The sequence below is a fragment of the Callionymus lyra genome, chromosome 19, assembly GCF_982586985.1.
Source record: "Callionymus lyra chromosome 19, fCalLyr1.hap1.1, whole genome shotgun sequence".
Lineage (NCBI taxonomy): Eukaryota > Metazoa > Chordata > Actinopteri > Syngnathiformes > Callionymidae > Callionymus > Callionymus lyra.
The window spans coordinates 14519117-14654780 of record NC_141836.1 but is presented as its reverse complement, the minus strand read 5'-3'; the positions used below and the strand labels follow the sequence as shown (position 1 = coordinate 14654780).

Here is a 135664-nt window from a genome sequence, read left to right as displayed (position 1 = left end):
TCTCTAATCTCAGAGATAATAACTTCATCCTCCCGCATTAGTCGCCTCCTGAGGATCCTTTTCTTCCTCCTTGATGATTATTCTCACAAGTCTCTCACCCCTGCAGCAGGATTGATGCTCCTGCAACACCCGCCCCGTCCCCAACGTCAAGTCCATCGACTCCTGACAAACAGGCCCATCACCAGCAGCACTCTGGATGTCGCCATGACGACCAGGGCTGACACCAGGTCAGAGTTCACTTGGTCAAAGTGCTGCTGTCAGCACTCGGGAGACCTTGGTGAGCTCATGTCTTTAGTGGACGCGTCGTCACAAACGTCCGTCAAGGGACACGTTTGTCTTCATGGAATATTCCTGTGAGAAGAACCTCAAGCAAACCTCAACATCGTTAAGATGTGTCTAGTTTATGGAGATTCTTTGTATGAAGGGTTGACAGGTTCAGAATGAGAAACTCTTATTGCCACAACACAGGATTTTTTGTGGTGGCATTTAATGAATAAAATAATGAAATTATACAAATTAATTTAAAAGATATTAATAAAAATAAAAGTACAATAAATTAAAAAATAATAATAATAATTTACATAAACATGACATATCAATAATTAATTTAAAAAAAGAGTAAAAATACATTCAATTTAATTACATAATATTCATGATCCAGACATCAGACAACAAAAACTAGTTCAAAACACAACCACCATAAAGTGTTACTAAAAATGCACAATATTTATTTAATTACTTACCCTAAACAAACACATTTCCAAAGAGTCCTTTTGGATAGAAACCTCGCCAAAATAACAACATATGGGAACATATGGTGTAAAAATACATTTTAATACATGTTAAAGTGAGATTGTGTATTTGAAATTAATATTTTAAAATACACTTTAAACACTGGCAATAAAAAAAGGCAAAAACCTTAAAGTAAAAAAATTATTATTATGAAAGTGAAAGGTAATAATGAATTAAATATCAATTATTATGAAGTATCTGTTTATTCATTAAGATTCCTAAAGAGATGAGGCATCATTTATCGACTGAAAACTGATGTGTAAAATCTAAAAATAAGATCATAATAATAACAATACTATAAGAAAAACTGTGTTAGAATTAATTGTATCTCTTGCCTTTTTTAACTTGGATTAAAATGAGCTTCTTACTTATCTTACTACATATTTACCCTTTAAGAGCAAAACAAATATGCATTTATATTAATTTTTATTTTGTTTTGTTTATTTATAATAATAGTTTGATACTGACCCTATGTGGGTAAAATAAATTCAGACTAAACATTTTAGTTTCAACATTTATAAAAATGTATATTCAGGTAAAAAACAAGGCGTTTCCGTTGATGTTAGGAAATTGCCCTGCAGACCACGAGGTAATATTTGCCGGCTTACACATGCATACAAATGTTTGCAGTCAAGCACGCGACAGGTCAGTGAACCGCAGGTTAGTCTGACTCTTTTTAGAGAAGGTCAATATTTGACAGTTTCTATTTATGATGCAGGATGCTGCGAGGGATCATGTCATCCATTGATTTCTCGTCGTCTTTTCGTCACGTGTCGGACACACGCCTCACGTTCAGTGGACGCCGGCTTCACTCGTTCCTTCCTGCGTCGCCGTCTATCTTGACCTCAGTCCCTCAGCTTTAGATAATAATGGAAGCGGTGGTGCGTGATTTGAGCGGCCTATATACTTCCTTCTGCATCAAACCTCAGGCTAAACACACACACACACGCAGACACACACGCACACAGATGCTCACAAAGCAGAGCAGCCACTTTACGTGTTTGACCTTTGGCAGCATGAGGCGACAAATAAAGTGTCATGACAAAATATTAGGCGTCAGAGCGGAAATACAGTGACGTCTTGTCAAAGGTCTCGTCTGGGGGCAATCGAAGCAACAGCTAGTGTCATAAAATGTTGATATTGGAGCAAATAAGTTAAAAAATACTGCTTGTTGTGATGAATAAAACTCATTTGGGTTCTGAGCTGGATGATTTTTGGTCATCTGGTCTGGGGTTAAAAGGTCGACGGACGGATCCTCACAGGTCAAGCGAAAGACATTGGGTTGTTTTGTTGTTGCTGGTCTTTACAACAACAACAACAACAAAAAAAGGTGTTGCCTTACTGTGCAGTTTGCAAACACAATCCTTGCATGTCAGCGTGTTTTTAGCATCTCTTGACCCGACCCTCCCCTACCTGACCTACAATCATCCCTGACCACACCAGACCAGCAGAGAAACTTCCACCGGGAAAACAACTTCCAAATCAAACGACTAGAAACGCCATTGTCCGGCAACACACAAAAGAAAAAGTCTGATGGACCAACAACACACTTTTGTTGCCGGCGTGACAAACAAGAGTAGATGTTTGGTGAGATTTTTTTTTTTTTTTTTTAAATCTGTACGATGTGAAAACCATGGTGGCTACCGTTCAATTAGAACAATCCTCGGTTGCACCGCGACTGTGAGCAGCTGTCGAGTCAAACACTACTGTGAACCTGCTTGTTAACTTTAATGAAGACTCTTCAATGTCACCAAAACCCCAATTCATCAGCTGCTCTTCCACACACTCTTATATCTCTCTTCCTTCATGTACCAGATAAACATTGTTTCTTCTAAATAATCTTTCGGAAGAACTTTGCGGACGTCACTCCGTGGCCTTTTCTCCCACACAGCTGTGATGGGTAACCGTGGAAACAGCCAGACGAGCAGATAGATGACACACACGGCTCCTCTCAGGGCTGATCTGTTGATAGATATATATATACATAATAGATGTCTGCGGCTCGTGCGGTGGCTCAAACTTGGCGGCAGCTCTCAGGTGTTTTTTGAAGAGGCACGACTTACAAAAACAAAATCACGGCAGGGAGTTTTTTCACACCCTGGTTTGCTGCTTTTAAGCAACAATAGTTGTCGGATTGATTCCAGCAGAGACATGAGATTTTACATTTTAAAAGCTAATGTTACTGCATTTGTCCAAATTTACTCCTGGAGTGATACGACGCATTCCTCAGTCAGAGGTGATTCCATTATATTTATTATATTTCAGTGATATTTAAATACAATTTGTAGTATCTAATATTCTTTTATTTTAAGATATATGTTTTCTAAATGTTGTTATGTTAAAGTTATATTCTTTTTTTTCTACTAATAACTCTGTTGCAACTTTATTTAACTGTAAATTGTATAAAGAAACAAAAGAATCAATACCTTTTTTTTTACTACGAGATTAAAGTCTTATAAAATGCTTTCATTACAAGATTAAAGTCATACAAATTACTTTATTACGAGAATCTCGTAGTACAAAAAAAGTATTTTCCTACGACTTAATTCTCGTAGTAGAATATATCTTAAAATCAAAAATCTTTTTTTTAACTTATAAAGCATTTTGTATGAATTTAATGTTGTAATAAAATCATTTTATACGACTCGAATCTCGTAGTGAAAAATTTTAGTCGTAGGAAAATAGTTTAATTTACTACGTATATTTTTAATTTTAAAAACTATTTTGTACGACTTCAATCTCGTAATAAAAGTACTTAAACCTCGAAAAAGCCCTAATACTCGCACTTTTAGCGATTTTTTTAAAACACTTTTTACCCAATATTACATTAATTAATGAAATCAATTCCCAAATTGATTCAGCTAAGATTAAAATATTAAATTTTTCGTTCGCTAAAATAAACATGTTGTGGACCTAAAGCGAGAGTAGAGCCCTCTAGTGGCTGGAGCTTGAACTGCTACATGAGTCAAGGCGAAACCTCTTGTTGATGTCAAGAAGTAGGTCACTGGTTGGCAAATTAAAGGAAGTAACACAGTTTGTGTTCAAAAAAACAGGTGACTGTGACAGTCAAACGACAATGGCATAAACAACAATGATATTTATTTCAACATGTGCAGTTCTATATGTAGAAATGTAAAAGCATCAAAAAGAGAGTTTGGCAAACATATATCAGCACCACGTTTGATCACTTTGTCCTTCAGTTTCCAAGCATCAGTAGATGAAAACCTGCCTCGAGTTTTCACTGAGTCTCGCTGCAGAGCAGTGAAGAAACAGCCCGGTGGATGTTAACCTCTCGTCGTCTGGAAGCAGCAGCAGAGATAAAATGAATGAAGAAAAACTATTTTAAGAGGCTTTATTTTTTTGTAGCTCACCTCTGCTATAATAAAGCATTGCAGTGCCAAGAAGAAAACTGAAGCAGCTCAGGAAGAACAGTGGACCTGCGGAGGAGGAGAACATGAAGGAGCCCGCCTTCATAATGTCATTTACACAGATGACCCTACGACCTTTGACCTACTGGACTGGCCCAGTGGAATGCGGGTCTGCTTCTGTAGTAGCACACGTGAGCCAGACTGACCCACAAAACCAGAGCCGTGGATGTAATAGGTTGATAATAGATGAGTGAAGGAGGGGGCGGTGGGGGTTCAACTAGTGTGCGCCAAAGAGGTCGATAATACAGTTTGACTTGTGGCAAGTTAGCTTTTTTTTTGTTTTGGCTGCTCTTATGCGTCAGGATCCAAAGGAGAAAAATAGCTGGTGAGTCACCGCTTCAAAAGAAACCGTGATGAGGATCAGAGGAGCGTGACGGAGGTTGATGAATACAATTAAATACCAATTGAAGTTGAATAAAAGACAATAAAATCCAATCAACGCATTCTGTGAAAAAAGAACACGACGTCCTCGATGACGCCGACGAGTCGTGATGAATGTTTGATGCGAGGATTAGAAGCTGCTCGACTGAATAAGAGTTCATTTATTCATCCTACACGTCAACTCTCTTCCTCATAGTCACGTCTCAGAACAGTCAAAGTGCAGGTGAGTCGGTTAAAGTCAAATATATTTTTTAATAAGGTTGACTTCAGTATAAATCTGAATTTTCTTTATTTATTGATGCATTATTTGTTTTTATTATTATGTTCTTCTATTAGATAGTTGTCTTCCCCAGACCTCTACTAATTTAGTATCCAATGAATAGGTTGAAAAACAATATGCAAGAGAAATGACAAATAAACATGGTTATGCTTATGTTTATTATTCCCTCTGTTTAGAATTAAAACATAAAACTAATCATTAATACTGTCTGAGCACTATTAGGTGCGTTAAGAAAAACAAAAAACTATTTAAATACTTAATCTGAAATGTAAGTTTAAGTCATAACAAATACATTGAAACATGTGTAGTTGTTTAAACAAGTTGTTTTTTTTATGTCTTGACTAAAATCCTAAAATCAGAAGCTTGACACAAAATGTATAGTAAATTAGATTAAGTGTAATCTACGAAAATAAATGTGTGCCATCATACTTCATTTTAACACTACATTTTCAGAGCATCAAAATCTGACTTTGAATTTGAAAAAAATGTTCTGTTTTTGCAGTACATTTTTTTCAATGCATGAAATATTTCTGCGTAAAATTGAATATTAAAAAGAAATGAATGCAAAAAATAATTCAATGTAAACAAGTTTTATTTAAAAAAAAAAAAAGTAAAAAGTCAATGCTTAAAAAATGAATTCTAAAAGATGTGATCTGTTGATTCCCCGGGTCACCTTGACCCTGAGACAACACAAGGGTTAAGAGTTTTATTTAAAAAAAAAAAAACTCTCTGCTTGAATAATACAGTTTATAATGGACCTCTTGGGCCACATGAAATCTGCTCAAGGGCCACAAATAATACCTGGGCCTGACCCTGGTCCAGAAAGAACCTCGAGAGGTCAGAGTAGAACAAAGTCATTTTTTTTCCAACAGCTAACAATTTTATTTTGTGTTTATTATTGTATTAAGTTTAAATAAAGCTTTTTTTTTTACGTGTTTTTGTTAAAAAAAAAGTGTGTAACTTTTGTGAAAATGTCTTGCCCCTCAAAATGAATGGAGCAAATATCTACATCATATTTAGAGGAAAATTACTTTTTTCATCATATTTATTTAAAGGGTTTATAAATATGTTTATTTTACGTTGATATTTCTTTCTTTACTTTTCTAACTTGCTTTATTTTTTCTTAAGTGTTTCCATCATATTTTAATTCTTCCCTTTTCTAATTTTGATTGACGGCTCATCACAACAGTTTATTATATATATTAAAGACATATAGACACATATATATTTAATAGATGTCTGCGTCTCAACCCTGCTCTCAGTATTAACTGAATAAAAGGCTTGTTGTGCAGTTTGCTGTTGCAATGGTGCCCCCTGCTGGTCAGAGTCCAGACTCACCTCTGCTCGGCTCCTGGTCTGGCTCCTCGTCACTGCAGGATGTTGGCTCTAAACTCTCTACAATCGACACAAACTTTAAACTTTAAATTAAACAGAGTCAACTTTAAAAAGTCCACTCGCCTCTCAGCGCGAGCCTGGACGGAAGCCCACAGTAGATGTTCTCGGCGTGGATGTGGAGTCCTCTGTAGAACTCGTGACACGCGTCTTCTCCTCTCCACTGCAGGTGAGCCAACATCTCCACCAGTCTGACCTTTGCGGGCACAGCCAGGCTCCGGAACTGCAGGACAGGCTTCAGTTATTATTATGACTCGGGTTGACCCCCTGGTGACGTCACACGCTGACCCTGCCAGCCTCGGTGTCGCTGAGGACCTGCGGGTGGATCCTGTTGAGCTGCAGGACCAGGGTCTCCAGCAGCTCCTGGTCCATCCTCGTGTGCGCGCACAGGAAGGTGAGGTCCACGCGCATCTGCTGCTGGTAACTGTGGACATCTAAGAAGATCATCTCCTTCACACACCTGGACCACAAACACACACTTTATGTCTTCTGCTCTCCAGACGACTCGATAAGCCGGACTTGGCTTCACTTTTGCACCTGAAAATAAAAGACTAAGAGGTTTAATGCACCTGACACAGGTGAGTACAGATCCACTGCTGCGGGTTTAAGTGGATTATGACAGCAGAGACACTTACGATCAGTCGTGAAACCCGTGGAATTACGATCATTTTATTTTTAAATGAACCTTTAATTGAACTCATTCTATAAATAATATTTTTTTTAACAGATTATTTTTCTGGGGAAACTTTCAATGATGTAAACTCTTGTCTACTATAATTAATATAAATATATATATATATTTAAATTGATTTAACCATGATTTTACTGAGAATGTAAACAGACGTAATGTAATAAGATTTAAATCAATAAAATATCAACAAGTAAAAGAGAAAAAAGTTGGATAATATAATATATATTGTATATATTTTAAATGTGTGTATGGTTCCGTTTTAATCTTTCATTATTATTATTATTATTATTTGTTTCTTTTATTTTGTCTTTTAAACACAATTCACGTTGTACACATTCTTATATCACTTATTTTGATGTATATGTTTTATGAAAAAATGTAAAAAATAAAGAAGATTATGTATATTTTTCCATTTATCTTAAGAATCCATTATATTAAAAAAATGTTTCTAAATAACAATTCAATCCAAAATGAACCAATTTTATTATTGGAAATATCATAAAAATACATGTATAATATTTGTAAATTACATTTTTACAGGTAGAAAAAATGTTTTTAAAAAACAAACATATAACTGTATATGTATAATACATTAATATAGGTATTATAAAAGCAATAGTAAAAATATTACTAAACGTTTCTGAACATTTCTTAAAATTAATTAAATATTTCAACAGCTTCTTAAGCGCTATTTAAATACAAATTACCTACTTATATATTAAGTGTTTAGCTAATTAAATATATTATAGAATATAAGGTGCAAATAATCCAATGTTTGTGTTCATGAAGAACCGATCCTTCCCTTGCCACCTATAATTCCTCCCAAAAAACATGCAGGCAGCTTACGTGTCCATACGTCTTACCCTTGATTGACAGACCTGCCATGCTTCCACTGGACCAGAGCTTCCCGTATCTTCCTCTCAGGTGGACGAGTGGTTGTAGTCGGAGCAGACACTCTACCAGTTTGGATCTCGTGACCTCTGAGTTACCCGAGGATTAGTGACCGACTGGTACTGCCATGGCTGCGGGGAAAACCCGAGTGACTGTTTGTTCCCTCACCCTGGAGGAGGAATCCTTTTATTGACCTCGGTTTAATGCACACACACTCATTGAAATACAATCACAGTACAGCTTGAGAGTCTGGATCAGGTCCTGAAGTCCAATGACATTTGCTTACATTACACCACAGACAGTCAGTTTAGAAAATAAGTCAGAAGCTCAATAAAAAAAGAGTTCATGAGTTCATTGGCTGCTCGCTGTGCCACTGTGTCCCAGTGATAATCCAACATGTCTCCGGGAATCTCCATGAAGGGCAATCCTCCAGCAGTCTGAGCCCAGAGCAGTCACACCAGCTCTGACACTGGCAATGACTGCAGTGTACCGGCAGAGGGCGGTGTGGCCTCACTGTCGACCCGAGCTGCTCTCAGTCTTTATTGGCCGAGGTTCAGTTTCTGCGACAAGTTCTCCTCAAACTGATATAACCCGGATGGAGAATTCTTTTTCTCTTATAATGGACCTGTGGCTGGCTTCTGGGCCGCGGCTCGGACCGTTCTGCAGCACGGCACCACGAGAGGCTGCTGCAGACGTGTGGTTGGTCCAGGTTGGTCGGTAGAGGGACGGAGGAGGTCTGGGGTGAGAGGTCAGTGCAGTGGAGGGTTGAGGTAGCAGTGGATCAACATGCTCCAGACCAGGGAGAGAACTCACAGGTGAAGACTCACACCTGTGAAGACGGACATTCAATGAACACACTGTGTGTGGACGACAACTAAAACACCCTGCTTATTAACGCTGTATATTTATAATAGATGTGTAATAGATGTATAATACACGAATAATACATGTGTAATAAATGTTTAATACTTGTATTACACTTGCACTTGTGTAAAATTAATAATGCAGAGGATATATATGTATTAAACATTTGTAGTCTATTTAAAATATTTGTGTAGTATATTTAAAATACTTGTGTTAAATATGTATAATTTACAAGTAGCGTATGTATAATAAAAGGGGAGTTTATTTATAATACATGTGTAATATATGTATAATGATTGTGTAGTATATTTGAAATACATTTCTACTATATTTGTTATACATGTGTAGTATTTTTAATAATACTTTTGTACTATATGTATAATACATGTGTAGTAAATGCATACTACTTGTGCAGTAAATGTATGAGACATGTGTGATATATGTATAATACATGTGTATATGTAATATATCCATGACATGTATAGAATTTATATATAGGTATTACATGTGTAAAATGATATACAATATATGCGTAATATATATATGATTTTACCGTAATACATCTATAATGCATGTGTAATAAACATTTAAAACATGTGTAATATATGTACGAGAAATGTGTAATAATATGTGTAATGTCGATATAATCAACATGTTTTAGATCTGTAATACAGGTGTGATATATTTATAATAAATGCATAATAAATCTATACATGTGATTCATATCTGTATTATCTACTAATTTTAATATATGCAACACTTGTAGTGTATAATACATAATAGAAACACATACATAATAAATGTACATGCAACATAATACTGTATATGTAACATTTGTACATTTATATGTAATATATGTATAATACACAAATTATATACATATGATACATAATAATAATAATACATTTTATTTATAGTCGTCTTTCTCTGCACTCCAGGACAGCGTACATAAAATTAAAACAGCCAAGCATAAAAAGAGAATTAAAACATAATTTAAACACAGTTTTCAGGCGCACTAAACAGATTTCAATACATCTACAGTATATTCATAAAATGTGTAATATATGTTTAATACATGTGTAATATATGCATGTGAAAACGCAATTCAGCGTCCAACTACAAGGTGTGAAAGCATTTAATTTAATCAAACTTGGCCTTATATATGAATATATATGATATAAACATCAACCTCTCAAACTTATTTAAACTTTATTTCCTAAATGGAGTAAAACCTGTGTATTATAACACGTGTCACAATAAAAATACTTGTGTCTGAAGTGGGTACAAACAATTTTAACACACCTGTAATTTGGCACGTCGTCACAGAAGACAGGATTGTGTGCGTCCCACAGCGAAAGCCTTTGCTCTTGACTATTGTTGTTGTTGTTGTTCCTGCTCTTGTGTCCTCGGCGAGGCCTCCTGACGTCCTCCTGGTGCGACGGCGGCGGCTCCTCCCACTGCCACAGGTCCAACTCTCTGCGAGAAGAAGAAGAAGATAGACGACATCAGAAGAGCTCGCCCCGACGACGGCTTCCACGCCTTCTCCTACTGACTCCTGCTTCCCGTCGCTCTCCTTGAGGCAGTCCAGCAGGCAGCAGGTGATGAACGCCAGCGACATGAAGACGATGATCCCCACGCTCACGATGGACGCCAGCACGGCCACGCGGAAACCGAAGTCGCTGATCAAAGCTGCAGAAGGGATCATGGTCAAAAAAATACTTTAAATAAACACGTAGATCTTTGGTACTCACGTTTACAGTACGGCGCTCCGAACCACTTGGTGGCGTTGCTGCTCAGGATGCACTTGAGCTCGGTTCCCATCAGCTTGTGCATGGCCGGGCACTGCAGGGAGATGACCGTGCCCACGTTGGTCCCGTTGCCCTGGACGATCCTCTGGGTGCCCAGGGCCGGGAGGGGAACCGGGGAGCACTGGTTTTCCGAGCGACCTGGAGAGAGGAAGACGGTTGCGTTACGGTTGTCGGAGGCCATGTTGAACAAGTCATCATCGGTGAAGCACAGAGCATTAGATGAGAGCTGGGTGAGGTGGGGGGTGGATATTTGTGTTAGTCCAGAGTCTGCTGGGATACATTCGCAGCGTAAGAGGATCACTTCATCGTGACACAATCTGTCGGAGGCTGGAAATAAATAGCGACATCAATTTCGGTGTTTTCCAGCGACGGCAGGAAGTCGATCGGTTCATTGATAACCAAATGAGTCAATAAATTTGTCAGAAATTCTGTTAAACCAATAATTTATCAAACGTTTCATTCATTCATTCTCTATTCCTTCATGAGGGTCGTGGATATCTGGAGTGTATCCCAACTTCTTTGGGTGGGAGGCGGGGGAAACCCTGAAAAGGACGGCAGTCCATCGCAGGGCACACAAAGACGAACAACCACTCACACACACACCAACAATTTCCCTCAACTTCCCCATCGACCTCTGAATGTTCTTGAACTATGGGAGGAAACCGGAGTCCCCGGAGTAACAGAAGTGTAAACTTTTTAATTCGGGATGTATAACAATCGACATCATGTTCCGTGTAATATTCAAAATTCAACGAATTTTACCATTCATTTAATTAATAAAAGATAAAATTCGTCAACTAAATATGACGTCATTGCTTCCTTTTTATTTCTTGTACTTTATAAAATTTTAAAAATATATAACATAATTATATAAAAAATGAAACGTAGTTGTTATTTGAATCCATGTCGAAATTATTTACAAATGAAAAATATAAATGAATTAAACGAAATAATAAAAAAAAAAAAAGTAGGTTCTTTGATAAAACTTTAACCCATAAATTATATTTAATGATAATAAAAACACTCACCCGCATTACTGCGCTCCCAGCTGGTGTTCAGGATCAAGTCCCCTCTGGACACATCTGCCACAGAAGCTGTAGCCGCGGACATGGTGCAGGAACACGGACGCAAGTGCGTGGAAAAGCCCGGGGCGCCCGGTTCACGGAAGCACTTCCGTCTCCCTCCACTGGGGGAGCCTGCTGGTTGCCCTGGTGATTGAACCCCGCCGTCCTCCCGCTGTGGGGTCTCACATCCACGCAGTCCACGCTCCGTGTCTTCACTGTCCCGTCCACTTGTCTGCCTGGGTTTTTTTTTAAGCACGCGCTCGCTCCCGGCGTGCACGCGGTTGTAGAGCATTTTGGGACTTTGTGATTGGCGGAAACTTTTATGACGTAATAATAATAATAAAAAAACGTTATTATTTTTTTTAATTATTTATTATTATTTGAGTAAAATGTAGTTATAATTGGACTGTTTTAACATGACTTATTAAACTTAAATTGTAATTATTATTTTAATTAAGCTACCTGACATTGCGTCACTTCCTTCAGTTTGTTTCTAAATATTAGTGTTTTATCTTTTAAAATGTGAACTTTAATGCGATGTTTCTGGGTTTATTGCGTGCTATGGAGTCCCCTGGCTCACCTGTCTGTCTCTGTATGCGAGTGTTTCTTTGTGCCGTGTCTTCACATTAAAATGGTTGTTTTTTTCCCCCAATATTTTTATTTTAATTCAGGACACGCTCAGGTCTGGTCCGGCTGCGAGTGATAAGTGTCTCTCCACGGAGCAGAAGTTTCACCTGAGCAAACAGCCGCTTCACAGTCCTGAATCCATCAGCGTCTCTGCTTATTAAAAGTGCTCTTGGCTTGGCCTTGGAAGAGTCATCAAAATGTTTATTTTATTCTTTATATTCATGCGTTTCTCTTGTGTCCTTTATATGGAAACAGACGAGAAGTTTTTGAGCTGTACAGCAATTGAGTTACACATATTTTCCAAACTAGTTTTCTCTCATCAACTGTCAATCTATCTATTTATCATTATTATGGACCAACAATCCTTCATTTCATCATTTAGGAAATACTGTAATGAATAGTGAGCATCATACGAAGTGACATCACTTACAAGAACTGTAACTGTCGACTTTCGACAGATACTGTTGCATCGAAGTCCGTATACCACATCCTGTGTAATGTGCGGAAATGTGTCGAGCACATGAATGTAGCAGTTGAATGGGTTTCAGACGATTTGCATGTTTCAAAAGGAGAAGGAAATACAAAAATTAAAACCACAGAAAGTCACATATATAGACGGTCTCCTCTTCGCAACATTTCTAAGATGTGTATCCATCATTATATATATATATATTGTATTCCAAATCAACTTTTTTGTAATCTCTCAGTTAAATTAACTTTAAGAGTTTTTCCAAATCTAAAGTTCAGATTGATTTCTTTCTCAGGCAAACTCTTATGGTTAATGGTACAACACATTTACGAGCTTCCATTTCCCAAATTGTGTTTTAACGTCGCTGCTAATAAATAAAGGTTCTCAAGGTCCAGTGGTAAAATGAAAAAGAAGACGGAGAGGCGAACGCGATGGACGAGGACACTTTGAGGAATGAGTCCGACTCGCATGTTGTGGTCTTATTCTGATGAAGAGGCGGTTGCCGTGGCAACCGTTAATGTGCTCTGGTCCGGGAGGTATTTATTCTGGATGTTCATGAGCAATCCAATAAAGACCACCAGCCAGCCAAGGATAATAATAATTCCTCATGCTGTGCATTAGTGGAGATGCGGCGGGCGGCGGTATCGTCCGTCCTGCGGTTGACATCAAGATAAACAATGGGGCCCGGATAAGAGATATCAGACGACTTTTGCAGAACTGCTGCTTACAGGAATGAAGCTGCTCGGACGTGGACGCAGCTGCTTCTCTGGAGGAGGAAGTGAAAGTGGTTCAGGATGGAAACAAGAATGCAAAATATTATCTCATTGTTTTCATAGTTTCGTCTGTTTAAGTCAAAATGAACTTCTCAAGAGATTATTTTCTTGTTAATCCTGCCACAAGATGAGTCTTGACTCTTAACGTGAGCACCAAGAAACTGTATCAACCACTTCCTGTGCGAACAGAAGCGTTACAGAGCAGCGTTTCCTTATCGGAACAAATTAAGACTTAATTGTAACTTAAAACAAGGAATATTTCTTCAATATTTGAAGATTCAGCTGTGTTTGGAGTAACCACATGAATATATTGAACCCATAGTTATCACTAACATTTGAAATGCTAAGTACATATCAAATATATATTGATGGGGGTCAATAATATTGGCAAATAAAATAAAATCACAATATGGGTGTGAGGGAGCTGCTTGGAGGTGGTCTGTGCCCCTTTTTATTGATTTAATTAAGTTTGAATGGCAAAAATGATTTGATTTAGTGTCCACGTTCTTCAATGATTTCTATAATGAAACATTTAATTCATGTCTTATAACTATACTTTTCCCCCTCCTTCATATATCTGGGCCGTGTACCCCTAAAATCATCTTTAGCTTCAGAGGTGTATTGTTCAAATTCAACTTCTCTTTCTCACTAATCTGCGTTGTAATGCGCAATCTTCCTGTTTATTTTGTGATAATGCGATTCACAGAACCATTTGTATATTAATATTTCTCAGACCCAAACTACAGATGAAATTGTTATTGAGGTCAGCAGGAATTTGTGAAACCCCTTACAAAAGAAGGGGGGTGGAGTGTTCAGAGATTTGGAAATTGAAAATACAAATGTTTTTTACAGCCACACACACATATACACACACACACACACACACACAGAGACAGCTGGTAAGCGGCTTACGCTTCAGCGGCGTATGACAGATTTCCCATTATAACCATTCAGCTCAGCTGCAGTGGAAGAGCTACAGAACCATCACGTAATCTAGATCCAAACTGTGAACCAGAACAAATAACTCCCTTCTGAAATCCCCCTGTGGCCCTTTCCTACAAATGATCACTCTCCAGCTGCAACAAATGCAAATAATCATTCACAATCATCAATTATTTTGAACAAATCAATCAGCATTCTAGTTCAATACCCTTTAAAAGGAAACAATAACAGCTTTTATTACTACTTCTTGTCTATTTCACAGGAAAACCTTAAGTAGCCACAACCTCGACATTTAGCATGAGCTTCCAAAACTAGCCAAGAAAGTGACAATGATGTCTTAACTTCAGCACAAAATCATCCATTAATGTCATGGTAAAATGGTAATTGAGTCTTACTTATGTAGCACCCAATGCGTTTTACACTAAGTTACACATTCACCCATTCACATACACAATCATGGGACTGATGGGAGTAGGCCGCGACGCAGCACACCAGCTAAACAATCAGGAGCAACCAGGGTAAAGTGTCTTGCTCAGGGACACAACGCCCCAATCTCATCCGCATTTGGGATTGAACCCACAACCTCTCAGGCCACTCTACCGTTTCAGCTATGACGCCCCAGTCCACCTGTTTTTGTACCAGCCCACTTCATTTGGCTCTGTCCCCTTAAGGCCGAAAATGGAAGAAGGGTGTCCCTCCTTTTGTCAGCAGACCGACTAGTTGTAAGTGCGCTTTCTTGTCTTTCTGCCTGTTTTTGACAACTAGGTCTAAGTGGAATTCTTCTGCAACCATTCTCCGTGAGTGAACTGCTGCACTGGGATATTTGTGTGTCATCTTCTCACTGTCTGTCTCTTTACTTTAGGGTCTCAAAAGGCTTACAGGACGATGTGGTTTTCGATGTAGTAGCACTGAGTAGATTGCACCAGGAGCCAACCCTGTCTCAGAGCCGGAGACACATGTGTGCGAGTCTGAAGTTCAGTTGTTTAAACACGAGTTGGCATCGCATCGGCATTGCACTTATTCTTAGAACCTTGGTTATATAGGTAACCCAGAGTTTTCTACATGATACAGAAAGATACATTTATTATATTTTATTTAGTTTTTGCAGTTTTTTAAAGCATGTCTTGCCTCGTTTTAATGTGATTCCTCAACAGTTTTTGCCATTTAACCCAATTATTATGTCATTTAAATTGTGGGTCTTCAGTTTGGCCACATGACCCTAATGTGTTATTTTGATACACATTTCCTCTTCTGCTTCAACTTTAGAGTAAACTCTGACTTTATAACGTGTCTTTAGATTTTCACACATCGAATAAGAAGAACATTTCCTGGCCAGCGGGATGTGAATCCTAGTTTACTAGAGGACACGGTGAAGGCTTTATCTCCTCGTCTCACCCGACTGGACCGTGCGACTGTGACAGAAGGGAGCGGTCAGCAGTTTGCTCTCTATCTCTTGCAGCACAGCTCCGCAGAGACCCTCGGACCTCCAATCCATCATCCTGACTCCCGGTGTTGAGTCGCTGAGGAATGTTTCACACATCCCTCCATCATCCAATGATCTGCTCTTCCAACGCTAACGGTGTAGAAGTGAAGCTTTGTGGGCAGATTTCCAGTCCAGATGCTTCGGAGATTGAAAAAAAAAAAAGCTCTTCTCTGAGCGTCGGTGGATGTTTGTTGACCCCGGAGTTAAGCCGAGAGTTCATCACGGAGGAGATATTGATAACACGAGCGGGTCAAACTGAGAAAAGACGGGGGAAAAAAGTCTTACTTGTTGGACGTTGTGGTGCTGAAAGGACCACGAGTTTATTGATGATATGCTTTCACCGCCTTTCACTGTTCACAACAATACTGCTCACAAGACCAGAGAGTCTGAAGGGGGGGGGGGTATAGAAAAGCTCAGAATATAAATATGGTGAGTTAACATGCATTTTTTGCTACTTCAAAGGCTGGTGCTTGTAGGAGTTGAGGGCAAAGGTCAAGGCAGATCATACAGTACTTTGTTTCACAGGAGAGAAGCTGAGAAATATATGAGAAAACACATAGAAAGCGGAGGAAGATATCACGGGTAAAGAAGAGGTGATCGTAGATATAGTGGGAGGTGGCCAGCCACAAGTCAACACATCTGTGTCTCTTTAAGTTAAAATGTACTTTTTTTTTTGTTACTTCGACTTAATTGTAGTTTACAAACTGTACACGGGTCGTCCGACGGGGTCCCGAGAAGAGACCACAGAACGATTGCCCCAGGCTTTTACACACACACACACACACACACACGCACACACACACAATACTTAACACACTCACTCAAACACGCAGACAACAAGTTAATGCTTCACAACATCATGTACAAGGATCTTAAAAAAAAAGAAGATATTTTACAAGGAAATCAATGGTTCTCAGTGGTTTTTCTAAGGGGAACACTGAGAGGAATAAAATAACCCCACAAGGTGGCGCTGTCCTTCATTTGTTTTCCATATGACACAAAGCGAGGAGAAGCTGGTGGCGGATGGAGTGACGTTGGAAGGGAACATGGTAAAAAAAAAAAGAAAGAAAAAGTGCCAAGGTCAAAGTCAATTCAAGTAACGTGTGCTCTGTACACAGGGTGGGCGATTTAGAGGGGCAACAAAAAAGAGGGTGGTGGGTGGGGTTGGGGGTCCAGCACTACTGGCTCTTCCTGTGCTCAGTGAGGTTGGGAGGGTCCGCGGGGGTTTCTGCTCGAGCAGCTTTGGAGAGAGAGTCCAGCCACTTGGCCTGAAGGTCGGCGTCCTGGGCACTTAGAAGCAACGTCTGCTGGGGGTGACTGAGCCGGAGGGCGTGTCTGACCTCCGACTTCTCGCCCGACGGAGGCACCGCGCTGACTTCGAACCCGGGTAGAGGCACCGCCCGGGCACCCTTCAGCTCCTGAAAACAGAATGGGATAATATTGGTGCAAACTGTTGCAGTGCATTATGAGATTCAAGGGAGTGTCAGTAGTTTTAGCAGCGGAGATTAGCTGCTGCTCCTAGTAGGCTAATGCTAATGCGTGGGCCTTAAATTCACACAAAAATGCTGTTTTTTGTCACAGATAAAGATTCATATTTGAGAACCAAGGAGAGACATTGTTTTCTCAAAGTTAATCCCATAATAGAGGAGCAGAGGCGAAGAGTACAGTATGTTAGTATGTTTTTCAATCACGTTCAGAAGCTAAGGGTGCTGGTTGTCGTTTGTTTATTGAAAAAAAAGTGTTGTTTTTGAAAACAGTGGGAGTAAATGTGGCATTAGAAAGTGAAGAAAACACTCTTTCGCTTTCCCTCCATCAACAGAGAGCGGCTCCAGTTAATCCTAATCTTTAGAATAGCAGCTTTCTGCAGCGGGATGTTCCCCAGCAGCTCAGACTCGTCACGACGACTCCTGGAGAGCTCGCTCAACACTCTCTGAATCTTTTGAGGAAAAATCTCTTTTAATACACACACACACTCTCGTGAGGATGTTTGAGATTAGAAACGATATTCTGGATGTTTCTGTGCTCTCGCACTGGGGCGGCAAACATGATGTAAGATGAGTTAAATCCTCACGGACTGATCGGATCGACTGGACTTACACACGGACACGTGAAAACGCAATTGACTGGCAGCTTGAACGTGACAATATGATTGGTTCACGTGGCAGCGTACAAACTTGACTGTAGAAGAATTGAGATGAGCTCTTACCTGTCCACTGTTCTGCAGGTACAACACCAGCGGCTCCGCCCTGGTTACAGCCGCCCACACCTTCGTCCAGCTCTTCCCTTTCTCCTGAACTTGCAGGTGACCAGAGAGCAGGCAGTTCTCTCCACATAAAGATGTTTGTCGCTGGAGATCAACGAGTGAAACCACACAATTAATAACCCTTACTTTGTGTGTTAACATTTTCTAAACATGTGTATGATTGGATGTCGAGATACTTTAATACTATAGAAATAGATCAGTCCCAGTATTGAATGGTCGAAAATAATCATTTAAATTGTTTACAATGTTATATTTTTATTTAGCAGTAAATAATTCTTTTGAATGATCAAATTTAATATTTTTTAAAGTAAAGTTGGATTTTTTTTTATAGAATAATTTAATTAATAATTCAAATATTAAAAGTTAGATTTTATTTTATTGAAATGTATTACAATATGTAATAATTTAATGCCCTACATTTTTAAATTACTTTTAATAAAAAATGTTATTTAAATAACAATAAAATATTTATATCAGCAAAATCCTGCGCAGGGAGTGTAAAGAAGAAAGAAAAAAAGAAGAAAAGTGTATTTTTGTCAAAAGTATACGTTGACAGCTACAGATTCAGCGTTAAAATGCATCCTGGATAACAAAACCTGTCTACAGCACCTCCAAGCGGCCATTGTTGGGTATCGCGATTTTTTCCCATTATTTCAATAAAAAGCAAATAAATGATAATTAATGACAAATAAAGATGAAATATGGGTTAAGAACTCGGTGACCCCTACTGAACACACCTATGATCGGTGTGTCGAGTCAGCGTGAGCCTGCAAATCCATAAATAAAATCGTATTATCATATTAGAGCAGGATTAGCCGCTGAAGCTAGCGATGCTGTAGACACACTCAATTATCTCCGATATAAATAGGCTGAGATTAGAACATACTAATGTCATGACCTTTTGGACTCGATAGTCTACAATATTCTGTACATATTTTGCTTCAAGTAAATCTAACAAAGTTAGATTTAAGTTCACTTTTTAATCATAAAAGGCCAGTCCAAAGTCCAGACCAAGGGCCATTCACAGCCAAAAATAAAGTGTCATCAAATACATTGTGTTGTGTTAATGAAAAGTACGTAAATCTACACTCTAGTCTACACAGAGTTGCATATAATGTTTGTTTTAACTCAAGAAGCCACATTATTTAACAGGGACTGAATTATACCTGAAATAATATTAAATATTAAATAAAAAACACTGTTATTAAACCAAGATAAAGTTGTAATTTATTTAATTAAAAAATATAGAATACATTAGTTTTAGAGCTGTACACTGATGTCATAAGGGCCACATAAACCCAGTTAAAGGTCCGCATGTGGCCCCTGGGCAGCACTTTAACTGGGTCTTGTGAAGCTAGTGGAGATGGTTGAATATCTTTTTCATCTGTTTTACAATGTCGTCTGTTACCTCCAGTGCAGCTTTCTTCCTCTGCTCGCCTCCACTGAGACTCTCCAGACTGAGACTTGCTTCAAAACACTCTGGACACACACGACTCGTCTTGTTATCGAGCGTCTTTGAGCATTTAGCGCAGATGGCCTGCAGGGGGACGGAAAAAAAAAACACATTTCAACTTGGCTGGAAACTAATTTGCCCGTCGCCCAAAAACCCATCCTCAGAACTCACCGCTCCACAGGACTTGCAGTGGTGTTTACGTTTGGTGAAATTGAAGCTCTCGTTGCAGCCTTTACACGTCTGCTTCTCCTTATCCTTTTTCCTGGAACTTTTCTGTTGATGGAAAAAGACTTTGAGCCTTTAAGAACTTTTTTTTAATAATCTGTGTTTAACCAACGTTTCTACAAACCAACAGAGGATGAAAATTATATATAACAACAACAAGTTTCACTTTAATAATTAAAATAAAGTACCCTTTCATGGAGTCGTTCACCATCGGAGTCCATAGACGTGTTCGACCAGAACCCCTAAAAGTAAAACCAAAAGACGCTTTAATGACTTGTAGTGACATAACGCCACCACTGGGTGTCAGTGTCAGCCAACTAATTCGTTGCCGTCTCTGACAGTTGGACGAATTCCAGCCACGACAGACCCAAAGTGGGTCAAAGAAAACCCAGAAGAGTTCGATGTAAACTTTGACTCCGCACCCCCTATTAGGTCGCGACAGAGACCCAGACGTGTCAGAGACGTCTTTACATTTCGTTCCAAACATGGAGACAAAAAAAGGCGTCGCAGCTTCCTGTGAGTGAGCTGATGATTCAACCGGTTAATGAGAGGACTAACTGAATCTTGGACGACTCACCGGTGACTCGGGCGGATGGTCATCCTCCCGGGAGAAGGAGCTGTTGAAGGCTTTATTGAAGGTCTCGCTGTTCTGCTTGTGTCGCTCGATTGTGGACAAGATGACCTGAATTTAGGAAGAAAAAAAGGTGTCAAAACCCTTTTGTCCTGATTTATAACTTTAATTTGGCTAAAAAAAGACACTTGCCTGAATCCAGTCTTCCTTCTCCTCTGCTGTCCTGTGAACATAAAATATCTATTCAGTTGACGGTTCTTTGCATCACCACAAGTAACCTTCCCCACCACAGACTTAACAACATGGTCGCTCACCTCCAGGCTGCTCTGGAATAAAGCTATTTTGGGAACTAGTCAGACTCCGGCTCCAGAGACACCACAATAGATTGAAGGTGAAATGTCTCTAGACGGAGCATGTCTGATGTCATCAATATTTCAGGCTTTTATGCTCAGAGGATGATGAAAAATGATGAAAATATCATAGCACTTGCATTTTATGTTGTGTATTTACTAATTATTTTATTTTTGCAACGCCTGTTCAGTTGTTCCTTGAGACATTTTTTTTATCTTTCGAATATATTAAAACAGACATAGAGAAAGTATATAAAATATATTTTTAATTAATCAAATTACGTCACATTTTGAATCAGTTTTAAAAATGTTGTTTTTTGCTAATTAACACCATATATAATTTCTATAGTCCCCACTATTGACTTTATATTAGATATTTATGAATTATTATACAACTTATTATTAGTATTTCTGAAATAGTTTGTTGATTTATTTTAAGATATAAACAAACCACATAATTGTCTTTATTTTAAATGTGTTTAAATGAAATCACTCTGCTATAAAGACAATTATGGATCTTTTCCTACGTTTTATTTATTTTATATTGACTTTAACAATACACTTTCTGTTAGGTTTGGTTGATTTCTTTTTTTTACCTCACGTCTAGCATTTTTTAAATTTGAATTAAAATAGTTTATTTAGAAGAGGACAGTGCAATTTCATAAAAAACATGATTACACATGGTTAAAAAAAAGCCAGGATTAGCCAAAAGGCCAGTTTACATCTGTAATCCCCTGGGCTTGATGTAAAAATGCAATTAAATTACATTTTAAAAACACAATAAACATACAATTTAATACAAAATCCATATGCAAACACTTCCTATATATTTTTCATTGTTAAAGTGATACAAAATGTAAACCTTAGTTTGTATAAAGTAAGTTTAAAAGTGGGAGCTTTAAATTCAAAAGTTAAAAGTGTGTATTCACCAAGAGTTCCAGGAGTTTTTTTCATGACCGGCAAACTTAACTAAAGTCAAAATTCTCAACAATGAATCCTAAGAATTATATGCTTTTGGTTCATAGTAAAAAAAACAGTGCCTTTTTGAAAAAAAAGGACAGCAAAAGGGAAATAAAAAAAGAATAATAAAACAATGTTTGCTCCTTTGATGATTGGCCCACTGTAGTAAATAGTCTTTTTTACTTTTCGTTCTATATTAACCTTATTGTCTACCCCCCTCATCAACACTAAGTCTGGTTCTGGTCGAGGTTTCTGCCTTCTATAAGGAAGTTTTCTCTCGCCACTGCCACCTTGTAATTCACTCAGTTGAGTTGCTGGGATCTGTTTTTTTTCCTCCAATACTGTTTTAGTTAAACTGTAAAGTGTCTTGACATATCTTTGTTATGATAAGATACTTTAAATAACATTTAATTGAACAAAAGGTCATATTTTGCTCTTAAAGCGGCGAATCCTTCACAGTATTCTCTACCTGGCCTGCAGTTCCAGTGATCTCTGCTTTCCTATGATGGCGAATGTATGCGGAAGATTCTGCTTCACGTTCGGCTGCACCTGAAGTCACATGAAACAACAAGTTAGATTTTCTCCCTCCATTAGAGACGTGAGACAATGGATCAGAACCTCCATGCCCGCGATGTCGATCCTCTCCCTGACGCTGAACTTCTGACCCATGAGCCTCAGTTTAGGCACGCAGTACAGCACCATGTTGTTGAACTGAAGCAGACAAACATGGATTAAACTCATGTCGTGTTTGTCAATTGTTGTCGTTCCTCACCAGGTAGAGGTAACGGTCTTGTGCGGTGCCATTTTTGGCCGACATCTTCTTGATGTGGCCCTCCTTGATGAGCTCGTTGGCCGGGTTCACGATGTCCTCCTCCCCCCCGAGCCGCTCGTACACCTCCAGCAGCTTGTGCATCTTCTCCTGGAGGACGGGAGGTTAAAGTGATTTGATTATGACTCAGCAGAGACTTTCATTCAGACATTTTCCAGAGAGGCAGACAGAGAGAGAGCATCGTATTTCCTTTATTGACTCCTCGGCTGAAATTGCATTCAGGGATTTGAGCTCGGCATCAGCGAGACACAGGAAGGAGGACGAGCGGTGCGGCGGCGCGGTGAAACCTGAGGCAGGAAGCGGCAACATCCTGCCCCGTGCTCGGTTCTCAGACACACTTTTAAGACAAAGAAGAGAAACTTTGACGAACCATTTTCTTGATGGCGGCGTTGGAGTGATTGGCTGCCGTTGAGATCAACTCTAGAGCCTCTGAAATGGACAAAAACATCCCAGATCAACACATGCTTAGGAAATCAAGGTCAGCTCCAGATGTGAAGTCAGTCACAAACACAAGAAAAATGAACTGAATGTTTAATTAAAGGGATATTTCTAGAGAGAAGGGGTCAAGGGGCAGCCTGGGGTCAACATACAGCCCAGTTAATTGCATTTATGCTCCACTGATGTAGAAATGATTTATTTGACCTAAAAACAAATTTCACAAGTAGTTCTAATTTTCACAAAGTTCTTTGTTTGGATTATTTGTTGCTCTTTTTTCTTCATGTATTTTTGATTGACATAATAAAGCTTTTTATATCATACTAGCTAAAGTGCACGTCATTTTTTAGGTATTAAAAATAGATTTTTTAATAAACATATAACCAAGAAAAATACAGTACATCAAAATCAGTTCTTTATAGATTTTGTCATCCCTTGCACTTTGTTCTTTTTATTGCCCTTATTATTAAACACAACATAGGATTTTTTGAGTATAAAATACACAAAAAAGAATCAATAGAATATAGATTGTATTATTTTCATGACATATATTGTGGTTATTTAATAAAATAAACATTAAGAACTAAGAAGTAAATAATGAAATTACAGAGCTTTATCTATTATTTATTATTTATCTATTTATTTTGATGGATCTACTGACTCCTTTAAGAAACATCTTAAGACGTTTTTATTTGTTCAGGCTTTTCCTTTATTTTCTGGAACTCCTGTTGTGTTATCAGTTTTATCTTGATCTTTAAAGTATATACTTTATTGAGTATTGTTTTGATTGTTTAAGCGCTTTGTGACCCTGGTCTGGAAAAGCGCTATATAAATAAAAATGAGTTACTTAATTACTTATCTCAGTACAAAAAAAAAGATCCTTTGATAAAGACTCACTCTCTGCGTCTTTCCGGTCGAGTGCATCTTCAGGAAGCTTCCTCAGATAATCCCTGAGCAGCAGCTCGTAGCGAGGAATCCTCTGAACCGGCTCCAGCATGTGATGCTGCAGCGTCAGGTTCCCGCAGACGTCCTGCTTCTGTACGTTCTGGACCACACTCTTGAACTGAGACGACCTCTGCGTCCACGTGTTGACCAGATCCATGGCCCGGTCGAAGTTCTTCACGTACTCCCCGTACATCTTCATGAACGGCGCCAGTTTCTGGAGGATGTCTCCGATCCGAGGGTTGGAGTTCCTGCAGCGAAGAAGACGAGACGGAATTAAACATTTTAGAGCCGGCGTGGGATTTATTGTTGTTATTAAATGTAATCAAATGATATAATATCATGGTTATTACCAGTAATTACATGTTATTACAGCATGAGTATCATAGACGATTGATTAGTAATCTTTCTGATTGGCCCTTTTCAGGTAGGTAGTTTTTTACTTCCAGTAATACCACATATTCATACACAGCAAGTAAAAAAACACTCATATTAGTGGCCAGCAAGAGCTTTGAAGTTTAACTCAATATTGACTTAAAAATAGCTTAGATGTCGACATCATTTCCTAAAAAATAAATTGTGTCTTGCGCAAAGTACATTTCTGTATTTATTTTTAGAGGGTAAATTACCCTATAAATAATAAAAACACACTGACACACATTCTGTTCAAACTTGTTTTAACTCTTTGTATTTATATAAAATATTTGGCCAAGGACTTGGACTGAGTTTAAAAATGGTTGTCCCTTGAATGATGGAGTTTGACCTTCAGCGCCCTCTGCTCACCATTCTCCTGTAATTCGAGTCTTGAGCTCAGGAAGAAGAAACTTGTCGTGGAAGCAGTAGATGGAGGAAATGTTGGAGAAGATCCCTGTGATGACGTCCTGAGGGATTCCAGCTTCAGTGAGCTTAGTGCAAAATACCTGTGAACCCAAATATGTATCAATATCCAAATGAAAATAAAATAAATCAATAAATATATACATGTATATACACAGGAGAAAAACCTGAAAAATATTTATATAAAAATATTCTCTGTATAAAACATTTCATTAATTTGAGGTTATTTTTAAAAAGAATATCTTCACATTATTTAAAACAGTGGTGAGAATTAAAATGTTTTTAGAGCCAACATTGACTATTTAAAAAAAGCCACCAAGACAATAAAAGAAGGGAAAAAACGATTGATTTTGTAAGTGCAGACTTAAATACAGTATATATAAATATATGTTTATAAAACAGATAAAAATGGTTTAAGTTATTATCTTACTCTATATTATTGTAATACGTCCAGTTTAATTTAATTGTAATCATAAAAGAAAAAATATAAACTTGACAATAATAATAATGATAATAAAAATATGATAACTAGAAGTCTTTTTTTTAATTAACTTAATTTATTTTCTGAAACAAGAAGTGAGTTCCGTGAGACAAAATAACTAGTTTGCTGTCAGAAACTTTTCATCTAATCGGTAAAGGGCCACATAGGGGCCCCTGGGCTGCAGTGTTTGCATAAAATCAACAGGTAAGACTAAATATTGTCTATTTAAAAATATTGTTTCTGCTTCTGTACACAACATATAAGTGCAAAGGGCAGACTTCTGCCAAGCAGCTCTTATACACACGTATAGTTTTTACCCAATACAATTGCACTTTGTTAATTTATCAATATAATTTAATGCTTTTTTTTTTTAGTTTAAGAGCTCAAAAGGGCAGCAGATGGCAGTAGCGTTCTGGAACTCACTAGCACAACACACATCACGCTTAGAACCACAAACTAGTTTCTTTAAATAAGCAATGTTTTCCAAAAATGTAATTGTAATTCTCATTGTAAGTTATTTGCTCGCAAACAACACAGAAAAATACCTCCTTAGCCGAGGGAATAAATAAACCTAGTGTATATAAAAATGGATGTCATTTCAAACCCTTTTAGTTCGCAGGGAAGACAGCAGAAGAGCAGAGTTTCAATGGAAACAATGTCAAAGTGTGGTGTGACAACAACAGGAAGTTGATGGTGAGTTCGTCGCTATGAAAACTATTGTTTGGTTGCCACATATTCATGTGTTAAAACAGACACAGCGACGCAGGAAAGAACATTACTTCACCTTCATATAATTACCACAAATATTTGATTTTTAAGACGTAAAAAAATGTATGCGATAGCTTTAGCTACGAACGAATGGGAATCCTTTAGTCACAACTAGCACAATAACTTGGGATTTGTGGTTTGAAAAAAAGGTATAAAGAATTATTCATCAAAAATCTTGACGATGTTCCAGGGAACTACGTTGATGTGGATGACATAGAAGCCTACGAAGCACGTGCACGGACACCCACTCATGTTTACTGCTCTGAGTAATCCAGTCCACAGAGGGCACTTTGTTCTTGTAGATCATAGTGGACCGTTAATCCAGCCATGATCACAATCTCCTAAAACCTCCTCAGGATTTTCATTTTTGGATGGGAAGGACCGCAGACGTCATCGGGTTCACTGACCTGGTCGAGGAGGTCGAGGCGTCGGACGTAGGCTTCCTCGGTGTGGAGAAGTTCTTTGGCGATGTTCAGGAGTTTCTGAGTCTCCGAGCACTGACATGAAGAAAGGAACGAATAAACATGTGACTGTTAATCACACTGAATATAAACATGGATTTTACAACCTTATAGTGTGATAAGAAATAACATCATCAAACAATGAACAAAAAAAAAACATGAAAAAACATCATCAAACAAATCACTGTCAAACAACCTCTACCTTTTCTTCGTCAGTATTATTAATAATAATAATAATAATAGATTTTTAGTAGAGACATTCTTAGCAGCACCAGTTACAGATAAACACCTATGAAAATAACAAAATTCCAAAATACTATGTTGTAAAAACTTCTGGAAATACGCAAAAAAACACAACAATAAGATATAACAATATGTAACAGTAAGATATGCAAAATAAACTATTGATAACAATTAAAATAAAATCTAAACTATACAGACCTTTATATAATAAACAGAATATACAGAAAAAAAGATATTAAAACCAGTTATTAACAAAAAATAAAACAAGTGTATTGCTTCTACCTTTCCGGTAACACTTTAGAATGGGCGACACATATTAATAAATAATTAGCTACTTATTAACTGTGTATTCACAGCAAATTTACCATGTATGAACCATCATGAAGTACTAACTCACACCTAGTTCATGGTGACTATATTCTTCACTTAATATCATGATATTAGGGGGTTCACACTGAACTACACCTTCATTAACTGTTGATTATTAACAGGAAATAAATGATGACAACTAGCTTTTCTATATTCATCCCTTATTAGGTGCAGGGAACATGAAAGAAATAATTAATTATATATAATACTGTCTATTTTAAACTATAACTATATAAATTATAAGCAAATGATTGCTTCCTAATTACTCAAAAACTCAAAAGTATTTGTAATTGCATTTATTTTCCTGTTTCAAAGTGGCAGCATATTTATAATTCATTCACGAGTATTGAATAATAAGAATGTCATTAATATTTCTATATTTGTTATTCTTTTTTCCATTGAAGGAGACAGTATCGTTTAAGTGAATTTACTTCTGTTATGGTACCCAATAAGGGGGTCAACATAGAAAAGCTAGTTGTCATCAAAGTCTATCTGTAATAACATTTTTATTTCCTGTTAATAACCAGTGATTAAGTTGACATGTAGAGCTGCAGCTCAGGCCGACACATCTCAGACAAGAGACTGCTCTATTTTTAGTCTGTTGTTGGCACACACACTCACACACGCAATCGTCCAGGAAATCAAGCGTGAAGACCTCGTCTCTCTTCATAAACACAAAGTTAAACTTCCTTTTTTTTTTTTAATCGCACGTACAAGAAGCAGTGGAGTTGTCAGTCCAAAGCAACTCTTCACCGGCTTCAAAACACTATCTCTGTGCGACTCACATCCCAGAACGAACCCTCATCCTCCAAGACAAGGCTGCCATCACACAGCTATCAACCTGTCAGCTGGAGTGACACACACACACACACACACACACACACACACACACACACACACACACACACACACACACACACACACACACACACACACACACACACACACACACACACACACACACACACACACACACACACACACACACACACACACACACACACACGCACGCACGCACACACACGCACACGCACACGCACACACGCACACGCACACGCACACGCACACGCACACACACACGCACAAGGACGAGCGACACAGGCGGACGTCAAAACAGCCTTCCTCCGCACAGCTGCTGCCACCAGGAAGAGAAGGAGTGACGAAAACTTTCACCCCAAAAAATGGGTGTGTGAAGTCAGCTGAGACTAGATAGTTGTGTCCGTGATATTCAACTCTGAACATTTCTAAATATGCCCCTCACTTCAGTGCTATGATACATTTTTATTGTCAAATTGTCATCAGTTTATTTGTTTATTGAAGTTATAAAAGCTCACCCTGTTGCAAGCATTTGTGGACGGATATAAGACAAATGTAAAATGTCTGTTGTATTGATTGTTGAAGTCATAAAGGAGTTTTATTTTGACATCTGTCGAACGCTAGCCCCTTCCTGTTCAATTCAATTCAATGTTATTTAAAGTGCCTTATTATAACAAAGTTTTGGATAAGGAAAAACAGATCCCAGCAACACGTCAAGACGAGTCTTTTTTCATCACACAGAAGACAGGCTTACAAATATGCTTCAACTCGTCCATTAAATATAAATGAAAACTGTCATTTTCTACTCACCCTCATGTCGACTAAGGGTTGGGATTATTTGCCGAGTAATCTGTTCCTTTTTAGAGTTACAGACAGAAATGTTTGTTCATTTTAATGTAGCGACTGGAGCTCAGTTGTCGTCTTCTTTATCTTCGTCCAAAAAGACAAACTTAAAAATATCCAAATACCTCCATAATGTTTACCGTGACGTTCGTCTTGTATTGAAGCCTCGACATAAGAAATAGTTTCGAAAAAACTTGAATATGTATATATTTTAAGTTTGTTTGTAGCGGAAGTTATTAGTCTTTTTGGTGAAGATGAAGCTAGGCTAGCATCTAGCCTAGAAGATAGCCTAGCAGCGCCTGCTAAAAGCAAGCTGCTAAATTGCTATGTCGAGGCTTCAATACAAGATGGACTTTACAGACGAGCAGTATGGAGGTATTTGGATGTTTTTAAGTATCTTTTTGGACGAATATGAAGACGAGCTCCAGTCGCTACATTAAAATAAACATACATTTTTGTCTATAACTTTAAAAAGGAACCGATTACTCCCAACACTGTGTTTATGAATGACAGGTACATGTGACCGAAAATAAAAATCTGCTGACAGGTCATGTTTAAACGGCAGGTGCACTCTGTTATTGCCGAGTCTAGATAAGCGTCGGCTGGAAAAAAAGGTGGTTTGTCTTCTTTGTAACCACAACAATGACTTCTTATTTCAGTACGTGGTTGAAAAGGTCTAGATAACGGTCAGTGGGAGACAAAGGAGAAGCGTCTCTGACAAGTCATTACATTCTCTAGTAACAGGTTTTTCTTTTTAAATGCATGTTTGACAATCCCTCGTCTGAGATGATGAAAGAGGTGAGACGGTCATGTCTGAGATGATGACTCACCTTGTTTGCCTCGGAGAGAGGATCAGGTAAAAAGACGGGCGTGTCCGTCAGGGAGTTGATCTCCCCGCCGCTGCCCTCGTCCAGGTCGCTGTCCTCGTCCTGCGTCGAGTCCCGTTTGTTGCTCAGAGTGACGCAGCAGGACACGCTCTCCGTCTCCGTCACGCTGTCGTAGTGGTCCTCCTCGTCGATGGCGTCCTCGTTGGGGAACGCCTCCCCGTCGGCGGTGCAGGACGGGCTGTCGATGCCGCTGTCCCGGTTCGGGATCTTGATCTGCTCGGAGGAGTCCGGGTTGTCCAGGAGCTCGGTGGACGATCCGTCCTCCCGCTCCACGTCGTCGAGGCAGCTGTGCGAGATGTCCACGTCCATGCAGTCGTCCGTGACGTCCTCGGCGCCGTCCAGGTGCACCGAGGACAGGCAGGACAGTTCGGACACATTGTCGGACACCTCGGGGTTCCCGAGCGAGAGTTTGTCCACGGTATTGGATTCCGAGGAGACTTTAGAAGAGCTGTCCAGACCACAGGAGGAGGTCATGTCCGAGGCAGTGTCCATTTTAAGACAAAGGTGCAGCTGGGACCGGGGCAGAACCCCCAAAATAGGCACCCTACAAAAAAGAGGCAAGATATTTACTTACAAATAAAAATCATCGTCGTTTACTGTTCATTACAAAATACAAAAAAACTATAAAATCATGTTCAAAATATAAGATAAAATGCTATTAAACTTGATTAATTCATCATTAAAAAAGAAAAATGAAGGTCTTTCAAATAACTAAACACGTGACTTAATTGCAATACTTTGGTTCAATTTTGAAATGACATTTGAATCGAAAAAGGCAGGATGAAAATACTTAAATTAATTAATTAAAATAATATAATGTAACATCATATTTAAAAAGAAATACAGTCAAACTAGTAAAAAAAAAGAGGTGCTTAAATAAAGAACTTAAAGAGATATTTAGAATTTCTCTGTCTTACAATATTGATGCCAAATCTTTCTCTTGCACTTTTACAATGGAAAACTTTGCAAACTTTTATTTTCCAAAATAAAAGTGATATTTTAAAATTGTCAACAAAGAGATGCCACTTTTCATGATAATGGATTTTGTCTGCGTTCTGTTCTGTCCATTTACAACCAAAATTAACCTTCCTTCTGGCTCAGCTCAATATTGGCACAATTAAAAAAAAAGAAGCTTTTGACTAAATACATTTTCCTTTGCGTGACAACATGATCAGACACTAACTCACGGCTCCGGGGAAACTGAGCGTCTGCTCTTGCATAAACTGACCTTTAATGCAGGAAACTGCTCTACTGTGCAAGGAGCAGGAAACTCAATTGTCAAATGAACCTAATTCTACCAATAGAATCATTTCAAAGCCTTAAAAATAACGACACATTGATGGAAAAAGCATAGATTCAAAGTCACTCTCACCTGGAGTTCTCAAACTTCTCGATCAGCAGACCCACTTTCTGAGCTTCCCTCTGCGATAGGGGTCCGGGACTCGGGGGCGCGACGGTGGGCTTCGGTTTAGGCGGAGGCGGGGGTGCCGGCAGAGGCCTCGACGGTGCCGGCGGGATCCGTTTGGGCTTCTTGTCCTGCCCGAGAGCCAGCAGGTGCGCCGGTTTAGGGGGCACTGGCGTCGCAGAACACAGAGGGAGAGATGAAGGTGAGAAACCCGAACGAGAGAATCTCCATGGTTAAGTCCAGCCGGTCAAAATGAAGTGTAATCCTCCGAGAAAATACAGAAGTGCAGCCGGGGTAAGAGATGGAAATAGTGACAGCGGTTCGGAGCTGCGCCGCCCGAATGTCAGCGATCTGCCAACTTCCTCATTCGAGAACAGGATGCAGATATCAGCAGACATGCAGCCAACAAAACACCAATAAATTGATTTATTACGCGTTTGTATGAGGAGAGTTGTCGTGGTGCAATGTGCAGACACATGGCAGGTTTCACCGCTTTCTGTCACTCGTGTCTTACTTATGGAGAGCAAACCAGGATTTAACGGATCAACTCTGCGTGAAAGTATGAGAAGATGCAGAAGTTTACAGTATCAACAGTAGCATGTTAGCGTCACAGGGTCGGCAAACAGTTGTATCAATGAGTCATTATGTGATAATTATACCATAATTGTTCTGAAATACCATCAGGATCCATCATTTGATTGAAGATTTGCAATCAGAGATATTTCAACTACATGGATAGTTAACATTATAGTGTTGTATTAACCAGACGGTTGTGCAAATGATTGTACAACAGTTTGAAGTAGTTGTCCTTGTTGTAACTTGTGTGATTGTGCAAATACTAGTAATAGTTTACCCAGAATTCAATTGGCACTCACCCCCATGTTGACTAAGGGTTGGGATTATTTTCAGGGTAATCTGTTCTTGTCTTCATCCTCGTTCAAAAAGACAAAATTTAAATCATCCAAATACTTCCATACTGCTCGTCTGTCCTCTTGTACTGAAGCCTTGATATGTGGTAAAACCAATTAAAGTATATATTTGGAAATTACTTACATTTTCTGTACAAACAAGCTTAAAATATAGACTTAAGATTGAAGCTTCAATGCAAGATGGACGTTACAGACGAGCAGTATGGAGGTATTTGATTGTTTTTAAGTTTGTCTTTTTTGGACGAAGATGAAGACAACTGAGCTCAAGTCGCTAAATTAAAATGAAAAAATGTTTGTCTATATGTCTTAAATGGAGCAGATCCCAACCCTTAGTCGACATGAGGGCGAGTAGAAAATGTATTTCCCTATAAAGCCCCTATGCATACGATTTTAAACATTCTTTCTGGCTCCCCCTAGTGACAGACATAAGCGTTGTGCTGTTTACTCTTTCTTTAGTGTATTTATTTAAGAGCTAGACTTTGATGACGTACATTTTAAAAAGATGGTGCTTTGGAGATTTGTGAGTTATATCATTGTTTTGCTTATTATTTTCCTTTTTTTTTTATTCTTAAACATCTATTATAAGATATTTTAAACTAAATAGTAAACCCCAACAACAGTGTTTATGTTAAAAATATTTATTTATTACTGTATGTTTTGTGTCGCTTGAGTTTCAACATTCCTTCAACAAACTCCACTTAATCCTCTTCTTGCCACGACAACAATCCCCAAGTTGTTCACATTTAGTATTCATAAAATGCCTCGACACAACACGCCACGCAGCAGCTGGCCTTCTTTAAACCGGCAGCTTCAGCCGAGTCGACCCACTGAGCCGCATGAGTGACAGAGCGAGGCCGGCGAGCCGACGTGAACCGCTTTAAGAAAACAAAACCGTCGAGTCGAGGACCCGCAACCTTTTTTTTTTTTTTTTTTACCTTGAGGTTTCTGTGAAGTTGGCGGTCTGGGTGAGGTGGACGGCTGGGGCCGGGGTTTGAGAGCGGGCTTTTCCTGACATGGTCGCGGGGGGGTCTGGCCGGCTTTTTCCACCAGCCGCGGAGAACATGGGTAGTCCACCGATCCGCACTGGTACTGCAGGGAGGCGGGGGGGAGGTCTGCGGAGAGGAAACCAAAATCTTCGGTTATTTTGACCGTTGCAATAAGATTAGCCAAACACGCGCGCGGGAGTTTAATCCTGAAAACACTGATGCAGTGAGAGTACAGATTGGGGGGGTCCGGAGGGGGCACGACCTTGAGCCCAGCATGTGTTTTAGGATTTCACCCAAACAAATATCCGTTAATGAGGATTAAAAAAAACTCGGCTGGATCGACCTACAACACCCGGGGCCGGAGAGGAGTATTGGTGTCAGTCACAGGCGTTGATTGACTCACATTTCTTACCAAACTACCCTCACTTTAAATATATTTTTTAAAATAGCCTAGAATGTTTTAAAATATCAATAAAAAATGAATAGCTCATCAATAGGTCGTTTTTGAATCAGGTTTTGGTACAAAAAACTACAGATGGTTCCGATAAAGCTTTGTGAAGCAGTGTCATTATTTTCAGAGGCCACTAGATGGCGGTCTCTGTACTATTCTCCTTTGTTTTGAACTGCTCTTATGAAACACATCACATCATTTTTTAAACTGATGGCGCCACCTACTAACCTCTAAACAACACGACACTGTTTCATGAAGCTTCATCAGCCAGTGATGGTCTGATGAAGCTTAATGAGGCAATGTCATTATTTTCAGAGGCCACTAGATGGCGGTCTCTGTACTATTCTCCTTTGTTTTGAACTGTTCTTATGAAACGTCACATCATTTTTAACTGATGGCGCCACCTACTGACCTCTAAACAACACGACACCGTTTTTTATGAAGCTTCGTTAGCTAGTGATGGTCTGATGAAGCTTCATGAAGCAGTGTCATTATATTCAGAGTCCACTAGATGGGGGCGTCTCTGCATTATTTTCCTATGTTTTGACCATCTGTTTTAATGAAACACCACATCATTTTAAAAATAATAGCGCCACCTACTGACCTCTAAACAACATGACACTGCTTCATGAAGCTTCATTAGACCATCACTACAAAACAAAACAATTCAATGCCATAAAAAACTAAAAAAAAAAAATCGACAAACGCTCTAAATCTTCTTGTGTTTACATTCCCTTCCCTGTGTGAACTCCTCGTGTTGTGTCTAGCGCTGAGAACAATGTCGCGTCTCCTGCTAAATTATGGTAATTCCCGTTCAAAATTCACATCCTTTTCTCTTGGTTGAATAAAACAGTCGACTACATCAGCTAAAAAAAAATGCTTCTGTATTGGATTTAACAGTTTTAATTTAGGCCTGCTCGGAGGCACAAGTAGAGGACAATCTCTCCCGGTAATGAGGCCAGTAAATGTTCAAAGCCCCCATGTGGAAAACCGGCAATCCCTTTTGCCACTATAGTCTGGAGGGAAATACATATTTTCTTTTCCATGTGGCCTCTGGGCAACAATCACCTTCCCCTGAAGTTTACGGCTCCGGCAATCTTCAAACCGAAAGGTGACCCGGGGTCACAGAGAAAAAGAAAAAAACGGGTCTTGAACTTAAACGATTGTCTACGGATGAACTCCCTGACCGAGGGCCCGTCTATATGGACAGACCCCCGTCCTGGGAAAAACAAACAACCGCCGAAGACACGAGCTCGAAGGCTGGTGGTCATGGCAACACGGAAAAGTCACGGCTATCTGAGAGGAGAATCTGACCCTCATATCAAACTGTCTGACACCAAACACACTCTTGGTTCCACAGCAGAGCCGCTGACTACTGACATTTTCCTGAGTAAAAAGTAAATAATTTGTGTTATTTCAGTGTTTGATAATCTAAATATATATTTATAATCAGAGGATTAAACATTACCTTGACACCGGCTCTTCCGCCTTACATATCCAAAGTCCAGAGGACAAGGAGGAAGAAACAATCCAGAAAGTGTTCCCTCCCAGTTTGACAAAGTCCTCTGAAAAGCAGCCTCAGCGAAAAGCAAACACACACCTTGGAAAGTCCTTCGAAGCCAAAACGGTGCTTTACACCCAAACACAAGTTCACCTGTGCGCACCCGAGTGTGTACGAGGATCTGCACCTGTGTGTGTGTACACTTGCCAAACCTGATCCAGGTTCCTCCTCCCGGGGAAGAAGTGACGTGACCGTGCGTCTGTGCAAAAGATCACTTCGCACGGAAATCACAACCCAGAGGCTGCTTTATTTCATCTGTGACCTTCCATCAGTCCAATAAAGGTTATCTTTTTTAAACCATACTTTTGAATGTTGTCATTGTTATTATCAGGAGTAATTTTCACTTCAAGTAATATTGATTATTGTAGTAATGTGCGATTTTCTTTTTCTTGATACTGTATTGTACTGAAAAATGTTTTATATTACAATAATTTGTTTATGGTTTCTAGTTACATACATACAATAATGTATGTGTACAATGAAACAACAATAAACGCATCTGATAGTTCGACACACTCACTGCTACTCAAGTGACGACAACCACAATAATAATATATAAACGCATTGGATAGCTATACACAATCTCTGCTACACAAGTGACGACAACAACAATAATAATAACTAAACACATCAGATAGTTTGACACAATCACTTCGACACAAGTGACGACAACAAAAACAATAATAATAACTAAAAGCATCTGATAGTTCGACACAATCTCTACTACACAAGTGACGACAACAACAATAATGATAACTAAACACATCAGATAGTTTCGACAAAATCTTTGCTACACAAGTGACGACAACCACAATAATGATAACTAAACGCATCTGATAGTTTCGACAAAATCTCTGCTAAACAAGTGACGGAAACCACAATAATAATAACTAAACGCACTGGATAGTTCGACACAATCTCTGCTACACAAATGACCACAACCACAATAATAATAACTAAACACATCAGACAGTTGGACACAATCTCTTCTACACAAGTGACGACAACAACAACAATAATAATAACTAAAAGCATCTGCTGTGTTCGAAACAATCTCTGCTACAGAAGTGAAGTCAACAACAATAAACACATCTGATAGTTCGACACAATCTCTGCTACAAAGGTAGCAAAAACAACAATAACAACATACAGTAGTTTTGACACAATCTCTGCTACAAAAGTGAACCCAAAATATCTATTACAATTCAGATTCAAATATTCACGGTGTTTGTTCATTATTGTGTTGTAATTACACTCCAGGCCGCTACATGGCAGCAATCATTACGTTCTCCGCAGCTAAATGAACAACTGAATTACTATATTATTATTAATATTTAAAATACTTACTAAATAAATAAAAAAATCCATATTATGTTTTATTTATGTATATTATTATCCCAAATTAGTTTTTTTTATTTAAAAGAAGAAACATATCAAACAATTTTGTGGGTGAAAACAAATCGCTGGCAAGCTAGCTAGCTAATAAGCTAACTAAAACAAGTAAGCATAATAAACATATTATAAAAATACATGGTGTTACGTGGTACGTTTTATTATGTGTGTTTGTAAAATGATAAAGGGAATTATTATCTTTGAGGTGTGACTTTTAAATATTTATACATTTATTCAACCGTGAAAAGGACTCACAAATACAGATAATATTGTGGACAAACTATGTTGTTTGTTTTTACTTTAAGTAATCTCACTAAATCTAATTTTATGGAAAATTTTGATTGACATTTGTTTATTTAGGAGTATCCAGAATAAGAATTACATCTCAAACCTCTATCTGTTCATTGAAATCAACATTTTATATGAAACGACTCATTAAATGAACTGCACTTGTGTCTTCCTGCTGCCATGACAACCGCTCACCATCAGGAGCCATCACAATGCATCCCTTTCATCTGTGGCCGCGATTTAACTCGCACACGCTGAACTGAACAAACACACTCACGGTCAGAACCAGAAAGACCACATTGCAGTACAGTATTTTTTTTTTTTATGATGGAGAGGATTCTCACGGATATTCAAATACTTCCAGGTATTTGACACTCGGGCTGAAGAAAGTCTCGTCCGCGTGTAATGACTTCGGAATGTCGAGGTTATGTCACGAAGAAACCTCTCGCCTCCATGAGCGGTTACATGAACTAGAACTCGACAGTTAATTGCCCATTAACTCAATCCTGAGGAGGTTTTATTTTTACATTAGACTCACAGTCTAGCCAGAGACCCCCCCCCATCCCCCCCCGAGTCAACCACCATCCCTCCTGGAAGAGTGATCGCCGGGTCACGGCTCAACAGCCTCTCTTTTGATTTACAACCGGTGAGGTGGAGACGACACCCTCTCGTCCTTATCTGCGCCCGCCACCCGCCGCTGAACCCCGACATTTTGTGCTCGTGCGACACATCATTACCTCGACACGACCTCCTGAAGTCTGTCTCAGTGTGTTGACAAAGAATCGATCGATGACACAGGGCTGAGGCATCTGGTCTCGTGTCTCGGAAAAGAGACCAGGTCTGGTAGAGACCCAGAGAAGTCAAGAAAGATATTAATAAATATAAATAATTCACGATATATACATCTGGGGATGTGTTCCATATATGAGGCAGATTCATTGTTTCAACAAATATTACTACTTCATTATATCTTAAACCCTAAAAGTCAATTAATGTTTGCTTGAAACCACGACACATATCAAGAGAATCCATCACTTTTATATCGCACAACCATGATCATGTAGTGCAGATATTAAAGGAAATATGAGCGTAGGCGCGACAGCTGCCGTGGGATCTTTTTCCCTCGGATTTCTCTTGGAGTAATAAAGCTTCTAGTTCACCACAGGGAATAATTGTGTCTACACACAAGTGCCAGAGGATCAACAGCCATCCAATCCCACATGCTCATGCACGGCCATCTTTTTTTTCTTCCTCATCGACTGGTCCTTCTCGCCCTCCTCTTATCACACCCTCCATCTTTGAAAGAGTTTTTCACCCCAAGGATTGGTGGATCCTACAGATTAATAGCAGGAGATTTTTTCGGGGGGGGATAGATTGAAGATTGAAGAGAGAGTGAGAGGATGGTCGAAGTGGTAAGTAGTTGAAACATACAAACGCAGCAGGGAATGAGCTAATGGAACCATCTGTGGTCAGACACGAGCGGTGAAGTCCAAACATAAACTCAGTGGCACTGGTTGAAGAAGAGGTCTGGCTTCTGGTTAGGACTGAATGAGGCTCGTTTTACTCGACACGTTCACTTTGAGTCATAGAATCCAGGTTTTTATTTCTTGTTTGGACGTTTTGTTTAAACAAAAAGCCAAATAAATCAGATTTCTGACACATAAACCAAATTAAAACTTGAGCCGAACTTGAGAGAAATATGCATGATTGTTTCATTCCAAGCCTGTATTCATACATCATGCGAGTGACTCACATGGGTTGCATGTCATATCAAGTCATGTATGTGTCCCTTTCCCCTTTCCATGGATCCAAGGGTGAAATGTTAACACGGCATTAATAATTCCTATTCCAATATGAACTCCGTGAACCGGTAAAGAACCATCGCCATGGAAACGTGGATGATCTATATTACCGATATAGCAGTTAGGTCACAGTGAACTATAAATAAACGTGCTTGGAGGAGTGTGAAGTGAGGAATTACAGTTTCCTGTAGAACAAATAAATGAAAAAATGTAAAAAATATATTTTTAAAGTTGTAGTAAATAAGTCTTATTTTTTATCTTTGTAATTTAGGGGAATTTAAAGCTCAAAATGGGTTCCTTAAATGACTAAATGTGACTTTTAATGAAACTAAAATAGCTTTTTAAAGTCATTCCACTGATGCCACTGATAATTAAACCACTGTTAAAAACATTACTAGCTAAAAAATAAATCCTTGAAATCACCAGACCTTGACTCTTCAGCTGACAGAACTCTCGGAGAACCTTCTCGTACAGGAAACGATGACACTGATGACGGGAATGATTAAAATTTCATTCTCATGCATGATCGGCTCGCACGTTAGAGGCTCTCTGACTGGAAACCACGACAGCAACAAGAGGCTTTTATGACGGATCCTCGCAGCAAAACTCAACGCATTACGCTAACAGACCACAGTGTGTCAATTAGGACCTGCCGAGGACAACAAGGAGGGGGTTTGCAACTGGTCTCGCTGCGTTTGAACCCACGGCTCGGAAGAACGGTCCGGACAAAAGCGGTCGTCTTTTTTTCTCTCCACCTCCACACCTATCTACTGGTGCTGGAAAAAATAATTCTGCTCTTTCCATTGCCACAGGGCGTGGGGGCAGTCTCGGCAAATACAGGTCTGACTCGTGAGTCATCTCATCCTGAAGCCTGGAATAGCATTTTCAAAACAAATCTCAATCACCCCCCCCCCCCCCCACACACACCACTACCACCATGCTGTCCTGGAGAAGTCCACGCTATCATGAGGATTATAGCATTTAATCTTCTGGGTGGAGGAACCATCGCTCTTCAGACAGATGGAGCATCTCCGGGGGTATGAACGGATTGATCACTCTGGCATCCATTGATTGGTGGGATTAACTGGTCAATGCAGGGGAAGAGACTAGTTTGAAAAGTGTTTGAGGGAATGATTGATGAGTTGGTGGCGTTGACCCACATATGCACGAATGCACGACAAGAAGCATATGTGCTATAGCGATGTATATCTTCACTACTAAGGCCGATACGATACACTGAAACCACCTGACTATACAATGAGATTCAAATTATTTACTCATGATGTGACTTTATATTAATAATATAATTACAACAAAATTGGATTCAGTAAGTGAGGGTTTGAGACTGTAATATTCTTGTCAGCTTTCTTCCCTTACAAGCGAAGAAAAATTGTTTTACTCTCAATTTGATCAATTTTTCTAATGTTCTTTCAATGGCTGTTTTAAATGGAGCAAAACCAATAACAATAATAATTACATAATTCAGTATGTTTAGGCAGAGCAGTCACATTTATTCACAACAGTAACAATAGTATTATAACAGATACATTAGAATATTGGAAATTAAATACATATATTTAAACCTTTTCGAACCTTTTAAAATCTTAGACAATATAAACAACTTAAAATAGTGGTACTTAAATAACAATTAAACAAGACTTATTGTTTAATTGTTTAACACCTACTTCACGGTGTATTTAATCTAACTTGGTGACAAGTTTTTTCTTTAATTATTGATTGATTTAATTGATTTGATAGATCTAAGGCATTGTTTGAATAAAGCTTTAAGCTGGAAAAGGCAAAAATAATTCCACAAATTTGACTTGGGAGTCTTTTAAGGGACATCAAATGTCTCGTTTCTGGTGCGTTAAAGGTGGCTCAGAAATCGAAGTTACCATTACATTTGCCCATGCAAAAATGATAGAGCCGATGTATCGTGAATTCAACAGGAAATTAAATCGAACGCATCTTGAATCTGGCAATGTGACCACATCTTAAAAAATATTTGTATCGATGCATCAAAGTGAATCCGTGGATCTCCACATCCCTATTATGTACTACATTTACTCTTCTGTCTTCCAGTACAGTCAGCTTCAATTACCAGCCCTGGCGCTCAAAAATGTTCCACTGAGAAACACTCATTCTCTCCAAATTGCCCACTTTTTCCAAATAAAACACAACCCTCACTGAGAGACAAACCAAACACACCTCCCGAGACCACAGATTACTGCTCAGGTTCCCCTCAAACAGCAGGAAGTGGTGTTTACAGCGGCGACTACTGCATCCAAGACTTTAGTAGCAACAGATTTAATAGATAAAATTAGACAAAACCACTTTCCATCCACTGACCTAAACCATTGCACGGGCCATATACGATTATATCCCGGGATACAAGTGGCCCACAGGCCATCCTGCCATAAGTCAATGTCTGGGTGGGGTCGTTCCTATCGCCCCGTATGTCTGGTCCGGGGCAGGAGTGATGCCAACATGTGGGAAAAAAAAGGGCGTTTATAAATCACGCTGCTGATACATGGAGTACCCTGGTTGGGTGGTTCTGTCCAACCCAGGTCAACGTGTCATCCAGTCCCTGTTTTTCCTGTTGGCGTCAGACAGGGTGTAGACCAGAACAGGGTAGACCGGTCAGGTACTAGAGGGAGAAGATGAGTTACACTTGGATACAAAAGCCTTGAACTTGACACCGAAAATGATTTTTTCTAAATGTCACTCGGCCGCCGAAAAAAAGGCCGCGTCAGCTTTCCAGCCGCAGTATTTTCAGATGACTCATTAAGAGACGCTCGCGAGGATTAAAAGGAGTGACACGGATTGACATTTGGTTTCGGGAGGAGCTCGGGGAGGAAAAACTGGCAAAACGTTAACACCGACAGCGTTCTGTTACAGGGGGCCAGGTGAACACTAGACAGACTCATAAAGGCTTCCATTTCCTTAATGCCTTTAATGGCTGCAGCGTTTCCTCTGTGCTCGCCGCCATGATAGCGAGAAACACACGTCGAAAAGACAGAACCTCTTCTCCGTCCGTCGACATTCAACTTTCACAGCATTTTCTCATGTGAAAAGTAATATTTTGACATCAATTTCCCATGAGATTGCATAATAATTTGACCTTATCTTCCAAACAAATCTCTCACGATGTACTTTGACACGTAGCCGAGGCGACGTAGCAGAAGCTTCATGTCACCGCAAACACATGAAGACAGAGCGATGGTGACAAGAGCTAGCGTCGTCCGACCTCAGGCATCCGTGACAAACAGAGTGTTGCCGACTCACTGTAGTGAGCACATGCTAGCTCAATGGTCACCATGACTTTCATGAAGCTGTAGAGCAAGGGTTCTCAACGACACAGAGAAGGACAACACGAGTAGTAAATGAATAATAAAGTGCAAACAAGCATAAATATTTGAAGAACTTTTCTTATGAGTAAACAGCACCATTATCTTCTCTTCTAATATCCAAAGTTTTTATTGTTATTCCATCAGTTTCAAAAGAGCAAGACATTATTTTGGGGGGTGTTTGGTTCCAAAGTCCCTGTTCCAAAGTCCCTGTACACTGTACAGGAACACTTGGCAAAAGCAAGATTTTTATTTTAATTGCGTTTATTCGAGATGAGTCACAAGAAAACCGGAATTCAAGCAGGAAAAACAAACCAACAGAATCTATCTTGTTTAGTTTGGAATTGAAAGTGTTGAATTTCTTTTTGGCAAACTGGAAAATTGTGTCTATGATTTATCAAATGACAGCAACAAGAGCTTCTTTTGAAGCTTTAAATGACTTTTAATATAAAGTCATTTTTACATCTGTTTGAGGCCAAATATTCACAAATCTGACGCTTCATTTTCAATAAAGTCATTTGAAGCAGAGGTATGTGCCACCTTTCTACCTTTTTATCCAGCTAATATGCTGTTTGTTTTTTGCAGAAGTAGATAACTGGAATATTGTGTCTATGATTTATCAAATGACAGCAATAATAGCATCTTTTGAAGCTTTAAATCACTTTTAATTTAAAGACCACATGAAGATGAGTAAATTAATCCATGATCCCGTAGCTATGTTTTTAAGAACCTCTTTAACAGGCGTCTTCTCAAACCTCTGCTCTACAAGTTTGTTTTCAACCCAATTTACCCAGAAATCAATGGTCTTCTGTGATGTTTGGGGTTCGAGAGGATAACGTTGTAAAGAAGCCATTCTTACATTCAGCAGCTTGACTTTCACCTGACCGCTGGCACAGTCATTTAGGAGTTCTATGGAGCTGTGATGCCGGGGCAGCATGTCATCTGTCACCTGTGTCACCGCTCTTAAAGGTGCAGGGAACTTTCAACAAAAAGTGCATCATGGAGGCTTGATAATAACCATATTTTAAGGCAATATAGGAAGCCGTTTTTCATAGATTTTTAAACATTCTTCCCATCTGTCTCACATTTTTCCTGCCGAGGATTATTCCTTCAGCTTTGCGAGGTGAAAAGGAAGACTTAGAGGCCACTAAAAGCAGCTCACTGTCCTGAAATTTACCTTTTATGGTTACTGAGAGGAGCTCCATGTGTTCACAGGTACTGACTTTTTCTTTTTACAAGGAGACATTAAAGTCCCCTCCTGCAGCAACACATTCTCCGGTTCAACAACCCTGAAGGTTCCTGAAGTGTGTCTCACATGGACGAACACATGCAAACAAGGACGTGGACCTTTAAGACGGGACCTTAGAAACCCATAAGGATCGCATGCACTCGCGCCGTGCCCCGCAGCACATGTTCATTAAACTGCAGGTTGCGGGCTCGCGAGGAGCAGCGGGACACGACTACAAAGACGGCGTCGACACAGCAGCCGTATGAGCTTTTGAAGTGACGCGTTTGAAAAGAGTTTACTGCTCGGTTATAATGGGTTTTTTCTTTTTGCTTCAGGGAGTTTGAGGAGCTGTGTAGGGATGTTGAATAGCCATCATGTGCACTTACAAATCAAGTGTTGGACAGACACTAGTGGAATTGAACCATGCTGGTGACACAACATTGAAATTACATGTATTGGTTCATGAACATTGAAGGAGCTAGATTGTTTTTTTTAATCACATTAATCAACTTTTTTTTTGCTTTTTCCATTTGTACGGTTTTCCTGCTTTTTGTAGTGTTTGTCTTGAGTTATCGAGGTGATAAACGACCCTAAAGCAAACCTTGTTTTGTCCGGTGTATTTTATAATACAGTTTTTTTTTTATGTGTCAACTTACATCAACTTACTGTATATATGGCCTGATGATTTATTTTTTTCATTTTCTAACGATTAAAAGAAGACGGCAAGAAGCCTTGCTGGTGGAAAAGAAGGGTTGCAGAGAACAGTTACAATAACAAACAATCATTTTAAAACACAAAAAAACCCTCAAGTTAAGGGCTCTTCCAAGCCATTTTAGGTGGGCTTAAAAATAGATGTATTAATTACAGATCATATATATATATCATCAGCATCAACTTTGGCAATAAATCAGTCACCATGCATCGATCAATACTCACTTAGGGAAAACCATAGACATGCAAACGCATCCAGGGACTGTGAAGTGATTGACATGGAGGACAACCAGATGTTTAGAATGAATGAAATCAATAAAAGCAATACTGGATTATTAAAGATAGGGCTTTACATTGAGCTACCTATGAATGGTTTAGTTGGCAAATTAACCAAGGCTATTAAGCAGGACGGAGAGAACTAGATATTTGAGCGTAACTAAGAAGATATTCAGGTGAAGAGTTAGACAAACAGGATTGTGGGTAAGTTTAGAGGGATGTTAGTGGATTAAAGAGTTGGTAAATAAGTTAGTAGGTTTGTATCCAATTCTGTACGTAGTAATAGTCGATATAACGTCACCAATCTTTCTCTAATCAAAGTAAAAAATCCTGCCACCAACAGTCAGATTCCCAACACAACAACACGGCGATGCACAATATTTCGCGTGTTAATACCGGGGTCAACCACTTCAGCTTGAACTTTCCCTCGGGCTCTCAACGTACGTTAACAACCGTAACGTCTGAGACGCCAAGTTCTGCTCTTTGATTGACCTGCCGGTATTTTTCACTGCGTGTGATTTTACATACTCGCCAAAAAGTCCCGAACAAAGACAACACACATGCTCCGGTGGAGACGAGAGAACTCCTAACACTTTCCGACTGGCTGCTCGTAGCGAATGGAGTAAGTAAAAGGGCACAAAGCATGCAGGCGAACACACGCACCCGACAACCAGAAAAACACAACACTTGACTTGCTGTCTGGTTAAATACATTTGTCGTCATTACGATGACAACATTTTAAACTTCTCGCTCATTTGCGACGCCGACGCGACAGGAAAGCGCCACGATCCCCGACTCGGAGGCGAAGGGAAGACCCCAGGTGGGCAAACGCTGCAGGAAGTTGCGGCGTGATAGAACGCATTAATAAGACCAGGAACCTGCTGTGGTCACCGGCGGCTCTGTCCACTCTGGAGCCCAAGAATGAGGAGAAAGCCACTGGAATGACTTTGATGAGCACACAGGGAGTAGATGAGAGGAGAAAGAGCACTCCGGTCCCACACTTGAATTAAATAGCTGTGGACGCTGTGGGAGAGGAACCACCATTCCTATGGCTTTTTTCGCTAAAAGTAAACCTGTCCAAGTTCAAGTCCAATGACTCACTCCCTTTTCCACGGCCCAGAGGTTGAAGGATTTCACATGGACTCGCTGTCGGAGGTCCGCTGCAACTTTCTAAATGGCACAAGTATCTTAAATTATCTTGTTAAGTTTGACACTTGATGAGTTTTTCCTTAGATTTTGTACCGACTGAGCAGAAGTTTTGAACTTCAAACAAGAGTTTGGAATGAGTTATCATCAAGTTAATGCATCAGTACTCGAGATTAATACTTTAACTCTCAATAATCAACCTTTTTCCTGTTAAATGTTGGCATTATTTTTAAGATCAGCCTTAAAAACAAACATTAAGAAAAACATTAAGCACCATAACAGTCAATCCATGTGAGATTGGAGATTGTTTTATCTTGTCGGCGTTTTTATATTGCATCATCATCATCAAGATGCACAGGCAACTCTTACTTCTGAGAAAATACTTTTTTTTTACAAATATAAAAGCACCTAAAGATTTATAAAAAATTATATAAACCAATCTTCTTCATTGGTTGTCTTTCTCTTCTCCTTTTTGTGTGGTATCTACATTAACAACTATGTTGGACTACCTCTATTTTTAGTTAAATCATATTTTTCAAAAATATTGAATAAAAAAAAAATTGACACGCTGGTTATTTATGACAGCAATATTCATCTGGAGCAATAAGACTAATATTATATCATGTTTCCTCTGGTACATTGCATTTATGAACAAGAAATCCATTAAAATGTTAGGACACATGTTCACGGTTTTCAACACGTAGACACCAAGCATGCTTTGACATGACTTGTTTATTCGAAGTGTTATTACGAAAGAGTTTTTTATCATTTAGATCTGTACTTTTTGTGATCACTTGCAAAATCTTGTAAACAGGGTTGTTTGCACTTTATTCCACATTGTCAACCTCAGTTTTTTGTTGCATTTTTTCAGGTTTTCTTATTTTCGTTTTGTTCACAAAAGGCTGATAAACATTCAACTTGTTATTTGAATAAATACCAACTTTGTTAATCTATATGTTATGATCGTGGTGATACCTTTATTAGTAGGTTGTGTTCTTGTTATGACCAGTACATTGATATGCTTCTAGTTGTAGTAACACAAGAAAGAGGAGGATGACAGACCAGTGAGATATCAGGAAATGATAACTGATAATGATAAAAAAAAGGACAAAACAGAAACGTCTTGGGTTTTGGAATTATTTTTTCATTCTTTCCCATCGAGACCTTAGACTTAACTCTACTCCTGATCACTTTCAATACATCATGGCGGCTCATGATCTTGTTGTGGCTCTGATTCCTACTTAATTTGATATCGTTTGACTTGTTTGGAGCGACACAAGATTAGCAGCTCCGGTCGCATTCAAAGACGAAACGCTGAGGTCAGGCTTTAATTACTCCCAATCCCTTGTGTGTCCACACTGATGACGGCGATAATCCGAGAGGATCACCCAACGATCCAGGAAACCTTCCGCAGCTGCCCAGCTGTTCCGACAAAACGGAATATGTGTCAATGCTCGGCACTGCAACGGGCCCCATTGATCCGGGTCAAAAGGTCGTCGATTACACAGTCTCGCAGTCTCCAGGCGATGCCACGGTGTCTGCCACACACTCGGGGCTAGCACAGCTGCCGCCGGTGTCGCCATGGAAACACTCAGACTCCCCTGATTCTTCTCACAACTCCTCGCTACAATTATAGTGGAAAATACCTCACTGCTAGCATTTACGAAAGGTCGCCAGACATCACAGGTGGTCAGGTGACCACGCCGTCAATCTCTACCCGGGGATGGGGTGGGAGAAGCACGGGGGGGTCAACGGAGCGAAAAAGGGAAACATTAGCCTCGCTCACCGCTCGCACATCAGGACGCCCCGAGGGTTCAGCGCTCACTCCTAATTACCCCCGTGTTGTACTGACGGGGAAAAAAAGAAAAGCAAAACAAACCAGAACCAGGATGATCTGGGATTTTTCCCCTCAAAAGACTCGGAAAAAACGCCCACAAAAGTCACCGGTTCATGAAAGATGCAGACCGGCATGTATATTTCAGAGCCTGGATGATCACTACATCCGTGACCCAGACCGAGGGTCGCACCTGCTTCAATACTATAACCCACGGATTAAATATGAGACAAGGTTTAAAACCGGAGCTACTCACCAGCTTCTCGTCCCTCCCTGGTCTGAATACGTGGTCCTGAACCCGGTGAGATCCATAAAAAGTCCACCACGTTGCCTCCTGGATCTCTGGATGCTGGACGGAAGCAGCGACTGCTACTCCTGCTCCCTCATTGACTAACTCACTTCCTCTCTCCCTCCCTCTCCTCCACCTCTTCCTTCCCCTCCTCTTTCTCCTCCCTCCCTCCCTACCAACTCGCTCTCCCAGCCCCTAAAAAAGATCAGGTCCCCCCCCTCCTCCTCGCTCTCGCCCCGGTCTGATCCCGGAACAATGCTACCGTCGCTCTAAAGAGTGGAGCAGTTCTCAGACAGCTATAATGCCCCCCCTTCCCTTAAACTGTCGCCATGGAAACTAATGACCGCCAAAGCTAGCAAAGAGGAGAGTGGAAAGGGGTGGGGGGGAGAGAAAAAGTGAGGGACAGGAGTGGAGGAGAGGAAAAGTGGCTGAATGAAAGATGGGGGAAGTGTGTGTGCGGATGGGAGTGGGTGTGACCGAGCACGGGTGCGAGCGAAGTAGCAAAGAGGTGACATGTTCCGATCGTTTACTAATATTTGGTCAAAGTTTACTTACTTTTCGGGTGTATTTTCAGGATTTTGTTTAAATATAATGTGATAAGATGAATTTAAGTAACTTTATTATAATTAAATACACAACAGTATTTAATAGTTTAATCATATCTAAGCAGAAAAATCCTGGTTTTATTAATTAAGGAAGGTCTGCGTTAAATATGATGAGTTAAAAGATAAACCGGAACATTTAGTTTAATGGTTTTAAATGTTGTTTTAATTAATCCATTAAAGTCTTTAGGGTTCTTGAATGTTGTGACACCATTATGCATCAACAAATTCGTTTTAGTTGTAAATAATATTCTATTTAAATCAATTAAACATATATTTAAGACCCTTGACAGGTCACCTAGAGACTAATAGTAGAGTTAGAAAATGTTATATTCATATGAAATATATTATATAAATACAATAATTATATTTACGACTAGTAATACAAACAATTATGCATGTTTCACTTTATCTTAAGACCTTGTTCTATCTTCTTACGTTATTGATATTTTATTCCTTTTTCTACTCACACATTGACACTTAAAAGGTTAACAACTGGAAAAAGATGATTTATCACGTCAATAGATTCCTCATCACAACCTTATCTAGTGTATGTGTCAGATCCAAAAACTTTGATACCATTTATCCTTCACTCTTTGTCCCAGTTCCCCAGGGTCAACTGCAACGATGCCCTCATAAAACTAGTTACAGATATGAATAAATCATGTTTTTTTTACATTCACTGTATTGTTCCAGATTTTCCGTTTCTTTGTTCAATCAATGTTTTCAGTCTAAATAATACATGTTGTATTCTTTGGGGAGACAGTCGGGGGTCCGTGTCTGCGTGCCGTACCCCCCCCCACAGACACCATGATCACAAAAGCTGCCAGATTGACGCGTTCAAGCTGCTTCAACTCTCTTCATATGCACATATAATTACACCCCTCCCCCTTCATATTTCCCGAGACCCCCCCCACACACACACCCCCTTCCATGCATTCTCCAAACTCAATAGTTGGGGTGATGTCAGCCTCAAAGAGAAGGGTGACGTTTCCCCCAAAAACGCTGCTCAGAACCTCAAGGCATAACCATGGAAACAGCCGAGGAAACATCCCCAGCTCCGGAACGATAAGGGGGCTTTAAATGTGAGGAGGGGGTGCAGGGGTCCTACGTTGGATTCAGGAAATACAGGAGCTTTAAAAAGTGGAGTTCAGAAACATCTCCCGAGCGTCGGAGAAACAGGTGCCGCCCGAGTGTTTTCCCACGTGAAGCCTGGACCAGAGATGTGCAGCAGCCTTTGTGGGTCATCTAATGAGGCGTACGAACGGTGCCCCCTTTTTACACCCGGGAGAGGAATGCCGTGAGGATGGGGTGGAATGTTGAACCTCTCGGCCTCTTGTCACATCTTCGCATGACAGCTTTGGAAAAAGGTTTCACGCGTAGCCTAGAAGTTGTTGTGCTAGCATTTAGATTAGTTCCTCATAGAAAAAGTACTAGAACCTTTATAAGGAATAAATATGTGTATATATAAGAAATTGTTTTGTGTTTTGACAGTTAAGTACATTTATTTATAGCAAAACTTTTAGTTCAACTGTTTAGAATTTTATAGCTTCAAACTCACAGAAAACAACCATACAACACACATTATAATAAGACATATATTACTCACATTAAAAGGAAAAACAGTTATATTATATTTATAAATAAACAATGAAAAGAATCATTTAAAAAAACATTTGAGTTTACAAAAACACTCGTAATAAAAGTTTCTGATTCTGATGATAAAATAAATGAATAAAAATGATATTTATATACGTGTTTTATTATTTTTTGGGTGATATTTGTTGTTCTCACCTTGTACCCATAAACGATCGATAAATGCGAAGGGAACAACAAATAAAATATATTATTATTATTATTATTATTATTAGTGTTTACCTCGTTAGCATCGTCCTATTGTGAAGGATAAACTGCATATGTTAATTCATAATAAGGTAATATGACTGATTTTGTTCCTGAAATTGTAACATTTCATATATCGCTTTGTGTTTCTTCTGGAGTCGCTGTAGAAGTCTTTTGCTGACATTGCGGGCCATCTTTTTGACAAGATGTGTCCCAAAATAGGTCGACAAGTAGAACGGGGATGAAATACCAAACTGTTATGTTGGTGTAAGAACATCCAACTCAATAGAAATCAATGTCACTGGCCATTTTCATTCCTGTCTTTTTTATTCTTGGAGGCTTGATCTATCTTTATTATCTTCATCAAACACGTCAGATTCCTTCCTTTAAAATCGGTTTTTTTCTTCTCAAAGTTTTCTGTATACGTGTAGACATCTGTGGTTTAGCATAGATTAAACACTGGCATCTTTGAAGTCCTAAAATGGAAATAGATGTAAATTTACTTTGATTTTAAGACGACCATTCCAGGGACCGCATAAAAGACTTGCTGAATTTGAGGATTGTGGAAGATCTTAAAGAGACGGTTCACCCAAAATTAAGGGTTGGGATTATTTACAGAAATCTGTTCCTTTTTAGCGTTATCGAAAAAAATGTTTGTTCATTTTAATGTAGCGACTGGAGCTCAGTTGTCTTTGTCCAAAAAGACAAACTTAAAAACATCCAAATACCTCCGTACTGCTTTTTTGTAACGTCCATCTTGTATTAAAGGAATTAAAAGTTTGTAGCTGTAGCTCCAAGTCTCTCAGCTCCTGCTACTAGTTCTAGCTTTAGCTAGTTAGCCATTTTCTTTGAGACGATAAGTGATAGCCTAGGATTTTCAGCTAAAAAACAATTCCTCATGTCGAGGCTTCAATACAAGATGGACGTTACAGACGAGCATTATGGAGGTATTTGGATGTTTTTAAGTTTGACTTTTTTGACAAAAGCGACAACAACGCCACATTAGCAATGACATACTTTTTTGTCTACAACGCTAAAAAGTACTGGAATAATCTGAAAATAGCCCCAACCCTTAGTCAACATGAGGGTGAGTAGAAAACGAGTGAAATCTGAAATACGGGTGAACTAACCCTTTTAAGATAAGGGAGGTAACAAAGGCCGTCGTTTAAAGACAAACTAGTCCGTAAGGCTAAAGACTTTGAGAAACATCATTGTAGCTAAAACCCTTGCAACACTTTCCTCCTCTGGTTCTGATCGGCCCACCAGCAGGACTGCGAGGACACGGAGGACCTGGCCCAGTTGGAGAGTGTGGGCGGTGTGATGATAAAATGTGGAGCGATAACCAGACATCTTTTTTGAAAAAGGCTCAGATCGATCAGATGCCAGCCGAGTGGACGACACACTTGCTTTGGCTGTTTCCTCACAGCGTGGGGATGAAGGTTTTGGTAGAGAAGGTGTTGTCATGGAGACAATTCACATTCCACAGCTTGGAGGATTTTACCCGAGAAGAAAAGGAATACAACGAGTACACAGAGCACATGAGTACACAAGTGTAAACAAGTGTAATTGATCACTTTTTTCGTCCATCCTTCAAGAGAAACCAAACAGGAAGACCAAGAAGCTAGAAATGTGATCGGCTTGTAATGGAGACGGTTAAATGGGAGGTTAAACGCCGACCGACAATTTAAGTGTCAAGCGTCAATTGTTAAACTATTTGAGCTGCAGCCTCCGTTCACTGTGTAACCATTACTTATCAATATGCTGCCATTTATCCATTTAAACGTCTTCCATTCACTCTCCTTGATCTAAACGGTTCACTGCTTTCATTCATGACGACAAAAATGTAAAAAATAATCACATTAATCATGTTTTTAATCTCAACCTTCACCGTTTCCAATTTAGATTATTGGTATAAATAGCGTTTTAGTACCTTTAACCCAGTATTATCGTATGTTTTCCAGAATTGTTTTTACATTTTTTTCTTTTTATAGTTTCTTAATAGACTTAGTAAGAAGTAAAGTGTCTTTCCATTCAAGCCAAAAAACAAAAGCACTCAATCACTCAATCATAAACTTTTTCTTTACTATACTCTCTTTACACAAATGTGTTTGAGTTATCCCTTGTGTTGTCCATGGGTCAAGGTGGCCTGAAAACAAATATGTTTGAGGTATCCCGTCTGTTACCTTTGAGTCAAGGTGACCCAGTGGCCTGAAATCCAATGTGTTTGAGGTATGCCTTGTGTTACCTTAGAGTCAAGGTGACCCGGTGGCCTGAAAACAAATGTGTTTGAGGTATCCTTTGTGTCGTAACTGGGCAAAGGTAACCTTGGGGCCTGAAAACAATTGTGTTTGAGGTATCCCTTGCATTACCTCTGGGTCAAGGTGACCCAGTGGCCTGAAAAAAAATGTGTTTGAGGTATCCCTTGTGTTGTAATTGGGTCAAGGTGACCCGGTCGCCTGAAAAAAATCGTGTTTGACGTATCCCTTGTGTTATCTCTTGGTCAAGGTGAAAGAAATACATATGCAGTGGTGGAGGTCGTTCACCTTGACCCAGTGACCCAGAGATAACACAAGGGTTAAAGAAAATGGCTTGTTAACAAAAATAATTTGTCTTAATACGACACCAACTATGGTGGGCTCCATGATGTCATCAATTCATGTCACCAAGAGACTAAGATTAGATCCCCCCCTCCACCCCCACTCTCTCCCCAGCATCCTTCAAACTGCCAGCTCAGCATGTGTAACTTAAACGTATCAACATCTCTGTGTACTTTAAAAGGTTGTTTCCAGAGGTCGCGACGTGACCTTCTCCGCCACTCAGCCGACCCTAAAATCAGAGACATGATCTCGGATCACCTTGAAACGCACACCCTCTCCTCAGAGTCCGCTCTCCTCTTTAAGAAAAGACATGAATATTTCACCCCCCGAGGAGAATCCTTTTAATACATTATTAATAGTCCAACTGGAGGGAGAGACGGAATCACAACGAGGACGGGAAGGAGTTGAATTCCAAAAGGAAAAGATCGTCTAGTTAGAGAAGTGTCTACATGGGTGCTCAGATCTGATAATGAGGTAAAAAAAAAGAAGAAGATAAATGTCGTTCACGGTTGATCTTTTGTGCACACCGAGCCCCTCGGAGGGCAGGGGAAGTGCTCGGGGTGGATTTTTTTTCAGGATTCATGTCCTTGGATTGTGTCTGTGGTAGGAGGTGTGAAGGCATGCCAGCGCCGAGAGTGTGTGTGCTCCCTGTGGTGGTCTCATCTCACGAGCTGCAGGCTCATCCCTGCGCACAGATGGTCTGGTATTAACCGTTACTGTCGCAGGAGACGTATAGAAATGTAACAGCAATGGAAGAATAACAGGGGGGTTTGTGAGATACAGTCAAACCTCGGACAACATATAGATTGATGATGTTCATTAGCTTCCACGTGTGTGTCCTTGCTTGTGATGGACCAAAAGCACACACAGGTGCACATTTGTCACCTGCAGCCACATGACGTGATGGATCATATAATGCAAATCACACCAAGATGAATCGTCGGGAAATGATTTCTTCATCACCGAAGCAGACGTTCAACGGCATCAGCAGAAATGATATATACTGTGGTATTATTATTTGTTTTATAAAGGAAATAAATATTAAAGTGTTTTACAAATAACACAAACCTATTGTTATCAAGTGATCGATAACGAAAGACATTTGTCAGAGAATTGTGCAACAAAACTATTACCATTACTGTATATATCTTTAAACTTGTTTTTCTATTTATATTTATTATTATTATTTGTATTACCATCCCATATGGTCTTATTGCCTCATTAAAGTATTTTTTAATTTAATAAAAAACTTAAAAACATTTTTGAGGTGGCTGTTGTCTAAATGTTTTTAAACAAAGGCAATAAAAGAAATGATCAATTAAATGTACAAAAAATGCTTAGAAATTTTACAGGAATCATAAATAAAATTCATTTAAATATCAATACAACTGGGGCTGAACATAAAGAAGAGGATAAATTATACTTAATAGGATTTATTTTTAAAATTATTTAATTCTATTTACATTTTATTAAGGCTTGAGGGAATCTATGTACGTATGATTGGATGTTTTTTTATGTTTGTTTCGTCTAAACAAGAAGGCGCTGTCTCGCCTGCTGTTACACAAAACTCTGCAGATAGAATTCTGAGCCGCTCTAGTAGGAGAACTCGCATTTCCCCAATCCTTAAAACTCTGGCTGCCAGTTTCTTTCGGGATCAATTTTAAAATTCCGGTTCTTACTTTCAGAGCTCACCCCCAAAAAGAAATGTATTTAAAAACGTTTAATTCTGGTGTTGCATCTCACCCTAAGTAGCTTGGATAGACCCCACCCCCCAAGAAAAAGGTTCTAACAAATACATACAATACAGCATTTTCTGTTACACCTTTTTGAGTAAGAAAAAGATATTAAGAAACTATAATGCATACACAAAAACAATGTTTTAGAAAATTAACTTTGCAACAAAAAATTGTCGTCAGGTGACAAAAAGACAAAAGATTCTTTCTAAACGTGAATGAAATCAGCCTGGAGCCGTGCTACGCTCGTATTTCTGGCTGGGATGATGTCATCCTCCCTCTCTCACGTTATAAGCCGCCGACTCCGATAGCAGATTATGGGTCGTTTCTACCTGTAAGTGCATTGCTGGCAACTCTCCCTGGAATAGATTGAAGCCTGTGTGGCTTTAATGAGTCTCACCCAACAGTGACGGCTTCACACACAATACGCCGTACTTCAGTTTTTTTTTTGGACATTAACTACGTCGACTATTTAGCTCTGGGCAGCGACAAACAGCTGACACAACAACCAACAGATGCCAGGCAGCCCGAGGCGTCTTCCGAGTTTCACAAGGTTTTTTTGACCTTTTTTTTTGCAGGATCGTTGTAAATCAGATGAAGCGCTTGTTAGTGAATTAGAGCCTCGGCGAGGAGGTGAAGTAAAGCCTGAAATAAGCAAGGAAGAGAGAGCCCCCCCCCCCCCACAGGAACAGGATCCATCTGTGTGGATGTAGCTCTCATCTCCTCATTAGGCTCAGGGTGTGATGACTGTCCGGCGATGAGAGCCGGAGCAATATGGCGCAGGGAAAAGTGCCAAAATTAGAGCCACGTGAGAATAAAGATGACAACAGGAAGATTAAAGTGGGTTTTCTACAACTGCAGCAGTGCATTATGGGTCTAAATGGGTCACGATTTCAGTTATTGGCGATAATTATCCTTGATTTTATATAAAGATAGAGAAATTTCTTTAAGTGTGTCAGCTGAGATGCTTTAAAAGATGATTTTAAATGATGTGATTATCCCCGAGGTTCAGAAATGCCCATTGTGGGCATCACATGACATGTTTTGACGTGTCATCACCATCACCCACGGCTCCACCGCCATCCAATTTCACTCAAATTGACCAAATGTGACATTAAATATGACGCAAGTTGTTTCAAATCACGATGATAGAAAGCAGCGGATTCCGCAGGGGGAAATAAAATTAGATTCACGTGAATTTTAACAACAATAATAAAGAGCTTTCAATGCATAACTAGGATCCAAACTATTTATCAAGATTCAACCAGATTTCTGTCAAATTGACGAATTATGCATCACAACAAGTGTGGAATGTTGTTATGGTAGCATGTCATGTCTTTTGTATAAGATTATTTATTCATTTTTCTCACAATTTAACACTAACCAATACCATTTACCAAAGGTCAACATCTGTGGCGATCGTCGACCGCGGTAATGAAATGAAGCAACAGTGGCATCTAGCGGTCAGTCACCAGTAACGCACTTGAAAGGGAGATTACTTTTTTCCTTAATAAATTAACTTTTAATGACACGATTAAATGCATCTTTTAAGAGCTTGAGGCCACCATTTCTTCTACATCCCAGAAGAAAATAGACATAACATTTAATCTGCAGGTTAATAGTGAAAATTATCACATTTACATCAGTTTTGATTTATTTCACGTAATTTAAATAAACATAAACAAATTCCTAATGAAACCATCCTAGAGTTGCGCCTGAAGGCTACTTAGATTTTTTTGAGTTTTCAATGATAACAAATAAACAAAAAAAACACTACAATGACAAAACATTTTCTAGGTATTTGCAACTGTAACTCCTCCTCTAAGTGGATCTCTTGTTACTTCATGTGAAACGTAATTTAAATTCAATAAAATTCCAACATAGTTTAACCCTTAATACACATTTATTTAACATAGTATGTTTTGAATCACACTTAAAAGATTGTGGGGCGACATCTAGTGGCAGGGTCCCGCAGCTTTATGTCTTCAGATTTTGCAACCATGAGTCTGACCACATAAAACAATATGTTGAGGCCCCCAGACCCTATGTTTGAAAATATAATTAGATTTGATGGACATGATTTTAATTTATAACTTGTCAACATAATAGTATGTTAAATAAATGTGTATTTAGGGGTAAAATAGCAGACTTTTATTGGAATTTTATTGAATATAAATGAGTGAAATTGCTGAATTCTAAGCTCAAGAACATGTGACTGTCACTGCAGCATTGTCAATAAAAAAATATTATTGAAACCAACAATGGCACTGTTGTTCCTGCGAACTCGGTCAAAGACGACGGTCGTGAAGAAAGGCGATAAGTGAGCATCGTTCTCCGAACCGAACCGGTGCCAGCGAGCCGTGATAACGCAGAGACAGTGAAAGTTTCCCTCTGTGGCGGAGCTTCACGACAGTAAATGAAAGCTCTGTTCAGATGCTCGAAAACAGGGATAATCAGTGACAGGCGGCAGCAGAGCCAGCGTTTTTATGCTGAGTGACGAGTCCTGAGGCGCCACAACAGGCCCACCACGAAGAGTCCCGTCTTCAATGCGTCCCAGACTCTTACGGAGGAGAAGAAAGAAGGGATTGATTTGAGGTCACATGATCATCCCATGCTTCTGCTGAAGGTCTGGGCCCTGCATGTCTTTGCAACTGGAGCTCACAAGGGTTCAAATAAACGTGGCTCCTGCACGACACGTGTCCCCGATCCACCACAGACTATGTTGCTGTCGGGGGGGTCATGCTCAAGGGCGTGGAGAATTCAACACAGGCAGCATTTGGCGGATGGAATCACAGTCTGATGATGTTTACTGCAGATTTTTACGGCCACATCAGGTGAGCCGGCACATCCTGACCGTGAGGGGAGAGGGTCGGAGAAGGAAGAGGATACGCAGGATGTGCAGTTTCCGCTCTCGTTTTCCCACAAATTGACTCTTGATATTGATTTCCCTCCTCCTGGCACTTGCTGGTTTCCAGATACTTTGTGAATCAACAAAAATATTGAACATATAAATGTCATTGAACAACATCTCACACTTTAAAATGTGAAATCAAAGCAAATAAATCCATAATAATAACATGTATATACATCTAAGCCTAAATCAAAGTCACTTTGAAAGTGTTTCATGGAATAAATATTATTTGCATCATATGTAAAATTATGATTAATCAAAAATGTATTAAGAATATGAAAATGAAACAAAAATGACAATAAAAAATGTATTTATGCCACAAAATAATTAATAAATTGATCTAAAATAAGAAAAAGACAAACAAAAATATGCTCTTAAAAAAGGTATAAAATGATAAAAATAATCAATTAAATGAAGCTGAATATCAATGAAAAATAAAAACAAACGGGGAAATATATAAAAAATGGAAAATAATTTGTGATTATAAAAGATTTACAGATTTACAGCTTTACGTACAGAAAAAAATAAATAGAGCAACAAAATAAGAAAGAAACAAGAGCTAAAAAGTAAAAAAAAATGTATTTTCTTCATTTGAGAATATACATAAAAAGTATATAAATATTTAAAGTGCAATTCAGAATTAAATGACAATATGATAATATTTTATTTTATTAAATGAATAAAACTATCATAAAAATACCTCCTATTACTGCCAACTTGTAAAAAATAACTAAAATATTCTCTCATCGGAGCCAATTAAAAAAAAAACATTTAGGTTTTACCGATGGTTAAGTTTTATAGTCTTTCTGACCATCTGTAGCCATAGATTTGACCTTTAACCTCCACCTCCATCTTTCCTCTCACCCCTCCCCCCGTCCCACCTCCGAGTCAACAGGAAGTCCTGATTCCAGAGAGCCGGCTCTTCAGATGATCAGAGCGAAAACACAATGCCTTCAGTGTGCTAAAGAGGACTCATAAAACACACACACACACACACACACACACACACACAGAAATAGAATGGAACATGCTTTTACTATTAAGGCATTTTTTCTTTTCTTTCCATATGACTTTCCCAGGAAAATCCCCCTCGTCAGCGAAGGTCCCATCCAGACAGACAGCAGACCAGAAGACACACACACACATTGAGGGGTGAGAAGAAGTTGACCTCACACTCCTGGTCTCACACACGAAGACTGTTAACCTCTGCCGTGTTTATCGAGATCGAAAACGCTGATGCGACGCTATTTTTAGAAAGTGTAACCAGCATCTGGCTCACACACACATCCATCAGTGCCAGCGAGATTCTCCGGGGTAGAGCTCCACGTCGTCCACGTCTGCCCTTTATTGGGTGACACCGAAGAACTCCGTCCATTAGGAAAAAAAAAGAAAAAAAAAAGGCCTCAACAGTTGGTACCATTTAGGAAAACTAGGTCACTTCCGCCTTCTGTGCGAGTGTGTGAGCGAGACCCTGCTGCAAAGCCCAGAGACCTCCAGTATAAACACAGCGTGCAGGAAGGACTTCTCCGAACAGAAACATCCTAATACCACACACTGCTCCACTTTCTCAAGTCGTTCCTGTGACTCCATGAAATAAAACCACTCCCGGAGAGCACCGCCAGCCTGTGAACGTGATACTGGATCTATTTTTCAAAACACTAAAAGTCAGACAAGGCTGCGTCCCGACTCTACCCCTTCGTCTGCCACTTAAAAATGAGTGTCAAGGGCTGGGGTTAGAAATGTTCCACTCAGAATTGGAACTACGTCATCGGTCGTTGTTGCTGACTCAATGCTACTTTGTATCTTTGGCTGCACGATAAATCGAAAAAATATCGCAATATTGGCACGTGCGATATGCATATTGAAAACATGTGTGATCATTTCTAATTTTTTAGTGTCATGTTCTGTAAAGTTGTCAATTTGTACTTCTATGTCTCGTTGTCGTTTACGTCTCCGTCCGTCTGTGAGCTGTGCGGCGAAGCTTGCTAGGCTCGGTTGCTATGGCGACGCGTCTAGGCTCAGTATATACACGGAAGTAAGACTAACTTATGAGCGCTACTCAAACGCTAGTGATCCAGTCACTCATCTCTTTCGACCCCCTTTGCTAAAGCAACATATCGTAAGTACTTTTCATCTCGACTCAGTTGTTTTCTTATAAAATCGTGGAACTTACAAACAAGTGTAAACCTGTCCGTCTTCATCGTATGCTAACGAGCTAAGTTGTTAGCGTTAGGTCATTTTTAAACTGTTATGTGTGCGTGTACAAGGAGGTGGGATTTATTATTGATTTGGTAATATCGCGACACGCCGGCGGCTCCTCTCTGATGTCGCTCAGTTTCGTTTTTCCAATCATGTCGGCACCGAAGTGTGGAAATAAACAAAAGGAAAGTTTCTTTCTCTATCCCCCCAGACCTGACCTACAGTACTCGCTCCTGCACGTGCACGCGTCTTCAATTTTAGGTGAAAGAAAATAATATCGCATTAATATCGATATCGCAATTCAAGACACGAATATGGAATATCGCACTTATTTCCAATATCGTGCAGCCTTAGTTGTATCAAAATAATAGTGTAAGTAGTACAAAATATAGAGAGTATACAAACATTTGAGTAAACATTATAATATCAAAGTGTCTAGCTCAGACTTAACATCTAATTAAAGTTGATTGTATGCAAATTATACTTGAAAGGTGTTATTACTGTAAAGATAATGACAATAATTCACATAAATATTGTGGTTTCATTTCTGTTTTTTTTTTATGTTTCAATGATCTTCCCACGCTTCTGATGGTGACTACATCTCACCCCGGGTAGCTGGGATAGAGTGACCTCGTTTAAGAAACGAGCGACAGAGAATGAATTCTAGAATGTCATTTTTATAATTACCTCTGCCAAGGAGTGTGTCTGAAGCAAAAATAGCTACGGTACGAGAATGAGATGATTCAATATTGGTCATGATCTTTAGTTACGCCCGGATTTAGTTTCGTTATTCACTTGAACGGCTGCTTCTAGAGCTGGGTATTGATCAAGGAGTTTCGATACCGGTACTAATATCTTCACTTGGATACTGGTTCCTGAACAGTCTTTTCTTTTCTTTTTTTCAAATACCAACTTCATAAAATCCATTCTTATAATAAGGAAATGACATTACACACATCACAACTCTTGAGTTAAATTAGTAAATTTCCGCTACAAACTGTTTTTCTGACAGAAATAAATCAAATTAAAAATCATATTCAGTGCACTTATCGTCACTTTTAAGCTTAAAGTTTGTTTCTCATGTAGGTACTGCATTTGGCACCAAAAGATACTCGGTACTACCGATTTATTTCTGTAGGTTTCCACAAAAACAACCAAAGTTTGAAACCCTAATTCTAGAAGCTTCTCACATCATGTGACTATTCAGCTCTTTCGATAATATGTTAGGGTTGCTACGGTTACAGTTTGAACAATGGTAAGGCCCTGGTTCAATTCCTAGTACAAATTCTTTATTCATAAAAAAGTATTTCTACTTATTTCAATGACTTATTTGAACGTTACAAGCACCTTGGCAGAGGTATGCATCGTCTCAGTGGATTAACTAAAATATATAATGTATATAAATCTTTAAGGTTTTTATTCAACTTCAGTTTGGAACAAAAACAAACTGTTCAAAGGTCAAATATTTCAAGACAAAGAGCAACATGGAGAATGCTGAACCAAAACAGTGAAGACGACAGGTTGTCATGTGAAGAATGTCGACAGGAAACGTCAAACTCACATTTGTCTGAACCCGAAACATCGCACTGACAACATCTGTCGTGAGTCCAAGAGCTTCCTCCGGGTACTCCGGGTTCCTCCCACGGTTCTGGAGAACGCGGCCACAGAAATATGCAGACGAACGGGCGACTTTCTTATGTGACGGAGGACAGGTAAGGTGTGGTGTCACTATCGCGCGTGTTTTAATTGGCGGATTAACCAAAGTGTTGAAGGACGTCGTTGTAAACACACCTGTCGAGGCAGCGTGCCTGCCAGTGAGTCAAGAACCGGTCCGACGGGAGCGCGATACGACGACACAATCGGGTTTAAATCCCAGTCGCCCAGAGATACAATGAAACAAAAGCGTAATGTCGAGAAGGAGCCGTCAAGCGGCTCACTTCTGCGCCCCAGTTTCAGTCGCACACCCAGCAGCGGGAGCCGCACATGACCACGCTCGGCAAAACCCGATGTGACACTTGAGCGGCGAGGAAAGAGCCCGGAGCTGGTGAACGACCCGGCAACTGAGTCATGCAGGCTCACCATGACATGTCAGAAGGAAGGCACAGTTGAATCGTGACTCGCCAGTCGGCTGATGCCGAAACAAACCCCACTCAATGTTTAGACTGGAATATTAGTATTTAGTGGACATTCTTTTATCGTTTTCCACTCGTACAGAAGACGAGTGCCACGTCTGTGGAGTGGAAATGAAGAGAAAAACAACAGGAAGTGGCTACAATTCTCACTAAAAGCACTTTTATGATTCACAAAGTGAGTTTGAAGGACAGAAAGCACATTCAAAAGTTGGATTTTTGTGTCCAATAAATCAAGAAAAGTAGCATATAAATGAGAATTAGAATTTTATTTTATTTAATATTTTATTTTAGAGTAATAGGATATACATTAGAGAAAACAACATCAATATTTATCTTTTTTTTCATGATTTTTTAATTAACAAATGTATGTAGACTACAAGGAATAGGATAAGAACCCTATTGAAGAAAAAGTCAAATTTCTATTACATTAATTCCATGTCAAGTATAATAAATAAGCATAATTTTCCAGAATTTCAGAAATTGTGAAGCCCATAATGAGCCTAAACATCCTCCTTTTTTTCACAAATACATACATCATCCATTTTTTTTCATATATTTAGTATTTTTTACTTAAGTACTTATTATTTTTTTCTTCTTTTCAAACCCTTACTAAAGTAAACCAAACCTGTATTTTTAGCTAGTTCAATAAAAAAAATTACCCACAAAAAAAGGGGTTTCTAGATCTGAATATATGACACAAGCAGAATTATTAATATTGTTTCAATGTAAATAATAAATACAAGTGATACGAAATAGTGAGAAAGAAGGATTAAAAACAATTAATAATAGACAATTAAAGTGAAAAATAGGATTCATAATCTAAAAAATTTACTAAAATTTGAAAGTTCAACAATGATGATAGTTTCAATATGATGAGGAGTTATTACTGTACAAGTATCAGTACAACAAATTGTTAGCTCTTGATGCTACAACTCAGATCGCTGCGACAATACTGTCTTCACTTCGGAGCTTTTGATCGTCGGCTCAGACTTCTGCCTGGAGGAGCAGGTTAGCCGTCGAGGTGACGTCTCCGGTTGAAAACCTGTCAATTCTCGTCACAGAACCGGTGGATTAGCATAACAAAAGGCGCTGAAGCAATATCTGTTGACGACAAGGCATGAGAGGATGCTTCCTTTAACATGACTCAAATACTAAAGTACCTGTCAAAGAGAACCTCTTGAAGTGTTAAAAAAAAGTCTCTTTATTTCGGAAAGCCGTTATCTCTGAGGATATTTTTGGCAACAAGAGTATTCATGTCTTTGAATTCTGGACAATAAAAACGGTTTGTTGTGCATACCAGGGTTGAAGCGATGGTGCTATTTAGCGAGGAACGCTTAATGACATCACGTTTATAAGTCAGTCCGCTTGAATCCTTCCATGTGTCGTGACCTAATAATGACCAGAATTTGTTGTCAGTGGGTGGAAACTCCAGTTCCTGGAAGGAAAATACTGCACAGTTGAGATGCTAACATATCGTGGTAGGCGCTAATGAACCCGAGTTCTTTAACATTGGTTACTGGTATCTGATATTTGCATGCAACACATTCATAGCCGACTAATCTGTCACGTAATAATATCTTGTTTTAAAACACGGCGCATCTGTCAGCGGCACGACATGATCGTCTTCAGGTAACCGGAGAACCACCTTAAATCCATAGAGAGCGACCGTTGGGGGGCGATTCAGTGCAGATAATACTCGCCGTCCTCCTCCCCGGACTGTTTATCTAACACGGAGGGGAGATGTTTACATTGGCTCGCGGAGACACAGACCGGGGCCCGCATAGCTTTGGTTAATCATAAATAACACTAAACATCCAGACGATACAATCATAGCATCTCACAGCTGCGCTGCGACCACCATTGTCTCGCATCACAGAGGCCGACGGAGGGAAAAAATGACACCATGACAAGTGTAAGGTTACCGACACAGACTCTGCGGAATTTCAGCGATTGCCAAAAACCTTTAGTCACGCGTATACAATGGAATGAATCTGCCTTTAGTGTGATGATGTTGAAAAATATGTACATTAACACGATACTGTCAACGATATTGTCGACACATAACCATGAAACGTAAAAACCACAAGACAGTTAAAGTTCGACTAATGTGTTGACTTAAATGTGTCTTAAAAAGATCTTGGACTCTATTGTATCATCAGTTTCTGTTTGTACAAAACTCTCTTTTCATTGAAATATTTACATTAGAAAATGTGCTTAAGCCCCGCCCACTGAAAACATTTTCTGAAGTCTTTCTGAAGACTCATTCTTGTTAACTATAACCACACCCACTCTGCCGTGATTGGTCAAGCGTTGAGGTTTGTCACCGCGCGTCATCGATCCCGGAATTCTCCACCTCCAAAGGAACGCGTTGTATAAACAAAGCGTGATTACAGCTGGCTGGAGAAGCGAAGCCCATTATTACGTCATAATGGACTCCGCTTTCGTAACCTCTAGTTCGCCAAGATTTCAGACGGCGGAGCACTTTATAAAGTAATACGTTCAAAACATGTTCATGATGAGATACTTACTGCATCTTGGAGAGGAAGACACTCAAGATTCAGATTCAAGAGCAGCTTTATTTGCCACTACATATAGGTATGTGTATATACATGGAATTTTCTGTGGTTGTGGACATCTTTGGAATTGGTTGTAACAAAAAATTAGAAGAGGGAAAAGATGAACAATATATACAAAATATACCAAAAAAATTGTGCGGAAAGATATGTAAAAATAAACACAAAAAACCCTGTCAAACAGTATAAATGGGATGGTGGGGATTATCTGTTCACGATGAGATGGCAAAGTGTTCTTGAAGCATGTGAGTCAGTCAGGAGAGTTGTGTTTTCACATTAGTGTCTCTTTAATTAGCATTAAGTGCTTTTAGAAATCTGAAGCGTCACTACTTATTGTTGACTATGATTCAAACATTCCTCATTCTTTTTGTTCTTGGTCCATGCAAAAAGGCGGATATTTAAAAACTAATTTCTGTCTCATGAATTTATAGGTAGAGGTAAACCCATGAGCTTCCTATCGTGTACTGTTGGCAGTCGACACACACACTGAACTGTTCCACTGAGATCAGTTTCCATTTTAAGTCTAATCAATAAGTGATTCTAGGAGGCGATCTATGGTGGGTTTTTGGTTATTTCTAGACATGCCATTGTTGTCAAATAACTACAGGTTGTATAAACAGGGGTTTCGCGTCTCACACAATGTTGCTATTAAAAATCAGGCTAGCTGTGGATATCAGACAGAATATCAATAAAAAGATGTAAGGCCAAGTTTGAGACTTAGTGGAAACATTGCTTATGTAGTGTTATTGTCTTTGACAAATTAACCAATTCTACAATTTTTATGAATTTTTATTATTTTATAATCACTTGTGTGGCTTCTCACTGCTGCTGCTAACATAACCTAAACTAGTACTAAAATTGATGATTGTTCATGTGAAGCTTTCTTTTATCTCGTCAACTCTTTCTTCTATTCCTCTTTTCATCCCTTTTTTTCCCCCCCATTCACTTGAATGGGAAAAATCTTCAACTCGTGTTTCAACTCCTTCCACTTTGACCTTCAGGTAAATTCATCTACTGACACCTGGAAACTTCATTCAACTTCTATCTACTACTACTACTACTACTACTACTTTTACTACTCATTCCACTTTTATTAATTATACTTATACTACTACTTCTACTAGTTATTTTACTAGGTACTACTACTTCTTCTACTTATTCCACTTCTACTTCTACTACCAATTATTCTACTACTACTACTACTACTTATTCTACTCCCACTAAAAATCCTACTTCTTCTCCAACTACTTCTACTTTTACTACAAATTCTACGACTACTTCTACTACTTCTTCTACTCCCACTACTACTTTTACATCTATGACAAATTTTACTTTTTACTTCTTCCTTTTCTCTTTTTTCTTCTTCGCATCCTTTTTCACTTTATTTTAACGTTCTCACATCAGTCTTTCTCCTTTATGTCATCATTTCCACAAACTTTACTTTGAATACTAATACTGTCAAGCATTTCAGTTTACACATTCAGCAGATTCCGCATCCACTCTTCATTTATTCTGGAAATGCAAACTTTCTAGTTTTAATGCTGTGTTTTTATGAAATTGTGTGAAATGAGATCCTTGGCAGAGGTATGTAAAGCCACCACAAAACAAAACGACCGAACAGATTTCTAGATTTCAGTTCGGCGTCTTAAAAAGTACAGTAAACAAGAACGCTATTTAATCAATACACGTGATATCCCCGCTAAGATCGAATCAAAGTCATCGAACTTGTTACAGTAATGAACTTCCTGTGGAAAAGAATTAGGTCAGTGTTGCAGACGAGCGTCTCAGGCCGGCTCAGGCTGAAGAAACATTCAATCTTGATGCAGTTTGTTTTGATAGATTCTCTGATTATTTGATGCAGGGGATCCACCAAAGTTGACCCTCGGATCATAAACACAAAAATAAGCAGCGGAGAATTCGCGAGCGGATTCGGTTCCCATGTGGAGGAAATAGGAGCGAGAGAGGGGGGGGAAGTTGTGGAAAAGAAAACCCATATTTCATCTGACCATGGATAGCCTGTATGAGTGGGAATTGGGGGAAGGGGCAGGCGGAAAAGGAGAGGGGGCAGAGATTGATCTGGGACAGTGAGGGGAGAAAAAGGAAATAGCACAAAAAAAAGAGGGAAGGCCTCGAACCAGTGTGAGAGAATGGATGGAAAAAAAAGGAGGATCGATTCCTCCCACGAGTTCCAGAACAAACACTTTTGCCAGAATTCTCTCCGCATAGTTCACCTTAGGTACAGCCCAATATCGTCCCATCAGCACTTTGTCTCGATCAAACCCTCCCCCTTCTTTGTCTGCACCCCAGATCTTCAGAAGTACTCTGGTCCACCTTGTGGTTTCGCCCAGGAATGTCACACAAAGAGATGAGTCAAGGGGTCGCTAAGGTCAAGGCTGCTGGATGGATTCATATACATATTAATATCATTCATCGATTTTGTCTCTGCGGCTGAGGGAGGTTGAATCCCAGAGAGTCGGGGTAAGAAGGTCAGATTTTCTATTCAGCCGCATTTTATTCAAAACCTGGAATCATTTTCAAAGAGACACGGACAACTACAGCGCTTTCAACTCTGGCTGTCATAGTAAGACAAACAAGCCATGTTTTTTGATGTGGATTACAACAGCTGTGAGCAAGATCTGTTCCCAATAAAACTGACAATACTCATCCAATACTCTTGAGAAGTAAAGATGTTCAAACAAGTGTGGATGTGATTGAATATATGTGTCAGTTTATATGAAAAAATGACAATGGTTGGTCACCTAAAGATGAATTGTATCTTCAAGACATCTCATCTTAGCATCTTTTAGCTTTAAATCGACAAGAAAAGTGACAAAAAATGAAGAGAAAAATACAATATATAAGTGAAGTCTGCATCCATCATTGATTGAAATGTTGTTTCGCACACTTTTATCCAAAGTATCATACAATGGATCATCATGTTATCACACCATATGAGTTGTGTAATGGTTGGTGCCATATAGATCAAGAAACTACATCACACTGGAATTCAACCGATGAAGATGAGTTTTAATAAAGAAAAACAGTGAAATTATTCACTAGATTTCTCTTTAAACGTAATTTTAATTAAAGTATTTATATTTCAAATGCTAAAAAAGTTCCTAAAATACTTTTTATATTTATTTATTAATACATATATTAGTAGTAGCACTCACAACATGTTCAAATAGAGACATTACCCTCATATATATTCTGTTTTTTTTAAGTTTTTTAAGTACTAAACGGAAACAGAAGTGGCTCAAAAAAAGGAGTGGACTTGACTCTGGTATTCAAGCATCTATGGAGCGACTTTTATCAAACACTCTTCATGGAATAAACGTGTGTGTGTGTGTGTGTGTGTGTGTGTGTGTGGGAGTGTGTGTGGCACAGCTTTCGCCATGTCAGCTCTAGTCAATGAAGCATGAATATCTGGTTCAGAGACACAAGACTGACACGGATCCAGACCCTGGTGACAGCTGGGGGAACCTGGACCCCGATCCCAGTAAAAAATAAAGACCCAGCAAACAAAAGGAGACTCACCAGCCGCTGAAACCCCCTGCATCCTGCAGAGTTGTCGATCCCGTCCCGAGACTACTTTTTGTTTTCCCAAAAACTCGCCTTCAGGTCCCGGGTTCAAATCCCACACCCGGACCACTTCATGGTCCTCTCGCTGACAGTCCGCGGGTCATTTTCTGGGGCGAGATCTAGCCGCACAGTAGTCCTCCATGTAGTCCTTTCTCCTCCCGTCTCCACAAACTCTCCTCGCTGGAAAAAAAAAAAAGAAAAAGAGAGAGAATATGCGCGCTCACGCGGATCGGCGCGTGCACGCGTCAGCTCATTCATTGACTGCTTGAAGATCTTCGCTCGAATCTCTGCTAAATAAACTGGTTTGCGGATGTGATACACATGTGTGTGTGTGTGCGCGCGCGGTGGTGGCGGCCCTCTGGTCACGGACGGTCACGTGAAGTCATGAATAAGAAGAAGCTATTTTAGGAAGAAAGAGTCCACAGATGCCCGGTAGAGTGGAAAATAGTCAAGGAAATTGAATTCAGGCTGACCTTAGGTTTTTTTCCACTCTTGTCTCTGTCCTGGATTTGAGCTTCAAGACCTTCTTCATCCCTGATCCGGATCAGAAACTTTTATTGTTGTCAACACAACACTGGCTTTGTTTGTGGCGTCAGAACAGAATGAAAATAATGACATAAGACAAGATGTGTCTTAAGATTTAAAATAACAGAACCAAGCATTTGTTAGAACAACTAAATAATAACGAAAAAAAATGAGTTGGTCAGACACCCTGGTACAGTTCAACAGTTTATTTCCATATTACATATCCTACATTATATAAGTAAGTAAGTAAGTGATATTTATAAAGAGCTTTTCTAGACGCGCTTAAACAATAAAAAACATTTAAAAAACTCAAGAAATATATACTAAAAAGATCAAGATAACAATAAAAAAAACACAGGTGTCCCAGAAAATCAGGGAAAAGCCTGCAGAATAAGAAAGTCTTAAGATGTTTCTTAAAGGAGTCAGTAGACTCGATCAAGCGCAAAAAGATAAATCCTGTTTTTTATTTATTTATAATAATTAAAGCTAAAACTAAAATGGTTATATAATATACATATCTTACATGCCATTTTATGGTAATATCTCTTTAAGTTATTACTCTTTTTTAATTTAATTTGTATTATTCAATTTCTATTTTCTGTAATGTCACCACAACAAATACCTGTGTTGTTTTTTTACAACACTGGCAATAAGAGTTTTTAATCTTGATCTGATATCTTGCCTGTGAGCCGGGCTCAGAAGCCATCAAATCTACCCTTTAAAATCATTTTGAATCCTCTTTTATTATTCATCCCTGCGCCTACGATGTTGAGTGAACACGACGGTCAAACTGTGAAAAGGTCACCGACAACATGAGTATCGACCACTCAAAAGGTAGCCATAAAATCATCTACGAGGTGTATGCTTACTTTCAGAAGCTCCAATCTGAGTCTCTCACAGATCCACAGCTGCTTTATCATTTTCATCAAGTGGATCACAAGTTGTCTTTGTTCATTGGAGTCTTTATTACGGGGTCTACTTTTAAGTCTCCATTAACCTCACCAGCTGAGCCCCCTGTAACCTCTCCTCGCATCTGTTAACTTCCCCCCTTGTCTTTTCTTTTTTGGCGACACGTGTCGACTCAGCCACGCATCATTAACCTCTTTTGTGGCGGCGGCGGCTGTTGCTGTTGGCCCTTTCTGCCTGAGATCAGCAGAGACAACAGCAGGGTTTCGGATGACAATGCGCCCAAGTGGGGACCACTTTGCCGAGCGGGGAGGCTTGTATCCATCACTTGTCCTGTGTCGGCTGGTTAACACGAGTCTAATCGCTTAATCTGAGGAACATGACTTCCATTTTACCAGAGCAGGCAACTACAAGAAAGTTTTTTTTTTAAGCTTTTTCGACCCGAGCCATCCCTCCCAGCTCCCCGGGGTCACCTCCAGGCAGAGCAAACATAGGCCTGGATGGAGCCATCGTCGTAATGCAATTACGGAAAGATACTTCTATAAACAGGGATTGTTTCGATGCTCACACGCCTGCTGGGTTTTCACACTTGAAATCCACATCAGGACTGGAGGTGCCAGTCACCTCCTGAGGTGACAAAGAATCTGATGTATCAGTTTAGAAAAGCTGCTCCTATAGATAAAGACATGGATTAAACATCATATTTAACTAGTAAAATGGTTCTGTAACACAAATAAATGTATATATTTATAATAAATATAAGGATTTTTAAATAAGAACAAAAAACAATATTAAGAATGACAGAAAACAAATGAAATCTTATGTGTTTGAAGTACTATTATAGTAGCTATTATCATAATAATAAGTAATATTGTAAAACATTAAGGATTATAATTCATTTAATAATTTAGACAGAGGCCTCAGGATGTATGTGATATTTAAGTACGTGGTATATCATATATTGTATTGTAATAAACTTCACTCACAGCTCTCTCTTACAGTATAACTTGTTGTCTGTATTATCTAATTCAATATTTTACATTTCAGATCAAGTCAAAGTTGTTCTTCCTCATGACAACACACAGGCCAAGCTTCTGTACATCATGAGGCAGAGGAATCTCCCCCCGGGGTCACCCACTGGTGAACAGCATCAATGGGCTTATTTCTGACGCAATAGAGATAAAAAAAAACGTGTGCAATTACGTGTGTGATCCATGTGAGGACAGGAAGGTGTGAGACAAGTCCACATGGATCCATCACATGACGGACGTACATAAATGAGATTCTTTGTCAACACTATCAGCAGCAGCTTCAACTAGTGTGGCAGCGCAGTGCCCCCTGGCGGTCGTTGAAAGAAGTGCGGCAGCAGCTGTGGTGGAGGTTTTTTACCTATAAATAGAGACGGTGATGCAAAACCCACTGACCCATTTTTATCAGCCATCTGAGCTCGGATGGAGGGCATGAAGAAGAGACAGAACCGGTATTTATTTCTACTTAACAAAACAGACATTTATTTTCTTCTTTGTTGTTTTTTAGGCAAAGCTTTGGATTTATTTAAATAATTTAAGTCCAATTTAATGATACATTATTGAATTCACATAATAATTATAGACTAACCAATACTTATTCTGTATTATTCATGATTATATTCATCTTTTAATCATGTTATTTTGCATCAAAAGTTAAAACCCACTGGTGACATGAATGACAGGTGGCTGGTGAACCCCTGTAACATAAATAAGTCAAAGGAGCGAACACTGTGGTCGCCCAATTCTCTTGGTTCATTTATAAAGAATAAAGAAAGGTTGTACATGAGGAGTGTGTTATAAATTTATCATTTTTCACTTTCATCCCTCCGTATCGAAAAGAACAAGGAAATGTGTTACTATTGTTGGGACAGGAGTTTACTGAAGATACAGGCTCTACTTTTAAAAGCTAGTTAACTATGAGATGATTAAATAAAAAGAAATCAAATTATAGATAAAAAAGTTTGTTTTCAAAACATGTTTTCCAGATTATATTAATCTTTTAAACTATTAAATAAGGTAAATACAACTTATATTTCTCAATATGCAACTAAAGCTTTTAGTCCTATGAGCTGAATATTAATCACACACACACACACACATATATATATATATATATATATATATATATATATATATATATATATCCATCTCTGGATTAACCGTTTGCCTGAAGCCGAGTGGAATTTTAAACCCAAAGTGTCGTCTTAATACAAACAATTCCCAGTTTATTGCAACCTTTTACACACATTGATAATCAGTAAAACTGTCACAACAGGAAGTGTTTTTTTGTTTTTTTTTCGCTCCTTAAGTCGACGCTCATCTGTGTGTGGGTGTTTCTCAAGGGTCCAAGAAGAATAAGGGGGACAGAGGAAGTGGTGGGGGCGAGGAGGTGGTCTTCATGCCGGACTGCCGGGAGCGGTCGCCCAGTTAGAAGTTGAGATTTAGTGAAACGTGATCAGGTCCTGCAGCCGCCGCCGCCGAGACAGCTGGGAAAGTACCCCCCCCCCCCCACACACACACACCCCCAACTCCCCTCCTCGACTACCGCTGGGAAAGCTCGGATGTGAGCACATTCCGAGAGAGTTAACCCCTCGACTGCTGAATGAAGACGCAGAGACGAAGATGAACTTAAGTCACATTTATTGATTTTACCCAGCATGACTACCTTTACACAGACGTCCCTCCTCCTGAGCAGAAAACAAACAAAAACACTTTCACAGGATCAGCGTTGATGCATCAGATTTAAATTTTGTCGTTTTCCATTTTCTTCTTCTTTCTAAATCACCCTGACGGAAGTTCACGTGTTTGTTTTCAATCCTGTGTAAAGGTTCCATGACCGAGGAACATGCATATGACATCGAGCTGTAATCAATATGCCATTAATCGTAATGCACATCATTGATAAGAATACAGTACTGCATGACAAGTCAAATAAATACCAACATACGCGTGAAAGTTATTTCATATAAAGATATCAAACTCTCATAATGGATCAATACTGAAACACAATATGACAATATAAAGTTTTTTTTGCACAGCTATCACTGTCGCTTCCAGCAAACAGAAAACGTTCAATGTAAAATCTTGAATTGCACTTTTTAATCAAAAATATTCCTCATCTTTTTAACTTTGATGCCTCAACAAGCGAGCGTTGGCGACCAATGGCACAGTTCAAGCTTGTTGATGCTCGTTTTTTTGTTTTCTGTTTCCTGAAAACACATCGCTCAAAGATAATGTAAAAAAAAAAAAGGAAATATATATATTTATATTAAAAAAATGGACAATACTATTGATATCACATCACCGTCACCAAGCTTGAGAGACGTTTCTTTTTAAATATGACACTGATCTACCTCCGAAACACCGACGCCGTTTTCGTTCAACCCCAGGAGGCCAAAGGGATCGTCCCCAATATTTATTAGTAAAAAAAACAACCTCAATACCCCTGAATTGATTTAGAAAGGATCACTGACCGACAGAATTCAACGCAATTCTTCTTTAATCTAATTTCAAAACTATCAGTTAGAAAGGGCGGAAAAATCCCCTCGCACTTATTGCTGCTCACAGTTTGTTGTAAAATTCCTCCAAAGACAAAAAAAAAACACACAAAAGAAAAGCCTAGTCTAAAAATTCTCCCTTGAAACGAGGAAAGGCACTACCGGTTAGAAACATAGGACTACACCAACCAAAAGTACCGCCTTCCTCTGCTGACCAAGCTTCAACCTAAGTGGGCGTGCCAGGATTCGGCACAATAAACCAAAGGGAGAATAAAACCATTCCAATTTGGAATTTTTGTAATTGTCGCGCTTTGCGGAGAATTCTGGGAGTCAGTGATCCACGCTCTTGGCAGGAAAGCTTTGGAAAGCGCCCCAAAAATTCGCTCAATTTTTCAACTTGCCTATCCGAGTCAGAGCGCCGTCAAGTTTTTCTTGTTATTTTGAACTATTCCTAGGAATAATAAATATATGAAAAAACCCCAGAATTTGATCACCCTGGATTTTTTTTTTGTGTGTGAGTGTAGAACATGGCAGTAGAACACAAAAAAAAGACACAGCATGACAAAATTATAATGATTAATAAACGGTAAAAAAAAATCTCAAGAAGAAGCGTTTGTGGCTGTGAAGAGACTCACAAACCCACAAACTCTTCTTCAATAATATGTTATGACGCTATATCATGAAAGTGCAAAGATCAAACAATAAAACTAAATAAACAGTGTGAGCTCGTGTCCCCTGGCTTCTCATTGGACGGATCGGTGACCAATCAGATACTTGGGAGTTATTCGCTTTTAGCCGCGGCATGCTAACAATTTAGAAAAATATTTAAAAAAGTGGACGGATCGAAATAGGATTTACCAACGAGTGGATAGACTTTACAGTGTGTCGCCCTTTTCTTGTCGCTTCCTCCGTTACTGCGGAGAAATCAACATTAGCATTAGCATTAGCTTCGCGGTTAGTGTTGGACTCAAATGTTAGGAAGCCGATGGGCTCGCAAGTATCCTCCGGGACACGGGTCGCTCACGTCCAACATGCAGGTTTAATGACAGAGTTGGGACATGCAGGCTTGTTCGGAAAATAGACGGATGAGTAACTAAAAAGGGGGCGGGGCCTGCAAGCGGAGGTAGGAGGAGCTTCGTTAGCTGTAAGTTAATTTCCTTTTTTAAATCCCACGTTTTGGGTCTTGAGACAAGAGGGACGTTTTGAAAATCTTCTCCTCAAGTCCAGCTTCCTCCACCGGGAACTCTTTTCCCTCAACTGAACATACTGAACTGAAGGGTGATCAACCTCTCGAGAGGTTGTCTTTTAGCCTCGTGTCCATGCTGCGGCCGAGGCGGGTTGAATCCTGCAGGATCAGACGTGGATCCTGCAGCATCCTTCGCTCAGCGCCATAAAGCTAAAGTCTACGATCCACAGGCAAAACATGGATTAGTAAACACAAGCCCCACTTTTTTTTCTTCTATTTGCGTAGCTTGTAAAAGGTTAAAGCTATTGTGAAAAACCACAACCTTCCTCGTACACAACACAAACCAATGAAAATAAACTCGTCCACACACAGGCAAGAAGCTTGGAGGGTGAGGGGATGGGGGTGGGGGGTTACCTGACATATATTCTCGCTAGTTAAAGGGGATGTCGGGGGAACAAGCTGCTGACCATCTAAAGGAGAAAGAGGCCGACAAAGCGACCCAGGAACAAGACACTGGTTAGAGACATAAGGAAAAATCAATACAGCCACGTAAAGAGTAAAGCTAAGCACGCTTTCCTCGAAAAAACAAACAAATGTAGAGTGAGGACGGACGGCTCAACTTAAGACAGACGGACAGGGCTTTACATCGACGAGTATCAAGTTTAAAGTTGTCGTTGAGCGATGAGATGTAGTGCCTTTTTTCCTCCTTTTGTGTTTGTGCTCATCGGCTTTGATGGAAACTATATTGCAGTCCCCATCTTGAATTTCACAGAAACGTGAGGCACCTGTGCTGAAGTGCACTTTGTTTGGACGTGGACTGAACTTTCCACCACTCTTGAGCTTCTCTTAAGCTCGCCTGACAACCATTTTTGTTTTTACTTCATGTAGAGCCCTGTTGTTCTCGAAGTTTCTTAGCTACTCCCGACATAGAAAAATAAAAAATCAAGAAGCTTGTAAGCGACGAGCAAAGCCATGCAGTTCTACCGACTCTGCTGTGCTATAGTGTCACCGGCTCCTCCTGGATTACTCATTTCTCTGACCCAATATGTCCACCGTCAGTGGCGGGAAAATCAGAATATTCCTACCACTGAAAACAAGCCAAGACGACCTCAAGACGACCTCTTGACGTCGTTGCTCCCGCGTGTGTTATAATAACCAGGTAATACACTCAGGGAACAAGAACACTGAAGCCTTTTCAACATATATGCGGCGCACGTCGTCGAAGGAAAGAATAGACACCCCCCGTTTAAGAGCACAAAACTCCCAATGGAACCCGGGTCCACATGCCATATATGATCCAAACTCTAGTGTCACACTGTACACATCCCCCCTAAGCGTTTAGCACAACACGGTTAGCATGGAGCGGAGCGAGCGAGTGGGGGCTCTTCTGTACACATCAGTCCTCGTATGGACGTCTCAGTCGCAGTAGATCTTGTACTTCTCGCTGCAGTAGATCGCCGGGCCTCCCAGGATGCCGCTGGGCAAGGCGTTGTGGTGCTCCGGTCGGGCGGAGCAGGTGAGGCTCTGACTTACGATGGGGGCGCCCCCGTGCGGGACCCTGCTGCGGGTCTTGGCCCGCCCCCCCGTGCCGCCCCGGCGCGTCTGCTCGGTGTCGAACTCCAGCTCTTCCAGGCGCTGGGTCAGGGCCAGCTTCTGCTGGATGGCCATGCGCAGCAGGGAGTTGAGGGTCTTCTTCTCGTCCTCCGCCGCCGCCAGCTGCCGCTGCATCTCGTCCAGCTGGGTGACGTACTCGTCACACCTAAGGGTCGAGAAGAGAGTGGCGGTCAGGTATATTTTTAATGAATTAATAATTTATTAATGAATATTTAACAAGAAAAATCTACATTCCTGAAATTCCTTTTATGCAAAGAGCATTGCCATGATGGGAAAATCAAAATAATATAGAAAAGGACATTTTAAAATTAACTCATTGGATGGAATATTATTTAATTTCAATAAAACATTTGTTTTAGGCATAATTGGTTTGTTGTATTTCACCGTTATCTCATCTAGATGGCGCTGCAGATCACTGCCTTGGTGGTTGATTTCTTATTTTGTGTATTAATAGTTTCCTGTGAGTCATATTCAGGGGAGAAGCTTATGAATAACAGATCTACAGCTTCCGATTGTTTAATTCAATTCAATTAATTATTCTTTTTTAATTATTTTTTTAATTAATGCCATTTTATGGAGATGTCTCTAATTTTATTTTAATTGATTGTACTTTGTTTCATTAATTTCTTGTTAATTTATTCGCATCATTTCATTTTTATATTCTGTAATGGCAATAAATTCCAGTGTTGTGTTTACAAGACTGGCAATACAAGTTGTATCGTTTGATTTAATTATTACTTAATTTCAAATTAATTTGTTTTCTTTAAAAAATATTTTATTTACTCATAAATATAAATTGTATTATATATCATTGTTATCTTATCCGTAATTAAAGTTTATATGCATTATGACCTTTCACCTAAATGAAAATAAATGTTTTACTACCAGCAGGTGGCGATAGAGAGTCACTGCTGCAGCAGTAGCTGCTGCAGTACTACTCACGTTCATCCTCTTCTACTAGTAGATGAAAACTCAGTCCAAAAAATAAAACCTTCATATTCACATGTGCCGATGGTCGTTTAATATAATTATACCGGGGATTTGTTAAATATATTTAAGGGATGAAAGATTTAACCTCAGGGTCACCGAGTTGATCCTTCTCTGCGTCACCTGAGTCAGGTGAGCGGAGGAAACATTAGTGTTAATCACTCCGAGAGGATCACGCGTAAGCTTCACTCTTACCGTCGATGAGTGAGATCAAATAATAACTCTGGGCAGAACAAGTGAGCGAGCAGGTTTTTTAGAAACTGGGTCAAGCATTTTTTTTTGTTTGTTTACTTAATATCAATATGTTTTTTATTTGTCGTCCGGGTTCGATGTTTTTATTTCTAACTCGCCTTCTTTGTTTGCAGGGTAATCCGGGGCCAACCAGTCAAGATGAAAACATCAGTAACAAGCAGATGTTTTCGCTCCGGGTGCACGTGGTTGGTGCTCCACGTGAACTCTGGCCTCGGATCACGGCACCAATATAAACCGGCCCCCCCTTCAAACACCCTTCTTGTGCATGCAGTTTGATTCCCAGCGGGGGCCAAACACAGACAATAGGGATCAACGTTGCTTCATTAAACCCCAGTATGAGATGGGGGGGGTACAACCTAAAAGTGTAGCCGTAGACGTGGGGGGTTTCAGTATTTTCCCGGGAAAAACAGAAGAGTCTATTCTTGGGAGTGGTGGGACACAAAGAGAGCCTTTTTTATTCGGCAAAGTGACAGTGAGTGTGTGATGGCACAATAGACGAGACGGGACGAGGGGGGACGGTGACTCGGACAAAAACAAGCTCTTTTATGATCCGGATTGTAAATAAAAAAGACTCAATAGCGGAGTTTTACCGTCACACATATATCATAGATCAATAAAGTTAAAAAAAAAAAGAAGAAGAAAGAACTGACATCTGCTGTCGTGAGAAAGAAACACAAGAAATGATCACAAAGAAGAAATGGAAAAAAAAGAAGAAGAAATGTAAACAAAAAGAAGGAACAGTCGTTATGCTAGCGTATGCTAAAGCTAATTGGGGATTATTTAATTATTATATACATCTTTGTTTCAAACTCAGGGTTCATAGCCAGATACACGTCAACAGAATCCCAGAACAAACTATTAAAGATTAAAGAGCAACATTTTTGTTTAGAAAAACAGGGATTGATGAGGTTAAAAAGAAATGACTATGAAGTTTTAAAAAAAAGGTACAATTTGATCGTACAATGTATATTCTAGAATCTAGATCAATAAAGTAAAAAAAAAAAAGGATCACAAAAAGAGATCGACACTAAAGAAAGGAAAATGAAAACCTAACCAACAGAATCAAAAACATACTTTAAAAGGTAAAAGAGCTAAGAAACAAAGAAAAATAGGTATTAACACTGTTGATATAACTATGAAGTAAAAAAAAAAAAAAAAGAGAACCAAAAGTAAGAGTTTGACCGTACATGTATATTAGATCAATATAGTAAAAAGGAGCTCAAAAATGTAATGGAAACAAAAGAAAAAAAAACTGGTATATGCTAATGCTAAAAGCTAATTGTAGATCACTTATTTATTGTTGTGATTCTCTTCCAATACATTTAAAAGTCATGAAAAATTTAGTTATGAAAGCAGTGATCGAGGGCGAGAAACGACTTGCTAAATGTTTTATTTAAGGAACAGGCAGTGTGTGGGTGTGTTGGGCTGGTGAAGACGTGACTTCAACTAAGGGTTTAACTGATAATTGCCTGAGCTATGACTGGAATCATGTCGAGACAAATCTCGCTGTGGAATGTTGAAACCAGAGGCCGACTGTTAGCTCGACCCTGCTGCCTGAAGCTGGAAACACACTCGGATCCACCACACAGTGTCTCAAGTCACACTAAAGCTTACACTAGGAAATATACACATTCTTTCCCTCTCTTCGAGACACTTGTCTCGGAGAGTTTTAGAAAATCTGAACAAGATGATTACCATGAAAACAAGACACATTAGTCTCCTGTAGTGGGCTTCAGATGAAAAGCCGGGCCCCCTTCCTCCTTTTCTCTACAAGAAGACTAGCGGACGGGGTGTTTGGTGGAAAAGGGACGGACGGGTGGAAGGGTGAGGGGGTGTGACGGCGGTACAAAGAGAGCGAGTGTGGGAACCCTCGGTCGGACGGCTCCCCCAGCCTCTTTTGGAGGACCATGACCCAAGATGACTTTGTGGAGGAGAATATTTTACGAGAGAGGAGACAAACAAATGTTGTTGCCGTCATTTTCTCACCAAATCGTAAAGTTGAACACAGTTAAAGAGTGTAAGTATATCACAATATTATTTCTTATGATACTATATTGATATTGGACAGCATTGTATCGATTATAAAAAAAAAGTTTAATATTTTTTTCATTTTTTTTAACTTGAAAAAAATAACCTGATGCATTCCCATAGTTTTTTATGGTTTATACTTTAATAAAGTGGGTATAAAACACGATTATTCTATTATGTACAGTTAAAAATATTCAGGCATTTGTGTTGCAGCTGCTAGATGGCGGCCGTCATTACATCCTCCGCAGCTAAGAGACATTGAAATGCAGCGAGATCCCGTTTGTGACTGAGGATGAGAGGATACAGTCGACTCCAGCGGCTTTCAAAGCTAATGTTTTACATGTTTAGGTTTCAAAACAAATGAAAGCAGTTACGACTTTGTCAAGAGTCTGTGAATTCTGCAACGAGTCGAGTACTCTAAACAAGGATATATTTGAAGTATTGTCAAACAGTATTGCAATTTATCGTAGTGTTGTCGTTGTCGTGATATCGCCAGATTCTTTCCAGTATAAAGTCCTCAACAAAATGGGTCACAGACCAACTTTTTCTGGCTACTTCAGGCCACAGTACCCAAGATTATTGACACACTGCATATACCAAGATTCACAAATTGCAAAGGCTCTACTCCGAGTCTCTGATGACAATTCTGACTTAAGCTCCGTTTTTGGTAGAACAGAAGTGGAAAGGCTTGAAAAGATGATCATACTCGTTCATTGAAGAGTTGCTTGGACCATTTTTTGGTCCTCAGCCTAAGTAAAGTGGGACATTCTTCATCATTTGTCCACATAACCTTCAATGTCAAATTCATTTGATCTAATTTTAAGAAGCCCAACATGGACAAATAAGGACTTTTCTGCAGCCTTGTCTCCCAAACCCCTCCCTCCCCCTCCTGTGTCCCGCTCTACTGTAGCATAAACGAAACATGAAGCTTTGTTTGACAAATAAGACAAAAAGAACCTCCTTTTACTGCAACTGCAAGGGTAGAAAAACATGCCAGTGTCAACTAGCTTGTGTTGAGGGGTGCGTAATCCTGACCAAGATGAGGTGGGATTATATGAAGAACCTTTGACCTGCTTTCCTTCAGACCAGGAAAGATTAGTGAACGTACAGGACCATCTGACCCCCCCGAGCCCTCCCACCTACTACACATGGACATAAGTCACGAGTCCAAAACACGACTTAAGTGACATATTTAAATGATACCCAGATTAAATACCTTCTGTTCCCCACAGCGATAGTACAGTCGCTTTCAGGATACAAACAATACCCCTAACGTTACCATGGAAACTAATCTGGCCCGTGAAAAACAATGGATATTATCTGTGCTTAAGATTAACTTGTATTATTGTGCATTAATGCTGGCAGACTTTTGTTGTTACACCGGAATAGACAAGTAAACATGCATACGATGACAGATATTGACACGGCAGTTAGTTAATTAGTGAAATAAAATATAGATAACGTTTAAAATAAAAATAGATTATTAATCAAACATAAATGGAAGATAAAAGATAATTTAGATATAGCGTGGGTTTCTTTACAGGAAAACAATTAAAAGGAAAAAAAAAGAAAGATAAAATTAACCAGATGATTTAGGTATAACCCATATTTTCCCTTATGGGTGAGACTTAGTAGAATAGTTGTAGATAAAATCATGAACAAAATCAATCAGTAAAAATGCAAGGACAAAGTCCAAGAAGCGGGATTTCAAAGAGACTCTATAAAAACACTGATACAAGGTGAGACTCAGACTTTATAAATCTCTATTCACAGGTGAAAAACGTTTCTTACCGTGTGGCGAACATGGCTCTCAGGGACGAAAAGGTGGCGGCGTCTTCTTTCAGCGCTTTGAGCTCGTTCCTCAGCTTCATCATGGTCTCGGTCACCATCGCCTTCTCGTTCTCGTACTTGCTCTTCAGGTTGGCCATGGCCACCTCAGCCGTCTGTGCAGACATCGACCAGAAGAATATGAAGCCATTTGACGATACATAAAACTGAAATAATGCTTAGAACTCCATTTTATTTTGTATTAAAGACTAAAAGTGGCTTCGATTGATGTGCTCCAGAACAACTGCTCACATAACTACGGGTCAGAATTCTCTTAGATCTTCACTCACTATGTATCAGCAGCTGCTCCTTGTTGTTAACACCAGACTTTGTTACCAAACATTTGCTCAAACAGCTGAAAGATCCATGAATAGCCGTCGCCTACTTTTCCGACAACTGTTGAATTGATGGAAACACGAACCTGCTTGTTGGCCTTCAGGACGGCTCTCAGTGTCGCGATCTGCTCCCTCTTGGTGCTGAGGAGGGACTTGAGCTTGAGGATCTCCTCCATGCAGGCCTCCTTGTCCTTGTCGGCGACGGTGCCCAGCTCCAGGGTGGCCACCCGCTGCCGCGACAGCTCGGTGGTCCGGTCCACGGCCAGCTGCAGGTGCTTGATCTGATCTCTGATGATGGCCACCAGGTTGTAGATGTTCATCGGCTCGCGCCGGTGGTCGGACGACGGGGACGGCAGGGACGAGGAAGGGGGGGACACGTCGCCGGCGTCGCTCTTGTCGGAGAAGAGGCCTTTGGTGAGCAGGATGGGGGAGCGGCGGCCGCGGCCCTCGGGGCTGCTGCGGCCGCCCTTGCCTTCCTTGTAGAAGTCCAGCATGACGCGGTTGGGGGTCTCGTTGTTGCACATGCACACGTGGTTGTAGAGCGTGGCCAGCTCTTCGCTGAAGGTGACCAGCTCGTCCTGGGCCACGCTCAGGCTGCCCTGTGACTCCCCTGCTACATCTGTCAACTACAAACAGAGGTGAACGTTAGCATCACGGCTAACTTTATCAGGGAACAGAAGTTATTTTTAAAGCACCTTGCTAGACCAGGGTCACAAAGCGCTTGAACAATCAAAAACAATACACAGTTAAAAATACCTAAACATTTAAAATCTGAAAATTAGAAAAAAGCCTGCACAAATAAAACATTTTAAGATGTTTCTTGAAGGAGTCAGTAGACTTCATCAAACACAGAGGGAAATTTAAAAATTGATCCTGAAAGAAACTGGCAGCCAGTGAAGAGTTTTAAGGATCGGGGGAAATGTGAGTTCTCCTACTAGAGCAGGGCAAAATTCTCGCTGAATAGTAAGTAAGTAAGTCATTTTTATTTATATAGCGCTTTTCCAGACCAGGGTCACAAAACGCTTAAACAATCAAAACAATACTCAATAAATTATATACTTCAAAGGTCAAGATAAAACTGATAACACAACAGGAGTTCCAGAAAATCAAGGAAAAGCCTGAACAAATAAAAACGTCTTAAGATAGGTTTGTATTAACTCCAGGCAAGACAGCTCCTTTTTGTTTATACATTTATGAAAATAAACTATTAAAATAGTCCAAACGAGAAGACACAAATGCTTGGATTATAAACTCTAAATCGTGTTGAGACACCATTTTCCTAAATTTGGAGATTTTTCTCAGTTGAAAGGTCTCACCTTGCGAAGCTCCTTCTCCATCGCAGCCTTCTCTTCGATCTCCGTTGTCCTGGACTTCTCCAAAGTGGCCAGCTTCTGACCCAGCGTGGTGACATCGATCTCCAACCGGCTTCGTTCTTCATCGTAGCGAGACTGACAGGATTGATATTCAGCCTTCAGAGTCTTCAGTTCCTCCTTCAGCTCCCCTGCTTCAGAAACGGCCACCTGAAGGAAGACCCAAAAATGTTAAATCACGTTTTTATTTTTAGAGTTACAACGCTGGTCTTACCTTGTACTTGCACTCTAGGATCTCAGGTCCGTTGATGTCCACCTCGTAGTAGTCGCCGTCGTCGTTGCTGTCGCGCTCCTTCTCGTTGTCCAGCGCCGACTGCCGCTCCTTGCTGGCCTGGAGCTTGCGGATGGCGTTGAGGTTCTCCGTGAGCCGGTTGACCTTCTCCTGATGCTCGGACAGGGCGCCGTTCGCCTGCTCCAGTTGTTTCTGGGAGTCCTGCAGGTTGGACAGCAGGTTGACCTTCTCACGCTCCATCTGAAAGACCACAGAGCAGATCCTTTATTAATGACATACTAATAGTAGAATCCAGCGTGAGGATTATCTGTCATGTGTCATGAGTCTATGCGAGGTTTTGTGTTACTCAGGAATGTGTGGCACGATTCCCGGTCGCTTGGCTATGCAATCCGGCTGACCTTGAACATTTGCTGTTCAGATCGTAGTTGGCGGAAAACCAGGTGGGTCGTCTTACACCCACACGCCTCATCCGTCAATAATACATGCCAAAAATCTTTTTTTTTTAAAAGGGCACGGCAAATATAAATCAGTATATTAAAGTAAAAGAAGAATAGGTGTGGAAATGATTGTAATACGTGCAGATGACTGACATTTTACCTAGTCCCCAAAAATTCTAAAAATCAGCATAGTCAGCAGATTTTTATTTTCACAATATAATAATCAATCAATCAATATATTTTTTAAAAGAAGCAGCTTGAGGCGGATCTCATTCCTGCCTGGTGACCATGGTACCTAATCAAGCGCAGCCTTAAAACCCGTGGTGATCAAGCAGATGGCGGGTCATCCGGTGCCACCACCCGCTGCCTCAGTCTGCGGCGTGCGCGCCTCCCTGGATTAACTTCACCTCGCCGGCCATGGCATGGACTCACAACGTGACTCATCTTAATGGAGTTCGAAAGCTTGGCCATATGTGGCCGACCATGAATGAATGAATCTCTAAGTGTTCAGAAGAAAGGGAATATTTACATCCCGCGAGTTATCCGACTCAAATTACTTTCAATATCCCTTTCCTGCTACAAATCTAAATAAACATGCCTGAATTAATTTAGATGCGCTCACAATTATATGCTCAGAAAATAATACTGTAAGACCATAAATCAAGGTCTGTTACAACTGACAAAATGTAGCCCCAATAAATACTGATAGAACACAGGTTTAGTCCGTTATAACTGCTAAAATGTTTTCCCAAAATAAAACTGATAGAATAAAAGTTTAGTCTGGTAGAACTGACAAAATGTACCCCCCAAAAAATACTGATAGAACACAAGTTTAGTCTTTTACAACTGCTAACATGTATTCCCGAAATAATACTCCTAGAATATAAGTTTAGTCTGGTAAAACTGACAAAATGTACCCCCAAAATAATACTCCTCGAAAATAAGCTAGTGCCAATTAATTAAAAAATCTATTTTTGACAGGGTTTGTATTCTTTCAAGATGGTTTCTGGCCTATTCAAGCACAAGTACCTTCTCTGCAGTACTGATTTGGCACTGGTATGGTAGAGCGAAACCATCCCCAATAAGGGATATAACGTTTGACAGTTTCAGAACACACACCTGCACAAGCTGCTGTTTGAGCTTCTGGATCTCGGAGATGTGCAGCTCGCTGAGCAGGTCGTCCACGAGGCTGGGCGCCGGGTGGAACAGCTCCTCCTTCTTGGCCGGGGAGATCCGGTTGTTGTCGGCGATGACGGCGGCCAGTTTGTTGAAGCCGTTCTCGAATCCATGCAGGGCGTCGTCGTTGTTGGGTTCGGTGGAGGCGTCGTCGCTGAACTTGAGCCCGTCGAGGGAGATGCTGAGAGGACTGAGGGAAAACAAAGTGTCAGTCCATGTTCGTCGAAGCATGTGTGTGTGTGTGTCGCTCACCTGTGATACAAAGTGTCTCCGATGTTCATGTAGTGCGACAGCTCCTTCCTCAGGGAGGCCTTCAGCTCGCGCTCCGTCTTGATGGTCTCCAGGGCCTCCCCGAGCTGCCGCTCCGCGATCTCCTTCAGCCGGATGGCGTCCTCCAACTGGCTGTTCAGGAACTGAGTGTCTTCCTCCAGGCGACGGATTTCATGCTTCAGGCCCTCGAACTCCACCTGGGGGGTGCGACGGAATCCTCATCAAGCTCCGAGTATCAGTCATGCATGATTCGGAAAATAACCGGATCATTGAGTAATCCAGAGACTAATTGGATTTGTGGGAAATTAAAAGACAAATGGAGAACTAGCTCTTTTCTTGCTCAATTAAAGGGCTTATTAAAAAGAGTACTATTTAGTACAAATGTGGCTCAAATTTGAAGCAATCCTTAAGAACAAGTGCCACAGAATTCCAGAGGCTCAATAGGCGACCTCTCCTCACAGCTTCGACATTGTTCGTATCTTAATTAAATCTGAGTGTAAATGTGCTGCTTCGGCACCTAATCAGAGGAGAGATGAATTTGGAGGTGCTTGTTGAAGAGCAGCTTTATAAGGAAAGGAAGCTCAATCTTGATTCATCTCCAGCTGATTGTCTCGGGTCTCGACCCCGTGTTCTCACCTGGCTCTGCTTCAGCATGGACACCTGCTTCTGCAGGGAGATGTTCTCCTCCTCCAGCTCGGTGTAGTCCTGCAGCAGGCGACTCTCGCTGAACTTGTACTCCTTGATGTCATCGCGCAGCTGGTTCCTCTGCAGCTCCACCATCTGGCAGTTCTGCGGGGGGGTCAGAGGAGAGCTCGGGTGAGTCGGTGTGTCGGTCAATCTGCTTTAGACGTCGTTCGATCGGACGGTAAAACCTGAGCTCCATCTGGACGACTGACTGTTTGTTTTCTAAACTTTTAAGACGGAAGTCGTCTGTCATGACAGGTGGCGGTATACCAAGGAAATCCACTTACACACCCGACTGTTACAAGCAGTTAATGGCTACATAGCAAATTGGAAGCCTCATTATCTAAATAACGTGCCTGAAACTGGGACCAAATCCAGCTCACCAAGTCATCAAAGTAAATCAATGTAAATGTTGATATCAGGACCTGTAAATAGTGTTTAATATAAGTCATACAAGATATAAGACGGTATCACAATCAGACTAATACTTTCTTTTTGGCATTTACACATCTTGGTCTGCCCACTAGCCAGCTAGCTAAGACATTTTGGACTCTTGTGTAATTGAGTTTTCTAAAGAGAATTGGAGCTATTTCCATGGCCTTCATGAGATCTCTATTCGAAAATACGATAAGGCGACTGTATTGATTATATTGAAAAGGGTTTTTTGTTTGTTTGGCTTGCAAATCGTATTTACAATTAACATGCGATAAAGCATTGAAATCACGTCAATGACTGAGGATGAGAGGACACAGTGAAATGAAAAATGAAGAAATTAAAGCAGTTAGAACTTCGTCAAGAGTCTTGTGGCCTTTAAATCCTGCAACATTGAGTCAAGAACTTGGCAAATACTACAAGTATATCGCTGTTACAACAGTATCACAATATATCATATTGTAGCCCCTGTATCGCGATAAGCATTGTATCGCCAGATTTTTGCCAATACACAACCATACTCGTTACTTTTAGGTTAAGTATTTTAAAAAGGAATTGATACATCATAAAATAATACACAATTATATTACAATATTAGCTCAACTTGCTTTTTTAGTTTCCCTATCACTGTCAGCTTCTCCCTCAGTATTGTCAATTGAATGCCACTCATTTAAGATCCAAATAGGTTTTTTAGAGGTAAAAAAATCCTTCTGTTGCTTAAGCTAACACTGCAGTTTTTTCTGCGACACTGCAGGAGAGCGAACATCAATAATGCATAGGTGTAAATAAGCAAGAGACCTGACCCTCCCTCCCCGCTCGGAGCCACAAGGACTCCATCTTCAGAGCCACCTGTTCCTTTTTTTAAATGAAAATCAGAGTGATGTTATGTCAAGCACCCATGTAAGGAACATCCTTGTGGGTCATATGAGTAATATGTGCATAAAAATGTAGTTCTAATAGCCACAAAATTGGATGCAGTGACACTTTTTCTAACCACGAGGTGGTGAGATTAACACACCGTCTCATGGTGTTGGCAGAGAAAACTAACACCCGAAGGATGATGAGCTCCTGGGGCCGGTGCCAGGTGGCCCCCTTCCACGTCACAGTCCCTGCTCTTCACATCTCAGCTGCAGGAAGCTCCTTTTAAAATAGCTTTTGTTCTCAAACAGCGCTGATGAGATGGTGTTGACGGAATGCCGCCATTGTCGAGACAGAAGAATAATAAGTTTGGTTAGTTATTTCCAGGGAGCACATCTCACTTGTGAGGCTCTTGTGAGTTTGCATTCGGGTTATTAAAACTACACTGTTTGATCTTTATTAATATTCATCAGGGTCTTGAGAATATCTAATGATTTTGGGGGGCGTTTGGAGTTCAAAACCCTCCCCAATGTTGGCGCTCCACTGAATATTGCATGAAGCTACATGTCGGACTAAACCCTCCGAGATAAGGCAGAAGCAAAGGATCGACCGGCACTTCCTGCAGTCTTTGCTCTCCTGTCATTAATCCACGCCATCTGGGAAGTTCTGGGTCGGGTGAGTCAGATGGACCTCTGGACCGTGAATACTCTCAAGTCTGATTACCAGTTGCCCTGCCGTGGCTTCGACCTCCGACCTCCCCATCCTCAGCCACCCACAGCCCCAGAGACTGGGGTGTCTCCGGGGAATGTATACGACTCGCTGGGATCAGGTGGTGGGTGGGTGGTTGCACGTCGGGGTGCGACATGTGATGTATGGGACCATCTGAGGTGCTGACAGTCAGGTGGGTCGACCTTCTGTCACTAGAGGTGACGTGTAGACAGCTGCTTTTGCAAGGTGGGTGGTGGCCGTAAACACCTCAACTTCACGGTTTACTTAAGCTCCGAGGACGTGAATTCTCTCATCCATCATCCTTCTTCTGAACCCCTCTTGTCATTTTGCAACTGTCGGGTCTACTCAGCTGCGATGAGTTCAAGCTTTGAGGAGGCGTAGCAGCCATGCTGACAAAGTTCCAGGATTAGCAGAAATGTAGATTAGAAGTGAGTAAAGTCTTCACTATGAATAATTCCTGGGCTTGTGCATCAAACATATTTATTGCTTTACACCGAGAGCTTTGACTCTATAAGTCGCACGTGTTTAATTGTGTCACTAGAGCTCCGCAGAAGCACTAAGCCATGAATCATCTCTTTTTTTTTCTCCGCCCTACATAGTCAAAAGGGTGCAGCTAAGTGCAGACCAGACTAACTGTTTTATTTATCCGCTTTCCTGTAACCACTGACCTCCATTTCAGCTTCACTGTTTCCAAACCCCTATCTTGAAATTGTGGATAAGCTTTTCGGGGTTCCAAGACATCTCACGTGAAAGCAGTGGATTATCATCTTAATTATATTTTGGCTTGCAAAACAATAGAATGTTTCCTTGACCAAGAATCAAAACCTGGGAAACCATTAGGACACAGTAGCCAGGTTTAAATCACCCTTAGAATCATTCAAAGTTTACAATACATACAAAACAATATAGAAAAAATACACAAAAATCGTTAGATGTTGTAAAAAAAAAAAAAAATGTAAGTGGTAATATTGCAATAAATAACAAAAGAAAGTGAGTTATTTAGAAATTGAATAACAAATGTGGGTTTTTATAAACAGATTCGAGAAACCAATCTTTATTGTGCCTTTATGATATATATTCAATCCAAACATTAGATAACCCGCTCCTCGAGAACCAGGTTTTTCTATTAGCAGGTTTTCATTGTGTTATTCAGTCCATAAGCAACTTTTTCAGTTCTATTTTTATATCCAATTTTACATTCACCATGATCAATTTTGCTCAAGCTCGGGGCAGGTTAGCTCAACAGGGAGCCGCGACTAATGACTACAGTAGAAAACACTGGGTTTTACTGCCAATAACCAGTCGATGAGCAAGGTCACTATGAAAGTAATGCAAAGACTTTCAAAGGGTGTTTTCAGAATCAAGGACGACGTCCCAAACTTTAACTCAGTGGAAGACAAAAGAGAATTGTTAATGTATCTTGGTTCAGCGAACAGTAAAGGAATCATTAGAAGCCGCCGGCTACTGTCAGAGTTGGATAAAAGAGATCACTTTTTTGCCGAGCGCCGTAATTATCGTAATCTCAACCAGTGAGGCAAAAACCAAGGTCGGCCAAGTGAGGACGGATGAAATCTCCCGAGAGTTTCGGTTGATCTACATTTGTGTGACAACCGGGAGCCCAAGGGTTGGAAGCTTGCTGCACTTAAGAGTGATTTTTGTTCTTTTTAGGTCGCTCTTTGGCGAGTGCAACAAAGAATGTTCACGCCCACGAATTCAAGTGCATGAGCCGGCGTGTTCGTGTTAATGGCGTCCATTGATGAGTTGAACTTGGAAATCCTCTATGTGTCCCGGGGGTTACCATCCCGAGTGACACATCCAGGACTCCCGGGGAAACCGCCAAAAGAACACACGTTATAAGCGGGTCCGAGGTAAATCCCCTAAATTTATTAGACGCGTGGACTGGCTTAACTTTCGCCGGCTGCTGTGGACTGATAACCCGTCAACATCTGGAGGGTTAACCTCGGGTGTGTTGCGTCTAACTCGTGGTAAGTTGCAGTGGTCCAGGGATCTACTCCCTTGTTAGCTCTCTGGCCACGTCAGCAGGAACTGATCCATCGGATCCCAAATTCATCAGATAATTGCTCGACCCCTAAACGAGCTTAAACACCGCCGTTGACTTTCAAATCCAATCGGAGGACACGCCACCCTTCTGTCACCCGTCAACCTCTCCACCAGGTGTTTAATCCATGCTTAGCCAAATGCACTTCGGTTAACGGGTGATGTCACAGATGCTACATCCAATTCCAGTGGACCATCTAGACCGTGAGACGACAGCTTGAAACCGAGTCCTTAGACTCTGAGGAGAACCAGGCAACGGTCCCACTTAAGACCAGGGAGAATTAAATGAAGTCATGCCTATTAGCGTACGCCTCCTTGAAATGTTACGGTGTCTTCGTGGAAATGTAATCCACGGCAGAGAAACACGTCTTATCGTCGCTCGAGGGGACGACGGTGCGGCTGCTGAGGAGGTTGGGATGCGACGCGAGAGAGCAGCTGGAATACTGGAACTAAAATGCTGGGAATGAACAGACAAATTAAGAGACAAAAGACATTTCATACTGGCTTCCGGGTGTGTGTGGCGGGCGAGTGACGGCAGAATCTGATGACGCATTTACAGAACCACACAATCACCAGCACCATCAGGTCTCTTAATCTCGTGTCCATCCTGCTCTCCTTCCTTTAGAGTTACCCAACCATTTTTTACTGCACTTATATTTACATTAAAAAACATAAATTGCGATCAGGTGTGTATGTGAACTTCTTTGTCATCATGGTGGGCATTAGTTTCCGTTTTGGGGTGGACTGGTTATGTTTCTTAGTTTAAGTGAATTGTGTGTCAGTGGTGGGGTGGTATGTGTTTCTGTGTTGGGTGGTGTGTATTTGTTTCCATGTTGGGGTGGTGTGTAGGCGTTTGTGTATTGGGGTGGTCCGTAGGTGTTTCTGTATTTGTGTGGTGTGTAGGTGTTTGTGTGTTGGGGTAATGTGTAGGGGTTTGTGAGTTGGGGTGATGTGTATGTGTTTGTGTGTTGAGGTGGTGTGTAGGTGTAACTGTATTGGGGTGGTGTGTAGGTGTTTCTGTATTGGGGTGGTGTGTAGGTGTTTCTGTATTGGGGTGATGTGTATGTGCTTCTGTTTTTGAGTGGTGTGTAGGCGTTTTGCATTGGGGTGGTGTGTGTGTGTTTTTTTTTAATTAAGGTGGAGTGTGTGTTTCTTTGTGAGGGTGGTGTGAGTATGTAAGGTATTTCTTTATTGGGAAGGTGAATGTGTGTGTTACTGTGTTTAGGTGGTGTGTGGTTAAATCCAGCACACGCACACGCACACACACACACACACACACACACACACACAGTTGTAGCCAAAGTGCAACTGTCACCTCCTCAAATGAACGACATATTCTATCACAGGGAAGTAGCACCGTCTTGCCAAGATGATGAATATATTACATTAACAGATTTCAGGACAAAACTTCTTTCTTTCCTGCACATCTTATCATTCTTCGTGGTTTGCTCCCACAGGCTGTGCTTTTCAGCCAATTCAGAAATCCGAGAGACAATAGCCTCTTTTCAGCTCCGACAGTTCGCTCACAATGCCAGCCAAAGTGCCATGCGCTCTCCAATTGGCAGCCACACACACTCAAACTCTCTGAATTACCATCGCAGTAGTGTTGTCATCCGCCACAGATGAGGCTAGTTACACTTCAGACACTTTTTTTGGAGCCAATTAGAGCTGGCCGGGGCCCACGTTTGTGAGCTGTCCGTGAAACAATCTCCCTGTTGACCAGTGAAATACATGTGTAGATAGTGTTGAGCAAAGAATGAACAAAAAATGCATGAAAACCTATTAAAAATACTAGAAAATGTGCATTTCCGGAAGAAAATGCACTGTAATGATGAATAAAGTGAAAAAGGTTGAGAGGAAGAAAAAAAAGGAAGAATACAAAGAGGGTGAAGAAGAAACAAGTGGTAGAATTTGTAGTAGAAGTAGAAGTAGTGGGAGTAGAAGAAGTAGTAGAATTAGAAGTAGTAGTACAATAAGAAGTATAAGTAATGGGAGAACAAGAAGTAGTAGAAGTAGAATAAGTAGTAGTAGAAGTAGTCAAATTAGACATAGAAGTAGAAGTATAGTTAGTTAAAGCAGTAGTTGAAATTAGTAGTAAAAGTAGAAGTAGAAGTAGTAGAAGTAGTAGTAGAAGAAGTAGTAGTGGGAGTAGAAGTATCAGAAGTAGAATAAGTAGTAACAGTAGAAGAAGTAGAAGCAGTAGAAGTAGTAGTAGTAGTATCAGAAGTAGAAGAAGTAGTAACAGTAGAAGAAGTAGAAGCAGTAGAAGTAGTATAATTAGTAGTAGAAGTATAAGTAGTAGAATGACTAGTAGTAGAAGTATAATTAGTTAAAGCAGTAGTCAAATAAGTAGTAAAAGTAGAGGTAGAATTAGTAGTAAAAGTAGAAGTAGAAGTAGTAGTAAAAGTAGAATAAGTAGAAAAAGTAGTAGTAGTGGGAGTAGAAGAAGTAGTAGAAGTAGTAGAATTAGTAGTAAAAGTATAAGTATAAGTAGGCGGAGTAGTAGTGGAATTAGTAGTATAAGTAGAAGTATTACTAGTAGAATTGTGTGAATGCTGAAGACAATGTTTTTTCACTACAGAAAAACCTGTTGAAGAGTCAGATCTTGAGTCTCTAGATAATTAAAAGAAACATGTTCTCACCTACTGAGTGCAGCCATTCATTCTGAAAACACAACGTGTGTTCGTTCGGCACATCTGGCTTCTACAAACAACCGAGTAAGTAGCAGATGACCTAATTAAATTGGAACGTTCGGAAAACTTGTTGTGGTGCACATTTTAAGTCACTAATCTGGGTAAGAAACGCTTCTGACATCTGTCTTAAGATGAATCCTAACGATCTTTTTTCAAATACTGATGTTTCCTTTGGTGAATGTCAAGTGAGAGTCAAGATGATGAAGTCCAGCGCCGGGACATTAAATATTTACAGAGCTTTCAACCATTAGAATCTTTGATTCCTCTCAGATGAAACACAGATGAGTGCATAAAATACAGCGCGCTGACCTCAAGCAGAAAGAAGGCTGTACTTAACTACCAACTACTGGAAGCTTCAGATGAATCTCGGTGGGTCTGTCATTACCATTCTCCGCTCAAAATCCTTTTTCATATTCCGACCATGAACTTGGCCGCTGAGGGTTTTTTTTGGTTCTTTGCTTCAAAGCAATGGTTCTTAAGGTGAACGGCTTCTCCTGCCCTGATGTCAGATTTCGTTAATCTCTCGCTTTCATGTCTCATCGTCTTCCTGTCAAACGGGCATCTTCAAAGCTCCCAGCATTCCCCTGCCCGTGTGATTCCGTCCTTGTTAATTCAGCACCAGTGGGTGAAGAAGACACTCCGAGCCTCGTCTCTTCCAATGAGGTTAATTAGTTGTAGGGCTAAACGGGGGGCGGGGGGGCGGCTTGACATTGTCGGGGGAAAAAAACGGGGGCGCAGACAATAAAGGTTTGCATTATGAACTTTTGAATATTCAGTTGTTTGGTGGAATGTTTGGAGCTACTTGTTGAGCCACGCCGGTGCAGAAGCGCAGTAAACCACCGGGGTGGGGCGCCGGCAAAACAAAAACCCTTGACATGAAATTGACGCGTTGATTCACCCGACTTGAAGTTCCCATGAGCCCTTTGTTTTTCTCCGATTATGTTGATCACCCAACCCATGACCTACAAAAGGAGAGAGCGATGTTGTGCCCAAAGGGAAAGGTGTTGGTTCGGTTGTGTCAACAGTCATTGATGCGCATCAATCACTCATCAGTGTCTTTATTTACAAGATTAAGCTGAATTACACTTGATAATTGAGGACAGTTTTTTTAATAAGGGTTCAACTGCAAGCTAGCGAAGTGTATTTTTAGTCGTCTCATTAAGTAACCAGGGCTGGGTATTGAACTCCTGTTTTGTTGTGGTACCGATAGTACCTTGTACCGAAACACCCTTCGTCTTTGGGTGACAAGTTTTGACAAGTTACAAAAGTCGTAAACACCAGATTGATCTGTCATTTGTTAGCAAGTGTTTGTTTGCACCGATGATTATTTGTTGTTTAATTTTTGTAAGGAAATTAACAGACTTGTATTTAGTAATGTATTGTATAATGTCCTTTTCATTCTTTTAGAATTGATCTTAAGTATCCAAGAACCGTCATCGAAGTGAAGGTACTGTGATGAAACTTCAATCTTACCTCTCTCAAGTCCTGGGCAATGATGTTCAGGCGCTCGTTGTCAGACTGGCTGTTGGCGAGGATGTTGCGCGTCTGACGCAGCTCGTTCTGCATCTCCAGGACCCTCTGCTCGTAGTAGGCCTCCTTGCAGGCCGACTCCTGGATCAGGGACTCCTCGCGGCTCTCCCCGTCGGCGGCCACCTTCCTGTGGTTGGAGTAGGCTTGTCCGAACGCCTGGAGAGAGAAAAAGCCTCGTCAAGATTTTGTGCCATTTCACAACAAAATGCATCAGCAAGCTCAACACAGGATAGGTAATCAATAATCAATCAAACTGCGTTTACGTCCAAAAGATCCCTGCAACAACACTAACCATCACCCTACACAGGTGTCAAACTGGTCCAGAGACGGTGCAGGTTTTGGATCCAACCAGTCAAGCACATATAAGTGAACCAATCAGGGGCCTGAAGACAGTAATCAATTAATTGTCAGTCAGGTGTTGCTTGTATAAGCCGACACCTGATTGGTTAACTCATGTGTGCTTGACTGGTTGGAACAAAAACATGCACCCTCTTCTGCAGCCCTTTTCTGGACCAGTTTGACATTCCTGCTGTGGCACTAATCCAAACCTGAATTGACATAACCCTACATTTACCATTAGTCTTAACTTACCAAAGCCTAATAAAGGTCAATGCTAACTTACTCAAACCCTTAACAATGCCCAACTTAAATCAATGCTAACACAAGCACTTACTCAAACTATAGCACAAACTCAAACAGTAACCTATAAATAAGACTAACCCCGACATAACCCTAGCAGTAACATAAACACTGAACACTAACCTAAACCCTACCACTAACACTAACCTAACCCTAGTATGAACACTGAACCAACCAGGAAACTTGCACTAAACCCCAACTAAACCTTAACCTAGCACTAACACTAGCTGTAAAAACAATATAAATTCTGTGTGAAGTTAAATGCAAAAGAAAAGTAGCAATAAAAGTTTAACATCGAATATCATAACAATTTTTAATTAATTGGTATAGTTGTTTTTATTTATGGCAAGTGGGTCCATTTTTAGTGTTGTATTTTCAAACTAAAAGTCAAATGACTGCGGTGTAAACATAACCTACATTCTACTGCGAACACCATGTTTTTATAAGGAATTCGACTGTGTTTGAAGTCTTTGACTCTGTAACAACAACGTCATCGTGGTGCGTTTCACACGGGACCTGGAGAAGCAGAGCAGCAAAACAACACTGGGACCACGGTTAAGTCTCCATCTGGACTTCATCATCCCGCCCCCTTACCCCCCTTACCCCCCTCTTGTCGCTCCCCCTTGGAAAACAAGACGTCGCCCTTCTGTGCACGCGTGACTCGGGGTTTTGCATAAATCAAGAGGGGATGACGTATTGAGATCATGGGTAACCTCCTGTCTAAGACTCTTACTCGTACGGATGATAGCAGATTATAATCGAAATTCTGATATTATATTTCCATTGATGGTCTTAAGAGAAAAGGGGGATTGAAGCAGAGGCAGTAGGACGAGACCTTAAAAAGTGCGAGTCATCGCGGAAGAATCTAGGCCAAACGTCTCTCTCCCCGTGCTCGGGAGTAATCGTCCTACAAATGACAGACTCCAGCGCCAGTGTAACCAGCGGTAATCTGATGGAAAAATCTGGTTTTCATCTGGACTTGAGCTGGTAAAGCAATCCGGAGTCACCTGGGGCACAGAATCCGCTGGCCTCGTCGGCTGCACTCTGGATCCTCTTTGACCCGCTGCCCCACAATTCTGCACGTGATCGGCTGCCGCAGGATTTTCCCTCATTTGACGGCAAATAGTAATAATCCCTGTAATTCCGTTACAGGAGGGGAAATGTGGAAATTTGTATTAAGTCGAACTGACCTACTTGTTGGAGTTTGCAGGCGAATATACGTCTCAGTGAAAGTAGATCAGTGGGTAATTTGTTTAATACTTACATTTGTTGCAACGTTTTATACAAACATTAACATATTTTTAAATAAAAATGTGGATTAAATTCTTTAGAAGGATTGGAATGTGAAGAAAACTATCGAGAGTGGATTCCTGGCTGAAGGTTAAACTTCGTCGACCTTCAATCCAATCTCACCACCCTTCTCATTAACGTGAATAGATTTAATAGTCGCTCAACAGACGGGATTATCCCGAGCATTTATCCCATCATGATATTCCTGGTGCGTGGCGACACCAATCAGGAGAAAACCTGCCCCCTTTAAACAACCCTCTGGACCAAAAAACCCACTGACCCAATGGCTTTAATCTCGGCATTTCGGGTTTTACGCTACTTTTGGAAGGAGGGTAAATTTGGGAAGCACGCGACGGAGATTATAATCTCTGTGAGCTGCCTAACCAATTTATAATTCATCTTTAACTTGCCATATGTTGGCTTTTTAAATGGGACATGTGAGCGTGGATTATTAATCTGCTGAACAGCTAATCAAGTCGGGGTCTTTACTCACAATGCGAGAGGTTTATCTCGCCGTCACAAATGTTTGTCTGAGTCCAGATGAGTGCACGCAGTCAGTGACCCCCCCGCCCCCCGCTGAGCTGGTCTTTCATCATGGGCTCACCCAAAGAAGACCCCCTCACATGACGGACACCTCGGTCAACTTCCTCTCGGAACCCGTTCGCTTCATTGTGATCGCAAACAGGAAATGACTCGTAAATCATAAGACCGAGAAGTTTAAAAATAAATACTACGTGTTAAGTGACTCGAGAAGTAGTTATTAATAAGTTGAACAATAGTTTCTCTGGAAACCAATTGCTCTGACTAGTGTCTAAACAGAAACCTGTTGGACTCCAACAAGCTGAGCAATAGTTGAAAGGATTTTGTCCTCTAATTTGGCTTGAGAGGAAAAATAAATGATTACAGGCGTAAGAAGGGTCGTCTGTCCTGCCCACACACGACAAGCACAAACGGGGGGCTTTATTTATAGGCTTTTAGCGGCACTTTGGTCAATGCCCGTTGGGATATACCACTAAGAAGATGAAGGAGAAGCAGATAAATCAACAGGGAAATGACATGGCAAGTAATCGGATCAATATCCACCCTCAAAACAGCGACTTGAATCAAAGATTATGCTTGTTTCTATATGTTTTAGGGGTTAAATTGTTTCTTAGCCGAGCCTGAGAAGGAAAATTTGACCTCATAAAATCGAAAGTCGAGACTCATCGTCATGCAAAAAAAAATATCTGTGGGCTCTTTCATTCCTGAACGCTGACGAAAAAGTTAAACAAATACAGCGCTGTGATTCATCAGAGATCATGCAGATGAAACAATGTTGTCGGGGAAAGACTGGATTCCTTTTCGCCGAGTTCCAGCTACAGCAAAACACTGGCCAGTGTTGACGGTGGCGGCGGAAAGGAGGTGGAGCAGGAAGACAACAACCCACGCCGCTGCTGCTGCTGCTGCTGCTGCTGCCTCGTGAATCACGACTCACGTGGAGACGTCGCTGGTCATGATAAACAGACGAGGCCCTCTTTCTCCAGCTATTCATGAGGGATGTGCTGCCCGGCTTTATTTGGAAGTCCACTTAGTCTTGATAATACAAACATCTCAGGGCCATGGGCTAAATGCAGAACTACGGACTGACCCTTCAAACTGCTTGGATTAGTTCTGCACCACTTGTTATACATTTCGAAAAGGAAAAAACTGCAGTTTTTGCCCAGAAACATTGGTGTAATAAGTAACAGACAAGCAAACCATTAATCCAGACAAGGAGAAGATGGGAGTGAACCACTTTTACTTTTTCAAGTAACTTGTAAATGTTTGTGGAATGATGTATCCAAGAGTGAGAAGACCTAAGAAGAGGGGTTGGGGGGAATGTGTTGAGGCTGCTGCTGGGCACACAGCCATATTGATTTTCCTTGCAACCGTCGAGGTATTATTCACATGCAGGTCCGGGCCCGTCTCACATTTCTAATTCTCTCAGTGTTGCCCTCGAGTCAGCCGTGCTGCAGCACCTGGTACTCGGCCCTCGTTTCATCCCTTGTTACAGATTCCACAGAGAGGGTCTCTCCTGGGACGCCCCCACACCCCCCAACACAGCGAGAAGCTAACGTTGTACTCGCCAAGTTCACTGGAAGCCGTTGGCAAGAAAATCCACATTTATACTTTCTTGCAAATCAAGAATATGCCTCAGGATGCAACACAAGTGAAGGAAATACACTTTGAGAAATGGTCGAGGTTGGTAACATATTTTTGGCATCGCTATATTTTAGGTCAAATGAAAAACAAGTCTTCTAACATACCGTAGAGTGAAATACAGATCGATCATAAGTAGCCACAATTTGGTTTTAAATCTATAATTAAACATTATCACTTTAAAGACTGTGAGTTTTGTTATGGGCCATGAATTTTTTTCATAAGAATAACTTAAAGAATATTAACAAAGTATAATCATGATGATAATATAGCTATTAAACAGATATTTTTTAATTGCTTATAAACTTTTTATGTGAACTTAAATCATGTGTTAATTTCTAAATATTGCTTACATTTTCTCTACATTAATAGACATACACAAAAAGGTTGAAACAAATAACCATAACTAATAATATTTAGCCTTTAACAAAGGGATAATAAAAACAGGTACTAAAAAATTTGTACGTGACAAGTTTTACTGTTTAACTACGGCTACATTAACGTGGTCAAAGGGTTGCCGGTGGCCCCTGGGCTGCACTTTGCCCAGGCCCTAGCTTGTGTGTTGTATACATAGCATCTGCCGCATCTATTTTCTGTTCTTTGTTAAATACAAAAAAGGGAATATTGTGTCCCATTAGGTTTAATCTCTCCGCCATTAATGGGTTTTTATTCAAACAAAAACCCATTTGCAAAGACAACGTGTGCCTGTATCTCTGACCGTGTCTGGATATCTCCCTGGACCACGCGCCCGGACCCCATGGGAGCAGGCTTCATTACCCTCACTTTGCCAAAGCAGGGCCGTCAGCAGATGAAGGCGGGGGGTCAGGAGGGGGTCCAAGCTACACAGATGGTTCAGGATCTTCCCATTTTTGGTATCACTCCTCACTTGTCCAGGATTCACAACATGGTCTGAAGTAACTTCATAGTCCGCTCTATGATCAACCCTGCATTCAAAATCCACCCCACGCTCAAATGTTATTTCTGACTTCCACAGCTGAACGGCCTGTAATGATAGTGAAGGGTGGCAGCTGGGGTCTACAGACGGGGGCCACACAAACACAGCAACTACCCAACAACAATATAAATCAATATTTAAAGTTCGAAAAGATACTTATAGCTTCTTTTTTTTTTCTTAAATGATCATTTTTAAATTTGCTTTTGGTTAATTAAGATCGATTGCTTACTATTATTCCGAGTATTGCCATGATATTCTGAACACACCGAACAACTGCTTCTCTATCAAAGCCTTGGACTCCTTCTTTGTCCACCTACATTCGGGTTCAAGCCTCCTGGGAACGTCCTGCACGTGCCCGGAAACAGACAAAGAGTAATTTGATTTGCAGAATAATTGACTTTTTCCATGACTATGACCGTCTTATAAACGAGGTCACTCTCTGATTCATTTTTCAACACAATTTGATTGTGTTTATTCTTGATGAACAACAACAACAGTTTGATTATTTCTTATACAGGCCAAGGAGACGTTAAAATTAAAGTTATTAAATAATATTTGTCAGCTACAAATTCAAGTAATGATTTGCAGCTGCCTTGTATTAAATCGCTGTCAGTATAATTCGTCATAGTGTCTTGACAGCGCGGCTTTTGTCCTCTTATCGAAATAGAAATGGAAATTCCCACAGGAAACCCTTGCCAGGCTTAGCGCCCCCTCCCATCTACGACCTCTTTGCCTTCACGTTTCCTTTCGCCTTTTCTCTGAAAGGACCCCTTGCAGACTGGCAGACACCCAATTAAAACACCTTTCTCATGTCTGGTTTTTCTCTATATTCAACTCACAGCGCTTTTTTTCTTTTTTTTCTTTTTTTTAATCACAGGAGTCTTGGGACAGAATGATAAGGGAACCTAGTTACGACAAGAGCCGAGGGAAGGAGGAGGACAGAAGAGCGGAGATAATACACAGTGAAAACTGGTGCTAAATGAGTTAAAAAGATCCCCAGGGCGAAGGGACATCCCTTAGAAATCGGGTTTGTTAATGTCTGTATAGACGCCCTATTAAAAGACCAAGATCCTTTTATGAATCAGCCCTCTGGTTTAATTGATTTAAAGGGAGAAGGGAGCCCCCCAGCTCGGCTACACACCAGATAAATGAGATAGAGGAGAACGGCAGAATTCACAGGACTTTGGTGTTGTTTTAGAGTTTTGTGTTATCTCAACTTTAGAGGTGGATTCATCAGATATGAACGAAGAAAGAATCCCGGTCTGATGTAGACTTCCTGGTCCACTGTGAAACGATCCTAACAAGTAAACAGGATGCCTACTAAGGAAGTAGAGAAGGTGAAGAACTTTCAATCGCAGGAAGGAGACCCGAGTTGAGATTGTAGCAGCGACTTGGTATTGCTAAAATAAAATTAAAATACTTAGTTTTAACTGGTAAACCTAAAGCAAACCAGGCTGTGGTTGAGCAAAACAAATACGCAAGTAATAAACACAAGACGACTGTTATGCACACTTTCGTTGGTCACACGTGGTTAAAAAAAATTCATTGTTCCGTAAGAGCAGATTCTTCGCTCTGTCACATGAACACTGACGTGTTTGTTGACAGACGCCACCACGTTGTGAAGAATAAGGGACTATATTGTCCTGGTGGAGCAGCCATTTTGATGACTTCATCCTCTGCTTTTAGCTCCCTCTGCTAATTGGATTAGACGGGAAGCGTGACCTTCCAGGTGTCACAATACTTCTTACTCTTTATCGACTTTGTATCCCTGTATCCAATAAACCATGTTTAAACTCTGTATGTCAACTACTGGTTAGTTTACCTAGATTGGAAGGAGGAACATTTGGGTTCAGTTTTATATGGAATTCATGCTTTTTTCCCACCGTAAGAATCAGGAAAATGAGGGACCACTTTCATATAAAATCCAAATAAAACCAAAACCATCCGTCGCTGGATGAACGTGCACAGACACGGTAGACCTCTCCAAGTCTGGTCCACGGCCAGGAGATTCATCCTCTTAAGCTCAGAGCGTAGGGATTTGCAACTTCATTTAGTGTAATTTAGGAAAAGATTACCCTTTACTTGGGACTTGTTGTCTGTTTAAAAGCAAAATGCGATCACGTTGGGAAGTTAAAATCCTATTTTATAAAGACGATTACGGAATATGAGAAGGTAAACCTGGGCGGCTTGAGTATCATTCATAAAAGGATTTGGAAGGGAATCAAACAGATGTCCACACAAAACACAAGCGTGGCAATACAATAGAGACCTCACTTTATTTACGACTATCACGAGAAGAAGTCGGTAGGCTATGTGTCCATCTGGATATCTTTACCAGTGGTATATGTCCTTTATTAATAAGCTGTTTTAGAGGATACAATAGAAAGTCATCCTTTCGGACGTGGTCATAATGGGACGACTCGATCTCTGCTTTGTCACATTCTGTGTTCACTCAAGACCTGTGAACCCCCGTCGGCTCAAACACACAAAGGTCAGGCTAGTCAAACACACATCACACCAGGTTCTACAAAGCGTTGCAATATTTAGGCCTTTGGTTGTTTGGTTGAATCCCACAAAGCATTGTGGCAGCTGGTGCAACCCTTGTGACACTGTGTGTGGTAAAGGTAGGAGGTCCTCACATCTGCTGCCATGTATCCTATTGAAGATAATCACCAATAAAATTGTATGTTGTATAAATGAGGCATCTTGGGTAGTAGACATTTGTTAAAGACGTCAACATCTTATCGTTCTTTAGATAATATAATCAGTTTTTTTTTCAGTCTTAATAACACTTTTCAGTCAGACAAGATAATTTGATCAACGGGAGATACAATCACTCTGAGAGGGAACTGTTCAAGATAAAGAAATAATTTTACTTTAATATACCTACACTTCAATCCAGTCTCTCTCTATCCCCCTCCAATGCGTCGACTCTGCTAATAGCGGCCCCCCGAGACGGATGTGCAACGCATCCCTTCAAATTGAGGCATAGAGGCGGTTACTAGGCAACAGCACGGCTCGCCACCCCTCCATCTTCCTGCCTCCAGAGTAATATGTGTGGGTGTGAATATGATCATCCTATCAGCGGGTAGGTGGAAGTCCAGGAGCAAGAGAGCTGAATTCTGAACCGTTGACAAATTCAATCAGTTTTATTTAAAAAAGGGCTTAATTTAGAATTTCTTTTGCACATTTGTCTACTTGACAAGAACAAGCATTTGTATTTTAAATTGATTCTATTGTTACAGCCTTTGCTGTGCACTCTCCAAACACAAGATAAGGAGGACGTCAAGGGAGATGACAGAGGAATGTGTTTGCATTGCTCTTGCGATAACATCATCTCAGTGTGCAGTGGAGAGGCTGGGGGGGTCGACTGATAGCTGTGGTCTTTTCAAGGTTGCAATGATCCAAAGCCAGTGCGACCCAACCTTGGCTCTGGAGATGAACAAACAATTGAGCTCAGAGTACGACATCACAAGTTTATCTTAAGCCAACGACACTGAACCATGAATGTGATTCGAAAGTTAATGGGACTGAGCGTGGATTAATTTACTGTACGAATAACTGCTTAGAAACGGTTGTGTACCTCCTATCGTGACATATACCAACACACTTGATTCAACAATACACTATAAACACATCACTACCCAATACACCAATCTAACCCGCTCCCTAAAAGCCTGAGCTACAACGAGTATTCCCTTGAGTTCCTGGAAAACACCCCCCCCCTACTTATTCATTCTTCCGAGGAAAAGACATACATGGGAAAACTGGGGCCTTCTGGCGAGACGAGTGAAGACACAAAATAATGAAAAGGGTGACCTCAAAAACCAACACAAACAGAGCATTTTTACAAAGTCAGGAAAACTTTTGTTTCATGATGACTTCCAGTCTTGTGGGAAAACAAAGCAGCAACCACATTCTCATACCAGGATGTGACTCAAACCAGTGTCAAAGCACCACAGATTTTTACCCCCCATGACTCTATATTTTCAGCTGTTTTAGACAATTCAACGTCCAAACAGAAGACAGAATCTAGAGGAAGTGCCGTATCTGGGATAGAAGGAAGTTGCAGCTGAGGGGGAAAAAACAGATACATCCTTTACAGCACTCTCTTCAACTGTCAACATTCTTTCCATTCCAGAAGGGTGAGGAGAGGAGTGAGCGGGAAGTTTCAAAATTCAAAATCCAGAACCTCCCATCAAACTGGTGATTCTTGTTAGCAAATAGAATCCTCTCTTTTTGAGGGAATACTTATTGGTATTCGACAAACAATGTGTGTGAGGGGTTTGAGTCTTGTGTGTTAGTAATACATGTTTTTTTAACGAATAGATGTTTTAGTTTCAGATGACAGATTTTTATGCAGTAAGGTAAGGTTGTCAGGAGGAAGAGGCATGAATTAATAAAAGTGGCAGTGCAGTGGTGAGGATACCCCGGTGGAGGAGGGGATGGAGACACCCATCATCATCATCATTTTGTTCTTTTTTTTTATGAATAATCGTCTGTATTGCTGTGTTCAAATTGGAAAAACAATTTCCCAGAAGGAGACCTTTTGAGGGATCAATAAAGTTCTATCTATCCATCCATCCTTTCACAGTAGTGACCTTATAAATTGATTTTTCTAGGTGTTTGAAATTTTAGAACATGTCTATATATGTATTTATTAAAAAATAATATGAATTTATGTAAAAATCCTACCTCTTTCAGCTGGTCAAGCTCCTGTCTGACGGCCTCATGCTCGATCTCGAGGTCATCGTACTGCTGCTTGAGCTGCTGCTTCTCCTCCAGCACCACCAGCCCGTACTCCGCAGCCTGGATCTTCTCGTTCGTGGTCTCCGTCAGCTCCCGGGACAGACGCTGGATCTCGATCCGCATCCACTCCGGTCTGGCCTCCAGCAGAAGCTGAGGGTTGGGGTACCCCTGCTCGTTCACAGACATGGTTGTTACCGGTGGTTTTAGTGAGCAGCAGCAGCGGGATGTTGGGAGTCTCCAGGCGGCGTAACCTTGAGGAACAGACCGGTGGTTTTTAAATTCGTCTGTATTTAAATTGCATGGTTGTTTCAGTGTCGCGTCGGCTGTCTTCGTCCAGTTTCTCCGACGGGGGAGTCTCGCATTATCGGTTAGAGTCGCTCCATCGTTGCGGAGCTGCGCTTGCTTCTACTCTTCCCCCGGCTTGTCGGAGTATAGAGTCAGCCAGAGGAGCACCAACTGCCGAGACCAGGGATAGGATTTGAAAGTTCCGGCTTTTACCTTCACAATAAAAATCGGAATTCCCGAAGCGGTGCATAAACCATTTTACTTTTACGATGTAGTCACCAGAAAACACCAATATACACTCGTTGATTTCTCTGAAATAATTCCCTCCATATTATCTGAAGCTCATATAAAAGCTATTACAATATATGCTTTATTTTGAAAGCCATCTCAATCAACATCCGCCCGATTCCTATGAAACAGCTGAGCGGGGTTTCAACTGAAACGGAGACCGGCACCGTTAAAGAGGTGCACGCCGGGAAATGTCGTTTTTTTTCGAAATAAAGTAGGGAGGAAAGGTCAGGAACATGACTTCATTACCCAGCGTGCATTTGGGTTTGCTTATGTGGAACGAGGAAGTGCGGACGTTGTGTGTTGTCATAGAAATAACCGCCCAGCTGGCTCGGCAGACGTAAAAGATATGCTGCCATCTGCTGGAAATGTTTAGAGAATAAAAATATATTTTATCAACGGTCACATTTAAGACCATTTAATAGCCCCATTATTATAAAGAATGTTTTTAATCGAAGAATCTAATTAATTGTCTTTTATTTCAAGTTAAGCTTAGTAAATACAAGATAAATACGCCAATGGGAAACATATAATATATATATATATATCTATATCTATGTATACAGTCGTGCTGTAAAATATCTCTTGATCACAGAATACAACAATTTATTTTGAATTAAAGTATTATGCATGGGTAAAATTGATACACAAAAACATTAAGTACATCATTAATTTATAATGAACTGTATATTTATCTGCTAAGAATAAATTACTTCTGCATTTCCATGTATTTTAAGGTGTAATTTAATATAATTACAAACCAATTTACCTAAAGAGATAGAAATTGGTTCTCAATATAGATATCTCTATTATAAAGAAACCACCAGGCAATGTCTCTATCAATATGACAAATGTATGTAAGTAAGTAAGTAAGTAATTTATATTCATAGAGTGCTTCTCTAGACCAGGGTCACAAAGCGCTTAAACAATCAAAACAATACTCAATAAAATATATACTTTAAAAGGTCAAGATAACACTGAAAACAACACAGGAGTTCCAGAAAACCAAGGAAGGAAGCCTGCACAAATAAAAATGTCTTAAGATGTGTCTTTAGGGAGTCAGTAGACTCCATCAATTTGTACACATTATAAAATGAAAATGTCAGTTGTTAGTCTTTGAACGCAACACAAAATGAATACAACTTGAACTGATCTCTCGAGGCAAATCTAACCAGCTTTGCAGCTTGTTAAGCCGATCAGATTAAACTTTATGTCACAGAGATCCATCTTATATTTTAGAATGTAATCATCATGTGTTATCAGGGGATAGAGACATTATTCTTATACGATCATTGAACATTTGTAAGTAATCGGACTGGAAATGTGTACATAAAGAGGTTAAAGAAACACAAATAACAGTCAATTGATTGCACTTGATTGAACTATTGATTAGCTACTGGGGACCAGTTTGTTTTCTATAATGGCAGTCAAGAGTAAGTTGTCATACGTGGCCCTAGTTTTGTTCGGGAGTGGGTGTTCCATTTATACTATGCTGTAATGAGATTAGAAGCCTAATCCATAAGAAGTCGGGAATAGATTGACTCCGTCCCCCACAGAGGGAAGATAGGAGGAATCAGTTCAACTAGGAAGTTAACTACAGCACTCATGTGCTGCTACTTTTCCTCCATTTGTTATATCAACATTGGATCAAGCCGTTTTTTTTTCCCTTGAAGGGGGCAGGAGATACCTTTGCAGGACCGAGATTATTTGAGGAGATTCAAATCAAGCGAGGCCAAAAGGATTGACTCCCTGCAAATCCTCGAGGGGAGCGGAGACGTCAGGGCAGCAGACAGGGATGAACATTCGCTTCACAGGAAGGTGATTAAAACTGCCCTGACTCACTTTCAACAGGTACAACCATGTGCTTCGTTGTTATTTACCAGCGGACTGTTGATTTATCTTAACTGAACCCTTGAATTGAGAGTCGAAGGAGGTGAAGAACCAACACACAAGATGGAGTATCTCTCCAATTAAAAAGGTGTTGAACTGTGTCCAGGGTGTGCGATGACCGAGGATGTCATTCTGAGTGGCAAAAACTCCAGGACCTTCTCAGATGGACTTCTGTAAGTAAATAACGAACCTGATGGTCTTTGAAAATGTTCAGTTGAGTCAAATTCTAGTAGATAATAGATTAATTATAGCTATTTAGCCCCAAGCTAATTGGATGGGTGAACAATAGATACATTTCTTCTTTAGTTTGTTGTCTAAAGAAACATAACTTTTTACCTTCTCACTCGAAAATAATCTCCATGAGTGGAAGAAGTAAATGTTTATAGAATGTCTAGTCAGGGTTGACTCTGTGAACCTGGCTTACTCGGAAAACATTAGTAAACTGTATTTTAGAAAAAGGGGAGGAGATATTTGCTCATTTGTACGAGATTAATCTGCAATCTTATACCATTTTTGAACTTTGAACTACCTTATAGTACATTTTAAATTAATTAAAAAAAAACAATGATATATATATATTATTTTTTTTCTAAGTCTGGGCCCCAAGGGCACGGTACACCTTGGTAGGGGAGGCCATCCGCTACATGGTACCAGGACATCTGCAGTGCTCACTTGGCTGTGGAGGTCAGACCTGCAAGTATGACAACCCCAGCTACTGGAGAGAAGACCAGCAAGCGATCAAAGGCCTCTACTCCTCCTGGTATGTGTTCTAACGGTCACAATATTCACTTGAAATCTGAAAACGAATCGATGCATTTCAGGGTTACCGATCATCTCCTTGCGATGTCCAGACCCTCCACATTAACCATCGAGAAATATGACATTATTGATCAATTCAGAAGGTATGAGGGGATATTTTGAGTTTAAAAAATAAATAAATCCATATTTAAAATAAAGTATTCTTCATTTCTATTTAAGGTGTGGCATCAAGTCAGTGATCAACCTACAGATACCCGGTGAACATGCGAGCTGTGGAAACCCTCTGGAGCCTGAAAGTGGTTTTTCTTACCGACCAGAGGTTTTCATGGAAAACAACAGTAAGTCAAGTTTTTTGTAGATTTCGCTGCATGTTCTAGTGTTTATCGGTCAGTACTTAAACTGTCTAAGAAAGGAAAAGTCTCAAAATATCTCAACAAGACATACTACAAGTCCCACCATGCAGTGCGGTTCAAAGCGACAACGTTTTTAATCATTTTCCTGGTCATTTAGACCAGTTGAGAACGTGTTACTAAACATTCCAGACTACCAACACTCCCAAGTATACATTGACAATAGACAAACAATATGCTTAAGAAAGACTCACTGTTATCTTCTCATTGTAGTTTACTACTACAACTTTGGCTGGAGCGACTACGGAGTGGGAAACTTGTCGTCTGTGCTGGACATGGTGAAGGTCATGGTCTTCGCACTACAGGAGGGGAAGGTAGCGGTCCACTGTCACGCTGGCCTGGGAAGAACAGGTATTTGAACACCATCAACAAACGGTTTGTGATTTGTTGTCGACCAGATATCAATTAATTTGAAGGAATAGTTGATAATGGGTCAAGAAAGAGTGGCTTTTATGAAAACAATCCTTTGAAGATTTGTCACTCTCTGTGGTGCTAGATGCTTTCAACAGTATTTAGATAAAATAAATACAGAAACTTAATTGATCCTCTGGAGGTCTCCTTCGGGAAATTAGTTTTCCAGCTCACAGCAACACAGACGATAGATTCATAAAAACAAGAACAAAGTGCAATAAAAAGAAAGTAGTGCAAGATGACAAAATCTAAGAACAAAGAACATGGATCAAAGAAATGATACAAAGATTAACATGTAATAACGTTATGTTTTCACTCCACTCCTGCCCCCAAACTCAGAATTATACAATCTTATAGCACGAGGAATGAAAGAGTCCCTGAGTCTATTTGTGTTGCATCTGGGGAGGAGTATTTGTGCACTCCATCTGCTTCACTGTTCACTGATGGTTGTGTTCATATATATATATATATATATATATATATACACACACACACATATATATACATATATATACATAAGATACAAGTAGGGTTACAAATATTTGGCAAAAGAAACATAGAGACATAACATTGAAAGAATACCATCTTTCTGAATCATTTGTTCTCTTGCCTGACGGGAATCCATGTGAGACAAAATAAGCTCTTCAGTGACCTACGTGGTGCACATTTCCGTCTATTTGTAGCCACTTAATATTCAGAATTAACAGTAAGAGGTTTAAACTCCCTAATAGCCTTTCAGATATTAGAATTCAACGTTCCTTGGGCTTGCAAGTGATTTAAAGATATTTTCTTCTTTCCTTTAGGAGTGTTTTTGGCATGTTTCCTGGCTTACGCCTCCAAGATGACGGCCAATCAGGCCATTATATACGTCCGGGCTAAACGTCCTGGTTCCATCCAGACCCGGGGTCAGCTGCGATGTATCAGAGACTTTGTTCAGTTTCTGTCTCCGCTGAGGAGTGTGTTTTCTTGTGCCGCCCCTCGCTTCGACCCGGTCACCCTGGCCCAGTACCTCAATCGCCAGAGGCACATGCTGCACGGCTGCGAGAGGAAGGAGCTCCGCTACCTGCCGAAGATCATCCAGCTGGTGTGCAGGCTGCTGCTGGACATCGTGGACAACCGTCAGGTGATAGAGGAGGACATCCTGGAGGCGCCGGACTTCGACGATCTGGAGATGACCAACAGCATCATCGAAAAGTTGGGCCCTGATTTTTCCTGTCGGGGACCCCGCTTACCCGGGAGTCCGACTTTACCGAGGCACTTCAACGAGCCGCCCATCTTCTACCACCGCAAGAGTCTGAGCTACAGCGAGTCTGACCTGAGGCGACTTAGCTCTCAACTCAATCTCCTCACTCAACCTCTAGGCCCCTCGTCACAGAGTAACTTGGAAATGTCTTCGTCCAAACTCCCGCAATCCCGCTCCAACTTGTCGGACATGTCCTACAACTCCACCAGCTCTCTCTGGCAGGTCAAGAATCAAAAGGACGGCTCCATCCTGCTGAGGAAGGTGCAACTCATCAAGAGGACCGGGTCCGTGGGGAACAGCAGGCTTCCTAAAAAGTGGAACTTGTTGTCTCATTTGAAAGAAAGGGAAAGGGAGGAGATGGCCATGAACGGGAACGACCTGCAGGATCGAGCAGAGGAGGTTCCCTGCATCACGCTGCAGTCAGAGTTGTCTCTGGAAAACAGGAGACTGCTGGTGGCTCAAGCGCTGGCTGTGGACCTTTTTCAGGATGGCCAAGAAGATCACCAGAAGAAAGTCTTAGCCTGGCAGGTAATTAAATCAAGCTTTCTGAGCTAAAGATGGAGGTCAACAATCCAGTGGGCAATTGGATAAGGAAACTACATTTATATATGGGCTACATTACATTTATTAATGTAATGAGGTAAGAATGATCAATTAAAAATAAACTTCAATGTAAATGCAATTTATTTAATATTAAAAAATGTCCCTCCATTTTCAAGAAATAGTCACAAAATATATTTCTACATCATCAGTTTATCAGTTTTACCATGATTGCTGCATCAATCTGACTTAGAAGATGGAATTAGATGCAAGAAACGAGGCATTGATTTCAAATGCAGTTGGCAGGTGAATAATCAGTAGTAAGTGGATTTTAATGTACTTGCAAACAAGCACGGAACGTGTCTAAAATAATCCAAACTCAATCCAATTTATCACATTCAAGTTAGATGAGATGGAATTAAAGGCTGGCCTGATAATGGAACTATTAATTGAATTATATGTAACCAACCTTATTGGCATTTGGTTGTTACTTTAAATTTGAACTTGAAATGAGGGCAAAACTATTAATGCTGTATTACGCAATAAACGGAGGCACCTTGAATCCCAAATTATTGGTAAATTTTGACATGTTGTCTGACAGCTCGATGTTCATTTTAATGTATACAGTTGTTCCTGAAATATCTTAGATCCAATATATGCCTCGGTGGAACATAGGAATTGGTTTGACATATAATAGAAAACCAAAACTCACCCAGAAAAAGTAACGTTGTTTACATTATCTTTCAGTGTGATCAAAGTCTGTGTGCAAATGGGAAAGACAAAACAAATAGGGCTCTTTAGTAACAAGCTCGAAACCAGAAATGTATAATGGATGAACTAAAAGTTCAGATTTGTACATTACAGTTTAAAGAATGAATGGGACTAATGTCCATCGTCTTTGGACTCTTCATCCTCTGACAAGTACGGGTCATCCCTTCCTGAACGCAATGGTTTAAAAAATATGGCCCCAATCCTTCATTAGTGTTATTTTATTCTTCTACTCCATCTTACTTCCTCCATTTGGTAAACATAACATCCAACCATTTTAATCATATTTCATTTATGTTTGTAATTCAATAGAAATTAAGGATTTTTTCTTCTTCTCAAACAAAAAAAGGTGGTTTGATATTCACACAACCCTTCCGAAGTAGCACAAAAAAAGATTGAAAAGATGATTTCTGGCTTCCCTAGTGTCAGAACAGTGTAACAGCAATATCATTAAAACTGTTTGTTTTTTCGTTCGAATATTCCTTGTACCTTCAAAAATTCTCAGTACTTAATACTGTCACTAACCCACTGCTGAAAACTAGTTTGGTGTTACGTAATGACAAAATTGTTTAGAAAACAAGTCAAATCATAACAGGTGATTTAAACGTGTGAGCTGCTTTGATAAGTACCTGCTTCTGCAGGCTGAGCTGAATCAAGGAGGCGCCTGGGAGAGACTCTGCATGGAGCGCGACCCTTTCGTCCTCACCGGCCTGATGTGGTCGTGGTTAGAGCAGCTGAAGGAGCCTGTTCTCAGCCGTCAGGACACCATAGCTTTGAACCCAGACAACACTGATGCGCAAACGATCCTCAACACACTTGACAAGGTTAAACTTAAATGCCTGGAAAGTGAAATTAATAACATGTTAACCCAGTTGATGTCTTTCTCAGGGTCCCAGGCAAACGTTGGAATGCATTTTAGACTGTATGGCACATATGATGATGATATCAGAGGAGGTGAAGATCGCTTTTCTAAACCGGATCATCAAGGCTTTCACATGGGTAAGAATCTGAAACAAAAGTTAATGAACTGAATCATCTTGATTCAACAACAGTAACAATAATTGTTTATTCTTCATATCATCCATACACTCAGGACATTACACAATAATTATAAGCATGAGATGATAGTCTTAACACAAGGATTCAATCATGTTTGACTCTCTTTACCTTCAAACAGGTGAACAAGAACTCGGGGGACGGAAGTAAACTTTACGACTCGTTGTCCTCAGTCTTCAGGTGTGTCCTTGAGCACATGGCTAAGAGTTTTGCCGATGATGACGATCAACCGCCAACACCCTTCTCCTTGTCATAGATATACACAACAACATCACTTCTCTCTGTGTGCCTTGTGATAATATCACAGAAAATAATTTAATCTTGTAGTCTTGTTTGGAGCCATACATGTATCGTCAACGAAGAACAGATTATCTCAATATTTTGTGACTGTTGTTGCCTTAAACATAAATGTAATAAAGTAATATTATATTATAATATGATTCATCAAATGCTTTTATCCAAAGGGCTCACTACATGCAACATCATGGAGATTCCCACCAAGTGATTAACCTGAATTAACTAACAGTAGTAGTAGATGCAAGATGAATTTAAATGTCATGTGTTTTTCAAGATTATATTCAAAGTCTAAATCCTAGAAATAGGCTTATTTTGAAGCAGTAATATTTGAGACTGAAATCATAAATGCTCCACCCAATGTCATACCAGAGTAGCAGCAATCCAGTCCATCGTATGAAATCATTCTTGTGAATCTGAGAGAAAATGAAAAGAACTGCCCTTTTAAAGTAACACCTGGTTTAAGCAACAACAAGATTTTTTTTAGTCATAAAAACATATTCATACCTGTAAAAAAATCTTTGAAACATTTTAAGCTGTATATATAAAAGCAGGATTGTTCTTCTTCACGATGTGAACACATATGCCTTCAAGACATCTTTGCCGTTCTTGCCCTCCACTGAGGCCACGATGCTGGAGTAGTCACAGGAGACATGTCTGAATCCTCTGAGTAAGAGAGAAAATAGAAACAAAAAGCGTGAAAAACATGAGAAAGTCTTCGCCTACGAAACAAGATTTCACACCTGGACATGTTGTGAGAGCCTCCCAGCAGATGATACTTGCTCTCCAGACTCAACCCACCATCCTGGTTGCGTTTCCATGTCAACACTCGTAAGGAAAGATCTTCCGATGCCGTGACCACGCGGAAGCTATCCTGGAAATAGAGAGAATAGTAAACGTTAATGAGATTTTATTTGTTCTTTAAATGTAAAAACCGATAGATTGGATTGTGACCTATAATAATATAAAGTTAGTGCAGCAGCACTATGTAAGATTTAATACTGTGTTTGTTTCTAGCACACCCCAGTGTTGGAACTGTGTAATTACATCAGCGCGTTACAAATGCCACAGCATGAACTTTTGCCTCAAAAAACAGGAGAATAAATGTCTAATCTTGTGTTGACAGTTTAACTCACCACACATATAGACGTTATTGGCAAGGTGTGATCTTTGAAACTCGAGAGCAGAACCCCTTTTAGAGAGTAAACCCAAAGATGTTGCGCGAATGCCAACACGATGCAGTTGCTGTCCTTAGCCGCTAGGTGGATGTTAGCCGTGCTGCTGCGTATTGACAAGGGGAAGGACTCCACCTGTTGGACTGAGGTGGGATTTATTTATAATTGACGCCTTTGGACGACTTCAGGATTCAGTTTAAATAGTTAACTTAATTCTCACCGGAAACCTCTTTTTTGTACCGACTCTTTTTCACATTGATGTCAAAGACGGTAAGATGTTTGTTGACGGACCCCTGGGTGGTGTGGACAACCGCCAGTCGTGCAGGCTGGGTGGGTATGAATACGGCAGCGTGGCAGCCAATGACGGGCACCGACATGCAGAGGGGATCTTCGTCTTCGGCCGGGGAGGTCAAACTCTCCAAGTAAATAACCTGACGTTGATAAAAAAAACGTTGTCATTTCAAGATGGTGGACGGGGTAAATGAAAGACACACCTTGGGGCTGAAATCGTCGCTGTCCTTGGTTCCAGCTAAAATCCATTTTCTATCAGGAGACACGAGCAGCACGTTGACTTTAAAGCTGTCACACACCGTCACCGTGGATGTCAGGGTTAAAGCTGGGCCGGCTAGAGTGCACACAGATCCCACAGCATTTCCCACCTAAAAAAGACAGTCAAGTCAAGGTATATATACAGATATATATATAAAAATGTGTTTATAAACGAAGCTACTCACAGAGAGAAACCATTTGCCGTCAGTGTTGTACTGTTGTACGGAACAGTGAGAAGATGCCGTGGAATACGACGACAACTCCTCGCCTGTCTGGGCCCGCCATGTTTTGATCAGTCCTGAAGAGTCCGCTGTGATGATGACTTCATCGTCTTCATCACTTATTATGGTTGTTAGAGGGTTCCCCTCAGGACTGGACCACAGAAGCTCCCCCTGTTACAGAAGAAAAAAAACGTTCTGCTCGTTTGATTTTGAATTAAATAAAAAGAAAATCAAACATGAAAGTGTAACCGGTGAAGAAGTCGACTGACATTTTGGACGTCCCATGCTCGGACTGTGCCGTCAGTGGCGGCGCTGCAAACGGCGGCCGAGGCGTCCCAAAGGTCGGGGCGTTGTGGAGAATTTCTGTTGATATACACTAACCCCACCACACGTCCTGATGGGGAAGAATTCAGACATGACATACAGTATCTACAAAGGACTCGCAGAATGATGACGGAAGCCTTAATAGCTCACCTATATGTCCTCTGAGACTTTTGCAGGTGTAATTTCCAGAACGACCCTCAGACATCTTCTTCTCCAAGTGTCTCCGTCTCAGGTAGTATCTCTTCCATGGGGGGGTTGTTTGCCCCTCCCCCAATACAGCAAGATTACAGAAACTCCAGCACTGAAGACACATCCTCCTAAAATCAATAAAAATCAATTAAAAAACACTTCTGCGAACAAAAACATTGGAAAAAGTAAAAGAAACGATAAAGCTGTTTCTAGAGTTATTTCCTGTGTTAACTAAACATTTTGAACTAATATTAGCAGCTTTACTTTGGAAATTAGAGTAGTGGTGAAGTCCTTCACTTCCTTCTTTATATTATATGGATCTGTTACTTCCACTATCACCTCCACTTTAATAATTATCCTGAAGGTCTTTGAAACCTTATTCGCTTACAAGACCTTCGTAATAATTATTTAAGACGATAACAAATCTATCTTTGAAGAAGTAAGAGTCCGTCAGATTCTCATCTATCAATTTTAATTTTATTCAATTTTAGGGTTTAGCTTAAAATCTCTTGATCATCCTCAACTCAAGTGAAAGGAACATCAGATTAACTTATTTTGCTTTGTTTTCACTTATTTTTTTTACATTGGAAGTCAATGAGATGCTGAAAACTTTACCCTTGGATGCCACACACAACCATAGCAATATTTTGAAGCAATACATTATCAAAAAATAAAAATATATCTTCACTGGGACTTCTTTTTAGTGTCACTTTTACAGAAAAGGAATTTGACTAAAAATGTAATGCATTTTTGTCCCTTCATTGGATGTAATTGGACATAATATATTTTGGTAATTTCTGGATATCTTTAAACAAATATAGTGTATTTCACAGTAATGTAATCATCAACAATATAATTCAGGATCAAAATCTGTTTCGTGTGTTAGTACAAGAGTTATTTCAAACCTCCATAGCCAAGGTGTCTCTGTTGCTTCATTCCAGTCCTGGAAAATAAGGTTAAAAACAATCAAAGTTTAAGAAAAATAATGATACTAAAATAGGCGAGACTTACTTCCGCATGTATGCAACATACCTTACAAACCGTCGAGGCAACGACCAACTCGTCATCAGTCAAAAATGTGAAAATATGAATGAGACAATCTTGAATAAGGATCTTAGAAGGAGATTCCATTTCAAACTAACACGTTTATAACAAAATAAATTTGAGGAGTCAACGAGTGAACTTGACTACGGCAACGATACGAGGACAAAATCCGTACTTCGCATTTCCCCACCTTTAATTAACAGTGAAGTCCAGAACTATCTATTTTTTATAACAGAACCCATTTCACATTCTCTATCCATGGCGAAGCAATTTTTTTAAATTCGTAATATCAAATTATCGATTAAAGCAGAAACAGAGTGGAGCGCGCAGAAGTCTGCACATGCGCACATGGTTCGCAAAATGTAAACTTTGCTGCAATATTATGATGATATAGTAGCAAATAAAATAAATATAATATATAAATAGAAATTAAAATAGCAATAAATAAGCATTTCAAGAATCCGGAAAAATAATGATAAAAAAGTTTATCAGACGTTTTAAAATTACGTTTTTTTTGTTCTTTTTTTAAATAAAGTATAATAAACTAATAAATACAGCGAAAATCTACGTGCGTGATTACAATAACAATGAATGAGAATTTCAAGAATCCAGAAAAAATATAAATAAAAAAGTTTTACTCTAAAAGACGTTTTAAAATTCTTTTTTTTTAATTTATTTAAAAAAAACGCATAACAACCTAATAAATACAGCGAAAATCCACGTGCATGATAATATCAGCTACATAAGAATGAGAACGGAAAGAGAGGGTGTATTGCTTTTGATAATTCAGTTTATTTTGGACTGATATACAGTAAACGTACAGACGGAAAAAAACCAAACAGAAATAGGAGAAAACAAATTCGTTTTTACTTCAACGCGAGGGAAAAAAAACAAGTTAAAAACAAATTAATTTCAGTTAAAAAGGATGCGTTGGGTTACTTTGGCCACTGGGTGTCACCGTTTTAAAAGGAAAAAAAGTAAAGGTAACAAGCAAACGCTCAGAAAAGTAGTTTAGAAAAGAAAATCTAAATTATTATGACATTAAAAAAATATATTGAACGTTAATAATGATGATCTGAATGAATATGTAAAACTTTTTTGTTTGTTATACATGGTGTGGAGAGGGATAAGATGAAGACGACCTGGCGGGATTCTCCCGAGTCTCCTGTGAACACGCCCCACGCAGATCCACTCGATATATAACCCGAACCTGCGGACGCCAGAGCAACTCTGAGGGAGAACAAATCCAGATAAACGACACTTGCTGAGAAACTCACCTGTGACACCCTCGCAATGACAAGAGGGCCCGGCGACAGGGGCCAACGCACACACCACAGGACTTTTGGGGTTTAAATCCAGCCACTGCAAAAAAAAAAAAGTGATGGTTTCGGGAGCTCGCGTGGATTTACCTGAGCAGCTGTGATCGATCGGAGAAGGAATTCTTCAGCAGCTCCGTGGATCGTTGCATGAACCTGAGAGAGAAGAGGCCGCGATGAGTCGGAGAACAAGACGCTGGATTTTAAGAGTTTTACTTTGTCTGGGGATTGTTTATTTGAAAATTGGGTGAGATACGTTTCTATCCGGAAAAGAGAGAATGAGTTGCAGCAACTTTTTTTTTTACAATTGAAAGTTTAGTCGTTTATTTATGCGTTAAATCTAAATAATATAACATTGTTGTTTAACCTAACACGCTTTAATTTAAACCAACGCTATTAATAATAATAATTTATAATGATGATTCGAAAAAAGGGATTTTTTTTCACTTCCATACTTGTATCCACAGTGGCTTTTCCTCGGTGGTGGCCCTGGGTGCGAGCATAATCTGTAACAAGATCCCAGGATTGGCTCCTAGACAGCGGATAATCTGCCAGAGTCGCCCCGATGCCATTATCGTCATCGGAGAAGGAGCCCAAATGGGCATCAACGAATGTCAGTTCCAGTTTAAGAACGGCCGATGGAACTGTTCTGCGCTGGGAGAGAGGACTGTCTTCGGAAAAGAGTTGAAAGTGGGTATGTTGCTCTCTGACTATCCATCACTTGAGTTTTTTTTTTATTGTAGTTTCAGGCCCACGTGTGCTGACCTTGTTATATTTATTTTTATATATGTAGAAATATATTTGAAGCACGTTTTTCGTACAGAACAGTGTACAAATGTTTAGGGAATCTCATTATCACCATCATAAATAAATATATGTACAATACCTGAAAACTACAAATTAATTATCCTACATATTTCCCACATTTACATTTTTTTAAAACATTTTTTCGGTGACTTTATAAAAGATAAATTGGATTCACCATTCTTAATTATGAAAAGGACAACAAGCTTAAAAAAGTGTGGCCATTTAAATAAATGGTTCCTGTTTCAGTTCCTGTGTCAATACTATTTTCAACTAGTAATTCCTGAATTCGGAATCCAAATTTCACTCTGTTCTCTTGTCATGTATTAAAAACAAAACTTAAACTGGAAACCAATAATAACAAAATATTTAAATTATAGGAATAAAATAAGATATTAATTACAGATAGAGAAATGTAGTCCAAAATGGAGAAAAAACTCATTTATTTATTTATAAGACAAAGAGGCAGAATCCTTTAAAGCATCAGACTAAAGAATGCTCTTTAACTAAATGAACCACATGTTCAATCATTGATATGTAGTCTCACAATAACTTAATAAAAGAGATGAAGACAACACATATTAAATGACGGAAGCTCCCTCAAGAGTTAACCGAGCATCTCATGAGTCCAGTGGGGCTCTAGCGTGAGTTTTGCCGGAGACTCACTGACTGAACATTTTTCAGAGCGCCATCTGAAGCCGAAGCGTCGAACAAAGCTCCCGTGAATGTTGGCACCCTCTCCTTTCAGGCCGGCAGGCTCTCAGGAGACACATTTTCACTGCTCTTTATTCTGCCGGGCGATGTGTGCTGTGGCTCCCACTGTAAGGACGTGGAGCTTACCACGGGTATAAGTTACAGCGCAGGAAGAGCCAGGAGCCAAATTCAAACGGTTAAATTAGGATTATGAATAAATTTGCCGCCGTGTTCACGCCGAGTGTTGCATCACTCTGACAAGTCAAATCAATTCTTAGTCTTTTAAAAAATACTTTTAATTGTTTATTCTATTAGAAATAAACTTAAAAACCATGTTGATAAAACAAGAGGCATTCAAAGACCAACCAGTGATCTTTAAAATGGATAAACAACATTGTTATACAAAAATACTGTCATAAAGAAGGTATTTTTTAATTTAAATGTGGTATAAAATGAATGAAATAGACTGTGTTTAAGATAGTGACCATGTAAGTAAGTAAGTAAGTCATTTTTATTTGTATATCGCTTTTCCAGACCAGGGTCAAAAAGCGCTTAAACAATCAAAACAATATTCAATAAAGTATATACTTTAAAGCGCAAGATAAAACTGATAACACAGGAACAGGAGTTCCAGAAAATCAAGGAAAAGCCTGAACAAATAAAAACGTCTTAAGATGCTTCTTGAAGGAGTCAGTAGACCTACTAAAAGTTCTGCATATTTGTACACAATCTTTTTGCTCTCAATAGTTTTTCTATGGGCACTCCAGTTTCCTCTAACTATCCACTTTTTCCATTTTTTATTCTATGAACTGATCATTACATAGTGTAAGACTCTAGTGTTGTGGTTTGGCATTTAGACCATCAACCTCTCAACATGAACTGCAGTCATTTGCGAGATCAAAGAGACACTCGTGGTGGTTTGGTTCCCACATCAATATAAATTGAAAACTCTACTCATAAGAAGGACCTTTGTATACTTCAAATGTTGGAAAGGTAACTGATAATTGCATGTTTATGGATCATCACTTGTGTTATTGCCGAACTGTTGCATCAGTCAACACGGGTGGATTCTAAAAAAGAGAGGTAAAAAAAAAACAGCTTGAGCTATTGAGCCCCCCGACAAAAACCCCTTAGACGGCCCTTGGACACAATGGTCAGGAGCTTGGACCAGCTGTGTGAGGCCGGCCTCTGTGCGCCGCGCACAGAAAAGGATAATCTCTTCATGCTGTCAAAGTGAAAACGCTGGTGTTTGACAACCTGCTCCTTTGGGACGAACGAGTGGCTCCACGCACATCAAGGGTCCTGGTTTTGTGTCCTGGAGTGGGCTCTGTGGCGTCGACAGCCGTACCGAATAGATTGGTTTCACTGATCAGATTAGTGGAGAAGCCAACTGGGTGTAAAATAGGAGCTATTGTTGATGACCGCTCCAAGAGGAGTGCTGCGGATTCCTAAATAAAACAGTGTTTAAGGTGTATTTCCAAGTGCAGGGTTAAGATCTACTCGTCGCTTTGGCTTCACACAGTATTTCGTGACCAAGGTTGATGCAAATAATTGTATAAGTCTCTTTCTAACAAAGCTGGCTACTGATCTTGGGATGCAAAAATTGACTCAAATACTACCAGGTCAATAACACGACTCAATTGATCTATTAGCAATATTTTCTTAAATTTGGGCATCAACGTTCTTGAGTTGTTGTTTATGTGAATGTTTAGTTTCATAATACTCTGTCAACCCATGAGAAATGCCACCGCACCGTTTCACAGACTCATTTTGATCGATGGCTTTGATTAAAATCTGTTTACTCTAATAAAGCCACATCGAAATTGCATGATTTGCTACTTTGTCACAATATATATTGTTTTCTTGATGTTCCATTTGACTAATTGTAGCGAATGACTATAGTTCACATTGGCTATCATTGCACTGAAAAGCCACATCTACATACGTCATTATAAATGGTTATATAGCTAATGACTTCATCAAGTTTGAAATCCGTCTCCCAAAATATTTGTCTCCCACGGATCTTTATTACATCTAATATCCTTTATTACACCTATATGTTTTTATATTACACCTCTTATAATGGCTTATTACACCTCCTTTTATCCTTTATTACACCTCTTATTATCCATATTGCACCTCTAATACCCCATATTAAACCTCTAATATCCCTTATTAAACCTCTAAAATCCCATATTACACCTCTAAGTTTTTACATTACACCTCTTATTATCCCTTTTTACACCTCTAAGTTTTCATATTACACCTTTATTATCCCTTATTACACCTCTAATATCCCTTATTACAGCCATCCTTTTAATGCAACTGCACATTGTCCTTTTAAAAAAATAAACTGAAACTGAAACCTCTAAAGTCCCATATTAAACCTCTAATATCCCTTATTAAACATCTAATATCCCTTATTACACCTCAAATGTCCCATATGAAACCTCTTATATCTCTTATTAAACCTCTTATATCTCTTATTAAACCTCTTATATCCCTAATATCCCATATTACACCTCTAAGCTTTCGTATTTCACCTTTCATTATCAGTTATTACACCTCTAATATCCCTTATTACACTTCTTAGCTTTCATATTACACCATTAATGATATATATGTATATTAATTATTGCACATATTTGCTATTCCTGTTCTAATACAAGGCACTAATAGCTAATAGCTATGGTTCACCTTTTCTTTCATTGCACTTAAAAATCCACTTATAAAATCTTGAATCACTTTCTAATGATTATTTATTGTTTTTTTTATTGCCTCTCACTTGGCGATGTGGCTTAACTTTAGTACCCGCTAACATAATTTAAAGTTTAAGAGAAGGATCCGCACAAAGAACTATCTGGAGTGGAGCACCGGGAACATGTGGACATAATGTGCAGAAGAAAAATTAACTCGCTGACTGCTCTGGCACGCCTTCTTTTTTGGCTGAAGGCCCATCAGCTCTGTGAAAATGTCAACATAATTTATGCCTCAATATGAGCGCTCAGATGTTTATCAAAGATGTGCCAGCGCAGTCGTCTGTGTGGCAGCAGGGCAGAGAGGTGCAACTCAACTTAAGACATAAAATGATGCTGAAAAATATGAAATTTAGACAAAAAATATATTCATGAAAAGTCAGTTTTGAGTAAACGCAATACAATAGTTCAAATTTCAACTCTACTGGATCACAAATACTCTAATTCATGAACAATTTATTCATGCTGACAAAGAAACATCGAAAAATGGAAGGAAAAATATCTCAGTATCAAGAGAAAAGATTAAGAAAAGATAAATGTTAAATTGAAAATGTATCATTTGCTGAAATCAGTTTTGAATAATAAAAAGTAGAAAAAAGAATACTAGTAAAAGTAAACAATTAGGAAATCTAGTCAATAATGTGTATTTATGAATTTACAAATAAACAATTATATATAAACTATATATACAAAACTTGTCATGATAATTAAGTAAACAGACCAATTTATCAATTCCCTAAATTTTTAATTAAGACAGAAATGCTTCATTAAAAAATAAATAAATTGTTAAAAATGTGTAAAAACTAATTACACAATGCACAAATAAATTAATGTAAGACGAAAATTCTCAATTAAAAATGATTGATAAGGGAATAAACCTTTGTATTACCAGTCATTTATAATCACATTATACATATTAAAATGTTCATTTTTGAGCATTATTACAGGTGAAATCCAGGTTTTAGAAATCCATATTTTAGATTAAATAGAAAAAAATATATATATGACATATAAAGATATAAAGGGAGAAAACCAATAGAGTTTAAATTAATGTATATTTATTATTTTTTTTAAAAATCATTGCATTCTAATTATGAAAAAACAAGTTTGATAGAAATATAATGTCTTTATGTAGATTGTAAAATGTTCATGTTTAAAGCGACTTTTTGGTGGCTTTAATTGTGTCTTCGTCCTGAAACAATAAAGCTGTCGCCCAGACTGTCCCCAGTCTGATTAATCTTTAGTTAATTGTCAATATTTCCGTGTGTGTCAATGATTGGTTAGGTAAGATAACGTCAGGATGAAGATTCTGATGTCAGTGCCTTATGAGTTTACACCTGTCAGAAGTGGATCAATAGTTTTCTCTCTTGACAACCCTCTTATTCATGCGGGCTCTGTTGACTAAACCACCCCTCTGCCATTTTTTGGTTCACGGGCGGGACAGCAACCCGGGTCATGTTTCAAAACACGCCATGACTGACGCGTCGGCGAGATGATGATGGTTAATAGATAAGCTCCTGCATGCGGTATCACTCATTTACAGTCACGCTGTATCATCGTCGAATGTCTTCTCTGCTCCTGCAGGAAGCAAGGAGGCGGCGTTCACGTACGCCATCATCGCGGCGGGGGTCGCCCACGCCATCACGGCCGCCTGCACGCAGGGGAACCTGAGCGACTGCAGCTGCGACAAGGAGAAGCAGGGATTCTACAGCAAAGGCCAAGGGTGGAAGTGGGGGGGATGCTCCGCCGACATCAGCTACGGCCTCGGCTTCTCCAAAGTGTTCATCGACGCTCGGGAGGTCAAGCAGAACGCCAGGACGCTCATGAACCTCCACAATAACGAAGTTGGACGAAAGGTACGTTCTGTACGAATACAGCCTAAGAAGACGTTCATTCTGGACTCAAACATACTTTCCTACTTTTTAGCGAGTAAATACCACCGACTGCAACAGTTGAAGTTAGTTATCTATCCTGGCAACTTTTTTTCGGCATTTGGGCAAAAAACAGACATTACTATAGTATAAACAGGGTCATTACACCAATATATATATATATATATATATATATATATATATATATATATATATATATCTCAGCATGAACATGTTTTGAAGTTATTACTTTATAAAGGTATCCCCCGTCGGAAATCTCGGCGAACAAGAGGTTACAAGAGCGAAGTCCATTATGACGTAATAATGTCTTCGCTCCTCCTCCAGCCAGCTGTCATCACGCCCGCTTTGTTTATACAGCGAGTTCCTTGGAGATGGGGATTTCTGGGATTGATGATGTGCGGTGACACACCTCGATGCTTGACCAATCAGAGCAGAGAGGGTGTGGTTAAAAAACTGTTATTTCATAGAAAAGAGAGTTTTGTACAAACAGACACATACTGATGATACAATAGAGGTCAAAAATTGATTTAATACACACTTAAATCAACACATTATTTGAACTGTAAATAAATATTTTGGGTACTGTTTATTATTTGGCAATGGTATAAATTAATGTCCTTAACTTGAAGGTGCATGTGTTGGTTTACTGCTTAACCTTATATGAATCATTACACAATACACATTAATTCTTCATAAATACTTTATAAAATATATGCATATATAAAATAGATTTTGCTCTTGACAAACAAATACAATTTATTTTGGTCTAGTCTACTTTAAAAATAAGCCTCTAAACTAATCAAACCCAAACTTTATATGGGACCATCTGGTCTGTGTGAATAATGCTGACATAACAACCTGTCTTTGGTGCTAAAAAAAAGTCGTGCACCCCTGTTTTAACGCTTTTTACTTGAACACAGCCAGAATATACCTTTCCGAGAGAAGTTCATTGCTTGAGATAGCGTTTGGGAAGGAACTAATAGAAGTCTCGGTTCTCCATCAGGGATTATATCACTTCACGCCTCCCTTCTCTAAATTATTGGTTCAGTAATCAAACATGTAGTTGAGCTGCTGTCAGCTAATCCCAGGACACAGCATCTGTGCCAGGACGTGAAATGGGCGAAACCCTGCCAAAGATCGGGGCGGTGCAGCCGAGCGTGAACAAGCAGGCAAGTAATAGCCGCGCTTTTAGCAGAAGAATCTATCTAAGTGCTAAGCTTTGATTTCAACCTAGATCGTCTCTGGAAACAGATGGACGCGCTAACAGAAGGCGATAAAGAAGCTTCGCCTCAATGAAAAAACATTCAAATTCAGGCTACAAAACAGTTTGTTTCGAGGTCAATAACTTTTGAAGCTGAATTCCACCCATTTATAAATATATACTACAGACATATATACTGTATATAAGGGATAATGTTACAATTCACTACCAAGTAAAGTGTTTTAAGCTTCTTTTAGATCAACTTCCTCTTGTGCTATCTTCTCATCAAGAGGTTTACACATTCCTGCAGGTCCTCCAACTTCTGTCTGAAGTTAGCATCCCACTTTTGACACCACTTGTGGCTGCTGTAGTGCTGTGTGTGCAAATATATATATATATATATATATATATATATATATATACATATATATGCTCAAGTTGTCATTCAGGGTGTTAAATACTGCGATTCGTTAAATACATTTAGATATGACATAAGTCTTAACTATTTAATTCATATTTTTCTTTAAATGTACCGTTTTTGTTTGCATGTTGTCCCCAGACAAAAAAAAGAGAGAATAATTACATCAATTAAACATTTTGTTATCTAAGTGTTATGGTGACCCCCCAAAAAACAAACGTGTTTGTGGTATCCCTTGTGTTGTCTCCGGGTCAAAGTGACCCAGTGGCCCGAACAAAACAAATGACAAAGGTCACCCTGACTCTGAGATAACACGAGGGTTAGCTACAGATTTGAGTAAATTGATTGCTCATTAAAACATATATATACAGTGTATACATAAAGTTAAGTGTAGTACAGTTAGATACTATCTGAAAGCACAAATACTGACGAGTGCAGACCTGCGTCAAGCAGCTCATTCTCACCCATATTGTATTTTTTTAAGCAATACATTTACATCTTTAAAATTATTGAAATATAATTGATATCCATAATCTCAGTGGGACAGCACTTGTCTTAACAAGAAGGAGCTGTCTCGCCTGCAGTTGATACAAAACTCTCCAGCGATAATTCTGACCCGCTCTAGTAGAAGAACTCACATTTCTCCGATCCTTAAAACTCTTCACTGGCTGCCAGTTTCTTTCAGGATCCATTTTAAATTCTGGTTCTTACTTTCAGATCTATTTATGGTCAGACTCCTCCATACATCACTGATCTGATCCAGCCTTACACCCCAGCTCGGGCTCTTAGGTCTGTGGATCAGAATCTACTGATGGTTCCTGAACACACTTAAGGACCAGAGGAGAGAAGCTTTGGAACAATATTCCTCTCTCTGTGTTTGATGGATCAACTGACTCTTTCAGGAAACATCTTAAGACATTTTTATTTGTGCAGGCTTTCCCCTGATTTTCTGGGACTCCTGTTTCTGACTTATGTGTCTTGGCCTGTTAAAGTATATTTTTTAACTGTGTATTATGTTTGTTTTTTAAAGCGAATTGTGATCCTGTTCCTCTTCATTTGAAAATACCAGTATTATATTTTGAAATAGAGTATAAATGGTATCGGACTAAATAATTCTTATAATCATATGTTTCCGACACATGCAGGACCACAGGGGGTTTTGTTTCTGTCCTGGATACATGAACAGCACTGGGCGACCAACAGACTCCAGCGAGTCTACAGGTCAGAGATTGAGTGCCAAACAGCTAAAGTGAGGTTAGACCGGGCAAACAAAAGAAAGCAGCTTTTGCCCAAGTTAACTGTTATCCACTCTCTCACTCTCTGCCAAGAAGGCCTGATTCACACAACCCACACGTCCATCCCCACACTGGCTGAAAGACCCCACAAACAATACCCCCCCTCCAGACCGTTTTCACTCTGTGATTTAAGATCAATACGACTGGATAAAATTAAAGGAAATCACTTGAATTCTGCTCCGTTCTCTAAAGATGGAGGCTGTTTTTCGATCGCCTCCTCCTCTTCCTTATTTATGTTAATGAAAAAAACCTTTGAGTCTGAGCTCGGTTCACATCGGCCGAGTCCGAAAAGGTCCGGACAAAGGCTGTCACAAATGTTGGTCACAGAGCCTCTGATGGATTAGAGCCAGCGAGCCAAAGGTTTTTATCAAGCCGTTTAGTCGACATGGAAGTTGTTTTTTTTCTTAAATCACACTTATTTATCCAGGTTTTTATTGGTGCCTTCTGCTTGCCAAAGGGCATGAATAACATGTGTCTGGCTCGGCGAGAGACTCTCTTTCTTGTGAGTGTCGAGCGAAAAAAGGAAACTGTGTTTGACCTTGTAGGTAAATGAAAATTCCAGGCTCAGTCAATGGCACTTCTCATTGTCATCGGTTTAGGGTTTAGCATTAATCCCAGTCACTCTGCACCTTGTACAGTCGCTCTTGACATTTGTGTGTTGTGTGTGGTAGCTACACACACAGAGCCTGAAATCTGATACATAATTCGGCTTCTGTGTGGACGGCATCGCACACCATTGTGAAGGTGCTGCTTCTAATCCTCCAGTAAAAGCCACCTTTTTTTATTAAAGGCTGCATTCTTGTGGTATTTAAGTACTGTATCATTTGAAATAGATGTTTGTTAAAATTGTGTCACCTTAAGCTGACACTACACACATACTTAAATACATTATGAGCTTGTATAATTGTATGTGTTATGTTTAAACTACTATGATAAAAGTGACACAACTGGGTCATTCATTTGATTTTTAGTTTGACTAAAAGAAAGAAAAAACTCCCAGAATCAATAAATAATAATCATTTTGTTGAATTTATATGTTTTACTTACGAAAAAAATATGTTGATGACTTGTAATGTCAGGACACTCTAGGGTGCTTCCACCTTTTGCAACCATTTATAAATGATAATAATAATAATTTTAAATAATGATCATATAAGATTGGGACTTATTTGAAATCCCCTGTGGTTTTTGATTCATTACATTTTTTCCTTTGGAGAACTACCTGCTAATCGCTAATGCTAAACGATTTGAGTTCAAAAGGTGTTAAAACATTATGATTTATTTCGCATCCATTGTTCATTTAATGTTTGATATTATAAACTTTTTATAATAAAGGTTTTCAAGCAGTGATAATAAAAGATTGCGACTTGTTTTAAATTGTTAGTTTGAACCACTTGCCAATTGCTAATGCTAATGCCTGAACAAGTTAATGCTTACCGATTTGAGCTTGAAAGATGCAAAAACATTAATATTTATAAATTATAAATCTCCTGAGGCTTTCATGCAAAGATAATACAAGATTGCGACTTTTTGGAAATCCCATCTGCAGTTTTCAATTCATATCAATTGCTAATCGCTAATGCTAATGCTTGAACAAGCTAATGCTGACCGATTTGAGTTCAAAAGGCACAAAAATGTTATGATTTATTCCATATCCAATGCTTATCTCATGATCCTTTTGATTTTTTAAGTATTGACAATTGTTAGATTCAATTTGAAAGGTTTCAGTCTATTTTTTGTAAACAAAATGTTACTTTTACAATATTACACTTTAAACTACAGTCGCTTGAGCGAGTATATTTTTACGGTGCTCTTATTTTATTGTTTTTTTGTTATTCATCATTGCTAATATGTTAATGATAATAATGAGAATAAACATTAGGGTCTGTCTTCTGTTATTTAAATCCCAGATCAAGTGTGTCTCCGTCATCATTGTGTTCTTGCTGTCATTGCTCGACTCATGTTGTTTTTGTCTGCAGGTGCTGGAGAAGAACATGCGGCTGGAATGCAAGTGTCATGGCGTCTCCGGCTCCTGCACCACCAAAACCTGCTGGACTACACTTCCCAAGTTCCGCGAGCTGGGCTACATTCTCAAGGAGAAATATGCCCACGCCGTGCACGTGGAGACCGTCAAAGCCAGCCGCAACAAGCGTCCCAAATTCCTCAAGATCAAGAAGCCGTACTCGTACCGGAAGCCCATGGATACGGACCTGGTCTACATAGACAAGTCGCCCAACTATTGCGAGGCGGACCCTTTGACGGGGAGCCTGGGCACGCAGGGCCGCGTCTGCAACAAGTCCATGATCCAGCACACGAGCGGCTGCGACCTGATGTGCTGCGGCCGGGGATACAACACGCACCAGTACTCCCGGGTCTGGCAGTGCAACTGCAAGTTCCTGTGGTGCTGCTACGTCAAGTGCAACACGTGCAGTGAGAGGACAGAGGTGTACACCTGCAAATGAGATTATTTATTCAGAGCGTCGATTCTTTGATACAGGACTTCAGAAAACACGGAGGGACTCAAGAAACCTTGAAATCTTTTGCACAAGAACCTCTTCGAACCTGTCGGGGTGCTGCGACTTAAACACTGGGAAAAAGAAAAGCATCCTTACTCGTGGGACCACCAAACGTACCCTAACTTTAAGCTATATGAACTGGCATTTTTTAAGGAATTTAACTTCCTGTTGCTTGTGAATTGGAATTCTCTCACGTCCTTGTGTGGAATATTTAACATATTTAGAGAATGAAAATAATTAATATTAATTTATTCTACAAAACTAACTACTGCTTTTGTCCGTTATGATTCCAGAATAATAAAAAAAAGGGATTTTTATTTTATTTTTTAAGTCATGAACACTGTTAACACACTAGACTGCCTGAACTAATATGTGTTGTATAATGATTTTTTTGTAGCGCTCACGTTGACCTCTGACCTGTTCATGTTAGTCTCCCCTCTGTTGCTGCTAGTCTTAGAGATTTCCATTCGTCGAGGTCGAAGACTGAACGCTCGGTTGAGCGTCTTCAATGGCTTCGCCGACGTCTAGCTGATTCAGCTCCACTTGTCTAATTCACTGATAAAAAACCATGGGCACATTTTTTTCCCCCACATTTTTGGTAAATAACGGTTAATAGAGTATATTTTGTGAAAACTTATTTTTATATGAATGTCTTATTTATAATTTGTGCATATTCAACGACGGACCCTGAGACGTATGTTTGTGAGATGATGATGTCGTTGGCCCCGCTGTCGCTGCCGTAGATGAACGTTGTAAAGGATGTTTTCTCCGAGTTTGTGCTCGCTCGTTTGTGTTTACTGTGTTTAATGATACTACTGATGGAATACAGGAGCAGAATTACACTAACTACGACTTTTGTCATTGTGTTGAGATGAGAGATTCTGTGTATTACGGATGATTATTCAAGGTTTCAAGAGGTACTTTGGGTAGTTAATGGGAATACGCAGAAATACGTGAACAATTTTAGATTTTCCTTTCGAAAATTAAAACAATTAAGCTATAAAATGTTGAAATAAAAGCCTTTTTAGTGATTCCTTCTATGAATTTTGGAGAACAAGGCAATTCAATTGCTTGTAATACTTTATTTAGTGCACTTTTAATACCTCCTTTATGCAAGACTCTCACCAATATCTTAATCATAATCAAAAACTTTTATTACCTGTGTCGTGAACTTGTTGTGTTGCTAGTACAGGATAATAACACACACAAATGGTAATGCTATTAAGTCGTATAAGGCACAAAGACAGTGATTAACTCAGCTTTTTTTAACCTTTGAGTGATAAGAAAAGAGTATTCTACAACCAATAACACATTTTCTCAACAAAGTTAAACAGATTTTTGTTAATTTTAACGATTTAATTGTGTTATTTGGTGTTTTTAAACTGGGCTCTTGAGAATCAGGGGTTAGAAGCCATACGGGTAAAAGACAAAATCTTTTATACTCGGGTGAAATTACCATAATAATATTACTTTCAAGTTCATCCATACTAAAAACTTGTGCAAAATATCCAGTTTTTTTTGTTAACTACATCCTGAACATTTAGTTGTTCAAATATTTTGCCTTAGATTGACTAACAGTGACGGACGAAAAAGTCAAGACATAAATAACCTTAATAGGCTCTTAAAAAGGACTTAATTGACTCTCAAAGTTGTTACTTTTATTTTCAAATGAACATAAAACTTAATAATGGAAGCTCTTTTGTGATCCGTGTCATCGTCCGACTACTTGTGAAGTCATATCGTGAAGGTTAACACACTCAGGAATATACGGCGACTCCAATACAAGAAGTACAATGTGGCGCACAGGAAGAGAGACGTCCTTTGAGCGGGGGGGGGGTGAAAGTTATTCAGGCTTAATTGGGGGCCCGTTTCTCAGACCCCGGGAAGTGGTTTGAATGTGTCAGAGGAGAAAAGCGTTTGCGGTCTAATAGCAGGGTACCAGTGTAATTGATGAGGCCGGTCGGGCCGACTGTCACGGTGATGACTTGCTCAGTCGGGGGAGTGGGAGCTGTCAGGTGATAGATGACTCGCACATCTGCTTCATTCACTCCTCGGCCACTTGTTGCTACAACAACCCTCGACGCGGCGGAGAAAATGCGGCGCAGTCTCCAAGAGAGGCAGGACGAGATGTCAGGAAAATGTTAACGATGCTGAAGGCTCACAGTCGTTACGGATTCCACTCTCATCGGCATGGAAGTGGAGTGAGGAGACGGGGCCCGAGGTGCTGACGGAAAACCCGGCACCCAGTAATCTTCTGGGAGAAACGTCTGTAAAGTTTTCACCTGTTCAGTACCTGAGAGATTTTGTGGGTCAAAGAGCTTTCTTTTGACTTTTTTCTTTTTTACACAACCAAGTAGCAAGTCGGTTTGTTTCTTTCAATGCTGATGTAAGTGCAATAGATTTTATTAAATTCTAAAGTTAATTACAAAAAATCGAATCATATTGTGCTAAATAAAAATACGATAGTTTTCGATGTACTTCCTCAGCTCTTAAAAATGTATTCAAAAGAATAAAATGATGCATTTTCAATGTAATTCTTTCTGCGATTTCACCAAGAAAATGGCCAATTTCCATGTCATGGAAAGTCTAAAGTCTAAAGTCTTAAGTTTTTAGCAACAACTTCATCAACTATATAACTGTTGACTTTGTGACTATAACAATAATAATAATACATTTGATTTAAAAGCGTCTTTCAAGAAACTCAAGGTCGCTTTACAATAAAAAAAAACACAATACAATAAAACCAGGAGAACAACATAATAATACAAGGTGGTGGCAGCAGATAAATATAGAGTAATTATACGATATTTAAATAATTATAAGTGGATTCGTGGGAAATTCATAACCGTTCCACAATTTTAGAAATCGGCACCTAACGCTTACTTGTTCTAGTTATTACAAAGGAGTGTAAAAGTTGAATCAAAGATGGAAGAAAACAGCTTTAAAATCCTTGAAGGAGCCAAGTTCTTCAGACTTTCTAGTTCTCTACACAATTTCATAATTTATCTTTTCTTTTTGGCTGTCATTGAGAAGATCTGTTTACCTTAAATTTAACAAACGGAAAAATGCGTAAATGATCGGCAATGTTTAATGAATTCATGGTTAATGATAGCTTTATGCTAAGTGGAGGAGATTGTTAACTCAATCGTACACTTGCTAGCTAAGCTATATTCAATATTAAAGAAGTAAATAAGGAAGTAAGGAAGTAATTTGTATATATATAGCGCTTGTTGCAGTAATCTTATTTTGAAGAGGGCCACATTTGAAAAACAAGTGTGGGCGAAACGTGAAAAGTAACATTATAGATAACCCTTGGTATTATCTAATTCTTAACTTTATCACCCACTCCTGCACGATATTGAGAAAGTATTAAACCTATTGTGCATTTTGTAATTTCCAGTTGACTACTACAGTTTATCATGGAGACCATAGGTCACATGAAATCTGCCCAAGGGCCACAAATGGCCCCTTTGCAGCACATAGGACATGCCTATTCGAAGGAGAAAAAAATATATGTTTAATAGATTGTCCAGTTACATTTTTGGTATAAACATGTTAGTGCAGGTATTAACCTCTCTGCAACAAATGGCGTTAGAAGTCGGATGGTCACATAATTCCAACCGTTATTAATTGAGATCCGGGTTTTTTTTAATCTTCTCAAATCCAAGTGGAAGATTGATGTGGCCCCAAAGATCAATCTGGTTAAAAAAAGTAAGTAAGATCCTATAAAGCAGGCATCCAAAGTCAGCAGATTTGAAACAAGTCTCCGTTTTTAACTGCATTTTTCATCAAGAGAATGTAAAATATACATTTTTTTTATTTTAAACAATAACCTTTTTAAAGACAAAACAAGACCACAAGTCTGTTTGAAAAGCACCACAAGGTGAAGCTGCCAAGTGTTGATGCTAATTCCATTGTCTGGATTACGATATACTTTATTTATTTTATTTCAACTTCTAAGTTAGACTCACATCATCAAATGTGGCCCTAAAGAGTTTGGGCACATCGGCTACAAAGTAGTGTCAGTACAGTCAACCTTGAAATCATTTCATCTTCACAGGTGAGATCCTATTGTGTCCCAGAGAGAAGCCAAGACTCCACGGTCTTTAAACCGAGAGGCTTCTGTTGGCACCAGAGCACAAATGTGGTAAATGTGTCTATTGTTTTCAGTCAGGCGTTAAAAAAAACAACACAGTCCACTTCATCCTTATTGATTCAAGGAGCGCAAACTACCATTTTTCTCCGTCATCCCGGGCTTAAGTCAGACAACCTGCGGGATCACGGACGTGGTGATTATTGCTTCTGGCTGTGTTTCCCCATAAACAGTGGCCCACCAGAATGTTGAGGGGTGTAACATGTGAAGTGGGGCTGCGCTCGGCTTTGACGTTCTGTAGGTGGTAGTTAACTTATCGGAGCTTGACCCGCTACAACAGCCGTCTCCGTTTCTAAGCCTGGAACACGACTTGTGGAACAACATTTAAACAACCCAGAGATCATGGGAAGCATCAAAGTGACAAAGTGAAACAAAGAAGCCACCGCTGAACAAGGATGTGACTCATAATTTCAGGGTAAGGGCCTTAAAAATCATACATTTAAGAGACCGAGCGCTCATTAATCTGAGGTCTGTGTGAACAGCGTCCAATATTTCACTCAAACAAGTGGACGGCATTAAAGACAATAATTTAAAAGGAGAAGGAGGAGAAAGAAAACGTGCTCTCCACGATTCCTCTCCCCTTTGCTCTCTCTGACCATAAATCTTCTGACACATGATTATGTCAGTCATACATTTGTTTTTCCTCTGGTTGGGACACGCACAAGCACCTGAGCGCCGCACAGTAAATTGCAGAGCACAAGGTTGTCTTTATGTGATTCCAGAGATACTGTACGGGGTGCAGGACTCATTCATGCACTCTCTTAACTCCGCAGCGCTTTTTTGATGGAAGCCGGAGATAGCAGACAATATCCACTCAAAACAAGAGAGATCCACGACTGTTTAGGCCCTGGCGGGGTCTATCTGACTTCCCATGGCCTATCTGATTCTCACAGGTAAACACAGCGGTCAAATAGCTCCCAGGTATTGTTCGCCGCATTAACGCACTTACTCAAGATCGCTGGATCGGCTTGCCATTGGGGGGGGGGGGTTAAAAGGAGGCCCTTCCCAACGATCTGAGCCGAGATGCCGACCTCTCGGAGCACTTAAAGTCAGCAGTCAATGCAACGCATCCGTGAAATGGGCCGAAAAAAAAACGACCTTTTGATGGAGTTTAGTGTTGCATCTTCAAATGAGATACTTTGGCAGTCATGGAGGACCCTCATACGTGCCCGCTTCAAAACCCCACCCAGAAGACGTCACCTGAGCCAAGCTTACAGTAATCCTCCGACGTCTCGGGTGTCCTGACACGGGATGTTTTGAATCAAAACAGCAAACTCACTACAACCTCATAAGACTCGGAGGCGCTTAGGAAATATCACTGATCCTCATCCAGTGTCATGACGAGATTTGTGTACTGGCGGCTCTTCACTTGCCCTCGAATAGAACCCACTGCCTTATATGTGTTTCATTTTATTATCCCTGTCAAGATTCAAATGAGAGTTCAGAAAATCCACAATCAATATACTGTTCAAGCAAATCTCGCTTTAATTGAAATTTGGGTCCATTCTAAGGTATCCTCTAGAGCTCAGTTGTCTTCCTCTTCGTCCAAACACACAAACTTAAAAACATCCAAATACCTCCATACTGCTCGTCTGTAACGTCCCTTTTGTATTTAAGCCTCGACATAAGACATGTTTAGGAAAAAACTTAAATAATGCTGGATTTTTTTAAGTAAGTTTGTACTAGAAAACCCAAATCTCTCAGCTCCTGTCTGAAGTCTTTCCTGATTGAAACACATTGAAAGGGTCAGAGTCCAAGATTTAGGCAGCTAGCCTAGCAGCGTCCGCTAAAAATAATCTTAAAATATAGACTTGATTCATTTTTTTCTGAAACAATTTTTTATGTCGAGGCTTCAATACAAGATGGACGTTACAGACGAGCAGTATGGAGGTATTTGGATCTTTTTAAGTCTGTATTTTTGGACGAAGACAACTGAGCTCCAGTCGCTACATTAAAATGAACAAACATTTTTGTCTATAATGGCAAAAAGTAACAGATTACTCCCCATACTTAGTCGACAAGAGGGTGAGTAGAAAAAGAGTGAAATAAGAATTGGAACTATCACTTTAGGTGTCAATACAACATTTGAAATGATAAAAACTCTAACACCCCTTCTTCAGACTCTCCCCCTAAACTAAGGCTCCAAAGCTAGATACATCAAAACCGGTTAAAAAGTTTGTAGAAAAGATCATGTTTACACAGTAATGCACATTCCACATGTCACTAATTTTTGGTTGCAACGTGGGCAAGAATGTGATTCCGAGGAATACAGTTGATGATAGCATCATGAAAGTCGGATGTACCTCGGAATGCATTGCATCCTCCCATCGGTATTGAGCTCAAACAGGATTTTCAGTTGGTCGGATGAATCATCCGTAATTCTTTGAAATCTTTCCTTGAAAACGCAACAAAGTATCTCATCCAGAGTTACTTTGCCAGCATCCAATCTGTAATAATTAACTTCTTAAACTTCCAGATAAGAGCCTTAAAACAAGCCGTTTGTACACAAATGATTTACTCTCTTGAGAGTGTGTGTTGTTATCGCCACTTTCATCCTTTCTTTTCAAAATAAATCTTTTCTTTCGCAAAGATGGGAAAGAAACTGTTTTTTCTTTTCGCTAATAAATTGAAAAAGATTATAGATAATAGATAAATAATTGTAAATTGTTATATTATTGATTGTATCGGCCGATTTTTACCATGAATAAAGCTGTGTATCCCTGAGTTTATTTATTTATTTATTAACATTGCGCAATACAGTATACTTAGAACGAGAGGCATCACTTCAGTTGTATAATCAATGGAATTCTGTCTAAAAACGTACATTTTAAACGTAAAATTTGCTTCTTATTTCAGTTTTCACGTTGGATTACATTGAATTTATTCTTTTAAATACATTTTTCAAGGTTCAGGAAGTACATCGGAACGAATATTCTACCGTATTCCCAAGTATGATTAAAACTGATTTGAAAAGTCAATTTATAATAAAAAGTTGAATCACAAAAACACCTTTCAGCACCTCCTGAAAATTAATTAGCCGAAATAAAGTTTAATGTGTATATTCAACCTCTCAATCGTCTTTTATTGTCGGTGTCTCATCCACAACAATGGAAAAAAGTGCATAAACACGCTGCCGGGAAGTAAACATTCTGCGTGTACTTAACTGATGGTGTCATAACTTCCAGACTCTCTTGGCTCAACAGTTCAGTGCAATGAATTCTCTCCTCGTGCATCTGGCGAACGTGTCCGAACACGCCGCTAAATGTATCATTGCAGAAACCCATGAAACAATTTGAGCTGATGCTGCCAGTTTAAATAACTAAACCATGTGGTCAGAGCTATTATATCATTAATCTCATCCACTCATGCCTTGCCAAGCTACGGTAACACCCTCACCTTCAACCCGCAAAAAAAAAAAGTAAAGAGATACCTGAAAGTACTTCTTTTGATATCCATCCCGCACTAAGGGCGACAAAAGTGTTTTGAAGTCAGCGCCGCAGAAAAAAAAAACTTCTCAATCACCTTATCTTCGTTTCATGCCGCTCAAATGCAAATGGATTGCTGCAACAACACGCTGGGAAATATTTGCAGAAATATGGGTCATAACCCGCCTGTGCACGTCGTTAATTAATAGTCGTATGTAAAAAATGTGTTTAGGGTTTTTTTTTGCAGATCGCATTGAAAAACGCACGTCCTTCAACTGTTTGGGAAACAAAGCCAAACTTGAGAACCGAGTAGCCTCCAGTCATGACATTTGGGGTACTTAATCATTCCGGGACAGACTGTGGAGATTCAGATGAGTTTTTGGACAAACAAATCAATCAAATCACTTTGTCTGGATTCCTGACCAAAAATACATTTACTGAGCCGTAATAATGCTTCAAAAATGTATTAACCCTTGTGTTATCTCTGGGTCAAGATGACCCGGTGACCCAAAACACAAATGTGGCAACTATTTTTTTGTATTTTACTTTATACTACGAATCCATTTTTTGGGGGGCCACCGGGTCACCTTGACCCAGAGATAACACAAGTGTTAAAAGAGTTCTAAATTAATTAACAACTGTTTCAATGTAAATGTTTATCCTGCATTTGTTCATTTATTTAACAATTTCCTCATCAACTGTTAGCCCGGCACAGAATTATCACAATATAAAATCATTAAACTATTTAGTTTTACCATATAAAAAACAACATTATTTCATTATTCATTTACAAACTTAACATTACACATGATTTTAAACCTCAAAGTTGTTTTTAAAATCAAAGAGAAA

The 135664-nt window shown here is 39.8% G+C and overlaps 7 protein-coding genes across 9 annotated transcripts; 2 read left to right on the top strand and 5 right to left on the bottom strand.

Annotated features, from left to right (window-relative positions):
• Window positions 1-4002: 4002 nt before the first annotated feature.
• On the bottom strand, window positions 4003-7849 carry LOC148059649 (caspase recruitment domain-containing protein 19-like). Its single transcript, XM_087781558.1, has 5 exons — window positions 7821-7849; window positions 6562-6733; window positions 6340-6496; window positions 4164-4229; window positions 4003-4091 (listed from the first exon to the last, which is right to left on the bottom strand). Exons 1-5 carry the CDS (start codon window positions 7847-7849, stop codon window positions 4003-4005), a joined length of 513 nt encoding a protein of 170 aa, XP_087637684.1.
• A 161-nt stretch (window positions 7850-8010) lies between these two features.
• Window positions 8011-11820, bottom strand: susd3 (sushi domain containing 3). The gene is made up of 5 exons (XM_087781511.1): window positions 11556-11820; window positions 10471-10665; window positions 10273-10408; window positions 10022-10195; window positions 8011-8684 (listed from the first exon to the last, which is right to left on the bottom strand). Exons 1-5 carry the CDS (start codon window positions 11635-11637, stop codon window positions 8432-8434), a joined length of 840 nt encoding a protein of 279 aa, XP_087637637.1. The 5' UTR covers window positions 11638-11820; the 3' UTR covers window positions 8011-8431.
• A 3672-nt stretch (window positions 11821-15492) lies between these two features.
• Window positions 15493-67617, bottom strand: fgd (faciogenital dysplasia). Its single transcript, XM_087781197.1, has 18 exons — window positions 67390-67617; window positions 32888-33064; window positions 30991-31192; window positions 29562-30162; window positions 26407-26496; window positions 24697-24833; window positions 23869-24164; window positions 22907-22965; window positions 22480-22626; window positions 22326-22418; window positions 22177-22256; window positions 20590-20620; window positions 20404-20508; window positions 20015-20068; window positions 19773-19874; window positions 19557-19685; window positions 18092-18232; window positions 15493-17303 (listed from the first exon to the last, which is right to left on the bottom strand). Exons 1-18 carry the CDS (start codon window positions 67409-67411, stop codon window positions 17064-17066), a joined length of 2706 nt encoding a protein of 901 aa, XP_087637323.1. The 5' UTR covers window positions 67412-67617; the 3' UTR covers window positions 15493-17063.
• Window positions 67618-71517: 3900 nt separating this feature from the next.
• Window positions 71518-103093, bottom strand: LOC148059646 (protein bicaudal D homolog 2-like). Its single transcript, XM_087781034.1, has 10 exons — window positions 102847-103093; window positions 93033-93245; window positions 84742-84894; window positions 84088-84302; window positions 83779-84025; window positions 82205-82462; window positions 81937-82140; window positions 80707-81246; window positions 80250-80401; window positions 71518-75336 (listed from the first exon to the last, which is right to left on the bottom strand). The coding sequence occupies exons 1-10, from the start codon at window positions 103084-103086 to the stop codon at window positions 74994-74996; spliced, it is 2565 nt and encodes an 854-aa protein (XP_087637160.1). The 5' UTR covers window positions 103087-103093; the 3' UTR covers window positions 71518-74993.
• A 2197-nt stretch (window positions 103094-105290) lies between these two features.
• On the top strand, window positions 105291-110806 carry ptpdc1b (protein tyrosine phosphatase domain containing 1b). The gene is made up of 10 exons (XM_087781556.1): window positions 105291-105324; window positions 105470-105536; window positions 105958-106123; window positions 106185-106265; window positions 106342-106460; window positions 106746-106883; window positions 107747-108714; window positions 110136-110318; window positions 110383-110493; window positions 110672-110806. The coding sequence occupies exons 2-10, from the start codon at window positions 105527-105529 to the stop codon at window positions 110804-110806; spliced, it is 1911 nt and encodes a 636-aa protein (XP_087637682.1). The 5' UTR covers window positions 105291-105324; window positions 105470-105526.
• On the bottom strand, window positions 110372-114492 carry fbxw12 (F-box and WD repeat domain containing 12). 3 transcript variants are annotated; one of them, XR_015709375.1, is made up of 12 exons: window positions 114335-114492; window positions 114208-114245; window positions 113264-113430; window positions 113059-113183; window positions 112754-112960; window positions 112514-112678; window positions 112240-112450; window positions 111981-112162; window positions 111588-111718; window positions 111352-111510; window positions 110662-111260; window positions 110372-110501 (listed from the first exon to the last, which is right to left on the bottom strand). XR_015709375.1 is itself a non-coding variant. In XM_087781037.1 (10 exons), exons 1-10 carry the CDS (start codon window positions 114431-114433, stop codon window positions 111411-111413), a joined length of 1425 nt encoding a protein of 474 aa, XP_087637163.1. In that variant the 5' UTR covers window positions 114434-114492; the 3' UTR covers window positions 110547-111410. The 3 variants fall into 3 exon arrangements, 1 of the variants encoding a protein (XP_087637163.1); XR_015709374.1 differs by having other exon boundaries at window positions 110662-111510; XM_087781037.1 differs by lacking the exon at window positions 110372-110501 and having other exon boundaries at window positions 110547-111510.
• Window positions 114493-115591: 1099 nt separating this feature from the next.
• wnt7ab (wingless-type MMTV integration site family, member 7Ab) lies at window positions 115592-128056 on the top strand. Its single transcript, XM_087781039.1, has 4 exons — window positions 115592-115909; window positions 116130-116356; window positions 121500-121771; window positions 126701-128056. Exons 1-4 carry the CDS (start codon window positions 115839-115841, stop codon window positions 127181-127183), a joined length of 1053 nt encoding a protein of 350 aa, XP_087637165.1. The 5' UTR covers window positions 115592-115838; the 3' UTR covers window positions 127184-128056.
• The last annotated feature ends 7608 nt before the right edge of the window (window positions 128057-135664 follow it).

Coding starts and splice junctions, on each gene's coding strand:
- wnt7ab (XM_087781039.1), top strand. CDS start 115,839: ATGAGTCGGAGAACAAGACGCTGGATTTTAAGAGTTTTACTTTGTCTG. Junction 115,910..116,129: donor ATTGTTTATTTGAAAATTGG/GTGAGATACGTT, acceptor TTGTATCCACAG/TGGCTTTTCCTCGGTGGTGG. Junction 121,772..126,700: donor ATAACGAAGTTGGACGAAAG/GTACGTTCTGTA, acceptor TTTTGTCTGCAG/GTGCTGGAGAAGAACATGCG.
- ptpdc1b (XM_087781556.1), top strand. Junction 106,124..106,184: donor AAAGGCCTCTACTCCTCCTG/GTATGTGTTCTA, acceptor GATGCATTTCAG/GGTTACCGATCATCTCCTTG. Junction 106,266..106,341: donor ATTATTGATCAATTCAGAAG/GTATGAGGGGAT, acceptor TTTCTATTTAAG/GTGTGGCATCAAGTCAGTGA.
- fgd (XM_087781197.1), bottom strand. CDS start 67,411: ATGCAGGGGGTTTCAGCGGCTG. Junction 22,966..23,868: donor CGACCGGAAAGACGCAGAGA/GTGAGTCTTTAT, acceptor TGTCCATTTCAG/AGGCTCTAGAGTTGATCTCA. Junction 20,621..22,176: donor TCACTGGAACTGCAGGCCAG/GTAGAGAATACT, acceptor TTATGTTCACAG/GACAGCAGAGGAGAAGGAAG.
- fbxw12 (XM_087781037.1), bottom strand. CDS start 114,433: ATGGAATCTCCTTCTAAGATCCTTATTCAAGATTGTCTCATTCATATT. Junction 113,184..113,263: donor AAGTCTCAGAGGACATATAG/GTGAGCTATTAA, acceptor CTTCCCCATCAG/GACGTGTGGTGGGGTTAGTG. Junction 111,719..111,980: donor CAATAACGTCTATATGTGTG/GTGAGTTAAACT, acceptor CTCTATTTCCAG/GATAGCTTCCGCGTGGTCAC.
- LOC148059649 (XM_087781558.1), bottom strand. CDS start 7,849: ATGGCAGGTCTGTCAATCAAGGGTAAGAC. Junction 6,734..7,820: donor CTGTCAATCAAGGGTAAGAC/GTATGGACACGT, acceptor TTTGTGGTCCAG/GTGTGTGAAGGAGATGATCT. Junction 4,230..6,339: donor GTCCAGGCTCGCGCTGAGAG/GCGAGTGGACTT, acceptor CCTCCTCCGCAG/GTCCACTGTTCTTCCTGAGC.
- LOC148059646 (XM_087781034.1), bottom strand. CDS start 103,086: ATGTCTGTGAACGAGCAGGGGTACCCCAACCCTCAGCTTCTGCTGGAG. Junction 93,246..102,846: donor AGCTTGACCAGCTGAAAGAG/GTAGGATTTTTA, acceptor TTCTCTCTCCAG/GCGTTCGGACAAGCCTACTC. Junction 80,402..80,706: donor TCCTGAAGGCCAACAAGCAG/GTTCGTGTTTCC, acceptor ATGTCTGCACAG/ACGGCTGAGGTGGCCATGGC.
- susd3 (XM_087781511.1), bottom strand. CDS start 11,637: ATGTCCGCGGCTACAGCTTCTGTGGCAGATGTGTCCAGAGGGGACTTG. Junction 10,409..10,470: donor CGGAGCGCCGTACTGTAAAC/GTGAGTACCAAA, acceptor TCCCTTCTGCAG/CTTTGATCAGCGACTTCGGT. Junction 10,196..10,272: donor GAGAGCGACGGGAAGCAGGA/GTCAGTAGGAGA, acceptor TTCTTCTCGCAG/AGAGTTGGACCTGTGGCAGT.